At 38.3% G+C, this 143,779-nt stretch overlaps 13 protein-coding genes, 2 long non-coding RNA genes, 2 other non-coding genes and 2 pseudogenes across 17 annotated transcripts; 7 read left to right on the top strand and 12 right to left on the bottom strand.

The window, feature by feature from the left end:
* The first annotated feature begins 4,441 nt into the window (after positions 1-4,441).
* Positions 4,442-6,839, top strand: LOC112187213. Its single transcript, XR_002931018.2, has 5 exons — positions 4,442-4,634; positions 4,725-4,799; positions 5,131-5,836; positions 5,960-5,995; positions 6,169-6,839. It is a non-coding gene; the product is annotated as an uncharacterized LOC112187213 (long non-coding RNA).
* A 5,045-nt stretch (positions 6,840-11,884) lies between these two features.
* Positions 11,885-12,847, bottom strand: LOC112187211 (GDSL esterase/lipase At5g63170). The gene is made up of 3 exons (XM_040513248.1): positions 12,661-12,847; positions 12,222-12,379; positions 11,885-12,139 (listed from the first exon to the last, which is right to left on the bottom strand). Exons 1-3 carry the CDS (start codon positions 12,845-12,847, stop codon positions 11,885-11,887), a joined length of 600 nt encoding a protein of 199 aa, XP_040369182.1.
* Positions 12,848-20,377: 7,530 nt separating this feature from the next.
* LOC112187212 (protein S-acyltransferase 10) lies at positions 20,378-25,693 on the top strand. Its single transcript, XM_024325907.2, has 11 exons — positions 20,378-20,753; positions 20,955-21,069; positions 21,523-21,597; positions 21,715-21,786; positions 21,932-22,066; positions 22,758-22,791; positions 23,707-23,816; positions 24,345-24,431; positions 24,697-24,780; positions 24,884-24,949; positions 25,214-25,693. Exons 1-11 carry the CDS (start codon positions 20,660-20,662, stop codon positions 25,386-25,388), a joined length of 1,047 nt encoding a protein of 348 aa, XP_024181675.1. The 5' UTR covers positions 20,378-20,659; the 3' UTR covers positions 25,389-25,693.
* A 1,076-nt stretch (positions 25,694-26,769) lies between these two features.
* On the bottom strand, positions 26,770-29,774 carry LOC112187798 (lysine histidine transporter-like 8). Its single transcript, XM_024326733.2, has 4 exons — positions 29,232-29,774; positions 28,526-29,090; positions 27,619-27,750; positions 26,770-27,538 (listed from the first exon to the last, which is right to left on the bottom strand). The coding sequence occupies exons 1-4, from the start codon at positions 29,705-29,707 to the stop codon at positions 27,044-27,046; spliced, it is 1,668 nt and encodes a 555-aa protein (XP_024182501.1). The 5' UTR covers positions 29,708-29,774; the 3' UTR covers positions 26,770-27,043.
* A 3,509-nt stretch (positions 29,775-33,283) lies between these two features.
* On the bottom strand, positions 33,284-34,152 carry LOC112183674 (ABC transporter I family member 20-like). The gene is given in 2 exon segments (XM_024322032.2): positions 33,284-33,904; positions 33,986-34,152. Coding segments are annotated over 2 exon segments (753 nt in total). The 3' UTR covers positions 33,284-33,318.
* Positions 34,153-35,855: 1,703 nt separating this feature from the next.
* LOC112189407 (40S ribosomal protein S30) lies at positions 35,856-36,691 on the top strand. The gene is made up of 3 exons (XM_024328743.2): positions 35,856-36,015; positions 36,121-36,258; positions 36,458-36,691. The coding sequence occupies exons 1-3, from the start codon at positions 36,012-36,014 to the stop codon at positions 36,502-36,504; spliced, it is 189 nt and encodes a 62-aa protein (XP_024184511.1). The 5' UTR covers positions 35,856-36,011; the 3' UTR covers positions 36,505-36,691.
* Positions 36,553-40,254, bottom strand: LOC112188395. The gene is made up of 10 exons (XM_024327501.2): positions 40,070-40,254; positions 39,704-39,836; positions 39,161-39,264; positions 38,901-39,072; positions 38,622-38,762; positions 38,455-38,534; positions 38,318-38,371; positions 38,193-38,234; positions 38,058-38,099; positions 36,553-37,940 (listed from the first exon to the last, which is right to left on the bottom strand). Exons 1-10 carry the CDS (start codon positions 40,159-40,161, stop codon positions 37,358-37,360), a joined length of 1,443 nt encoding a protein of 480 aa, XP_024183269.1. The 5' UTR covers positions 40,162-40,254; the 3' UTR covers positions 36,553-37,357.
* A 1,991-nt stretch (positions 40,255-42,245) lies between these two features.
* LOC112183673 lies at positions 42,246-43,853 on the bottom strand (annotated as a pseudogene).
* Positions 43,854-44,392: 539 nt separating this feature from the next.
* LOC112189236 lies at positions 44,393-45,322 on the bottom strand. Its single transcript, XM_024328533.2, has one exon. The coding sequence runs from the start codon at positions 45,320-45,322 to the stop codon at positions 44,393-44,395; it is 930 nt and encodes a 309-aa protein (XP_024184301.2).
* A 3,111-nt stretch (positions 45,323-48,433) lies between these two features.
* LOC112183672 lies at positions 48,434-49,482 on the bottom strand. The gene has a single exon (XM_024322031.2). It carries the CDS (start codon positions 49,380-49,382, stop codon positions 48,510-48,512), a length of 873 nt encoding a protein of 290 aa, XP_024177799.1. The 5' UTR covers positions 49,383-49,482; the 3' UTR covers positions 48,434-48,509.
* Positions 49,483-65,934: 16,452 nt separating this feature from the next.
* Positions 65,935-66,884, top strand: LOC112190569. The gene has a single exon (XM_024330008.2). The coding sequence runs from the start codon at positions 66,015-66,017 to the stop codon at positions 66,882-66,884; it is 870 nt and encodes a 289-aa protein (XP_024185776.1). The 5' UTR covers positions 65,935-66,014.
* Positions 66,885-79,731: 12,847 nt separating this feature from the next.
* Positions 79,732-80,583, bottom strand: LOC112183671. The gene has a single exon (XM_024322030.1). It carries the CDS (start codon positions 80,581-80,583, stop codon positions 79,732-79,734), a length of 852 nt encoding a protein of 283 aa, XP_024177798.1.
* A 1,191-nt stretch (positions 80,584-81,774) lies between these two features.
* Positions 81,775-84,799, bottom strand: LOC112190234 (pentatricopeptide repeat-containing protein At2g17670). The gene is made up of 2 exons (XM_024329659.2): positions 83,206-84,799; positions 81,775-82,470 (listed from the first exon to the last, which is right to left on the bottom strand). Exon 1 carries the CDS (start codon positions 84,596-84,598, stop codon positions 83,216-83,218), a length of 1,383 nt encoding a protein of 460 aa, XP_024185427.2. The 5' UTR covers positions 84,599-84,799; the 3' UTR covers positions 81,775-82,470; positions 83,206-83,215.
* Positions 84,800-85,261: 462 nt separating this feature from the next.
* On the bottom strand, positions 85,262-87,217 carry LOC112190204 (endochitinase). The gene is made up of 3 exons (XM_024329626.2): positions 86,736-87,217; positions 86,485-86,632; positions 85,262-85,779 (listed from the first exon to the last, which is right to left on the bottom strand). Exons 1-3 carry the CDS (start codon positions 87,172-87,174, stop codon positions 85,410-85,412), a joined length of 957 nt encoding a protein of 318 aa, XP_024185394.1. The 5' UTR covers positions 87,175-87,217; the 3' UTR covers positions 85,262-85,409.
* Positions 87,218-88,432: 1,215 nt separating this feature from the next.
* LOC112183670 lies at positions 88,433-105,364 on the bottom strand (annotated as a pseudogene).
* Positions 105,365-107,248: 1,884 nt separating this feature from the next.
* LOC112191100 lies at positions 107,249-107,331 on the top strand. Its single transcript, XR_002932820.1, has one exon. It is a non-coding gene; the product is annotated as a small nucleolar RNA U31b (small nucleolar RNA).
* A 2,648-nt stretch (positions 107,332-109,979) lies between these two features.
* On the top strand, positions 109,980-112,561 carry LOC112183669. Its single transcript, XM_024322028.2, has 7 exons — positions 109,980-110,243; positions 110,347-110,394; positions 110,974-111,042; positions 111,156-111,323; positions 111,417-111,479; positions 111,577-111,627; positions 111,717-112,561. The coding sequence occupies exons 1-7, from the start codon at positions 110,159-110,161 to the stop codon at positions 112,559-112,561; spliced, it is 1,329 nt and encodes a 442-aa protein (XP_024177796.2). The 5' UTR covers positions 109,980-110,158.
* Positions 112,562-127,736: 15,175 nt separating this feature from the next.
* On the top strand, positions 127,737-129,050 carry LOC112184917. Its single transcript, XR_002930110.2, has 3 exons — positions 127,737-128,260; positions 128,517-128,598; positions 128,790-129,050. It is a non-coding gene; the product is annotated as an uncharacterized LOC112184917 (long non-coding RNA).
* Positions 129,051-139,904: 10,854 nt separating this feature from the next.
* LOC112191064 lies at positions 139,905-140,005 on the bottom strand. Its single transcript, XR_002932779.1, has one exon. It is a non-coding gene; the product is annotated as a small nucleolar RNA Z162 (small nucleolar RNA).
* Positions 140,006-143,779: the final 3,774 nt, after the last annotated feature.

Raw genomic sequence — 143,779 nt, 5'->3', positions numbered from 1 at the left:
ATGACTCCTTTATTCGGCCCTCGTTTTGCTCTGGTTTAGAGTTCTTTGACGTCGAGGCTTTTCCAGTCTTGTCCGTCGTGTTCTCTGGAACGTTTTTCAACTTTAACTTTTTCGGGCTATCAGATGGTTCATTCACTTCTTTCTGCTTGTCAGCTCCTGGAATGCTCAAACCAGAGCGTAAAGTGATCTTATTAACCTCGGGTTCCGATTTATCAAAGCTTTCATCGTCCGCCTCGGTGTCTGATCCCTTAGGGCCCTCAATGGTGACCATGCAACACTCAAGCACTTCTTCACCATCCTCTTGCAGTTCAGCTTCGAGAAGTTCCTTAGGTAAAAATTCTCGAAGAGTGATTGGCACCCTTGGTAGTTGTTCATACTCTTCTTCACCAAGGATCTGAACTTTCTTGGGTGCTCTCTTCTTCTTTTTCTTGTTTCTTAAGGACGGCCTTCCCCTGATCTTAACTCCCGATTGAGCGGAGGACCCAGTGTTGATAGGACGGTGCTTGAACACTTTGGCCAGTGTCTTCCACCCGTCTGCTGACCCATCTGAATCTTCTGAATCTTCCCAAATATCAAAACTCGGTGCGGTCATTAGCTCGTACAGACTCGGAATTTTTGGATTCCCAGGGCGAGGCATATCTGGGTGCGCATGAACAATCTTAACTTCATTGTCCACCTGGAAAGCGAAGCGTATAGTACCCTCTGGTAATGAGACTGTTGCAGCCTTTGTTGGTGAGGGAATTTGCCTTGGACCTTCCTCGACCACATTTGCAGATGCAGTTTTGTTTGGAGACGAATCAATCTCTATTTCCTGATTGTTAATCATCTCTTGAATTAAATTTTTAAGGATGTAGCAGCCCTTTAGCGTGTGACCGACCAAGCAATGGTACCTACAATACCTGGGGTCGTTGGTCCTGTTCATTTCAGCAGGGCGTTTCGGTTCTGGGAGCTTTATGGCTTTTGCTGCAAGAAGTTCATCAAAGATCGAGTCTACATTGTCGTCATCAAATGAATACTTGACCTGTCTTCTTTCTTTCCATGTGAGCCCCCGAGGTTGCTCATCCCTTCCTCGATTACTGCTGCCCGCATTGTTCTTTTCTGTTTTGATGAAGGTGGCCATTGACTCTCCCTTCTTCACTGCAGGTTTCTTGAGGTCATTTTTCTTTTCCCCCGCCTGAACTTTTGGAGTCATCGTCTTTTGGCGAGCTATCTGTCTTTCCACATTGCTAGCCTTTGAAACCAATGCGTCAAAAGTTTGAGGCTCTGCGGTGCCAACAAATGTCGCAATATCCGGAAGCAAGTTGTTGGCGCACATTTGAACTGCAGACTGTTCAGTCAGCTTCTCAGGGCATTGGAGGTTCAAGCTTCTCCACCTCGTGATGAAGTCATTGGCATTTTCCCCTACCTTTTGTCTTGCGTCAGCCAAGTCAATGATTGAGACCTTTTTCTTGGAACTGACAAACTGTGCCAAGAATGCTCTCTGCATGTCGTCCCATGTTGTAATGGATCCTGGCTGAAGCTGGGTGTACCATGTGAATGCGGACCCTTTGAGGGACTGAACAAATTGCCTAACCAAAAAGGCATCCAGTTGTGAAGTCTCTCCGCAAGCTGAGTGGAAGTGGGCCAAATGTTCGTGAGGAGAGCCATTTATCCCATCAAACTTATCGAAAGTAGGCCTCTGATACCCTTTGGGGAAAGGTATGGCGTCATAATGGAGAAGGTATGGCTTCCTGTACCCAATTACAGGCGGATTCAGTGATAACTGAAATTCCTTAATCCCCTCGGCTATCATTGTCTTGATGTCGGCGGGGGAGAATGTGTTTGAGTCGCCTGAAGAATCTCCACGTTCCTCATGCTTCCGTTCTGTGTATTGGAACATCTCTTTGCCCCTGTCCTTGTTATTGGCCATTAAGGCTAGTTGTGCTACCAATGCAGCTACTTCAGCCTCCTTCTCTTCCAATTTTTTGGCTGCTGCTGCTTCTATTTCAGCACGCCTCTTGGCCTCTTCCTCTTGCCTTCGAATAGCTTCAAGCTCAAGTTGTGCTAACCTTCTCTGCAACTCTTGCATTTGTTCTTCAGGGCTTTGCGGGTTAGCTACCAGCACTTGTGCACCATCGGGTTCTCTGCTTTCACTGCTTTCTGAACCCTGCGAGGAGCCGTCAGTTTGCAGCCGGGAGACTCTTTCTTTTACAGATGTCTCATAGAGTGGATTATCTTTCCACGTTTGTCCCTCATCTTTTGATGCAGTGCCCACTGAAGAAGCATCTCTAGGCGTCATTTTGTGAGCCTTGTTGCGAGTGACTGGCCCTGAGTAAGAGTCATCTTTGAAAACCGGATACTCTTTGTTTCTAGCCCCCTTTGGCCTCCCTACATGCCTTGATGGTGCGTCGAGGGCCTTGATTACCCCTTCAGCTATTTGTTTTGGGTCGATGTTTTGACCTTCCCGTATGATAACTCTTTGTGAAGAGGTAGTGGACTCCTGAGCCACTGAAGCTTCGTCTTCCTCTTTCTCCTCAGTAGAGGTCACCATCACACTCTCAGTGCTAGGTAGATAGACCGGAATGGTGCCAACCATGAAATGAGCTAGCATGTGGACCTTAGTAGCTGGAGGAGTCTTGGGAGCGTTGGTGGTTTTGACCAGAGCTGGTGTCAACTGAGCAATTTCCGCCAAGATGGCCTCAATTGTTTTAGCCTCAGCGTCTCTTTTCCTCTGAGCCCTGGCGGCTCTTTTCCTTTGGTTTCTGATGGCATTCTTTGAAAGGGTCTTAACGATCTGAGTCTTGACAACCTTCACAGCCTTGTTGTCCTGTTTGGCTCCAAGCTTGGGCTTTGTCATGCTTCGAGTAATGGGTGCATGACCAATCACAAAGGACATACGATGACCAGTCCTTTTTGTGTTGTCGCCAACTGCTGGGAGCCTGTGGAAGAACACGGTAACTTGTGGTGCCATTGTATTGTTTCCTGAGAAACACACACACAAAATACATTAGTATCTTCATAAAGGAGATGAAAAGGAGAATGGGTCCCACCGGGCGTGCCAAAAATTATGTTGAGCAAAAAATTGCACACAGTGAGCGTAAATGTCACCCAACATAATTTCACTCGTATCCATTAATAGAATAGAGTTTTAATTAGTTCGGATTCGACCCATTCAAGACAGAATGTGTCTTTTAATTACAATCCCCATTACAGGGAAAAACCCTTTGATTCCTATTATGAAGAAATCAATTGTAGGGATATGTGTGCTTGTTTATTTTTATGGCTGCACCCTGATGTCGGAATGGGTTGCCTACGTACCCTGGGAGAGGGATCAAGCCATTCGTAGTTCAAGATTTCCAATGGGTGAATGACCCATCAGAAGGTATGGCTTTTTGGAATAAGAATAGTGTTTGGACGAATTTGGTGTAAGTGAACCAGGGATTCGATTTTGGATGACGTTTCCTGGTGTTTGGTAGAATTTGACTGATGAGGTCAGGGATTCGAATTGAATGAACCAGGGAGTCCGGGATTTTGTTTGGATTTGCGGTTGCATCTAGTGGGTCGCTAGATTGCCTACATACCCTGTAAAGGGATCAAACCGTTGTAGTTCAGAGTTTCCAATGAGTGAATGACCCATTGGAGGGTATTGCTTTTGGAATGTGAATAGTGTTTGGACGAATTTGGTGTGAGTGAACCAGGGATTCGATTTGTTTTGGGTTTGTTTGGGGAGGCTATGACGTTTCCTGGTGTTTGGCGGAATTTAACCGATGCGGTCAGGGATTCGGATTGGATGAACTAGGGAGTCAGAGATTTTATTTGGAAAGGCTGTGACGTTTCCTGGTGTTTGGCAGAATTTGACTGATGAGGTCAGGGATTCAGATTGGATGAACCAGGGAGTCAGAGATTTTATTTGGAATTGCGGTTGCATCTAGGGGGTCGCTAGATTGCCTACATACCCTCGGGGAGGGATCAAACCGTTGTAGTTCTTGAGAATTTGTATTTCTTGTGTTGGGAGAATTTGACTGGAGTCAGTGATTCAATTTAGGACTGGCTGAATTTGACTGGTGGAGTCAGGGATTCTGTTTGGATTTGCGGTTGCATCTAGTGGGTCGCTAGATTGCCTACATACCCTGTAAAGGGATCAAACCGTTGTAGTTCAGAAAAATTTGTATTTCTGGTGTTGAGATAATTTTTGTGTCGATGGATGTATATATATTTATTTTTTTTGAATCCGTCGAATGTATTTCTTCTGCAGACACCCCAATTTAATCTGGGCACCCGATGTGTTGAATATTATACTGGGCCGTGTGAATGGGCTTTTGTGTTGTTGACAACAAATTTAGCCAGGCCCAAACATCAGGATCAACTATTTGAAAATAGGCTTGAGTGATCCAGCATGCCCATTTCTTTGCAGGCCCTTTTAGCTTTAATTTGCGTCAGGTCCAATTGCAAAGCCTGCTCTACCCATGAAACAAAACTGATGAACTCTATCCTCACATCAGAAAAGTGAGATCTTTAGTCGTTGCCTCGAGCTAGTAGAGATCGTGTTGGAGATGGAAGCCAACTCTGACAGTTCGTACTGGAGAGGGAAACATGAAGACCGGTTCTGCATAAATAGCGGATTGCATGCCCGTGATGCCGTATTTACGAACTGGGTATGGCCTCCATCATTCTTCTCTTCTTAATGGATTTCAATCCATCGAAACACTGACTAAGATTCCAAATTTGTTTCTTTGCTGCTGCAGGTTCAATTTTCCATTACAGCACTTGATCGAGTAGTCGGTGAGCAAGAACGAAAAGCTGTTGCAACTTTTCTACTGGTATGACTCTTCTGCGAATGCCACGATCCATCAAATATTCTTTTAAAACCACCACTTCAAACTTGGAATCAAGTGTTATGTTCGCCACCGATTTAATTGCATGATTCATCCCTTTTCAAAGGCCCTGGAAATTGGCTCCCGTCATTTTGTGGTTTAAAAAAAGCTACAGCATTTGAGTCTTTTGTCTCTTGCATCTAAAGCACACCACAACTTCATAATCAAATATACATGCTTAAAAGCTTACATATATTTAACTATAATTTTGAGGACTCAGACTTGCAATATGTCTTTGAAAAGTCTATATTTAAAGCCCCTTTGTCATTGTTTGCAGGTTTTGGACACTCCTCCATAATTAAAGTTCCAGAAAGGTGAGGCTGCTTTAATTGCCACCATTCACCACCGTTTGCAATATATATGTAACTATGCAATATATATTTGAAAACTCCTGCCATGCCTTTCATTCTTTTCATATATGCCACAAATATTCTGGTCTTTGTCCTTTGTATATGAAAGAAACCTACAGCACACCATATATTCAATTATGTATTTTGATGGGCCATGACTTGCAGCACACATGATTAAAGATTAAAGCTATTTATTCTTTGGCAAAGCAATTGTCAATTGAACCATGTTGCTGCACTTGTTGTCGTCAGTCCCTCAAAAGAAACAATTAATTAAACATGCCATTGTTTGACTTCATAGTTTGCAACAAACAGCAAGCTTAAGTCTTTGACTGAGCTTTGACCCCATGTTTCTGACCATGTAGAAGCTGATTAATAATTAAAGTTGCCACCATGCCCTGCTTTGATTATCACCACCGTTCACCACCGCTTCAAACACAGAAAGCACTCGCAAGTTTTAGCTTGCCTTTTTGTTAATTAAATCACCAGTTCTGAGAACAAAAAAGATGAATTTAATTATCCTTGTCTTGGTTCCAGAACGTAATTTTGCCTTTCAACTAACAATTGACATGAAAGCTTCTGGATATGTAGGCTTAATTAAGCCACCGCCGCCAAGCCCTGCTGTCGGCTTTCCGGGTAAGCACCGCAAAGAAATAGTAGCCTTCAGTTCTGCTTTCCTTTTTACTTTTTTTTCTTTTATCTCTTTTACTCTTGTCTGCAGCTCTGCCTTCTAACTCTTTTATTTCTTTTGGTTTGCAGGTTACAGAGAAGGATTACAAGAGCAACTTTTAAAGGGTGAGGCTTCGATTATTTCTTTTAGTTGTTTGGCTTTGTATGGGCTTGTTTTTTTTTTGTCTGAAAGTGGTGGTGCAAGGCTTCTGTCATGGTGGAAGAAGGAACACGAGGCAGAATGGGAAGCTTTTTGTGTGATGGGTATTACTTCGGACTGAATGTGGCGTCTTGTGCAGGTTTTTAGCATTGGGACTCGGCCGTTCATGAACGACCCTATGTTCCAACGCTGGAAATTGCAGCAGCCAAGTGCTCTAAGACTCCGGCCGTTCATGAACGACCCTATATGTCTTAGCGCAGGAGTAGATCATCATGAAGGTTGGCCGTTCATGAATGACCATGTATTTCTTGAGAGAGCTTTAACAAAAGAATAAAGGTTGTTCATGAACAGCCTATCTTTTGTTGACAACAAGCTTGCTGAACAGTATTTCCTTACCAAAGAGCAAGACATAAATGTGTTGTATACCTGAGCTTCACCTTCTGGGGTTTGAATTGTTGGTGGATCTGCTCCGCTTCACGCTCTGTTTTGGCAGGACTTTAGCTTGTTTTCTGAATATTTTTCTCCTCTCTCTCCGTGTGTCTCTCCGTGTGTATTTCTCTTCGGTGTTGCAGCCTATATAGTGGTCATGGGATAGGCTCAACCGGATGGTGATAACCACTTTGTATTTTGCATTTGAATTTGAATAACAAGTCTATCCTTATCACTTGTTATCCTCATATATATTTGAACTGGCCAATCTGTTAAACAACAGAACCTATCCTTGACGTCATTCAAAACCAAAGGACTTTGTAATATAATTGAATAACCCCGTTGCTTGCTATTTGAACTTGGTCAAATATATGTGATAAAGCTTATCTGCATGTATTTCTTTTTTCTTTGCCACGGCAGCTGTATATATGTAGCAAAATTTTTTTTTTTTTTTTTTTTTTTTTTACGTCTCAACAGAGAGAGAGCTCTGTTCATGGTTTCGTTCCTTTTTTTTTTTTTTTAATTAGCTAGTAGTGAAAGTCTATTCTGCCCTTGATAAAAAAAAAATTTGTCTCCACATCAGCAAAGAAACGGTGCCGTCAGAAATTTTGGACGGAAGTATCACGTTGGTGTCAAAATATGTGTTTGGGTATCACATTGATACTTTTGAGAGTTCGGGTATCAAATTGGCCTTGGCAGCATTGTTTGGGGACGGTAGCTGAATTTTTCTCAAATATAAAATAATAAGAACAATACTAGATGCAACAAGACATCATAAATAAAACCTAGCAAAAACACTAAGGGATGCAATTAATTACGCATTTGATGAAGCACTAGACAAAATCTGGGCTATGTAAAACGGTACCAATAGTATGGTGTCGACCATACTTCCACACAAATATATATGTTGAATAGAAGGTAACCTTCTCTCAAAGTAACCAGCGGTAGTGTTACCAACTTTACCTACTCCACGCAAAATAAGACGTCAGATAGAGAACAATCTTCCACCTAAGTAACCAAAAAACTAATTCCAAAGTGTAGAATAATTTAGGGCCCATAGAAAGAACCAAAATGTTCTTCAAGTTGTAATACTCTTCTTGTCTAGTGGGACTGTCATCATCATCACTCAAGGACGTAGGTCCATTTGGACTGAACTTCATCAACAATTTGTTTTGTTTGCTTGCATAATTTGTGATTATTGTCTTCACTTGGTTTTTGTCTTGGGATGGAGAATTCAGAAGGTAACATGAATTTCCTAGCACTTTATATACCACTATTGGCACTATACCATCATTGTGCGTCATGGCGTCTTGAGCTTCTTTTCATTTTCAGTTATTGCGACAAATACCTGAGAAGGATCATAGTTTTTGACTGGAACATTTAGGAAAAATATAAAAATTTCAAAAATATATGGCAAGACTGTTGATCCTTCAAATTGTTGTCTTTGTTTCTTTTCGTTTTAGGATATACTTCAACGATGTCTGTCGATCTCCAGGTTGTCATAGGCAGTCACTCTTAATAACCTTGATAATAATGAAAAAAACCTCATTATACATGGCCACATGGGTAAATACACCCTAATTTCAATGCCACTCTGTCAATTTCGTTCGACTAGGTTATTGGAGTTAAATAAGGAGATTATGGTGGTAAATAATTCTTTGTTTTTTTATTTAATCAAATCAAATCAAATTATCATTAACAACAAGGGTTTTTGTCCATTTACACCATTTTTAGAGATTTTTTTCCCACTTACATTTAATTCCCTCTTACCCAAAACACTCTAAGGTGGTCTTCCCTAATACCCCATTAAGATTTTTTTTTTTTATAATTTTTTTTAATATCATTTTACCCTCACTGTTACTTAAAGAGAGAGAGAGAGAGAGAGAAACCATGGGAGACTTCGCCGAAGCCCGATCACCTGCCGCCGGAATCCGGTCAATGGTCGCCGGATTCCGATCACTGGCTGCCGTCCACCGGAATTTGCTAAAAATCTCACCGGAAAGTTTTTTTTGCCCCCAACAGACAACTATTGCCCCTCTATTAATAGACAACTATTACCCCCTAATAGAGGGGCAATAGAGGTCTATTACCCCCAATAGACAACTATCAGCCATGTATTTCTCCCCAATAGCGGTCTATTGCCCCTCAATAGACATCTATTTCCCCCCAATAAACGTCTATCAGCCATGTATTGCCCCCCAAATAGACGTCTATTGCCCCCCAACAAAACTTTCAGTCACCGGAATAGGAACCAATCTCTTTAAATTTAGACAAATAAACTTTGATTAAATAAAAAAAATGAGAAGATTACATCAATTCAAAACGTCTATTGCCCCCCAATACACGTCGATTGCCCCCCAAAAAAACTTCTTTTTCTTCTCTTTTCTATCCTTCTGGGCCTTGAAAAACATGGTTTGAGGGGAAAATAATTGTAGCTAGTCTCTTTTGATAAGGAATAAATCAAAAAAAAGAAATAAATCAATTATTGGCGAGCAACAATATGATTCTAGCTGCAATATCAGAATAAATCTGGTGCCCAATCAAAAGAGACTTGCTACAATCATCATTGGCGCAACTTTTGTCCACCAACTCTTGTCTGACTGCAATATTTCCCATGTCATCATTCAATCCACAACACTGTTACCCGCATAAAGCACAAAATCGTTGACAAACTTGGGGTCAGGAACCTGACGACCATTGCTCATATCCTCTATTTTTTTTTCCACACCACGATCAGTAACTCAACATAAACACAACCAGAAATTGAAGAAACAAATCCAAAAAAGCCCAACCTGAAATCTATTAGGAATGATGCTGAACCCACCTGACGGAGATCCTATAGCACTGAAGGAGGAAGGAAGGCTTCGACGCCCGCGAGGCCCAATGTGGAGGACATGCGGCGCAAGGTGGCGATAATGAAGCATCTGCCCTAGAATTCAAGAATTACCGGCCATGTGGCTGGGAAACTTTCTCCGGCGAAGAGGGGAGAGAGAGAGCTGCGTGCCTGCGTCTGCTTCAAAGAAAGGCGAGAGATATGATGAATGGTGTAATTTATTAATTAAGTTGAGGGCAAAATGGTTATTTTACTTTAAATTGGGTTAGTGGGAATAAAAATTTGTTGCTGAGGTAAGTGGAATAATTTTAGCTCATTTTTGGGCTTTGGGTCAACGACCCTAACAATAATTCCCTTCTTTGTTTTTGGATCCAATAAGCAGATCGAGTTCCAACTACGGCTTTAACTTTCACCTCTCCACCCACCCCAATACTCCGTGCAATCATACATGTTATAAAAAAAAAAAATTTTGCTTGGTTATTTTACAAATTCTATAATTAATACACACCATCCACAACCAACATGTAGAGCCGGCACTGAGGATTGCGAAGTGAGGCATCCGCCTCATTCTCCTATATATGTTTTTCGTTTATCTAATATATATATGGGCAGTGGCGGAGCCACATTGGGGCACACTGGGTCCTGTGCCCCAGTAAACTTTCTGATAGATATATATAATTAAGTGACCAAGTATCACAGATGGTTGGGATAGTGCAGTGGTCTGCCGTACTATTGCTTCATTATAGGTCATGGGTTCGAATAATCAAGCAAGCTGCAGAATTTTTTTTATAGATTTTTTCCAAGGTTTAATTTTAGCTTGCAGCACTAATATTACTATTACTAATTTTTTCTATTACTATTTTTTTCATGTGGTTTGCTAGACATAATTTTAACAATATTCTTATCTTAAATTAATCTTACTACTAGATTATAATATTTCTATCAAATTTTTTTAATCGGAATTTTCATTAAAAATTCTTATATATAATTTGAGTTCTAAATTTTTTTTCTTCTCAATTTCTAAAGGTTCTTACCTAGGATGAAGTTCTAGCTTTGTCACTTGGTGTTACTTTTTAGTGATTTAGAAAATCTCTTAAAATAGAAAAGCATAGTTACAACATGTAACGACTCTCAACTCAATCACAAATTTCTTGTTATTTTTCAAGATTTTTTTATATTTTGATATTATTATTTTATTTTTGTGCCCCAGTAACCTTATGTTTCTGGCTTCGCCCCTATATATGGGGGAGGATTTCCATATATATAGTTTTTGCGCCATTTAGTAATAAATTTCTTTCCACACTAGCGGTGTAGCTGCACTCTTCTTTTCCTAGCAACTAAGCTTCAACTATTGATGGCTTTAGTAAATTTGAATATTTTTTTTCTTTTTTTCTGGAAGTTTTTGCTTGCCTCATAGGCTCATACCATTTCTATCCTTTATTTATTTTAATTTTTGTCATTTCTATCCTATTGGTAAGTTATAATTCCAACATTGTAAAAGTCATGAGTTTGATCTCACTGATATATGTAAGGGTGAGGTGGGTTAAGAGGTTTTTTTTTTTTTTTGTAATTATTAGATGCAACTCTAAAAATACAACTATATCCTTTCAGGAAAAAAAAAAAAACTGTATAGGTACTAGTTTTCTTAAAAAAAATAACAAAATGAAAATTTAGGAGAATAAGCATACGATACGAACATATCTTTCATGGAAATTTGCATCGTTATTACAAATAAAAATTGGTCACAATTTCATGTGATTCTACCTTTTGATTATTTGCCTTAGGCCTCTAAAATTTCAAAGCCAACCCTGCCTGCATGGTATAGAAGGGTATAGAAAATATGAAGAGAACTCCTTGTTGCATGGTTTATGATATTATCATGAAATTCTATTCTTCTTGTACACACATGTACATATATTTATTATGGCAGAAGGGCCAATTCACCAAAACCCATCGGCACCACGAATGGTTTGGTACCAGTATAAAGAATACTGGCTGCGAGAGAAGAAGCCTCCTGTGTTGGATGGTACTGGTCCCAAAACAAGTAGGTTGTGCGATCTTTACACAAAACTGAATTCGGTTTACATGCCTCTTCTGCGTTGAACTTTCCTTTTCCACAGCAAGCTCTTTTAATCTCGGAAAAAACTACAAGAACATGAACGTATATACCATCAAGAAGCTTTGATAACAAATCAATTATATCAAATTTTGATTAAATATTGCTTTAGATGCCAAATGTCTATCAATATTCAATGCCGATATTTTATTTTTGGATCCATTAATTAGGATTTTGGTAATCTAACTAATCTTTAGGGTTTATTATGACTATGGGTAATGATGAAATGCCTCGGCGGAATATTGCAGATGCGGTAAAGCAAGTCAAAAATAATGCATATTTTATGTACGTCTGCATATGCTCAATTTCATAAACTTCTTTATCTCGCATCCATAGTAAAAAGATTTTGACATGAATATATTGTAAGAATGATATAATATATATATATATATATATATATATATACATATAATTTTTTCAGCAAGCCAGCCACATGAATATATTAGTAAATAAAATGCACGTGTATTTCAATACTAATTAATTACCAGATTTATCGGGGTGGTCGAGAATATATTTTGACATATCATATGAATCTCCAAGTGCATACATCAACCCTTTGCACTCTGAACTCAACTTTTGCAAGAGGTCTCGGAGTGCAGTATAGAACAACTGAGCATCCCTATTCATGGGCTCCAAACAACAACCTCCATATTTACTACGTAGGATCGGACAGCACCCGAGTGCCCCAACACTAATAATCCCAAATCTTCTGGCTCCTAGCTCATATAAATTCTGCAATTGAAAGAAACAAAAAACTCAACTTTTATTTTAGAATTAAGATAGCTGACGAAAGAAGAAATTGGTAGTAACAGACCCTTAGATGAGTTTCGTAGGTGGAGATGAGAGTGGTAATGTAGTTTTGCCCAGTACTAGTATCGTTAGCATCATAATGTTCGAAGATGTCATTGCTTCCAACGCTGATAATGAAGAGAGACTTGGAGATATTTGCGACGGCACTCGCACCCAGTAATTCTGAAATATTGCTCCGGACACTTGAAAATTGTTGGACTTGTTCCCCAAAAGAAATCACCCTTTTCTGTAACATATTTTGTAAACCCACAATTAATGATGCAGAAAAATTATTCAGTATTAAATATTATTGAGTTTTATTTTTTTTGGAGCACGTGCAATGTGTGTGTGTGTGTAGAGGACGCCGTTCAAAAGCGGACTTCCGCAAACCAGAAAAGGTGTGGACGTCGCTCATCCGGGCTGCATCAAGCACCAACGGGTGGCGATGCTCATGGCAGACGGACCAGGCCATGATGTCGACCCTCTTCTTGTTGCTGGACTCGTCGATGAAGGTTTCGAAGTCGACCTTGATCGTGCTTCCATGGTTTCAGGCGAGCTAGCCGCGCATTGCTGATCACCTTCGCCTTCGCGTTGATGGCTATGTCGTCCGAGATGTCCAGAGCCTTCGTCCAGCAACATAAATGCCGCCATCGACGCCTAATCGAGGTAGGAGGAGCGACGTCCGCACTTTTTCTGGGTTGCGGACGTCTGCTTCTGATCGGTCCTACACACACACAAAGTCCTTCTTAGGTAAGGATATCTTTACCTTAGCTAAGGAACGGATTTTCATATTTTGGCCACTTTTCGATCACATATTTACATCTTAACCGTTCAGTTTTTAGGTCTTAATGTATAGATCACTTCTGCAAATTTTCAGCTAAATTGATGATCGTTAAGGCATTCAAAACTACAATTTACAAATATGAACACGAACGGTTCTGATTGGACAGATTCGGTTCGTTCATTGATTGAACGGAACCGTTCGTGTTCATAATTGTAAATTGCAGTTTTGAATGTCTTAACTATCATCAATTTAGCTGAAAATTTGCAGAAGTGATCTATATATTAGAACCTAAAAACTGAACAGTTAAAATGTAAATATGTGATCGAAAAGTGGTCAAAATATGGAAATCCATTCCATAAGCTAAGGTAAGGATATGAATATCCTTAGCAAAGAAGGCGTGCGCGCGCGCACACACACACACATATATATATAGGGTGGTGCTATTCACACACCCCATCTATTTACCTATTACTTTAAATCTTTTTTTTTTTTACAAAATACCCTAACTACCCTCCTTTACAATTTTTTTATTTTTTATTTTTTTATTTGGCAAGTCAATTATCTCTAAATTCTAAACTCTTATTTTCCTGCAGAAGTAGATGAATTCAAAATACTTTTTCTTGAGAGGAGGGGGGTTCAGCAATTTTTTTTTTTTTTTTTTGAAAGGAAGGGTTTGTGTTTTCTGTTAAGGGTTGATTGGTTTTGAAGCTTCTAGTTGGTTTTGCTTATTAGTTTTTATTTTTATGAAGCAATGTTGTGGATTGGTACATTGGTTTTTGTTATTTTCTGACAAATTATTTGGATAATTCATGCTTTAATATACACAATTGAAGTATTTGTGCTGTAAACTTTATAACCTTGCGAGATGATTTTTCATTGTTTTGAGATTAGAATGTGAAGAGTGAAACCATATCTACTACTGAAAATTAGTGTTACTTGGAACATCTTCGTAACATAATCATAATATCTTGGTGGCAAAATTTTATTTATTTATTATATAATGATGTTTAATTCATGATTGACTTGCTAAATAAAAAAAATAAAAATAAAACATAATTGCAAGAGATTGAGGCTGAATTCTAGCATAAAGGACTTTTTTAATTTCTGGGATCAGTTTCTGGGCTGAACTCCGGAAATCCATGTTTAGATTTACGGATCTGTTTGGAACAAACACATAGACCATTTGAGACGTTTTTGGTGTTCTCTGGGCTACGAGATCCTTGGGTGTTAGGAAGATGATTCGGTCGTGGGTGGGGCTGCCCGCTAATGAGTTTAGCAACTCAACCAATGAATGATTGACACGTCTATATATATATGTGTGTGTATATATGTCACTAGCAAGAGTTTGAAAATTGAAAGAGGAGAAGCTTACTTACATACTTATGTCCTGTAGAATCCAGAAGTCCCGACCCTCCTGAAGCAAAATTGATTCCCGTCGTTGGAACAGTCCTGATGAGAAAATGCGAAATATTGCTGTCTGAAAACGAGAGAAAAGGCGGCGGGCTTTCGTAGAATTTCAGAAGCTGGGCTAATAAGCCACGAAAATTAAAGAAATTAGTAGACTAAAAGAAACATGCCCAAACAGTTAAGTAGCTAAACAACACCAAATAGCTAATGAGCCACCAGAGTAAAGAGATTTTCATGCTATATGTGCAACTGATCCAGTGCAATAAGAACAGCTACGTACCATATGCACTATACTGTCACTAATTACAATCAGCAGCAAAGGATGTAATACCTAGATAGTCAATAGTGTTGTAACCGTTGCTAAATCTCCCAGTTGGTTTACGCAAAGGAAAATCGATCCCGTTATAAAGGGAATCGGCCCTCGCAGAGGAATTGGGCAAATAATTGTTGGTTCCAACATCAGCTGTGGAGTCACCAAATATGTAAAGTGGTGGCACACATGGCTGAGAGTGTGAGGCGTGCAATCCAAGTATGCCGAGATACACAATAATATTGAGCCAAAGAGAAAATATTGCAGACTTGGCCATGGTAATTTTACGTACTAGCTAAGCTGGCTAGTGTTGCTGATACTCTGAGCTATGCTTCTGATACGAAGCTAGCTTGGTTTAAATATAGCAATTTTACAGGACAAGTTAAAAATTAATGAAGAATGTACTAGAATCAAATAGAAATACTGAAAGGGTCATCATCGATCCAAAGTTGTAATCTGGCTGGAAGTACTTGGAGCCGCATCTTTATATATGTACAAGGCAAAAAAGTATTTAGAAGGGTTTTGTTTTGATTTTGGAGGCGGAATTTTCTAATTAACTATCGATTTAACCAAATGGATGACTCATACTTAGCAAATTCTATATGAGACACATTACTCTGTGCTTCTTCCCTTGTTAAACATGATTTTTAAGCTATATATTATTTTCCGGTGTGCCATCTTAATAGGTAAGTTGCTTTTGAGTACTACCAAGTATTGAGTGTCATTCTATTTTTCTTTATATATTTTTAAGGTTGATAATTGGGAAAATCAAAGTGGATCGATGAGAATATTTACTTGGTATTCGGTTTTATTCATCCATTTAGTCACTGTATAAAGCATATTTATGCAACTATGCAAGGAGGGCCAATTGACAGAAACTCATGGCCTCGTAGCCGGTAGTCCTGGTACCATGTTCACTAAAATGATGCTCGTATATTAGGGCGGCACCCAATATCGGTGCAAAGCTAATAATCCTAAATTTTCTCGCTTCTATCTCGAACAGATTCTGCAACATATATATATATATATATATATATATATATATATAATTAAGTCAATAATACATTGAATTTATTGAATACACAATGTTGTAGATAGAATCAAAATGCCTAGCCTGATCTTCCTGAGGCAAAGTTAATTGGCCACTTCATATAAGACATCAAAGGGGTCGTTCTCCCAAATTCTCTAACAAGTTTGGCCAGAACAAGAAGCCTCATATATACTAGGAAAACAAACTGCAACAGCTAGCAATTAACAAATGATTTCAGAGAGGATCGACTGATTGTGACTGCAACAGCTAGCAATGAGTAGTTTTTCCCTTGTTAAGTGTGATTTTTAAGCGATTTTATTAATTTCTTGATGTTGAGATCATGGATCGAGCTAGGCAGCCTCTTCTGCCCATCATGTATGTTGTCATTTTCGTTTTGTGTTGGAATAGAAATTGATTAGATTAGTAGGCAAGATTTTACAAAAAAAGGTTTATTATAACCTTTGATGATCTATATATAGTTTATGTGTTCTGCGTGAGACCCCTCATGAGACCTATGGTCCTATATGAACATACGTGCATCAAGAACTGACAATTGCGCGCATCTACTTGGCTAGATGATTGATACTTGCATTGATTACCTTACTATATATTTAGATTTCCATGTTCCACTTTTCGTTTTCTGGGGTAAGATACTACGTACTAGTACTTGTGCCAATTCTTTGTGTCCTTAACGGACAAAACGATATCAAGTTTAAGCACCAAAGTGCCACAACTCACCAGGATAACTAAAAGGACAATAACTAATCAACCAACTAGCTAGAGAAAACTACAAGCAATCACAGGATATGCTAGTTAACTTTTGTTTAGCAATCTAGCTCAACTTAGGCCTCATCAACGGGCCCGGCCATTGGTAGCGGGCTTGGGCCGGGTCGGGCCTTACTCCATTTTTAAATAGTAGCGGGCCGGGCTTTAATGTAAATTGAAGGATCCAATCCCATTCATTTAATGCGGGCCTCGCGGGCTTTTTAGGGCCTGACCTGGCTAAGCCTTGCAGGGTGTTTTTGGGCGGGCTTTGCAGGCTTTATTTATAAATAAATCTTTAAAGATAATATTTTTTATAAACTTATATTTATATATCATACACTCCAAACAGAAACCTCTATCAACTTAAATAAAATGGAAAAACCGACCGTTAGATGAGATTATTATAATAAATTATAAGTGTGGTAAAAAATTTAGCCAATTTCACCATATTTTCGAATCCGATCGAATTGGTCAACCGTCGTTACTTGTATGTTTTCTTGGTTGACCGATGGCATGACGACCTCGAAACGTGCTTATTTTTTCACATCATGTCTGTAAATATTCCATCGATGGAAGTGCATGGACATAAGATAAAAATTTCAATTTTAATTGCAAAGATGTTGGCTTATATCAATTTGCTTCCTAAAGTCGTATGACTTGTATATTGCATTTAAATTGTTGAGGTTCATTCTAAAGCAACCATGAAGTGGAAAATAAATTTAGAGAAATCAACTGCTCGATTGAGAGATTGTAATGTTTTATGGTGACTGTAAAAAATTCAGCTAATTTGATTCTCATTTCGAATTCGATCAATTAGGTCAAATTTAGTTACTCTTATAAACCTATATCTATATATCATACATTCCAAAGAGCAACCCCTAACAATTCAAAGAAAATGGAAAAATGGACCGTTGGATGAGATTATTACAATAAATTATGAGTGTGGTAAAAAATTTAGCCAATTTCACCATATTTTCGAATCCGATCGAATTGGTCAACCGTTGTCACTTGTATGTTTTCTTCGTTGACCGATGGCATGACGACCGTGAAACGTGCTTATTTTTTCACATCATGTCTGTAAATATTCCATCGATGGATGTGTGTGGACATGAGATAAAAAAAAATTAATTTTAATTACAAACACATTGGCCTATACCAATTTTCCTCCTAAAGTTGTATGACTTATACATTACATTTAAATTGTTGAGGTTCATTCTAAAGCAACCATGAAGTGGAAAATGAATTTAGAGAAATCAACAGCTTGATTGAGAGATTGTAATGTTTTATGATGATTGTAAAAATTCAGCTAATTTGATTCTCGTTTCGAATTCGATCAACTAGGTCGAATTTAGTTACTCTTATAAACCTATCTTTATATCATACACTCCAAAGAGCAACCCCTATCAATTCAAAGAAAATGGAAAAATGGACCGTTGGATGACATTATTACAATAAATTATGTGTGTGGTAAAAAATTTAGCCAATTTCACCATATTTTCGAATCAGATCGAATTAGTCAACCGTCGTCACTTGTATGTTTTCTTGGTTGACCGATGGCATGATGACCGCGAAATGTGCTTATTTTTTCACATCACGTTTGTAAATATTCCATCGATGGATGTGTGTGGACATGAGATAAAAAAAATTAATTTTAATTACAAACACATTGGCCTATACCAATTTTCCTCCTAAAGTTGTATGACTTATACATTACATTTAAATTGTTGAGGTTCATTCTAAAGCAACCATGAAGTGGAAAATGAATTCAGAGAAACCAACCGCTCGATGGAGAGATTGTAATGTTTTATGGTGGTTGTAGAAAATTCAGCCAATTTGGTTCTCATTTCGAATTCGATCCACTAGGTCAAATTTAGTTACTCTTGTAAACTTATATTTATATATCATACACTCCAAAGAGTAACCCCTATCAATTCAAAGAAAATGGAAAAACCGACCGTTGGATGAGTTTATTACAATAAATTATGAGTGTGGTAAAAAATTTAGCCAATTTCATCATATTTTAGAATGCGATCGAATTGGTCAACCGATATGTAGAATATATATATGCACTAATGCACACATTCTATATAGAAGTATAAGAACTTCCCCCCCCACACACACACACACACACACATATATATATATATATATATCTCAATATATATATATATCTATATATATATAACACACACACACACACAAAAATATAAATCTATATGTGTGTGTGTGTGTATAATATTTTACGGGCTTAGAGGGTCTTTGGCGGGCCGGACCGGGTTTTTGTAGGCTTTTGGCGGGCCGGCCCACTACCCACCAAGGCGGATTTTCGCGGGCTTTTTAACGGGCCGGGCCGGGCCGGGCTTTTAGCCCTTAGGGCCGGCGGGCCTCCATCGGCCCACTTGATCCGCGGGTTTTTTGATGAGGCCTAAGTTCAACCGTCTACGTAAAAATGTAAAATGTGCTTATCGCTCTACTTTAAGGTTAATTACGTGATGATCGATCAAATTAATAATAGAATGGTCCAGTGTGTACATAACAGTGGTACTGATGCTTGAGGTTATGAGAATAGAAGTGAGATTGCAATTGAACGATTGGTGAAGCTCGTATCAGCACTGGTAATTAAGGTTGCAAGGGTCGTGGTGATTGTTTGAGTAGTATATCATAGTTAGGTGGCCGGAGTGCACCCCAAAAGACCTGTAGGTACAGCTATGACTAACTAACTTATTTGGCGGAATAATGCGAACCGTGGAAGCTGGGCGGTTAAGAATGACAGGTCTTCTTTTTTTGATCGGGAAGAAAAATTAGGCATCAACTAAATTTTCAATGAGTTTCATCTGTGTTGTTTATTTCCCAGCTCGTGATTCATGTATTCACACTACCATTGTTCTCCATCTTGTATGCCAAGAAAAAAAAGGAAACAACATCACTTTGTCCACGATTATAGAGAGAAATACCATTGTAATCACTTGGTCTTGAATTGTTAACAAAATTTTCTAACAACATTTTTTTTAATCAACTTTAAGCTTATTGTAAACCTCATTTAATTTAAATACAACAGAGAATGAAAGAACTAGTAAGAGTTCATTGTTGTCTCTTTTTGCATTGAGAGTTTTTTTCTTTTGTCGTTTTTTAAAGGGTCATTGAGAAGTTATTCAGTCTCCAGTAGTAGTGCATGGTTGATGATGCTCGTTTGGGTTCAATTTGGTATGACTGATGTTGTAGGGATGAAAGCTTGCACTTCTCAAAATTCACCGTAGCAATATAGTTATTTCAGAAAAGTGTTTATCGTATTTTTTTAGTTTTCATTTTGTGACACTTATTATTCACTTGTATTTCTCTTTACCTTCTAAATTTTTATAATATATTTAAAGACATGTTCATAAACAAACCATGTAAAAATAGGTTAAGATCAACATAAATTATAAATAAGATTTTCAGTGACATTTGCCTCGTAGAATAGTGAATCTAGTATCTCGTATTTTTGGTAAAGCTTGACTTTTTTCTTACATACCATCTTTAGCTAAAGAGTCAAAATAGAGAGTCCGCTAAAGATGCTCTAAGAAAATAATTATAGTGTTTTATAGTTTTCATTTTGTGACATTTATTATTATTCACTTGTAGTTTTTTTTTTCTTTCTAAATCTTTGTAGTATATTTAAAGACATGTTCATAAACAAACAACATAAAAGTAGGTTAAGATCAACATAAATAAGATTTTCAATGACATTTGCCTCGTAAAATAGTGAATCTAGTATCTCGTACTTTTGGTAAAGTAGTAAAAAAAAAAAAAATTAAAGTTTCTCCTTTTGTTTTTTATTCTTTTGTTTTTTATTCTTTTCTTTTTTTCACCTCAAAAAATAAAAATAAAACTAGAACATCATCGTGATATCGAAGTGTTTGACAGAGTGACGCGTCCAGAATTTCCATCTGTCTTTGAAAAATTTCAATCCAAACCCGAAACCAAATCCAAACCCTTCTTCCCGTAGCCTCATAGGCTATGGCAGTTTAACCAGACTTGGGTTTTTTCTTCTTTCTAATCCAAATCCATCACTTCTATCCAGAACCCTCAATTTTGCGAGCGAAAACAAAACACTTTCCCGGAAAAAAAAAGACCAGTGCTTCAAATAACACTGATGCAAACAGTTTCTCATTTTTTTCAATTCCTTTGATGACGATCTTAAACGTTTGCCGGTCTCTCCGAGACTCGTCAGGTGGAGCAGTCCACCGGTACTGCCGGTGTCTTCCTTGCCTCTCCGATCCCGGTGAGCTTTTTCTTCAATACCCTTATTGGATTTGTCATAAACCCAGAAATTAAAAACTTAATCTTTACTGTTACTTAGTTCTGTTGAATCCCAATTGAGCCAAAGATCGTTTCTTTTTGTTAGTGTTGTTTGTTAGGTAGAGCTTGACTTTTTTCTTACATGGGAATACTGTTCCTTTTTGTTTTTGGTTGGTGGGTTTAGCTCGGAGGTCTGCTCTGGGTTTAAAAGTTGCATTGGTGATGCTGCATCTGATATATGCTGGTGTTCTTTTTCTGTTTGATGGAGGTTTGATAGAGAAGACTAAAAGAGAACCATGGTATGCTAGTTCTTCTTTACTCTGTTTATTTTGTGTTTTAATTGCATGTCAGATTGTGGAGTGGAAAGTATAGCCTATTTGTGCAACTGGGTTACTCTAAATGGATATCCCCTGTTCCAGTTGTATCGAAGTGGAAAGACATGTAAATTGAACTCTGAATTTAGGACCAGGAAGTTAACTTTAACATGTATGCACAGATGGGTTTCAAATGGTGTAGCATAAGTTTAACAGATAAGGCAGAGCTTGTTATTCAGCAATGTATGCATTGGGTTGTGTATAAAAGCAGGCAACTTATAATCACAAACAAATCGGTGGAACTTATGAAATGTGAAAAATGAATGTACTTGAAGGGCACAACTAACCGGGTCATCATATTTGAATTGCTCTATGAGTGTTTTTCCATCATGCTTCATCTTTCTTATTTCTTTGTCTTTCTATTCTATCCTTTTTCAGGTATACAGGAGCATATTTGGCTCTTTTTGTCATTACATTGGTTCAATACTTCGTTACTTCCGGCTCTTCTCCTGGGTAAATCTAATTGCACTTGTGCTGCCTCAGTTGTCAATGTAAATCAGAAAACTTCATGTGATTGTATTCCAGTTTCAGCTCATTTCTTCTTCTTTTCTTTTTTATCTATGTCTTTAGCTATGTCATTGATGCAATGAGGACAGTGAATGAGGTGAATTCAATATTTAGAAAGACAGCAACAGTATCAAAGTAAGCGTTTTTGTCCTTTATTTCCCTTATTTCTCTTTTTGCATGTGACAGACATAGTAGATATCAAACTCAAAACTCTGAAGCGAATTAATTCGTTGATGTCATCTTACTTTCATATTTTAATATTGATAATGTTTAAGCAAAGACAGCCTGCTTCAAGCAAAGGAAGCGTGGTTGTGACAGTGGAAGGCAGTCAGTTGGGAAGACCTCTTCTTAAAGATAGTGGAACACCTTGGAGCAAACTTGTGTTGGACTTGTATCCTCCCGGAACATCTGTTAGGTAGGCAGTATATCATGTGATTGATTGAGCTCTTCTAGTTAAAATGTTAAAGCTAAACTTGTTCATCTTTCCATATATCTCTTGGATGGTTGATTCTGCTCAGTTATAGACTTAAGAGTAGTTTTGATTACTATTTGTTAACCTTCATTAGTTTGCATCATGTCTTTATTGAGATAGATGAAATGACTGATAAATCGTATTCTTAATGTGTTGTATAGGTTGGCTAAAAGATCCATTATTTACTGATACTTGCAAGTAATTTGTTTTCCTATTCTTAATATGTTGTTTAAATGCATGAAACACTAAATTAAAACAAAAGATAATTAGTTGTAAAGGGAGGAAGGCTAAGAGGGCTCCCACTCATCCTTTCTGGTTTTTATGCCAAAGTGGCTTAAAGTGTCTAAATGCTTGTCTTTAGCTCTCCGTCTTGTATCACTGGGTACAGTTTATGCCTATTTTCTGCCAGACTTGGTGATGTCTTATCTTTAAGTTCATAATCTTTTGCAATACAAACATAATTAGTGCCTTATAGTTTACGGTGATCAATTTGTTAGTTGATTTATTTCGAATTCCAATTTCTCTTGAATTCAATATCAAATGAAGACAGTCAAGTAAAAGCGCTCTTATTTTAGTTTAAAGTTTGGCTATATCACAAGTGTTTTTATTGATTGCTTCTTTTTCCTTATTGCAGAAGTTTGACTTGCTCCTACTGTAATGTTGAGCAGGTACCGTCTTAGTTTTACTTTTTTATTTTGTACATTTATTTAGTTTAGATCTCTTGCCATCAAAAATTTATCAAGCAAAAATAAAAATTTCATAAGAAAGTAAAAGATAGTAGGAAAGAAAGATAACAGGTTCATAAGACTAACAGCAGAAACCCCATAATATAGCACCCTCTTCAGTAAGCCATCAAAGTAGGTCAAACCAAAGGGAATGTTCCCAAAATGTTTCTATGGAGGATGAGATCTGTTCCTCCCCAAAGAAAATCCTCCTCCTAACATCTCCTGAAAATACCATTGTTTCTTGCTGTCCAAACAGTCCAAGCAATTACAATGTTGCACGACACTGCAGATATTATAAATACAAGTGTAATAAATCGCGTTCCAATTTTATTTATTTATTTTTTCCATAAGTTAAGATTCTAGTACTGCAATATCTTCTTATGTTCAGTGGCATTATAAGAGTGCCTGAATATCTATTTCTTGCTAAGCAGCTTGGCATGAAAACCTGTGTTCTTAGACTAGCATTCAAGTGTCAGCTTTCCATCCGAGAAGAACTAGCAAAAGATTCTTCTCTGTTGTTATCGACCTAAATCACTTTCCTCCTTTTTCTCCTGGACAAGTATCTTTACAAAATATTCAGTCAAATGAGCTTGAACCACGAGAGACATTGAAACATTCAAAATAATATGGCGCTTAGCAAACAAGATTGTTGCCGTAACTACATGTCACACTCCCCCAGCTTTAGTATGTTACAGCTTATGCAGAAAGACAATCATGTATTATCGCCCTTTCCTTGCAGAAGTTTAGTGGAAAGGGAATCTCACATCTACCTCTGCTATTACTCTGATGATTTGTTATCTTAATATAGTGCAAAGTTCATGATCATGTACCTTGGCTCTGACTGTGACTTGTATGCAGCCTCCGAGATCAAAGCATTGTCATGATTGTGACAGATGTGTTCTTCAGTTTGATCACCATTGTGTTTGGCTTGGAACATGCATTGGTGTGGGTAATCATTGTAAATTTTGGTGAGTACAATATGGTACTAATAAGAAACTTGGTTATTGTAATTTGCATTCTTAAGTTCTAATGTCAGCAACAGGCTGGAAATATCTTTTGTTTGTGGTGTGATAAGCTAAGATGAGTACCAGTTGTTGAGTTTAGCATTGCACATATGTATAATATTGCAATTGCTTGATTAACATCTGTATTCTTTTCTCCAAGTATGTTTAATGTAATTTTATGAAAAGGAACATTCATATTGAATCATGTTATTTTCAAATGCATTTATTATTTACAGATTTTTAGTTTAAATTTGGTTGAAGTACGCTGCTTGTCAGTTGGTCTAAACATTTACGAAATCCTACAGTCATATATAGTTTTCTGTTACTTGTCATGCTCTTTTTGAAAATTTTGTTTTTTCGGTTCATAAACCCTTAAACAATTAATCTATGTCCTTAAGTTCTACCGATTGAAATAGCCAAGTTTTATACATACATTTCAAACTTAAAAGTAGCAATGAAGTACTTATATGTAGTTTGATCTATATGTTCTAGGTGGTACATTTGTGAAGAGACTGCATTGTGCCTCTGGACTGGCATCCAGTATATCACATACCTGAAGAGTAATATATTAAGCGCTTGGTATGGCATCTTCTTTCAGGTCTTATTTCATCAGAATGATTTAAATATTGACCCTACCATTGTGATGTCGCCTATGAGATATGGTGTTCTTATAATCACACCATAAAACATTCAAGAGAAAAAGAAAAAAACCATCGATTAAATATTTGTGTCCCTTGTGGTTTTCAGTTATTAAATTTTGATTTGGCGATTTAGGGTTTTCTTTTCAATTGTAATTTGCGTCCTCAATCAATCCAAGTTCTTATTCAAACTTTTTGATTGTCAGGTGGAAGGATGCAATCATGATTGTGCTGTTGGTTACCTTATCGATTTCCCTGATCTTTCTCCTCCTCTTGTTACTTTTTCACAGGTAATCTGTTTATATTTAACCGAGTACTACCATAATGAATAGTCATTTACATGAAAAGCATAACTGAAGACATGACTTTTTTTTAAAAAAAAATTTCCGGCAGCTATCTTATTCTGACCAATCAAACTACCTATGAGCTTGTAAGACGTAGACGGATCACATATTTAAGGTTAGTTTTCTCCACTTGTTCTCTTCTTCGCTTTAACTTTGGTAATGCTATATAATGAAAGTAACTACTGACCAAAAAAAAGAAAAGAAATAACTATTAGATTGCTAGTGGTGGTGTATTGAAATATGTAGTATCATGTGTTACTTTAGTATAAAGGTTATCTGAAGAGACTTGGCTGCATAGAGTGTAATAATATGTGAATTAAGATATTTGACCTTCTTGCTTTAGATTCTGATTGCTTTTTTACTTTGTTGTGGTCGACAGGGGAATACCTGAAAGAGTTTATCCTTTCAGTAAAGGAGCATGCAGAAATTTATACGAGTTTTGCTGTCTTCCAAGCAGTAAATACAGATTGGAATCATTACCAACAGCTCTGGAACTTGAAGAAAAATCAAGACCTTACACATGTACGGATGTTGCAACATGTCGTTGTTGCTGACACTGAAATTGTATCATTAATTTTTATTATTTTTTCTTTCACCTGATGTTTATTCAGAGCTCCATCCGGAGGCATATCTGCATTTATTTGTTTAGATAGCCCCGAAATATGGCAACCATCGAAGTTTGGGTTGAAACTGGTTGAGGGCTGATAGTTTGTACTTCATTAGAGGCTAGATCTTTAGGCTTGTTAATTGTTATACAGTCGGTTTTTGACCTCATGGTCATTGCTGGGTGAAAGATTCAAAATGCTTGTGCCAGTTTATACAGCAGAGAACAATTCCCATTAATACTGAATTCATTCTCCAAATTTTTGCAGTCTGTTACTTGGAGAAACTCATAAAATTCATGTTGTACTAAGATTATAGTACATGAGAATTTCAATAAAGAAAATGTATTGATGCGTGTGTGTCAAACCTTCACGAGTGTCCCTATCACATCTCTTAGGTGTCGAATCATACCAAGGCCCTCTAAAGTTATATCTCGAAATAATGCTGGGATGGAACCAAAGTTCCAAATCATATCAAGGCACTCAAAGTGACACCTCGAAATAATGCTGTGGACTCCGCAGACACTTCCATCATCTAGTTGAGATCTACCACAATACGATCGGTAAACATAGTGTCAATAGGGTCCTTATTAGTGTAAGTTCACAAAGATTGTACATTACTATATTTGTATGGAAGCCAAAGTAGGTTTTACACTTTTACTTCAATGCGTCTGGTCTAGATCCATTACGCCAATGAGTTTTACTTTTTGACTACTGGTTGGTAGAATTCATCTACCATCTGACAATGTATCTTACCAAGTAGTTGAAAATTCTGAGCTTCTCGAGCTCACGTTACTTTCTCTGAGCAAGTTTGACAAAATAAAGAGCACAGTTTTTGTGCGGCCACACTGGTTGACCTTCTGGTCCAGGCTCCTCATGTCAGACCATCAACTTCGAGCCACTTTCTCAGACCTTGTCGTTGAAAAAGGCATGAGCTAGATGCCGTAGCAACTTGTGCCGCCATGTTTGAGTTTCGTGAACCCTTTTGGGTTAGAGTTCAGAGCCGGAGTTTGATTGTAGAGAACAAAGGCTGTAGGTCAGAAAGACTTCTGATCCATCTCATTTGGAATCTGTATCACATTGTCAATGCTCCACATTGTAGTCAGGCTAATACTACTTTCAACGTTCAAATTACATACTAAAGCTTTATAAAAGTCGAGTTCTAGAAAGCTGTCTAGTCACCCCCAACCTTCTTCTTTTCCCCGTCCTACCGGGAAACCGGAAAGGACCCCTCACTACCCATTCGATGCTTTTGTTTATCCTATTTTTGTTGGGAGTTTAAGAAAGATGTATGCAACTTTTTTATTGGAGATTATACAGAAAGATCGAGAGAGAGATTGAAGATTCAATATGAAATTTCCACTAAAATTGTTATTACACACCTAAAAGATTCTATAATGTCAAATTACAACATTCTCATGCCAAAAAGAACAAAAAATACTGTATATATAATTGTGATTCTTTTCTTTTCCTTTGAAGCTCAGAAGCCAGCAGCAGAGCAGCAAACCACTACAACTGTAAATAACATTTTTCTTTTTCACAAGGATCAATCAAACGAATTAATAAGAGCAACTTGACCCCCATATAATGAAACCTGTTTTGTTGCCTTATTTGTGATCAGGCTTGAAGAAACTGACTTTAATACCAGTGTCAATAACAACATAGAGTCCAGCTGCAATCAGAAGCCCAGTAAGACCCATTCCCAAGACCCCAAGAACCCAGTTGACCCACCAACTTACGCCGTACTTCTTCGGCTTCTTGACCTTGAGCCACATCCAACATGGGTACACCAATGTCACCGGCAATGCGATTCCTCCAATCAATCCGGCAACACTTCCCAAGAATGGGATTGCCACAGCCATGAAGAAGCACCCGAATCCGAACATGGCTCTCCCAATGCACCTAAGCCACCACGGCAATGGCTGCTTCTTTCGGCTAGTGTATTTCGACTCCATGTGGTCAAACATGGGCATCCCGTAGATTTGGAATGAGCTCACGGCGTTTACAACCACGAACAAGCTCATTAGTCCCAAAATGAACTGCGACACATCTTTTGAATGGAACCCATAAATGGCAGCGAGCATTCCTCCGTCTTTCGGAATCTATCAAATTAAAACAAAGTTAGATATGTATGATCATAACATTCCAGATATCCGGTACTAGGTTAGGTTTAGATGCTTACCAAGTGACCATAGGCCCAGTAACCACCAATGGCAATGGGGTATAAGCAAGCAGCAATGAGTGTGTAGGACACCTTGACACCTCTCCACATTGGCACATGTGAGGGATGTTTCTCACTAGAAGGCATGGTGGCCTGCAACACATAACATAAATTCATAAAGTTAAGTCTATGATTGAATGAATAATTCTAAAAGTTTTAAAAGCTGTAAACCTAAGTGATGGTGATGATCATAATCAGTGACGCTAGAGGCCCCATTCTTGTATTCTTAATTTTCTTTTGTGATTTGATGGACTAAAGGTAAATTCCTCCGTCTGATTTTAACATTTGGAGTCTTTAAAGATAAGCATTTAAAAGTAGAGTGCATGTTACAACAATATATATTATTGTAATACCCTACATATAATAGGAACATTATGAATGTGATAGGAGTCCAGAATTTAGTTAGATAATTTAATTATGTAAAGCTAATAGAGTATAGTATAAACAAATAAAAATCATGATTGGTCATGGTGGGTAGTAATTTAAAAACTATGTGCAATTAAAACCCTTATAGTATTACTACTCAATTAGAATTTCACTGCATCAAACGACAGTGTCTAAGCAACCTCTCATTTTCTATAGTTTTGACAGTTGGGTTTCGATTCATACGATATGTTCAACTGGTCAAGATTGTCAATTTGTGAAAGCAATACGATGTCTCTCTCTTCATTTGGTAAATCCAAAACCCAGGACTTGCTGTTAGAAAATTTCTCTCCAAAAAAAACTGATGCATAGACTTTGAAAACCATTTAATTAGTTAGGTACGAGTGGTTAATTACAAAATAAATGTTTGAATGTATACAAAGTTTTTCTCACAATATTAAAAAGCATTGAATAGTGATTAGCATATAAGTGACCGATAATTTACCTGAATCTCAAGGATAAGATTGTGGCCTCTGAATGCGAAAGCGATGATTCCAAGGGCATTCAACACATCAAACACTCTTGCAACTTTGGTCCCTGCCCTAATGGGATCATAGGATACACCGGGAAGCCTACCCTCAGTTATAGATACCACCCACATCAGGGTACAGTACCCAACAGCAGTGATTGCACCAATCAAAGAAACCCCAGCAATGGAGTTCAAGTTAGGCAACAGGGAAAACATCACAGCGCAACACGTAAACACCAAGTACCATTCAACGGTCGTCAATGGCTTGGCAGTGCAGGTTGCCCCACAGACGATCTGGAAGAAGAGTTTCGAGGTCGATCCACCAATGACGATTAAGGCCACACAGGTACCGCCGGAGAGGTACATGATAGGGAATAGCCCTAGCAGATTTGCGATTCGATCGCCGAACGTGAGACTGAAGAGTTGCATGTACCTGCTGTACCGGACTCCAGTTTCGATGTTTTCGTGGAGATGAACAAGGAGATAGAGGGTGTAGAGTTGCCATATGAATGCTATGGTCAAACAGATTATTCCCCATGTCCTGAAAAATCAAAGCGAAAAAAAGGTTGAGAAGATGGCCGGAAAGTTTCTCAGTTATATCATCGGACTATCAATCTGTGTGAATGCACAGTTCGGATCGAATAACAATCTAACAACATAACAATATTAATGATGGGCTTACCAGCCGAGGATAGTGAAGGCCACCGGAAGCACCAAAGCTTGGATACCAATACCGGAGCAGAGAGTGTGAAACGCAGCGTAGTACTTGTTGCCATTTCTGGACTCGGTGATGGGTAGCCAGGCATCCTCAGGGTCAAGCCTTGTAGCCCTGAGGGCCTTCCTTACCGGGCTACCCAATGGAGTGAGGAACCTCGGAGTCAAAGACATCCTCGGGGTTCTTATCCCCAGTGGAGTTCTAGCTCCCTTCGGGGTCTTGCTCGGAACTATTGCACCGGCGCCTTCGCCTTCTTCTCCTCCATGATGGTTGGCAGCCGGCACCGCAGCTTCGAGCAGCGGTGACCGGGAGAGAGAAGGAGAGTTGTACTGGGAAGGTGGACAAGACACTGGCGGCTGTTGTTGAGACGCCACCGGAGGCTTAGGAGCCACCGGCCGAGGTGTTATTGGAGCTGAACTGATCTCATTTGCTTCGTTACTCATGGTTGCTGTCTCCGATGTGGGATTCCTGCTCTTTAAGCTCTAACTCTGTGTCTTGGTTGGAACACCCACATGGGGACTATATATAGGTGAAGAAAAAAAAATAAAAATCCAAATACGAAGTAGGTTGGAAATTGCAGAGTGGGTCTTATTGTGAACTCTACTTGGTTCGATTTAGACTGCTTTCTATGACTATCAGAATTAGTTGGGGACTATTAAAAGCATTTGTTTGACGGGCAAAAGTGGCTGCTAGTTAATTTTTTCTTGCTTTTTGCAATATTCGTAAAGTTTCATATAAGAATTTGAGCTCATTGTTTGGTAATAGTAATTATGGGTCGGGATTTAGGTTTAATCTCATAATGGAGTAGGACTTGGTCAACCTATTGCTCCTAAGCAGAAAGAACCAAAGAGGCCACACCTCATTAGGCTTATATTTATATTCTGTAAAAATATACCATGTGGTGTTTTTGGAGGTGTGAGATTAGAAAAGGCAGCAAAACGAAATATGGGAGCTGCAGCTTTCAAGGGGTGTGCAACCTAGTCAATATATGTGTTCGTTTGAGTTTTGCGTCTTTTGACTTTATTGGACCCAGAAGAAAGCAAGAAAAACAAGTCTATTGGTCTCTTGTTGGAATAGAATATGAGATCAATGGAATGTGATTTTTATTTTTTTGGTCAGATATTCTGAGTTCTTTGTGAAATCTATATAGATTATCTGTACATTTGTTATTTCCAAGTAGAGTTCTGTTTCACTCATTTGATCTACAAACCAAAAACTTATAGGAGCATCTGTCCAGTTTTTTTTGAAACGGGGCTGGTGCGGCTGCCCTCAAGTCTTGATTAATGAAATTGCAGAATACATGGGGGGATATAGAACCTGAACCCCAGATTACAATAAGCATAAAAAGAGTATCCCGAAATAATATCAGAATTCTCTACAAAATCTATGTATTCTAGTAAGCACCAATTAGCAAAGAGTACATCAATGGTTACTCCATTTGCTTTCACATAGCAGTGACATACCGGAAAGATAACTCTATCACGAATAAGCATCATTACAAAAAGCACAACTTTCCCACTATGTTGCCGCACGGAAATAAATCTGGTGACACTCAATTTCATCATGCCACTAGGAGGTTGCGTCCATTTGATTAAGTAAATAGCTCGCCGCCTCGTTAGGACAGACAAGGCACACTGAGTGTGCATACCGGGACAAAACCCATATCTCCCTACCAAAAAAGAATAGGGACTTCTTGCTGGCAATAAGCCATGCCTAAATAAAATTGAAAACAAATAAATTAAAATAGTAAAATAGTTAAGGTCCAAGGCCCAAGCCCAGACCCAATAACTAGCTGGCCCATGCCCAAGCATCTGTCCAGTTTATATAAACACGTTTGACATACGATATAAGTTAAATATGTTACTTTTTTTTTAAACTATGGGTTCTATCGAAATTTCGTAAGTACATGGCAAACAACGAATAAAAAAAAAAGCAGAGTTTGAGAGACTTTACAAATTTAGAAGTCGATTGTCTAATTTGGTAGCCCCAAGATGTAAATTTATGATCAGAAGATGAAATATATATAGGATTCACTTGTCACTCCGATTTGATACTAGGGCAATGATAGGGAGTCTCAACGAGGCCTAAGATTTGTAGTCTCAAATCCTAGGTATCATGTCATGTAAGCAAATACAAATTTTATTTTCAATTCCACATTATATATCTTGCCACATCATACTCTTGCAACACCAACTTTATCCTTTTATATTTCATTTTAGGAGAGATTATTCAGAGCACCGCCGTGCACTTGCACCAACATAAATGAATGGTTAGATTGCATTAAATACACTTTTTGTTTATTAAAAATAAAGTTGATAATAAATATCAAGGGTTGAGATTATTTTATAAGGGTTGGGTCACTTACACCGTCGGTGCATAGAATAATTTCCATCATTTTAGATGTTACGGGGTGAATCAATGACATTGATGAATTTAATTAGGTAATAAAAAAAAATATTAGCTATTAAATATGTATTAATTTAAGGGATCTATAAATTCTTTGACCAATATTTTTCTTCATTTAATTAAATTTCTTCCTATAATTTTTCTTTCCAATTAGCATTAATATATTGAATTAGGTAACAAGAAATAACCATTCTTTTTCAAATATTGATTAATTTCATCCAAAGAAGTAACATTAATAAATTGAATTTGGAAAATACGTGTGTCCAAATTAACAGGTAAGAAAATATTCCATGTTAGTAGTAGCCATTTTTATTTTTGAAATAGCTAACAAGTCTTTATTAAATAAATGGTGGTTCTATTCATATCTCCACATTTTATATATTGGACCTCCTCAAATGTTTGTAAATATTTATTTTCCATTTTGTCCTTCTAGAAAATTTGAAAAAAATAAAAATAAAAATTTACACCACAAGTTCCACAACCGTTTTCTATTTTTTGCTAAATTCATTCCTCTCTCTCTCTCTCTCTCTCCCTCCCCCCCCCCCCCCCCCCTTTTTCTCTCCTACTCGTAGATCACGTAAAATTTACAGTGAGTTGGAGACTGCGACTCCAGTGCCGACTTTGGTTATGCAAACTAATTAAGTTCCTTAGAACAACGATGATTCAAGTTCTTATTTGAATCTAACCATTGTGAATATGGGGTTATTTTAGCTGAATCATTAATCTTCAAACCAATGCTGAAATTTGACAGAACCCCAATATACAAATTGAAAGTCCTCATTTTTATTCCAATTTTGATAAGTATTAAATTCAATCAAAGAATATAATATCCATGGTCATCTTTAGCAAACACTATATTGATTTCAAAAGCTCTCTTCGATATGTACAAGATAGTACTTCAAAATCCAATCATCCAATTCTACTAGAGTAGTCACCAAACTATTTCACATCCAAACAAGATGAAGAATGTGTACAAGTGAAACAACAAAGACAACGAGAAAGAGAGAAGAAAGAGTGGGATAAGAAGATGTAAAATGATCTTCTTCTTTTTTAAATCTAAGCATGAGTATAATGAAAAAAAAAATTTAAAAAGCCAAAATAATTTAAAGCCATTAGATTTTAGAAGGATAAAATGATCTTTTTTTCAAGAATTATATGACATGATTTGATAGATAGGTGATATGGCCTGATGATACCTAGGTGATATGACATGACACATAGAATTGAGGCCACAAATCTTAGGTTTCATTGAGGCCAACAATCATTTTCCTTATGTACTATATCAGATTTTTTCTATTTGGTCAATACACTATGTGATTAATTAGCATGCACATTGTATTGCAATATTTGACTACAAACCATTTTCAAAATGAGAGTAGCTCCAATAGCTATGAAATTTGTCAATGGAGAGTGTCAAGTGCTGGTTCATTTGGGCTGCCTGTATTTATGTAATTTTTTTTCAACATAATGCGGAGGAAAGAAGATTTAAATAGGGGGGGGGGGGGGGTGAAATTTGCACACCCCTTTTTACATTCTACACACCCTTCACCTTTTTTTAATATTTCTTATTATTCAGTATATTTATCTTCCAAAACTACCCTTCTCTCTCTCTCTCTCTCTCTCTCTCTCCCTCCCTCCGATCCGAGTCTCAGACTCTCTCTCTCCAATTTGGGGCTTGAGAAACGAACATAGCACCTCGCTCCTCACATTCCTTCCTCAAGAACTGGAGCAGGTCCGCCCTCGCTAGCACATCAAGGTCCACCGTGATCTCATCAAGCGAAAGCACCTAAATTCATTCACACACATTTCGTCAATGTCCAAAAATGAAAATTACATAACCGAGATGAATATGCAACCTCCATGAAAGATCAATATCCAACACCTTGATCAGATCAGCTCTCCTTTGTGGGTCAATCCCAGCCACCCCGTTGATCAATTTATCAGCCCAAACATCCATCTTTATCGGAACGTCGAAACCAGCAAACGCCACGTCACGCCGCCACTCTCCACCTAGGTACGACAGGTCGCCGAAGCCGGTGAGAGCGGTGTCGTGGAAAGCCGAGCGACCCAGAACCCGGACCATGCTGGGGTCGACCATGTGCTTGCCTCCGAGAATCCTGAGGATCATGGTTTTGCCGGCGCCGTTGGATCCAACGAGGAGGCATCGGTCGCCGACGTTGAGGGTGAGGGAGAAGTCGTCAATTAGAGGCTTGGCGTCGGGCGGAACACAGTCCCTTAGGGTTTTCCACGGTCACAATCGAATCCAACAGCTTCAAAGTGTTGAAATCGTAGACGAAGATCTTGTGGAGAACAACGATGACGATGCAGTCGCGGCGGAGCCTGATCGACTTGACCTCGGACCGGAACAAGAGCTCGTTGACGCAGCGGGACTAGCGATCGTTGTAGATATGACCTTGTTGGGCGGGCAGAACGGGTCAGGTCCGCCGCCGAAGACGGCGAAGTAGTGGCAGTGGAAGAGCATCTGGACGAATCCAACGCCGCCGCGTAGACCGGAGAGGTCGCTGTGGAAGCGGCAGAAGGGGTCGCAGGTGTAGACGCGGAAGCCGGAGTCAGTGGCGGCGGAGAAGCAGGTGTGGTCTTGGTTGAAAGCGAGGTGGAGGAGGGTGGTGGGGGATTAGGTCGGGTTTGGACCTGGGGTTGGGGTTTCTGTAACGGACGGGTCGGGTTCGGAGGCGGAGGCCGGTTTGGGTGGAATGAGGGATTTGGGGGCGAGTTTTAGAGGATTGAAACTCGGAGGAGGAGGAGAGAGGGTGGTAATGGTTTTGGAAGTAGAGCCGTTACTGGTTTTTGGTGTAGAGCGGATCGGAGAGAGAGAGAGAGAGAGAGAGAGAGAGAGAGAGAGAGAGAGAGAGAGAGAGAGAGAGAGAGAAGGGTAGTTTTGGAAGATAAATATAGTGAATGATGAGAAATATTAAAAAAACGTGAAGGGTGTGTAGAATGTAAAATGGGGTGTGCAAATTTCATTTAAAGGGCCCTTTAAATATCTTGGTTCAAAGTTTTGAAGTTCTAGAACATAATCGGACTGATGATCATAGAAATTGATAAAGCACCAGAAGTCAAGCTGTTATATCATCCTTCTTGACACGTAACATCAACCAACAATTAATATCATGAAGAAAAAAAAAATCCAAGATGAAAAATTATTGATCTGCCCAGAAAAAACAAAGAGACCAAATAAATAGATAAACAAATGACTGATCACTATATACGTCCTACGATGTGCAAGTCTAACCTCACGATATCAACTTGTGATATCTGTACATTTAATACATGAACATTCTGGGGTGAAGAAATAAGATTCCTATTTCCCAAAGCACGAAGACCATGATCTGAATCGCCAAATATCTAGTGTGATGATTGAGAAACATATCAATACTATTTACGAACCCCATTAGAAAATAGGTACATGCACTAAATAATTGCTGCTATTTGGTTATCATAGATGGTCCCTATCAATCACTTCATCTGTTTAATAATTCATATCCAGAATGCCCAGTTGCGCGGCCTCTACCACGTAACAATCTCAGCAGCCTAGAAGAAATTATTGTCAATTTGTAAGACAATAGTGAGTTTCAATACATCATAAAACTTCAATGATATTCGAATTGGGTATGACAGATTCATAGGACAATGGTTAAGTATTTAAGTTGATTAGTCGCAAATCTCTTACAAGATGTTGAATCATGAGATTCTAAACACTGAAATAAGTCGGATTTCAAGTATTGGTAAAAGTCATGTTTATTCAATTTCCTATCGCGATAAGATCTTGGAATTCATTTTTAACATTTGTAAGATACTCAGACAACTAGAAATCTATTTGGAAGACAAAAATCTCGTTTTTACTTCAAGAAAAAATTATTTCAACTTTTAAGCAACAATATTCCGACTTTAAAACAAAACCATTACTTTCATCCCTACTTAAAAAAAAAACAACTTCAAGGACCTATTTGATAATATTGGGTCCTCGCATTGCTGCAAGCAGCGTTCATCTTATCAAATCTTTCAACGTTGCACAGGACATTTGCGTTACAAAGTTAAAAGAATTTCAAAGTTCAACACTTTTTGAAACTTGAATGTGTAGAATTTGTGAAGCCCACATAATGGGAGTATCCTTTCATTGGGCCTAAGAGATGGCTTATAACAGTAAACAGTCCATACTAATTGAGCCCAAGTAATTGACCCACCGCCAGGACCCATATACCCCTAAAACCCTAATCGCTTCCAGTCTTTTATTCTCATTGCAACAGCGCCGTTCACTCTGCTCGTGATCTCAAGCAACTGCTCCACTCTCCCATCTCTCTCAAACTCTCGTAGGCAATCATGGGTCAGCTCAATACCTCTTTCTCACCCTAATTTCACAAAGGGGTTCAATTCATTTACCTTGTTTTGTGTTCTTCTTTGTATTGACTTTAGCTTCTGTGAATTACAGGAAAGGTTCATGGTTCTTTGGCTCGTGCTGGTAAGGTGAGAGGCCAAACCCCAAAGGTGGCCAAGCAGGACAAGAAGAAGAAGCCCCGTGGACGCGCCCACAAGCGCATGCAATACAATCGCCGTTTCGTCACCGCTGGTACTACCATCTTATTCTGATTTCCCTTCTACAACTTTAGGATAGAGCTAGGTTTACCTGGGGTTTAATAGTTTTGGAAAACCCATGTGGTAGTTTAGGGATTAGTTTTTGATATGGGTCTTTAGGAATTTACAATTTGTAAGAGACCCGTGTTTGGATTCTGTTTTGATTCCTTGTATGTTGTGTTAATGTGTTGCAGTGGTTGGCTTTGGCAAGAAGAGAGGACCCAACTCATCTGAGAAGTAGAGAAGCTTTGAAAGGATGAAGAACTCTTAGTAGTTTAAGAATGCTTTAGTTATATTGAATTTTTATGTCATTTTTCAAAGACCCTTAATGCTGGTTGCTAGTTAATAGAGATTCAAGTATTGGGCAATGTTGGATTTTTGTGTTCTGAATCTGATTTACTTGGAAGTAATGTGATTTTGTTTCTGGATTTATTGTGTTCTAAATTTCTTGTTGATTCTGCATTGTTTGCTTGTTTTGAATGATTGAGGGTTTAAAATCAGTGCTTCCTCATGATATCAGAGTGGTATGAATGGGTTTGAATCATATAGGTAATGAATTTAGCAATGCTGCTAGAACGGTAAGAGATGGGGGATAGTGCATATGAATGAGTTTGAATCATATAGGTAATGAATTTAGCAATGCTGCTAGAACGGGAGATCATATGTAAGAGAACCAGAAAACTACCTGTGTGAAAACAGCTGGATGAGGGTCTGAGAGGAGGTTTGTGTTCTCTAGCCTAAACAATGATTTTCTTGCGTCTCTCAATTCTTTCCATCATGCTTTGGATGCATTAGCAGTGTTTTTGCTCAGAATCAAAGACGTCTATCGTCTTAGAATGCAACTGGCTGCTTGGGGAGATGTTATACAGTTGTTAACTAAGACAATAAGTGATCATGATAGAATTGGTTTGATGCATAAGCAAAATCTGTAATTTGTATTATTTAGTATCAACATGGTAGAACGACAAGCATCCAACATGTAACATATGAGTTATACAAGCAACCAAAAGTGATGCATCCGGTAACTATATATGAATTTTACAAGCAACCAAAAGTGATGCACAAGCAAATGCTGCAAATCTTGTACTAAATGTTTATTTGTGATGATGCTTAAGGGCATCAAAGCGAGCAGCAAGTGTATCGTAATCAGGCAATTTGGGATGAACGCGATGAAGTGAGTCCTGCCTAACAGTTGCCGAAGGTACTGGTGGTGGAGGACGCTCCGGCCCTTGATAATTCCCACTAGGAGGTGCTTCCATTTCAATCTCTTCATCGGTGTCTGATTCATCAAACTTGATACCTGAATTTTCTGATGGTGCAGCATTGTAGCTGTATCTTCTATAGACAAAATTCTTCCCCTCTCCTCCATGGTTAACGTCATTGTTTGAAGAATATGACCTGTCCAAACTCTCCGCCCAGTGTGTTTTTCCCTCAGCTTCATATTGATGATCCATGTCATAAGAGTCAAGAGATGGACTATCTGGTCCTTGTTGGCCGGTGGAATTGCTCGAAAGGGTTTTAAATTCATTAGCAGATGCCCGATTGGAGTCTTTGTTGGCCAGAAATGCAGCCACTTGTGCAGCCGCCATTGCATCACTGGCAGATTTTGCAGCTGCTGCGGCAGCTGATGCCGAGTCTGCAAATTGCAAATGTCCCCTTTCTCCACCACCACTTATTCTGTGAAGAGAGCCAGAAGAAACACTGATACATTAAATAAATATTCATAATTTGTCGAATTTATATTACAATCAGATTTATTTAATATTCATAGTTTGTCGCAATGGGCCAACTTACCTGGTTTCTCTTTCTCCACCACCGCTTGTTCTGCGAAAGGAACTGGAAAAGAGTAGGATGGAGCACATTAATACACGTTATGATTTGAGTATAAATTTTAATGAGATGAGCACAATACTACAACAACCAAGTTACCTAGTTTCCCTTTCTCCACCATCACTCATTCTGCGGGTAGAACTGTAAGACATAGGATTATAAATCAATGGATTAAAGGGTGGAGTTAAATTATTAAAAACAGAGAAGTATCATCGAAAATCTACCTGGTTTCCCTCTGTCCACCACCACTTGTTCTGCGCAACGAACTGGAAGAAAGCCTGATATAATAAATAAATAATCATCATACTGTCAAGCTTATATTACTTATGTGTTGAGTACAAATTACAAACAAGCAAGTTACCTGGTTTCTGACTTGTTAGACTCAAAAGATTGGGTTGTCACAGGCAAGCTGGTAGCACTAACAAAAGTACGCGGTCCATCCTGAGAAATAACAGAAGACTTAAAACAGGAAATTCCTCGAATCTAGTACGTGCTGTGTGTGAGAGAGACAGAGAGAGATGAACATACTAGAGTCTCTTCTGGAGGTTTGAGAAGTTCTTGTTCAGATTCTGTTGTATCCCAATCAACCTGGTATTCCTTCGCTATTTCCTTCATGATTTTCAGCTTTACTTCACCCGTAGGGGTTCTAACAGACAGCTTGTCAATGAGCTACAAGAATACATAAGCAGGCAGCAATCATCCAACAGGCGACTAACCAATGAATAGAAATATGATTACATCTACAACTCAAAAATTAAAAAACTATGGCTGCTCTAATAAATGGTATGACAGGATGACCATGCTTACAATGCGATTCACACCACATCCAGGTCGCAAATCAGTAGCTGCAGCTACGAAATCTCTTCCATATTTCTTCTCAAAGATATTCCTTAGTGCCACCAGTTCTGGAATCTCAGAGCACCTTGGTGTTGCAAAGATTAAGCTAGCAATCCCTTCTTTGAGATCAGCCGGGCACTCCCTGTTCAAATCCGAGCAGCATCACATAAATATAACTCCTTTAACAGCCAGAAAAATGCACTAAAGATATTACATTGTTATAACCTTACCTTTGCTTAGCGATGATTTGAAGTCTAGACACGATTAACTCACAGAACAGCTCAATGAACTCATTGGCAGCCAAAACATTCTGTTCTCTAATCACATGTTCAACCTACAAAGTACATAAAAATGTTAACCATGATTACATTATCACAAACCTTAGGGCTTAGCCATATGTTTCATCTCAAAATTCAGAACCCATAACAAATTTAAGCATAAGCATCATTCTGAGTACTATAATAAACAAGAGACTTCAGTAAAATGATTTCTGAAAAACCAAATCTTTAGACCACTAATCTAGGTACTTATATTTACTTAGGAACTAGGCTAATGCAGCTTAGCTTCTGGTATTCATTTTCTACATGAACATCTCGGGATTCTCACAACAGAGAGAAATCGAACATCCATTAGAATTAGGAAATTGTTCTAATCACTTGGTTAGGGACTTGGGGGATCCAAGGCAAATCTTTTCAGGCAATTCTCAATTAACCAGAAGCAAAAAAGCACGAGGCTTTGAACTTAGATTTTGGAGATATGAAAATGATAAGTACCCGGATACGAGCAGTGGCGTCTTCACCTTTCTGAAGCAGAGAAGCAATGTCACGCCTCATCTGCTTCACCACCACCTGCCTCTTGTTCCTCAGCAGCTTTATTCTCGCCACAGCCATCTTCGCCGCTGTTTTGCTGTTTCACCATTCCCATTAGAAAAACACAAATAGTTCAATAAAGCTTCAAACTTTACCAACTTTAAAGCAAACCCAGAAAAATTAAAGATAAACCCAGAAAGGGGGATTGCAGAGAGACAAGAATGAACCATTTAGCTTAATAAAGTTTCAAACTTTAACAACTTTAAAGCAACCCCAGAAAAACAGAAGAGAAACCCAGAAAGGGCAATTTGCACAGAGTGAAATGAGTACCATTTGGAGGAGTTGAAGCCCCATCGGAAAAGAGAGAGGCCGAGCTTCATGAGCTTCTTGGTTTGGGTTGAGGCTGCGGTGGCGACGGTCATGGTCTAGAGACAAAGGCTGAAGCTGAGTGAGAGTGTTGGGGTTTTGTTTGGGAGTTTAGGGGAGGAGTCCTAACGGTCGCCTGAGATGGAAAGGCAATAAAAGCGAGACTTTAAGCGTCGTGGTCGGATGAGGGCCTACCACTACTAGGATGACCACCGACCTGATATAGCCGTTAAGATTTGACACGTAGGGGAGAGTGGTGGATCGTGTGAGAAGTATCCAATGCAAAACGCACTGTTGCAACATCTAGAGTGACGCGTGTGGGACTATGGTCATTGGAGAATGTCCTGTGAGAGCACTGCTTAATTTGCTATTTGATCTTTGCTCAAGGAGAGCTCTCAAATTTAGAGGACTAGAAGAGCTTTGATAGTATGACGTTTAGGATTGTCTTAAGGCGAGGACTTTTTTTGGAAAAAAGCCGAAGGACGGTGATCAAGATGACTATAATAAAAAAAACTTAATTTTCAAGGTCGATTGGCTTTAAACACTTCTAACTAAAAACAAAAACTCTAGCGCGCCTCCGCGATCTACTCTCTTCTTCAATTGACTTTCTCGCTCGTCTGACTGAGCCGCCATGCCGAGCGGGCCTCTGACTTTACTGGTATGCGCCATGTGGTCGGACGGGACTGGTTTTTTCTAGGATGCATCTGGTTGAGTGTTCAAGACCTGGATTCGGTTTGGTGATCAAGTCGATTTCGATTTGGTTACGGGCTGGCGAGGGGATCAGAAGATTTTGGAGACTGCAGGAAGCTTGAGAGGTACAATATAATGGGATCTCGATTTGGCAGAGGATATGCTCAAACGCAGGTGGGGTGGCTGTGTGGATTGGTTATGGCTACGGGATGAGTCTGGTTCGGCTGGGTCGATGTGCGCTGGTGGAGTGGTCACCCGGTGTGCAATGGAGACAGTGACTTTGATGGCTACCAGTGGCGGCTCCGACGACGTTTTTGGCTCCTGGTGCTGGTGCTTTGCTGGTCGCCAAGGTTCTGGGCTGATCCTGGTGCTTGGGTTTGGGTGCTTGGGCTTTGTCCTTAGGTCAGGTCTAGTGATCATGTTGGTTGGACCTCTTGTTTTAGTTTTCTTACCTAGCCTTTCTAGTGGACTTAGGGGCTTCTACCTATTCTAGCTTTTTCTCTAGTGTAGCCTGTCACATGGATTGTGATCTTTGTCAGTTTAATTCTTATTTTTCTCTAGTTGTACACCAATTGAGGTCTCTAGGCGACTAGATTTACTATTTTAGGGGAGTTAAGTCGTAAGGGTTTGGGTCCTTTGATTTTAGGCTCGAATAAGTGAGCTCATTTTGTTTACAATGAAGGTTATCTGTCATATTGCGTGGCGACTTGTGCCATTTGTGATTTTGGTGTGAGACAGCATATGATTTCTGGCTATGGATAAATTAATGAAATTATCATTTCCTTTAAAAAAAAAAAAAAAAAAAAAAAAACGCGTCTAACTAAATGAACTGATGCTTGGATCTTGTTGTTTAGGCTTCAATCCTGTTATGATCAGAGTGCACGTTTTTGTGGCCTTCTCACCTGGTGGAATCATATCTAATGATGCGTATCTTAATTCTGGAAATTCTTGAAATAGATAGGAAAGAAACTCGATGTATTTTCTTTCTTATATTCTTTCCCTAAATCTATCTATACTAGGCGTCGTTTTGAGATACAATCTGAATTCTCATATTGGAAAGAAACTCCATATAGACTTTTTTTTGTTGCATTTGTTCCCGAAAATTTTCTACACTAGTGCCGCCCTGTCATATTCTCAGGTAAGTCATGAATCTCCTATCTAAGCTATAATATAATGTGTGAGCGAGGAGAATTGTAAGTGAAATTTTGGCACATTGACAGCTTTTCCTTTTATGTGAGGATGGGAGAAGAATCGATACAAGTAGCGACCATTGTTTCTTTCTCCTTCAAGTTATGCACTCAAGTGATCAACTTATTGTAACAATTATCTTCATATATAACTCATGTTTCTTCAAGCTGCTTCTTGGCTTGAATTTCAAATTATACAAAGATTACACTATTAAACTAGTGGACACTACTAGACATAGCATTAGGTATAACCGTATAAGTGATCATCTGTGCAACTTCAGCGCCTGAAAGCGTGCAAAAATTTCATCATCACTAAGAAGCGTCTCTTCCTCATCAACAGCTAATTCTTCATGATCATCGATGTTTCGAGTCTTGGACACAGTATCAACACAGTGAGGTGCTTGAGATGATACCTGATTGGCAAGAATTGCAGCAGCTTGTGCAGCAGACATTGCCTCACTGGCAAATATCACAGCTGCTTCCGCGGCTGATGGTGCGCCTTGATAATGCATATTTCCCCTTTCTCCACCACTTGTTTTCTCGAACTTGTTCAACTGAACAGATTGCAGAGGTAATGTAGCACCACTAACAAAAGTTTTTGGTCCTACCTGCGGATCAAATAAGGTAAACGTTAATCTTAAGATGCAAAATGTCTTGAAGTAATGCTTCTGTGTGTGTGTTTGGGGGGGGGTGAGAGAGAGATGGAGGAACGCACTATAAGCTCTTCTGTAGGCTTGAAAAACTCCTTTTCTGTTGCATCCCATTCAACCCGATACTCATTGGCTATTTCCTTCATGAGTTTCAACTTCACTTCACCACTGGGGGTTTTGATAGAGAGATTCTCAATCATCTATAAGAAACACATAAGCAATCAACAATCATTGGACACTAAAATAGAACTGAAACAGAACAAAACAGGAAAAAGTGACTGATAGAAGTAGTTAATTAGTAGTGTTACAGGAAGACAATGCTTAATTACCTTTCCATTCACTCCACACTCAGGTCTTAGATCACTAGCTGCAGATACAAAATCTCTTCCATATTTCTTCTCAAAAATATTCCTGACTGTCATTAGTTCTGGAATATGGCAGCACCTTGGGGCTGCAAAGATCAAACTAGCTAGCAATCCCTTCTTTCAAATCAGGCGGACATTGCCTGTAAGAAATGTCAGTAGAGTTGGAAAAGATACATATTCTATTTATTTTTAACATCTGTGAAATGCTACAAACATACAGCATCATTGTTTTTACCTTTGCTTTTCGATGATTAAAAGTCTTTCCACGACCAATTGGCAGAAGAGCCTAATGAGTTCATAGGCAGCCAAAGAATTCTGGTCTCTTGTCAAATGTTCAATCTACACAACCATAAAACTATTTCTTTAACCAAAAGAACAAAGATAGCAGAGTCACATGTTCCATAAGTCCTATATGAAGAAGGAATACAAGCCTTGAGTAACACGATATTTCGGGTAAACAAATAGCAAATAATTTAAACGATACTGTAAACCAAAAGCAAAAATTATGGGTATGACGAGTACCAAGATACGAGCAGTGACTTCTTGACCTTTCTGAAGGAGTGAAGCGATGTCATGCCTCATCTGCTTCACCTCTGTCATTCTCTCGTTCAACACAACCTTTATTCTAGCCAATACCATGTTTAATGCAACTTTACTGTTTCACACCATTCATTCTCAGTTAGTATCACAAAAAAGTACATCAACAATCATTTAACAAAAGACTAATTGCCTCCTCTGTTTATCCAGAAGGGTAATGGCAGAGTTCTAAACGAACCATTTGCAAGAGTCGAATCCGGAAAGCAAACGAGAGAGGCCACGCTTCATCTTGTTCTTGGGAGTTTTCAGACGAAGTGTGAGTTGGGTTTGGTTGGAGTAGTCTTCGGTTGGCTTTTGGTTTTAATTTGATATGTCTGAATTTTATATGCCATTCTAGGTCGATATGAGGAAAGTAATCGTTAAGTGATTGAGAAAACTTCCGATTCTTTTGTGAACATAGATAGATATATGAGTATATCTCACGCAAATCAGAAAGAATGTTTTGCCTTTCTCATCAGAGTGATTTGGATGATCGTTGGATTGATCCAATCAAATATCAGATTTAGATTAGAATCGAATTGGGAAGCCTAAGAGTGCAATTGGATTTTCACAGATATGGAAGCAACCCTTTCAAGATTCTACTATTAATAAAAGATGAACTGCAACAAATATAAAAGGGACCACACAAGATTCAATGTAAGTGGAAACATATAGATTCAGATTTTAATTAGAAGTGTGTATATACATTAAGATACATCTACATAAATGCACAATCAGAAAAAGATGAGAAGTAATAATATGCATGCAGATCCTCTAAAATTCGGATACAAATCGAAATGATCAGATATGATCATGAGCCTAATGAGAAAGTACGTTTAGGAGAGAAACTCTAGTGTGGATCAAGAGCCTAAACAAGCCCTCCAACCCATTTTCAAGACCTTCTATGCTTTCATCCAAAAGCTCCAGCTTTCTTTGTGCAGATTCAATCTTCTGAGCCTCAACATCTTCACTTGCATTATCCGCAAACAGATTGCTAATTGCAATATCCACACTTTCCATCTCATTCATGCTTTTGCTTTGGGAACTCTCACACGCTAATACCCCTTTTTGCATCAATATTGAAACCAAAGACCATCTACTGGCCCTCGGCTTCAAAATTGGTGTGGAAAGAAACAAAAGAAGTGACTGAAAAATTGAGCTTGTGATCAAGCTTGACTCTCTAAGCACCCTCACCACCGCGGCAAGATGGTTATCTAGATCCAAAGGAAAGACCTCATGTTTCTGATCCATTTGCTTCAATGCTGCCAAAACCTTCACAACTTCCTTCTTCATCTTTTTTCTGAAGCATACGTATGCATTGACACTGTCTTCGAGGCTCGAATCTCCGACCATTCTTCGTCGAAGCGCAGATTCAAGCACTCGAACGCTTTCCTTCATTGTCAAGATGGCATCCCTTGTGTTGCCACATACATCCAAGTACTTAACAGAGCCATCAAGCAATTCTTCCACCCATTTCTCATTTTGGTGCAAAGCTAGTGCCTTTTGTGTCAATGGCAAGTGAAGAAGCTCCTCAATGCAAGTGTACAAATCTTTGAGGCCGCCTAGTCCTTTGCCTAGTGAATCTGCCTTTGAATAATTTGATGAAGATGAAGATGTTGAAGTTACCTCCCAAGACTTGAGCTTGTTGAGCTCTTCTTCAATTCTGAGTGTGGTGGGATGTGATCTAGTGGGCATACTAATGGATCTGACATTGTAGCATTTTGTGGGTTTTGGCGAGAAAGAAGCCATTGTTGCTCTTTTCATCATAGAAAGATATGAATTTTGGAGTTGAGATTTGAGAATTGGAATTGGATTTCAGTAAGTTGTGTGATTCAAAGTCACATTTATATCCCTAGGTGAATTGGTCATTAGGGGACCGATCGACCAAGAGCATCTTTTGGGTGCTTATGTCAATGTGATAAACATGTGAAGGCGATGTGGGCTATTTTATGATGGTGTGTTATGTTGTCACTTCTGCCACCTACTAAACAAAACAAAGACTCCAGTTTTGTAGATGACCTTTCATGTAGTTATTTGGGTGAGGTGCTATCCCCAAATAGGGTTTTTGTTTCTAATAAAAAAGAAAAAAATTGGGTTTTTGTTTTTGATCAAAAAAGAAAAATAGGGTATTTGTTTTTGGGATAAAAAGCCAGATTCATGTGGCATTTTCTCGCTTTCTCCTCCTTTCATGCACCACCGGCACCGCCATTGTTGGTCAAATTTATGGAAGTTGGTGGTAAGCTAAAGAGTGGGGCATTCCAAATTTCTTTGGATAGGGAGAAGCTTTGAATATCGACGAGAACAATATCCAGAGAAAGATCTTGAAGACTTGGAACTGTATTTTTATATTCGTTTTTGGAATTCGGTTGGAAATGGGGGACTAATATTCATTTTCATGGTTGCACGAGTGGCATGTCTTTGTTATGTTCCCTATGAGTCTTGCAACCTTCCAAATGCCATTAAAACCTAGTTGGTTTAGGTAGTACTTGATTTATTATGTATAAAATGTGGTACTAGTATAGTATGTTTGTGTCTTGTTCTCTGGATTTTCTTTAATTTCCTTCTTACTTTGGCTGTAAGGAAGGGAGATTCTATGTAATCAATTGCGGCACATTGTAGCTAATTGTTTGTTGAGATATGCTTCTTAAACTTAAAAAACAGTTTCTGGATGTTAGAAACACTTTAACAGTGTAAAATACTTGTTTTATTGAATACTTCGTATTATTGAGAATATAGATTCCTCGTGAAAAAAATATGGATCTTGTCTACAAATTTGTAAGGATTTGGGTCAATTTCATTCATTCCCAACTAATTTTTTTTGTGAATCCCAAATTACTTGATTATGATTTGCGACCAATTAACTACACGTGTGGGGGCGTGTTGAGAATATAGATCGAGAAAATGAGAACTATGTCCGTGGGTTTATAAGGATTTGGTTCAACTCTTTAACTTCTTCCATTACTGATTGATTTTGGTTGTGAAGCCCAAATCATCACGCATAAAACTGAACAAAAAAACCTGCACTTCCTCATTCCCATAAACTAAAGTATTGTTAAAAAATAATTATTGTTAAACCGACTTTTAGCAAAATTGCTACACTCACAAGACAAGCCAACTCGGCTTTGATAAAAAACTTTTTTTTTTTTAATACTTCTAGAGAAGGTTGAAGTAGAAGCATTTGGACGCTACTAATTTGAAGTTAGTAAACATTGAGGCAATGCAAGAGGCAAGTTAGCATTAGTCGTTCAAAGTAAGTTTATAAAAGCATATATACCATTAGACTGGAAATTATTCTATGCACCGACGGTGTAAGTGACCCAATCGTTATAAAATAATCTCAACCCTTGATATTTATTATCAACTTTATTTTTAATAAACAAAAAGTATATTTAATGCAATCTAACCATTTATTTGTGTTGGTGCAAGTGCACGGCGGTGCTCTGAATACTCCCTCCCATTAGACTTGATTAAAAGTTGTTAACATTGCTTAATATGAGCCAAAAACAGAGAAGATTCGTGTCGCTTGAAGATCTACAAAATTCGTTACATGGAGTACCTTTACTTGGGAAAGAGACAAAGAGAAATTATTAAAGACACTATTCTATCAAACTTAATGTTAGAGTAAAGGTTGATTATCATAAAATAATTGAGCTTCTCTCCCAAGTCCCCTTTAGCAAGCTCCGCGTGGACAGCTAAATTGTAGACTTAATTCTCACACATGGTAAACATCAAATTTATAAGGAAAATGAGTGTAGCATTTATATCATGAGATAATTGAAATTTTAATTTGTCAATCAAATGAATTATCGGGCCATACTAGTCACTTCATAATATATGATCACTCCTCAATTGAAGGAGGTCGTTAGCAAAAGAACAAAAGCAAAGTTACAGATAAATGCAGAAAGTGCGGGCTCGTAGTTGGGAAGTTGAAATATGAACCAATATGTTATTTTTGTCTTTATTTTTGAATTTAATTAAAAAGTATAAGACATTGCCGCTTTTCGCTTTTTTATTTTTTATTTTATTCAATAATATAAGAATGATGTGATGAAGTGATTGTGAGAGGAAGATTTATTTCCATTGTCCCATTGAAGAATATCATGGCAAAGAGTATATTCGATCAAGACTTGTTTGGGCTTGGAATTCAATATGTAATGTTTACATTTGAATATGGAAGAAAACCTTAGGAATCTCTGACATGAAGTGGATATGAACCTTGTTGAACAAGACATAAAGGAATGACAAAATTACAACTCCTTTTTTTCTTTTTCTTTTTAAACAATATAGAGACTTAGTGGAGGACACTTGAGACTTATTTGGATTTGAGAATCCTGGGATATAATTATAATGTTTGCATATGAGTATCAACTTTTATTAAAAAAGCCTCTTCAAAAAAATAAAATAAAAACTTTTTGAAAAAAAGCCTGCTAGGATCTTTTATATGAAGTGGATATGATTCTTGATAGATAACGATAGGCTTTAATTTAACACCATGCAAAAACTGAAAAAGATAAAGTCGATTTTGGCACATTACTGACATTAGTAAAGAATCCGTTGAGGGATTTGAAATGTGGATTTTTTTTTTTTTGATGACTGAAACGTGGATTGAATCAAATCCAGTTTTATAACTATTGATTTTGCTCTTCCTTGCCAAGTATTCTGTTTCTTTCCGTACAAGTTTCTTTAGCAATGCATGTGATTTGGTCTTGATTTTGTTAGGGTTTTCTCGATCTTGGATACAAATCAAAGGAAATCTAATGTAGAAGATAATAAAAGAAACATCAGATGGGATTCGGAAACTTGGGTATCAATTGTATTCCATTGTATAGCTATATACATATTTCAAAAAATTGTCATCTTAAAGGAAATCCTAATAAAATGTGGATGCCTTGGATAATTTTAAGACTAAATAATGGGATTCTCTGAATCCCACAAATCATTGTGAGATTATGTTCAAAAGAGAAGCTCTTGTTTTGATCAAGCGCTTAAATACACTCTCCAAACCACTCTCAAGGCCTTCAATGCAGTCTTCCAAAGCCTCCAATTTCTTATGTGCACTTTGAATCTTCTCAACTTCAGCAGATTTGCATAGTGAGGATAGAGCAGAATCCACACCATCCAGCTCATGCCCATTAATGTCTGCTTGAGATTCACATGCCAAGACTCCTTTGTGCATCAACTTTGATACCAAAGACCACTTGTTTGACTTGGAAACTGGAACAGCCAAGAACACCAAGAGGGATTGGAAGATGGACATGTTCTTTGCACAAACTTGTCGAAGAACCCTAATCACTGCGGCGAGATGCTGATCTTGCTCTAGAAGTTGTGATGACCCAATCTTGATGTCTGCTTGTTTCAACTGTGAGATCAATTTCTTGGCATCCTTCTTCATTTTCTTGCTGAAGCTAGTGTAGTTGGCAATGCTAGTTTCAATGCTCGAGTCTCCCTTTCTTCTCCTAAGAGCAGATTGAAGAGCAAGGACATGTTGTTTGATTTGTAACATGAAATCCCTTGTGATCCCACATATGTCTAGAAGCTTTACTGATCCATCCAACAACTCATCCATGCATTTCTCTTGTTGGTGTTGAGAGAGTAGCTGTTGGGTTGATGTCATTTGGAGAAGATCATCAACACAATCATACAACTCTTCAAGACCAGACAGACCTCTACAGATTGAGTCTGATGTTGAAGCAGATGAAGTAGACTCCCATGATTGGAGCCTACTGAGCTTTTCTTCAACTCTAACAGTTGTTGGGTGAGACCTTATTGAGGGCAAGCTGATTGATCTGACACGGTACTTGGCAGCCATGGTTTTTCAACTGAACATGTTTGATGAAATTCGATTCTGAAGTGAAGTTTGTAAGGGTGTTTGCTTTTTACGGAGAAGAGATGTATTTTGAGTTGCTTGGTCTCAACATTGCAGAGTTGGATATATATAGGAACACACAGAGATTAAGGCCATAGAGAGAGAATGGCATGTGGAGCCAGAGTGGGCAGTCCTTGGGAGAAGGATGCATTGTCACTTATTGTGTAACATGGAACCAATAATTTACTATTTTTTTAGGTTTAGATGGTCTTGCATTGGGCATGAGGTGTCTGCAGAATCTTGTGATGGGTAGGATTGGTTAGGGCAATAGCCTGAAGAGTCATCACCAACTTTGCCTCCGCTTGTGCCACATTAGCCCTTCATTTTCTTCTATAAAATTGTGGCAGACCAATCCTCCAATAGGTGGCCTTGTCTGGGTTGTCTCGATCTCTTTTGAAGAGGGTAGCTTCAATACTAAAAATTTGCATTAAACAAGTGGTTTCCAAAAGAAAAAGAGATTGAGATCCAGATCTATATATGGTCTAGGGATTAGTAAGAAAATGTAGATAGCCCTAGAGTATATGTTGGTTAGATGGAAATTACTCTATGCATTGACGGTGTAAGTGACCCAACCTCTTATTCTTGTACATTGGTTTGTCTTTACACCATATATCATTAGTTCCTTCCTGGTTCATGTGAGCAGCAAAGAATATACATATCAAGAATATGATTTCTGAATCCAAATTAATCTTTTTTTGGGAAATAATCTACAACTCCCGATATGTATCATCAGTTGCACTTTGTATCAATCGTGGGGTAGTGCTTGTATTTTATTTTTTTGGCTCCTATAATCAGTTCATAGGGAGATTGATGCCGGATTTATCAACCCTATCGGTATAGGTTAGTTTTCTTAATTACAAAAAGGATTAAATACTTTGTGTATCCTAATTAAAACCGTTCAGTTCAAAGCTTTTTAAATTAAATAGTTTTTTTTTTTTAGAAGAAATATAATTCATTAATAACCAAAAAAATTACAAAGCATTGGAATAACCGGTTGTGGTATCAACACCACGACACTAATAGTAACATCCATGAACCGAAAAGGTCTAACCCCTAACCAATTTTTACGCCTACCACCCCAGGCTACAAAGAACGATAACCAATCCCGAGTGTCACGATATGACCTCGTCACCAACATCCAGACGAACCACTCCACCCTCTTCCACACCGTGTCCATAAACCATCAGACCACGTGCAAGGGAAATCCACATTTCCGTTGATAACCAAACAACATCGAAATTGTAACATATTGTTCCCAGGAGTAACACCATATAGATGGCTCCACAACACGACCAAAACCTCCAAACCCTAGCTCAATTGAGTAGGGACAGTTTATTTTACCTAACCAAAAACCTGAAACTAAAACCCTAATAAAAACTGAAAGAAACTACCAAGATTGACCAACCGCTCAAGCACCGCCGCCTCCACCCCAGTAACGGCCCCCCACCCACTACACATCCACTGCCCTAATCGATTTAACCACCTGATATCCAACCCATCGTCGGTGACTGACCAAGCTCCATACATCATCCCAAACCCAAGCCAACGCCCCAGTTTCAGACTCCACGCCCAAGAGCCACCAACCACCGCCATGCATCATGAACCCAGACGAGATTCCCACAGATCTCGTCAATCAACATCCTAACACCACCTTCACCTCTGCGCAGCCTCCATAAGCCAAGTGTCATCCCCCTCCACCATCTCCAATGTATCCCACCACCATCATGTTGATCACCGACGCTTCACCAAACAGAACCACCACGGCAACGAAGGACAGCCCCAACTAGATCACGTCGCCCCGAAGCCATCCCTCAGCCCACACCAGATATGCGCGGGTCGGCTCGCAATACCAGCAGCGCCGCCACCAGAGAATGGAAGAAAATCATGCCTAAACAGCTAAGCTTTTCATAGCAGAGAGCAAAAGAACCAGAGGCCCGTCCGGCTGCTCCTATCTCATGCCGGCGAGGCATGGCGCTGTTGTTGGCACAGAATGGCCGCCGGATAAGCAGTAGAAAACGTGTAACGTCCCGAACCTAAATCCACGTGTTTACTAGTCATTTGGACGGTAAACGACCTTTACTTTCACGTTTACTTTCGGTTTAGTACTTTTAGTGGCCCTAAAAGTTGACTTTTTGTTCGGGTCAAAATTTGAGAAAATGTTCTTCATGGAAGTTGTAGAAGACGTTTAACCGAGCGCGTGCATATGTGGTACGTAAAAATCGGAGCTCGTATGCGAAAGTTATAAGCGAAAATGTAGAAATTACTGTTCATGGTAAGTTATATATATATATGGAAATTTACTGTTGGTAGATTTCTATTTTCAGAAACCTACCCAACCGGGTAAGTTCTCTCTTTCTCTCTCCCCGACTCTTTCTCCCCTCTCGGCCGATTTCTTCCCCCTCCCGTTTCTTCCTCCTCCGGCCGACCCAGGACACGATCCGGCCACCCCCAAGCTCGGTTTCTTCCCCTTGTCACGTCTGTGGAGGTATTTCACAACGATTTGGCCGGAAAAGCTCGGATCGAAACCAAATTCTCCCCGGCTGCAGTTTGAAGTTTTTGCCGATTTCCGGCGATTCCGGTCACCTCCGGTCCCCATCTCGCCGTCGAAGGTTCGGTTTTCATCACTGTTCATTTCCCCTATGGCCTTGTATCACGATTTGTTGTGTAGATGCCGAATCGACGAATTGAAATTCTAGGGTTCTTGAGGATTTCTGGGTTTTTGTTCATTGATCGATTTCGGCCGTTTTTAATTGTTATTTGGGAATGTTGTAGTTGAGAAGTTGAATCAGTGTGTTGAGAAGGTGCTACTGTCAAATTTTGGTGGCCATCGGAGATGGTGGCGGCGGCGCCGCCACTGTGGGCGGCGGTAGCGGCGGCTAGGGTAGTTTATAAATTTCAATTTTTAGCTAGTTAAATTCTATAATTATCATAGAGCTTATATATGAAGTTTGGTGAATTTTGGAGGAGTTTGGAATTGTTTGTGAATTTTCGAAGTTTGGAGTTTTGTGGTGGAATTATGGGAAATCCGACGGTCGGATTTCCCTCGTTTTCATTATGGAATATGTAAATTGAGGAATTAGAATTGTGGAAGAGATTTGGGTTGAATTTGAGAAGTATTGGAGATAGGGATTTTCGGATTTCGTTTAAGTTCGTAATTATTTTATCGGATTGCCGTTTACGGAAATATAATTGTGTACAGGGCAATGTCGCGAGCTACGGTTAGATGAAGGAACTCGTTTGCGTGGTTGCCAATAGTACTGTGAGTGGACGTTTGTTTTAAATAAGTGATGCATGCATTTATTTATTAAAGCCTGTTTTATTTTATTAACGTATTTTTCCGAGCATATAAAGATAATTATGATTTATCTTATGGAGTTACTTCTAAATATTATTTTCCATGAAGTGATTATGATTTATATCGGTTGAGAATTTGGTTATAAAGTATTTATGCTCGGATTCGAATTTTTATTTGAGACTTTATTTATAAATGGAGTTCGTTTGAAATAAATCTCTATGATTATTTATTGATTACGATTTTGGCATTGGGAATGCCTCGTTGTTGATTTATTTATTTCTTTAGCGTGTGGGACACGCTGTTAATTTATACGGCTTTTTACGAAAATCAGAGTACGGTTGGGAATCGTACCCGTATGTCCTTTATACGTGGGACTTGGGGAAGCTTTAAGGATTTAACGGTTTTTAAACCACCATACCCAGGGTCGTTATATATACATATTATATTACTGGCTAGCCTATTAGTACTCCTCCCTACTTACTATGTGTTCGTAGGCGAGTAGAGGAGAGCATGGGATGCTCTAGAGTGTGGGACACTCCGACCCGAGCCAATAAGGCTCCCTTCTTTTGTATGGTGAAACTTCTTCCCCATATTTTATCGTTGCTTGACTAGCGGGGCTAGTCCGATTTTCACTGTAGCCAGCGGGGCTGGTCGTATCTTCTTGAGAAATGAGATTTCGGTTTTACGATATAGTTTTCGAATGTGGCGACTAGCGAGGCTAGTCAATTTATCGTTTTGGAATTCTTGGATTTAAAGCTAAATGTATTTTCTAATTGTTGCGTGCATCGGTTATTAAAGAGAATAATTGTGGGAAAGTAGGAAATCATTTTTTTCCTTTAAATTGTTTATTTTTGTCCACTCACGCTAACGTTTTTCGTCTACTTTCCCCTGGGCCTTTCGGTTTCTAATGCCCAGTTTGCAGGCGAATTAGTGGAGGTCGGGCGTACATGATATTTGAGGCATAGTTGTCACTACTTCCGCAGTGTAGGATCACTTGATCCTTTACTCTTCTGTTATATCCCTGTGTATTGTAGTATTGCTCTGCATAACCTTGGGATTAGTATTTTTGAGTTTTGTGTTTTGTGAAAGTGGAGTTGTTGGTAATTGGGAGCAGGGTGGCTCCAGGAGTATAAGGTTGGTTTGCTTGAAGTGTTTAGTGTGTTTTACAGGTTTTTGGGTAGTCCATTTTAGAGGTGACTCTGCCGAATTTCTGGTAGGGTTATCCCTAAGGTGGGCACCACAGGGCCACCTCGGGTTTCAGGGTGAAATTCGGGGTGGGTCCTGTCAAAACGTTTTGAAAACCCTAACCCTAAAACGCTCCACTTTTCTCTCCTCCTATGACTAAATCGTGCACTATAAGGCTTTCGTCATATATTGGTCCCTAAAATTAAATAGTTTAGTCCTTATTCTCTATAATTCTCACACAAAATGTCTATTATACCCCTCACTTTTTTTTCTCTATTCTTTATTTAGCAAATTACCAATAACTACAAAACCAGCCAAATATTTACCATGCGCAGTGGCCCATTAGTCGATTCCCATGCGGATTGCCTAGATAGCCCTTGCTGTCTGCTAAATCTCATGCTGGATATTTTCTTTTGTTTATGTTATTAATTGACGAATTGACAGAGGTACCTTCTTATATCATTGATAGATCCGTCGATCTGGTTCATTCGGGGAGGGAGGGAGGGATATTTTCTTTTGTTTATGTTATTAATTGACGAATTGACAGAGGTACCATTCTTATATCATTGATAGATCCGTCGATCTAGTTAGATTTGGTTCATTCGAGGAGGGAGGGAGGGAGGGAGGGAGAGAGAGAGAGAGAGAGAGAGAGAGAGAGAGAGAGAGATGAGGATCTGCAATATTAAGGATTGAAATGAGAGAGATCGATGAGAATTTGCAATTGTAAGGATTTTAAATGGGTAATTTCCTATTTTTCTATTCGATCAAGATTAATTTTTCTACATGTTGATTTCAGGCTGTGAGAGAGATATGATGTGAATCTGCAATTGTAAGGATTTGAAATGGGTAATTCCTATTTTTCTATTCGATCAGAATCAATTTCTAATGCATATTGATTTCGAGCTATAAGAGAGAGATAGATACATTTCTTTATCACTGAGAAATTTGGAAGCCGAATCCTTCCAATTGATATCCTGGGCTCTATTGTTCTTGATTAATATTATATGCCACATGGTGGAATTGACATGGAGTTTGTACTTATGTTTGACATATTTAATTTTAGTGTGTTTAATTGAGTTTTAGGATACTTACATACACTTTTTTTTCCTTAATATTGTTCATCTTGCTGTTTGTTACTGAAGATCAATAACATTTGTGAATATGTTCTTATTGAGCTACTCACTTCATGATTATGCTTCTATTATATATTAAGATGCAGACTACTTGTTGAGGTTTCGAGAACACAGGTGAAGTTGTTTAATGTGGTCTTTTGGGTCGACATAGTTGGAAAACTTATAATATCTCATTTTAAGTTCATTTGTGAGGATATTGTAGTAGTTTACTGACCTTTTTATAATAAATGAAACTCTAGTATTGTAAAGTCTATAAAATCTTAATTCTATTTAAAATTAGAGCTTTGATTATATTAATTCGAATTCTTTATAGTGTTCGTTATTGTTTTTCAGTAAGTATTAACAGTCAATAGCAAATGTTGTAAGTATATGTACTGATGGTCAGTAGCAATGTCTGTAAATAGACTTATTCAATAAAAATGTCAATTACTAACTGTGAATATCAATGATAACAAGTAGGGCTGCCACTTGGTTTGGTAATTACTAAACCGACCGAATACCAACCGGTGTTTTAGGTTTGGTAAACTGACTTTTTGGTAACCGAGACCGATAAAACTGAAATCGAAAATTACCGAAAAAGTTGGTTTGGTTTTTGTAAATACCGAATCTACCGATTATTTAAATATTAGATTTATATACTACAGTTCTTAATACACATGCATGTATATTAAGAAATAAACATAAAAACTTTTATAATAGTATGAACATTACTACATATACTACAGTAATAGTACATGTATTTTAAGTAACCTAGTCAAAGATGGTTAAATAACCTAGTTTTATTGAAAATTGCCAGAACTTGATGTCATATATACAAAAGAAAGCTATAATTAGTAGATGAATACAACATTATGACTATAAAATTCAAAAACCTAGTTTTGTTCATTCTAATTTACATTATAAAGAATTAGTTGTTCTAAAGTTGGTAATACCGAAAACCGAAATACCGAATTTGGTAGATATAATTAAAAACTGAAAATTTTGGTTGGTAATTGGTACCTCAGTTTTGAAACCGAAAGCTTTGGTTTTGAAGTTGGTAATACCTATAACCGATTCGAACCGACCGAGTAACAGCCCTAATAACAAGTATATAGATTATGAGATGCAACGCCAATAAGTATATTGACTTTTAGTAGTAATCTGGCAAATATACTAACCCTCAGTAGTATTATGTATTTGTTGTTGAATATGATAGTACAAGCTTCCAAGGCTCACTCAACAATTCATCTTCTTGATTTTCATTGGTTACTGTTTTTAATATTAATTTATAGAGGTCTATATTTGGTAACAGATAAAGTTTAATATTACTACTAACAGTCAATAGCAATATCTTAATGAAATATTTAGATGTGGTGGCAATCTCGTAATTAATAACAATTTGAATAAATGCGGTGGCAATCTCTTAATTTATCACAATTTGAATTCCTTTTCGTAATTTTAAGGTGACTCCACGGATTTCCACTATTTGGATTCTTGCTCATGGTAATTTAACTAACTAACTTAACCTTCATGGTAAAAACCTCTTTTTTATTTTATTTTTTTAATTTTAATTTTTTGCTCTCTTTTTGTTGTTTTTTCTCACCCAATAGTATCAGATACTTACACCCATACCATACACCCAGATATCATCTTAATTTGAACTTAGGTCAAGTTCCGGCATAAATCAAACCTGAATTCAGATATTGTTTTTCCATACTCATAAACATAGCCACACACATACCCAGAATCCATAACTATTTTAATACCCTTATTGTTGTTGCTCTGCCATTGTGCTCCAACAATCAAAGGTGAAGAAGAACAATACCAGAACCATCAACCCAGACCTGTCGAAAAACGACAGACCAAACCTCGACAACATCTTCGACCAAAACATCGGCATCCAGAAACTGGACTTTGATCTAGACCTATATCGGCTTTCCGCTTTGTTGCGTTCAGATCCTGTCAGATCAGCTGTGAAGGGACTCAGTGCTCCAAATCAGATTCCGGCGACCAATCTGGAAGACCAGATTTAGAGCATGTGTTAACTCGATCTTGAAATCAACTTTTGATTAAGTTTGAAAAATTTGGAGTTTTGGGTACAAATCAGCTACTATGTGTTCATTATGAAATGTGAAGTATGATGATTCTGATCAGTTTTGGAGTTTTGGGTATGATCCATTGTTCACTGAGTTTTGGAGTTTTACCAATGAACATGGAAGGAGGAGAGAGGAAGTGAGGGCTATAATAGACATTTTGAAACGCATTGTGTGAGAATTAGAGAGTTTGGACCGAATTGTTTTAGAGAGCAAAGTACAGGGAGTAATGAGTATTTAGTCATTAAAAAAAAAAAATTAAATAAAGGGCTGGTGCGGCTGCCCTCAAGCCTTGATTAATGAAACTGTCGAATACAGGGGGGGACATTGAGCATAAACCCCTGGGTATAATAAGCATCTAGAGTATATCCCAAAATAATATCATATATCTCTACATAAGACATGTATTCAAACAATCATCAACTAGTAAAGAGTGCTCTAATGGCTACTCCATTTACGTACATAACGATATGTAACCCAATTACAGCGTACCATAATTACCAATAACACAATTTTCCTACTATGTTGCCGCCAAAAATTAGACCCGACGACACTTAGCTTCACCCTGCCACTAGGTGGTAACGACCATTTGACAAAGCGAAGAACTTGCTGCTTACCTAGAGCAGACAAGGCACTTTGAGTGCACACACAGACACAAATCCAGACTAGCCCTACACAACTAATGTAGAGACTTATTGCTCACATAAACCGCAATAAAACTAAATAACATAAATAAACAATAACATAAAGTAAAATAAATCCTAGAGTAGGGCCCAAAAATTGAGCTCCAACCCAAACTGTAGCCAACAACGAGCCCACAGACAGTGCCCAAGCCCAAAGGATCAGATCAGCAATTGGGCCATCCCCAACCCTCCCGGCCCAAGCCAAGATATGCCTCCCCGCACCTCCGGCCACCCCCATCTATCCACCACTAGCATCGGACCAAGACCACAACACCGTTCCATCCGACCGAAGGCGAGGAACGGCAACCACCGTTGTCCAAATCCCACACCACTCTGAAAGCTTTGCCACAAGAACCGAGCCAACCATCCGGTCACCACCATCAGCCAACCAGACAAAATTCGATCTAATCCATCAAACCCGGCCCGTCGACCATACATCACTCCGCCCAAGCAAAGTCCCCTGCCCACTCTGATCCCAGCCCTATAAAAAAAAAATAATAATAAAAAAAAAAAGGGGTTTTATAATCAAAGGGAATGGTAATTCATTTGCTGCCCCCTAATATTGTGGAAAATTGAGACACCTTTCGACATGGGAATTAACTCCATAATTCATTCCACGGCAGATCGATCCTACGCATGACCGATGTCAGTGTTAATAGCTAGGTGGTCATCTCTGATGAGACCCCGGCCTACACACATTTTGGCCAACAGAAATGACAAAAAGGACTCTTTTTTAATTCCCAATTGGCCGGGGGCATTACATGAGATAATCAATGGCGTAGATTTGACAATAATTATATAAAGATGGTATGAATATGTCATGCATGGCGCATGCAGCTAGCTAGCACATATTCTTTAAAACGTGAACAACTGGGGTGAGACCCAGGCTCAGCTCGAGCAGGCCGGCCTGCACTGCATTACGCACAGCAGTCAGCAGCACTAGTTTTGCTGCTCCTCAGTCCTCACTAACTCGAGCAGTCAGCAGTATTCTCGTTTAGCTCTCGAAAATGAAAGTAATCTATTTAGCTTTTTCATGACATGGGATAAATAAACTTTCCATGAAGAACTGTAGTTACTAAGTACTAATACTATATGTCTATATCCCAGGACCTAGGACATGAAAAATGGCAGTTGTATTAAATTTGTATGACAGTGTGACACTGATGATCATATCAGTAATATATGAAGGGTGTCCGTCATCGTGAAGATGATGGTGTATGGGTTATTTGGGAGACAAGGAAGCATTAAGGCAGTACGTACGTACATAGATATTCTTCTCCATCTCTCTCTAGCTAACTTTATATATAATGCTTTGGAAATTGCATGCTACATATATACTTCTAGTAGTGAGAGAAATATAGAGACATCCATACTCAACAGTAAGGGTGGGCGGCTTTCAGCTATTTCTTGCAAGAAGAAAGATTAATTGAACCTCTGGCCATTCTCATCAGACCAAAACTTAGAAAATTAACCGGCTGGTTTACACAGAATGAGATGGAGCACGTGCTCATTTTATATCTATTGAGGCATGCATGATTCTTCTTGTCGATCTCCCTCCTACTACTGGCTATAACTAACCTAGCTGGCTAGCTAGCAGAGTAACTTTCTGCATGATAGCACATCTTGTATTTGCATGGGACAGTAGGCAGTACATTGTCTTTGCAATGTACCTAGAACTAATATATATGTATATAGGATTTTTCTTAGGTGCGGACGTCCGTACCGAAATTTCTGTACGGATTTCAGGTTTTCACCCACTTTCTGATCACATATTGTGATCTTAACCGTTCAGTTTTTATGTCCTAATGTATAGATCATCTCTACAAAATTTCAGCCAATTTGGTGATCGTTAAGGCATCCAAAACTGTAATTTACACGAACGAACCGAATCTGTCGAACCGGAACCGTTCGTGCACATTGTTCTATACATTATGACCTAAAAACTGAACGGTTAAGATATGAAAATGTGATCAGAAAGTGGGGAAAAACTGGAAATCTGTACCATCCGTACGGTGCGGACGTCCGCATCGTCGCCGGATTGTATATATATATGTGTGTGTGTGTGTGATAAATACATGTATCTTCTTCGTCCCAAGCAGGAACAATATTGAATTTTAGATCACATTCTCTCTTCTGCAGCGACTCAGAAATCTTAATTGCCACTAGCTCATTAACAGAGAATAAGGGATTATTAAATGGAGGAGGTTGGAATGCGCATGCTGTAAGTTACAGCCACTGACAAGGACATAGGTGGTGCAGCATATCCACATATTTGTATAAGTTGGGGTAATCGACTAATCGGTAATTGCCCACTCACGGACGTTATGAGCTAAAAATTATGGGCGTTCGGTAAAAAAATTGATGGGTTTTTGTAGCCTATTTGCAGTAGACGACAATATTTTAGTGTTCTACTCATGTGATTCACTTTTTGTCTTCTTTCTGTTCTATACCAAACCCAGCGTTTTTGGTTCTCAGATCAGCTTCTCCCTTCTTCCTCTTCTCTTCTCTTCTCTTTTCTTCTCCTTGTATTAGGTCCTTTCTATAACATCTCGTCAGCATAAGGAGTTTGGTTTTTTCTCTATTGTTGGGTTTGGGTTTGGTTTTGATTTAGATGGAGGTTAAAGAAGAGATGTAAATCCAACCCATCTTTGATAAAATTGCAAAGCATCCAAAACCAAAGAAATAGTATCTCATGTCATTTCAATCTCCGACGTCATACAATTCAATTTGGATGTGATTATATCTTACACTCGTCCATATTTGATCCACCATTTTCACTATAATTGGAACGAACTAGCAAGAAGAAGATGGAGATGAGCTTGAGTTGATTCATATGTTGGTCTAAATTAAATCAAAGGTATCAGATTGATTTGATTCATATAAATTAACAAATGGCGGGCGAGAATGATTTACACCCACGATCAATTTGTCCTCATAATTCCGGTAGAGAAATCACCTACCTGTGGGCTTATATCCAAGTTATGTTATACCTAAAATCCCTTCCAGCAAAATTGACGATTGCGTGAGCAAATCCAACACCCAAAGGTAGGTGACAGATTTAGTTACAACCTGTTATCTACGAGCAAACTGGATAGATTTCATAACCATTTATACTTGTACACACTCCACTCATACAAACCCAATTACTGGGTTTGATTACCAAGTATCACTTCTACCCAACAATTTCACATCTAATAAAACTTAAAATTGGGATGAGATGATTCTTCAGATTTCTGCAAATTCGCTATCCCAACGTAATTTTGTGAGATCTGAAAGTTTCCTCATCGCCTTCCTTCTTGATCTTCGACTACACCATCGTTCAGACTGATCTTCACGAACACCTCGTCGATATATTTTGATCAACCACTTTCCTTCACTCTCCCTACTGTGTTGATTAACAGGGGCTTCATTTGATCGAAGATGAATGGAGGGACGTGGTGGCATGGGCTGGCCGGTGGCTTCTGAAATGCTATATTGTTGTCTTTTGAGATATTTTTTTACCTTAACGGCCACGATTTTAATCCCTAACGATCGTCGATTTTGAAATTACAAATAGCCCCTGCTTTCAGTAATTGTGTGCCTCTCCTCGCGCTACATCGGCCCTTGTCAGCAGCTATAACTTACAGCCTGCACATTCCAGACTTCTCCTTATTAAATTGATCTTTAGTCTCAACTTTCACAAACCCTATGATAGAGGATATAAATTACGTCGTACATGAAATATTCTCTGAGTAGATAGAAGAGAATATTTACATATATATTACATCCCATCCATAAATTAATTTGAAGTCCTGGTGATCAGGTCCACGTTGTCTACTCGCATAGTCTAATATATATTCAACTTCAAATAAGGAACAGACTACTATAATTTTGCCTCCCGTAATTAAGGCCATAATACATATATAGTTTGCTGAATTGCTAAATTAATATATCAAATGCCACTGGCCGGCAAAGCATGAATTCTGCGCATGATGAACAGTGTGGTCGACCCAATTTAATTGCTTTTGATTATATAAGGAAATTAGGAACTAATAGATGCTAGTACTAGACACATGCATGCAAATGATCGTTGCAGTCCTTAAATTGAGGTTGATTAATTAACAAATCAAGTGCCAATTGTAATGAGAGAAATAGAGCATCATCATCAATTTATCAGTTTCATGTGGAGTGACCATGTTCACCGAAAAAAAGCACAAGGCATTATACCCCTTTTCTTTTCCTAATTAAGCACAGATCATTAACCTAATTGTCATTTCTATATTCAAAAACGTTAACCTAAGCACAGTTCTATATCTAATATTATGTCCGTAGGTTTTTTGGGTAAGCACGAATCAAAGAACTTTTATAAGGCGTGTTGTATGCCAAAAGGTTTAAAATATATACGAGGTACAATCCTATATTATCCATAGAATATGGCCTCCTTGATCATTCACGGATTAAAATTCTTAGGTAAAGAAGACGTGCCATGTAGCGCTACACTCAGTCAATCATTTTCTATGCATAGGGTGTTTTTAATATTTCATTATAATTAAATATGAGTTGTTTTGAAATATAATTAAAAAATAGAGAGACATGATTGACTTGATGTACTACATGGCTAACACGTTTACCTACCTAATAATTTATCTTAAAATAAACCCATGTCATGTTAGGTTCAAGCTAGTCTTCAAAATCGAGGTAAACATTTGGTTACTATATTCTAAACTCCAATTAAATACTCATCAATGCAATGTCATGATGATATGGATAGTTTGGTCTTTCTAAATATCTAGCTTTTTTTTCAATGCATGTAGCCCATTGTTAGACCCAAAGTAAAGCATATTGCACTATTAAAGTATTAATTAAACTTAATTTGTTAACATATACTATTGATCATTCATCTCTTATCCTCAGGTTTCCTAGCCTATTGGTCCAAAAATACCATCATATTAGAATTTCTAGCTCATTGTTTAAATTAAATGGTATATTGTATGCACTAACAGCTAAATATTTGTTATACATATGTAGTTTTTTTTTTTTTTTTGAAAAGGAGTTGATTGCATTAGTAATCAAGCCATAATACACGCAAGAGTCTAACAAAACTTACATAAGCAAGCTGGTCGAAACAATACTAGAAATCTATCTAAGCTAAAACTAAACTCATTAATAATCTGAGGGACGCTCGCTGAAAGCAAGCCTACACTAAGCAAGATAACCTCGCTTCCTAAGGCAAAATCAATCAACTAGCCTATTCTTCCTAGCACACAATTGTGGTACAAAAACAAACTAGAAATATCTTAGAGAAGCATATAGAGATTAAACCCTACTCAAGAACAAGACTTGCATCCATAATGACTTCTGAGAAAGAACCCTAAAACAGTACCAATTCCTTCCCCTTAGGGTCAGGATTAGCACCATCTTCAGCGGCTAACAATCTCGGCAACAGGTTGGTCTTCTTGCTATTTTTTTGGAGTTTTCTTATGCTCTTCATCCTTCTTGACTGTTTTATTCTTTCCAGCAGTACCATATGGTAGTTTGTTGAGACTGCCTACAGGACGACCATGTTTCCTCTTTGGTTGATCAGTAGTGCTAGGAGTCACCTCAACAAGTCCCATAGTTATTGCATCCAAATTTTTCTTTCCCACAACCAAACTAAGACGAAGCTTCTTTAGAGAGATAATTACCTCGTCACCATCACGAGAAAGCCGTAGCCCTGTAATTGGTGGTACCTCCTGTCTTGATTCCCCAATATCCCTGATCTGTATCTGCCTTCGAACCCGACCCATTTGCACCACAGTTTGCAGCAGAAAAGTTTCTGAAACAGACTTAGGGACTTGTGCCTTAAAGACTACGGTTGGACCCTGAGGCTGAACCCTAGTTGCCGTTGTGCTTGTTGCCGGCTCTCCACGCAGCACCGCCAAAGCAGAGGGCGGCTCCACCATACCAACAGACCCCTCCTCTTCCTCCAGTAACTCAGGCCCCGAACATGGTAACCCGACATGCGTAACCAGCCCACATCTTCCACACCGACCAAACATCTTATCGTACTGGAATTGTACCATGAACTGAACAGCATCCTCAACCCATAAACGACTCTTGAGCAGCAACGACCTTGTATAATCAATCTCGACCCGAATCCGCAGCACCCTGGTTCGGAAAGCCACCTTATCATACTCCATGAATTCACCAAGCGTGCTTCTAATGAGACGCATGATTCTCTCGGATAGGAAGGCCGGAGGAACCCCCATCAACGTCATCCAATACGGTGACTTTTCCAGCGGGACTGACATCACTGGGCTCACACCATTATATTCCGCTAAAGCAATCGGGCTCGATTGAATCCCCAATGGCCTCCCTTCCAAACCCTAGTTCGATCCACCGGATCTGAACACGATCATCCTCCCCAGCTTCTTCGACACGCATCGTGCCATTGATCATCCACGCCGACCTGAACATGCCCAGAAAAGAGCGGCGCTTATACTCCCTAGCAGTTAGGAGCTTTCCAAGCATAAACACTTCCGGCTGACGAAGTCCCTTGGACCGACGAAGGTCCACAGGTCGCTTCCCTTCCGCAATGGCAAGGGAGGAGGTAAGCCTGGCTGCCATCGCATCAACAGAGGCCATGCTGCGTTGAAAAATTCTCACAGACACAAAAACCCTAACCCTAGAGGAGAGCAGAGTTTTGCGGCTTCTTGCTTACAAAAAAATATTTGTTATACATGTGTAGTGGGAACGTGAGAAACTCCTATTGGTTTTAGCGGGATGATAAATGTTCCACTTATAATCCAAGATAAATACAAATACTACATTATAAAATCACTCATGCACCCCAAATTTTAAAATAATAATCTTTTTCATACATGGAGTTGAAAGATTCAATTAAAAAAAAAAATGTACAAACAAGATATATCAAATTGAATCTTAACTCGTTTTAGCTAGTTTGTAGTGCTTTAGTTGTTCTTGAAGAGGCATGTCTCTTCAACATTTCGAGGGGTAAGGTTGTTGTTTTCCCCTTGCACCGTCTTGATGTACTCGTTTTTCTTTTTCTTTTAATAATTTTTTCCCTCGCTTTGTCGAGGGTTGCTAAAAAAAAAAATTGAATCTTAACTCTCAGGCCATGATAGATGATTACGGATTCTTATATTTATTTTTGAGAAACTAATCTGGTATGATTTTTTTTTGAATTAATGTTGAGTAACTCCATTTTTTTTGGGTACAATGTGTAACTTCCTTATTTGATTTGAGAAGAAAAGTTTAATTTTGATAAATTTATTTCCCTTAAAAAGTAATATGACATTACTCATATGGAAACAAGCAGAGAGAAGTCAGGGTACCAACCTTCAAGGCACATCCATAATTCCATATGCCTACAATAGGAGATACTGCTCCAATAATTTGGTGAAATGACAGAGTTAATTAATTTGAGAAAGAAATCTACTCCAATGATTCTCGGATGAAAAGAGCAAAGCATAGAGCAACACCTGTCTCAGACGCAGACACGCGTCTTCAGAAGCACCAACATAGGCTCATAGCTCCTTTACACATGAAACATTTTGGTCACCTTTGGCAAATTTAAACCGGAGACATGAGTACTACAAAGCAGTCGTGCACTTTTTAATAATGATACTGATTTTGCAATATAATCGACCACGTTGATCCTAGCATTCTAACCACCGAGGCATCGAGTATACTTGGTGTATGCTACTTCGTATAGCATCTTTCGGATCCATCTGTTTACTACAAAGGCAATTTTAGGGTTGAAGCTATAGCCTCTTCAAAACTGAGACAACCCAGACAAAGCCAGCTATTGGAGGATTGGTCTGCCACAACTTAATAAATGATAATGAAGGGCTAATGTGGCAGAAAGGGAGGCAAAGTTGGTAATGACTCTTGAGGCTATTGCCCTAAGCCATCAATGCTAGCCATCACAAGATTCTGCAGACACCTCATGCCCAATGCAAGACCATTTAGGGTTAAAGAAAGAGCAATTATTGCTGCAGTGTTACCCAATAAGTGACAATGTGTCCTCCTCCCAAGAAATGCCCACTCTGGCTCCACATGCTGTCTATCTCTCTCTCTCTCCTTTGATCCCTGTGTGTTCCAATATATACCCAACTCTGCAAATGTTGAGACCAAGCAACTCAATATTCAGCTCTTGTGAAAAACAAAGCAAAAAGCCTTACAAACTTCACTTGAGCATTTGATCAAACAGGTTCAGTTGCAAGACCATGGCTGCCAAGTACCATGTCAGATCAATCAGCTTGCCTTCAAGGTCTCACCCAACAACTGTTAGAGTTGAAGAAGAGCTCAGCAGGCTCCAATCATGGGAGTCAATTTCATCTGCTTCAACATCAGACTCAATCTGCGGAGGTCTATCTGGTCTTGAAGAGCTGTATGATTGTGTTGATGATCTTCTCCAAATGGCATCAACCCAACAGCTACTCTCTCAACACCAACAAGTGAAATGCATGGATGAGTTATTGGATGGATCAGTGAAGCTTCTAGACATATGTGGGATCACAAGGGATTTCATGTTACAAGTCAAAGAACATGTCTTTGCTCTTCAGTCTGCTCTTAGGAGGAGAAAGGGAGACTCGAGCATTGAAACTAGCATTGCCAACTACACTAGCTTCAGCAAGAAAATGAAGAAGGATGCCAAGAAATTGATCTCACAGTTGAAACAAGCAGACATCAAGATTGGGTCATCGCAACTTCTAGAGCAAGATGAGCATCTCGCCTCAGTGATTAGGGTTCTTCGACAAGTTTGTGCAAAGAACATGTCCATCTTCCAATCCCTCTTGGTGTTCTTGGCTGTTCCAGTTTCCAAGTCAAACGAGTGGTCTTTGGTATCAAAGTTGATGCACAAAGGAGTCGTAGCATGTGAATCTCAGGCAGACATTAAAGGGCATGAGTTGGATGGTGTGAATTCTGCTCTATCCTCGCTATGCAAATCTTCTGAAGTTGAGAAGATTCAAATTGCACATCAGAAATTGGAGGCTTTGGAAGTCTGCATTGAAGGTCTTGAGAGTGGTCTGGAAAGCGTATTTAGGCGCTTGATCAAAACTAGAGCTTCTCTATTGAACATAATCTCGCAATAATTTGTGGGATACTCAAAGGCCATCATATTTGTCGAGACAAGCTAGTATATTGGTGGGTATGAGATACCCTCATTTACAACTATTTGAACAAAAATTTACAATTATTTGAACCAAAATTACAACATTGAGAAAAAAGTTACCATATTCATTTACACTATTTACATATAGTTAAACAAAAATTACAACATTGACAACGAATTTGTTCAAAAGTTTGTAAAAATATCGTAAGAGTTGTAATTACCATTATTAGAACTAAGATTACAACATTGACAATGAATTTGTTCAAAAACTTGTAAAATGTCTTAAGAGGTGTAATTACCATTATTAGAACTAAGATTACACAAAGTAGGACTCAAATTACAACTTTGACAACAAAATTTGTTTTCACTTTTGTAAATGTGGGTATGAGAGACCCACCACTATACTAGAATTTCCCCACTTTTGTCTCAAAATCATCCAAGGCATCCGCATATTATAAGGATTTCCTTTGATATTACAATTTTTTTTAGAGAACTTGTGATATGTATAGCTATACAGTGAAATTAATACAATTGATACCCTAGTTTCTGAATCATATATTCATGTCTCTTATATTATCTTCCAAATTATTTTCTTTTAATGTGTATCCATAAGAAAACACTATCCAAAAGAAGATCAATAGATATAAGATTGAATTTGATTCAATCCTCATTTCAAATTCTTCCACGTACAAATAGTATTCACTAACTTTAGCACGTCATGGACTCATGGAACCCACGCTTTATAGGGTTGTACCATACATGTTCAAGAACGAACTAGCTAGTTGCACATCGTGATCTCCATTTTTCTTGAAATAATACAAGGCTAAGTTTTTTGTGAGGGTGATCAGCTTCTGAGCGAATGACCACAATGATGACCTAAATTTGACATTGCTGTCTCCTTGAAATACTTGATCATGTACTGTGTTATACAAAACATGACGTACATATTATTTTCATTTCACCCATATCAAAGAAAAACCCTAGATATTTCAGATCAACAAAAACGAAGAAGAAGCTAGCCGGCCTTGATCGTCTTTTTCATAAGTCACTCAAGATTTTAATACACGCAATGAGTCGTCTTTTCTAAAGATTTTAATACCCTGCAACTTAGGTTTTAGCCAACAGAAACGAGAAAAAGACCTCCTTTTCCCTTTTTCTAAGTCCCAATTGGCATGAGATGAGATAATCAATGGCTTAGGTTTGAGAATTCAATAATTGGTAGGCATTATATCAGCATATATTCTTTAAAACGTGAACAACGGCCTGCATTGCTAGCCTCGTTGTATTGTATGGCTTTTCTTGATTCCCCAACTTGCTTGATGATTAATGGATGAGTTCATGCATGATCATTTCATCACTAATCCCCTCCCTGTTAATCAGTTATATAAAAATTCTTTGCACTAACTAAATAATCTTATCTTAATCATTGACGTAACATATAGAAATGTTTGATGAATGGCTGTCTGAGTGCAACGACGTAGTTTTCATACTACTGTCGATATTATTGCAATGATCGAATCCATATCATCCATGAGACCATGACTCAGGAGTGTCGACTGTGTCTTTCATCATAATTTAAAGAACCCAGAGAGTATATGCTGAGCACTATTGGATAGGCGCTGTGTACTATTAATGGCCATGAATTATAGGCCAGGAACTCATATTTTAATTTCAACAACAATGCTCTGTATATCTATTCCAAATTGGCACTATTTCCATATATATGGCACTGAATTATGGAAGTGTCTGACATTTGTGTCATGCATGATGATGTTGGTGTTCTTTGGAGAGACAAGGAGGCATTAAGGCAGAAGATATGTATTGCTCAATATACATGCATGCATTGGAAATTGCAATTTTTCTCCAGCTGCTTGATGGGTGGACGGGTTACAGCTATTGCTGGAAGATAGATGATTTGCAATTTTTATACCGTATATACGTCTATCATCTTGTTGATCTTTATTATTTTGATCTTAAGTTATCATTGCATTGTAATATAAGTATTTGTAAGAAAATTATCTACAGCTTCTTTTGTAACACTCATGTGACAAAGGATGTCTTGATTAATTTTCTATCTGATGAAACAACAACTCAATGAAAGCAAGTAGCCAGAATACAGAACGGCATGGATACATCACATATTCGTTTTCTATCTATGAGGAGCATGATCGATTCTTCCTGTCTCCGACAGCCTATGGGCCGGAAACTCCTGCAAATGCAGAACTTAATTTAACTGCCGGTTCATCAACATCCATGGACCAGTACATTGTCTTTGGAATGTACCTAGCTAGAAAGCAAAAAATCAATCTGGCTATAAACTAATAAATATCTTTCTCCCATGCAGCTAATAGTTAAGATCATATTCTCTCTTCTGCTGCATCCAGCTAGTTTCAATATTGATCCTTACTCAATTTCCCAAACTGTAAAAACTAAAAATAAAAGAAGTGCTTATATGGTCATACGGGGATCAATAATAAACATATGTTTTTCGTAAGTGAAACAAATATATATTAATCCTCTGAAGTCATGTGACAGGTCCACGCTGTTTACGCAGAGACGACTAGACCAAATATTCAATTGCATCAAGGCATAATGGTATGCCGCCCCATAAGAGCAAGTCCACCGGTTTGTTTTTGACCGGTCACCAGCTAGATTTGGTGAGATGGCGACCAGCCAAACACCAAAACTTGCTTCCACCGGGCCTTCCTTGACTAGTCAATATCTGGCCTTTCTTGACAGAGTCGAAGAAAAAGGGCAAAGCCCTGACTAAAATTATGACCAATCGAGGAGACGCCAGCTCGGCCCAAAGCCGGACGTGGCCGATGTTAGCGATAGACAAGCAGAGAGAGATGCGGGGGAGAGGACGCGTGGAGGCGACGCACAAATGAGGTTTAGCCGCATTTGCTGACCGCGTGGGTTGACTTGTTTGTTGCCTAGCGACAAGAATTGGGCGGAAGAGAGGACGTGTGGAAGCTAGCCGTTGGGTGAACATAAAATTTGAAAGCAACGGTCAAGTAATCTCAGCCGTCTGTTTCAATTAAGATGTAGATATGACGGCAACCAATTAATATGTATATATATTAAATCAAACGGTAAGAAAAAAATTGTAAAAAATTGTAAAAATTTCTCTATAAATACCTACCATTTTCTTTATATCTTACACCCAAAAATCAATGAACAGTAAAAAATTGATGAACAGTGAAAAATGAACCGTCTTGACTGGGTCAAGGAAAAAAAAAAAAGGTGAAAACTCATGTCCAATAACAGTGAACAGTTACTTGACTAGTCCACGCATTGACATTTCTTGACGGGTGCACCCTCTCTAAGGCCATGAACTATATAATAAACCCTAGCTAGCTAGCTGAATTCACATGTGAGGCTACAAACCTAAAAATATTGACCATGAAGCATGCATAGTCGCGTTCAACGGATCAGCTACCTAGTTAATTGACCTGCCACGAGAGGGAATAACATGTGGTGGAGACCGTGGAGTCTGGAGAGAATGAGAGAGCTTAAAAAATTAATTAAGACTCAATCAATTATTATTCTAAAAAAAAAAAGAAAAAAAAAAAGAGTCAATCAATTACATTTGTTAATAGGAAATTAGGAATTAAGACTAACACGCTTGCGAAAGAAATTCAAGGCCAACAGAATCAGTACATATTTGAGCGATCTCCTAGATGAGGGATACTAAAGAAGCTAGAACCATAAAACAGATTGAAATCAGTAGTACTCTATTCGCAAACAGTTCAAACTCATTTTCTTCATCTGTGCACATATGCATCCAGCTTCATATCTACGCAGGAGGTAATTAACGGGAACTTCTATAAGAGATCACATGCCAATTTGATGACGAGGCATGAGATTTTACGACAACATCTTCAAATTCATCTAAATGAGGCAAGACAGAGGGTTCTACGTACGTACCTGCATACTCCTTTAAATTTAACACCGCTTAATAAAAATTTGTGGGAGAAATAAATGCGATTCCCATGACAACCAGGAAAATCTTGAGCAGGAGCAGCAAAGCAACCATCATCAGAATCACCCAAAGATAATATTCCATCATTCAAGCTCCTCATGAGAACCCATTGCTTTTTGGGTGCGTTCAACTTGTAAACACCGAATGAACGTAAAAGAGGACCGTGCTGCTGTATAAAAGTCATAATCATATATTTGTGAACTAAAAGTAGCTCCCCCGGTGATTCCACCAAATACATGGTCGTCGTGGTAATTTCCAAATTTTTACCTACCGGAGACGCAACCAGTTTCATCTCCAAAGAAGAATCAATAGCTATAGTGGTACCATCCACGCAACAGCATAGAACACGCTCTTATAAAATACGACATCTCTTGTGGAGAGGGAATCAGAACGACGAAGATTATGATATTGGTGAATGGTCACTCACAGATGAAAGGGGTAGAAAGCTATTTATATGTTGATTGAACGGTCGGAAATCAAGCAAGCGAGTACTGTTGCCTACAAAGTGCATTGGGCCTCCTCAAAAAAAAAAAAAGTGCATTGGGCCATAAATTAAATCATGTCCGAGAAATCATAATGGGCCATAATTGAAGACCATCATCTTTTACACATGTTCCATTACTTTCTCTTTTTTTGAAGTGGAGCTGGTGCGGCTGTCCTCAAGCCTTTATTAATGAAATTGCAGAATACAAGGGGGGAACGTAGAGCCTAAACTCCATATTACAATAAGCATAAAAAAAACATCCTGAAATAATACCAAGACTCTCCACTACTTTATGATCTCTTGGGTTTACCGGCGACAAGGATTGTGACTTTGATCCTCTTTCTTCGCTCCAATAAGACCAATACCAACTTAGCTAGTTCCTCTCAATTAATTGAATTTTACAAGACCTACCGAATTATTAGACCAATGTTGTACGAGGTTCGCTTCAATGAATTTCAAATCTACTATTAGTTTGGTTTGTTTGTTCGATGAAGATTGACAATGGACCTGGGGTCCTGGAGTTTTTTTAATTAGTCGGCGACTTTGATTCATGGCCATAGAAATCAAAATGGTAAACCTTCTATTGATTTTATTGTACGACAGGCATTATGAAAAATTAGGGAGGTGTAAATAACATATTAGTTATTTGTAAAACTAAGTTTGAGGTTTATTAAGTGGGGAGAGCTTTACCTGCAAATTTAGTATTTGGACCTCTTTTTTATTTTTGAGTAATAATTAATTTTGTTAACACATAAAATGACTAATAAGTACACAAAAAAGAAAGGAAAAAAAAAATCTCTTTCTTGACAAAATCCCAGCTTTGGTTCCTTAAGAATTTATCTAAATAGATAATATCTTAGTTTTGATTGTCAATGTTTACTAGTGTTGAAGAATGTTGAAGAAGCCCTACCAACATAACCACCATTTTTTCTTAGCCTTCAATTTTCATGTTAAAGCCCAATCTCTATAACGAATTCTGCTTGCATTGTAGTGTTCACTCGAAACCTCATACTTCCCATATAGATTCTTTTCTTTTAGATCATCAAAGCATTCAATATGCAATTAAACACATTTTCCACTACTTTATGTCTTTATGATCTCTTAGATTTACCGGCTACAATGATTGTGATTTTGATTCTCCTTCTTGGCTCCAATAAGTCCAATATCAACTTAGCTAGTTCCTCTCGATTATATTGAATCTTACAAGATCTACCGAATTATTAGACCAATATTGTACGAGGTTGGCTCTAATGAATTTCAAATATGCTATTAGTTTGGTTTGCTTGTTCGATGAAGATCGACAATGGACCTTGGGTCCTTTAGTTTTTGGGTTAGTCGGCGACTTTGATTCATGACCATAGAAACCAAAATAGTAAACCTTCTATTGATTTTATTGGATGATGGGCACAATGAAAAAATTAGGAATGTGTAAATAGCATATTGGTTTTTTTTTTTGAAAAGTAGCATATTGGTTATTTGTAAAACTAAGTTGGAGCAATAATTTAATAATCATAATAGGTCATAATTCATGTGTCAAGTAACCATGAAAAAAAAATTAAGAACTTTTTTGAGTTCCAAAAGTCTTTTTGTATATTTTTAAGTCGGCAATTGGTAAAATCATTAAAAAAATTTTATTTTGATATTTTTGAGTGCTGTAACTTGGACCAACTCTTGAAAAGTAAAAGCCATACTTTAGCGACGAGAATATGACACAGGAAAATTTGAATGAAAAGTGCTCTTGCCATAATTTGACACGTATGGATGTGTCGTAATATGCTGAAACATGTCATATCTTGTCAATACTTTTCTTTTATCAAAAATCTACTAAATCATAATTTGACCATTGATAAAACATGATTTTTAGGAGCTCCAAGTGACGGACCGCAAAAATCTCAACCCAATTTTTTGAGTGATTTTTTTGGTTATTCAACTTTGGAAAATCTATCAAAAACAAAAATGGATTGAGAATTTTGAGTTCCACCAGTTAGAATTCCTTAAAATCATGGTTTTGGACCCTTTAAAAAAAAAAAAAAGGTTCAAGAGTTGATTTTTCTAAGGTTGAAAGAGGCATATAAAATCCTTCAGTGTGCTTAACCTCATCACTTACATTGCAATATTACATGAGTATGATTACTCGAGCACGATCATACCATTATTAATCTCACTAGCCATGGGATGAACTTAGCTTCTGTGCTATACTGCCGAAGGATTAAAGACTTTATGGAGCTGATTTTGGCAACTACCAATTGTTACTGCTTGTTTTTCTTGAACACCAACATGTATCAATTAATTAATTTAAGAGATTCGACGTAGGAAGTTTAAGGAACTCTGATCCACTTTTTCAATCGAAAAACACAACCATCGCAATTCAACTAAAGATTTATGCTTTTCCTGTTTAAAATCAATATAATTAGGGTATCCCAGTATTCAGTTTAGATAGTGGTGCACAGTCTCTTAATGATGCTAATTTGAATGCGACGGTGAGTTGTGACACATAATTACTACTACTGCTACTACTATTACAGTTGAATTGAATTTATATAAACTCCTAAATTGCAATTCATGTGAAAAGATTTAGTATATAACTTATTAGTAGTGTATAAGAGGCACTAGCTGCATAGATGCAGCCACATAAAGGATGAATATTATTGAGTATAGTCAAATAGAACAAGGTTGAGAGAATGAATTTTCTGATATTTGATTCATCTCATAGTGGAGGTATATAAAGAGGACTACAGAAATACAATTGACTTACGTCTCTATTCTCTACCACACATAGAACAGGTAAGTACTAAGTACATTGCATATTCTATTCTTAATGTTAAGCCATGACTCACACTAACACTCCCCCTCAAGTTGGAGCATACACATCAACTATGCCCAACTTGCTTAGTGAGTCATAATATACATTCCTGGAAACTCCTTTGGTAAGTATATCTGCAAGTTGCTCTTCAGTTTGAACAAAAGGAAAGCTAATAATTTTGGCATCTAGGTTCTCCTTTATAAAGTGACGATCAAGCTCCACATGCTTAGTACGATCATGTTGTACTGGATTCTCTGATATGTCAATGACTGCCTTGTTGTCACAATACAACTGCATAGTACTTTTGAGTTTGAAACCCAGATCACGTAACAGATTTCTCAGCCACAACAATTCACATATTCTGTGAGCCATACCTCTATACTTGGCCTCAGCCCTAGATCGCGCCACAACTTTCTGTTTCTTACTCTTCCATGTAACCAAATTACCTCCCACAAAGGTAAAGTAACCTGATGTCGACCTCCTGTCTGTAATATTTCCAGCCAATCTGCATCTGTAAAGCCACAAACCTCAAGGATGTTGTTGTGTTTAGAAAACAATACTCCCCTTCCTGGAGCTGTCTTCAGGTACTTTAAAATTCTCATAACATCATCCATGTGACTCTCACTCAGGTTATGCATGAACTGACTCACCACACTCACTGCATATGCAACATCTGGTCTAGTATGAGTCAAATAAATCAAGCGCCCAACTAACCTCTGATAGCGAGCTTGATCAGTAGGTCCCTGATCTGGATACTCAGCTAAACAATGATTATGCTCAATAGGAGTATCAATAGGTCTGCAATCCAACAAACCTATCTCTGTCAGCAAGTCAAGAACGTACTTCCTCTAGCACAGGTAGATCCCTTCTCTCCCCCTAACTTCCTCAATTCTTAGGAAGTACTTGAGTTCACCCAAGTCCGTCATCTCAAACTCAGAGGCTAGCTATCTCTGTAGTCTATCCATCTCAACAGTATCATTGCCGGTGATTACCATATCATCCACATAAATAATTAGAGCTGTTACCTTCCCTTGTTGATGCTTGAGGAACAAGGTATGATCTGAGTTGCTCTGTTTGTAACCAACCTTCCGCATGAACTGTGAAAATCTCCCAAACCAAGCACAAGGCGACTGTTTGAGACCATACAGAGACTTTCTCAATTTGCATACAAAATCACCAGGAGAAGCAACTACATACCCAGATGGAAGGCTCATGTACACTTCCTCGACTAACTCTCCATGAAGAAATGCATTCTTGACATCAAACTGTCGAAGTGGCCAGTTTAAACTAGCAACAAACGAGAGCGGAACCCGAATAGTGTTCATCTTGGCAACAGGAGCAAACGTTTCATCGTAGTCTATACCATACGTCTGAGTAAACCCCTTTGCTATAAGGCGTGCTTTGTACCGATTCACTGATCCATCTGTATTATGTTTCACAGTAAACACCCAACGACAACCTACAGACTTCTTGCCTTGTGGTGGAGGCACAAGTTGCCAAGTATTGTTCTTCTGCAATGCCTCCATCTCTTCATCCATTGCCTTCCTCTACTTTGGATCCCCCAATGCATCATGCACTCTGTTAGGTACTGATACAGTAGATATTTGATTCACAAATGATTCATATGACTTAGACAACCTTCTAGTGGACATATAATTGGCTACTGGGTATTTTGATCTGGCAGTAAGAGTAGGTTCATATCTTTTGGCTGATTGACCTCGAGTGGTCCTATTTGGTAACACATATTGCTCAACATTAGACTCACTACTACTAGTACCAGTGGGTGGACATACCTCAAATGGATAATCTTCAGTATCAGGAAGTTGTGGGTCAGGGGTAGAAGTGATGGCAGGACGGGCAGTTGTGTCTTCAACTTCATTTTCAGTGATTGAAACTTATGTCTGAATGTCTGGAGCTTCTGCTTCTGGAGGTGACGAGCTGATGCTCTCAACTAGATCTGTCAAAATACCTCTTGCCTGTGCGACTTCTTCTCCTCTTTCTGATTCCTCCCCCTCTCCCTGATACAGCTCTTCAAAATATGAATTCTCCTCCTGAATAGCTGTATCTGAAGAGGAAAAATAGCTCATGTCCTCAAAGAAAGTAACATCCATAATGACATAGTACTTTCTGGTAGGTGGATGATAGCACTTGTACCCTTTCTGATAGCCACCGTAACCAACAAACACACACTTAAGTGCCCGGGCATCCAACTTAGACCTCTGGTTTTTAGGGACATGAACAAAATCAACACAACCAAAGACACGAGCTAGAAGATTATGAAATGAAGGTAAGGAAACATGAGTTGCAAGAACCTCAAATGGAATTTTTCCTTGAAGGACACTAGATGGAAGGCGATTGATAAGATGGGAGGAAGCATGTACCGCATCACCCCAAAGATACTTAGGCATATGAGCACTAAAGAGAAGGGCCCGAGCCATATCAAGTAAATGACGATTTTTCCTTTCAGACACTCCATTTTTTTCTGGTGCTTGTGGACATGTAGTTTGGTGAACAATCCCATGGGTTTTGAAAAACTCTTGAAAAACATGATTAACATATTCTCTCCCATTGTCAGAACGAAGGATTTTAATGGTGTTATGATACTGTGTTTGAACAAGAGTACGAAAGGTTTGAAAAGCTGGAAATACTTCATCTTTGGTTTTAAGAAGAGCAACCCATGACAATCTCGTACAATCATCAATAAACAAAACAAAGTACCTCATACCCGATACAGTGAGCTCTCTAGAAGGTCCCCAAACATCAGAATGAATCGACTCAAAAGGAATGACACTTTTATTAGAAATACTAGGAGAATAAGTAGCACGATGACTCTTGACCAAAACACATGTTTCACAATGTAAAACAGACTCATCCATACCAATAAACAAAGTAGGCATGGTTTTTCTCATAAGACTAAAAGAGGGATGCCTTAGCCTGCAATGCCACAACCAAATTTCACTTAGCTGATCAACGTGGCGCGGGATTGTGCTCCTGGTTTCTCCCCTGCGTATGTCTGATCCAGATGGAACAACCTGCCCCTCAGATACCCCCGACCGATTATCTCCCTGGTGAGAAGATCCTAAAAAATCACATACATAGGATAAAAGGTTACAGAGCATTTAGACTAAGTATTCAACTGGGGAACATATATCAAATGATGAGACAAGTCAGACACATATAACACATTATGAAGTTCTAAGGTGGGGTTATACGAACTGACCCTGACCCTAACACAGGAAAGGCTTCACCATTGACATTGGTTACATAGGACACTGGTGAAGAAGACAATTCAGTAAAATATGATTTATCATAAGTCATATAATCGGAGGCACCATAATCAATAATCCATGTATCAGAACCAACAAAGTTAGAAACCTTTAAAGCCATACTAATCTTACCACGACTAGCTATAGAGGCTGTAGGAGTAGCCCCACCTGTCTTACGATGATCCTATCCGGCCACACCATAGAAGTCTGGTTCTTGGACCAACTGAACCGCAGCTGCCTTCACCTTAGGACGATAACCCTTCTTTTTAGGGTATCCATTCATTTTCCAACAAGTCTCTCGAACATGTCCAAGGTCGTTGCAATAAGATCATTGAGGACGAGGGCGGTTGGTGAAACTTTGTGGAAGACCTTGCTGATGAAGTGGGACTGAATTCTGCTAATGAAGGAAAGGTGTCGGTGACTTGGCTTGAATGGCTAGGCTAGACACTTCAACATGTGCATGTTTGACACTTTCCTGCTGAGACTCATCCTTTCGTACATATGTGAAAGCTGTGTTTAGACTAAGAGGGTCTGTCATTCTAAGCAATTCTCCCTTGGCACTGCTATGCTTCTCATCAAGCCCTCTCAAGAATACATGAACCCTTTCAAGTTCCTTCTCCTTCTGGTACCACACAAGATCTTCCTGGTTCTTGATCTTGCAAGGACACTTCTGATCAATTTCAGCCCATACATTTTTCAGCTTGGTGAAATACACAGCTACTGGTTGCCCATTCTGTTGCATACTAGCAGCTTTGCACATCAATTCATGAACCTGTATAAAATCAGACTCCTTTGTATATAGATCCCCCAATGTCTTCCATATTGCTTCAGCAGTCTCACACTCTTCCACCAATTGTAGCACATCTTCAGTCATGGCTTTAAATAAAATTGTCATCACAGATCCATCATCATCCTCCCACTTAGTATAGGCATCCACATCTTCCTCACTAGGTATTTTGGTTGTTCCTGTCACATGGCCCATCTTGTGTATGCCACGAAGGTGGATAGACATAATCTTCTTCCACGTTCGGAAATTGGTCCCATTGAGTTTTGTACCTCCAAAAGAACCACCGTCTGAACTTCGAACAGAAACCTCAACCTTTTGGACATCATTGATCCTGGAACTCTGGCCTTCAATTTCATCACCACCCATTGCAATAATACAGTAGCAAAAAGAACATGCAAAACCCAAAGTATGCAGCAGAAATAAGAAGAATAGAAGGCTCCACAAATTACAATAATAGAAACTGTGTTTTTTGTTGTTGTAACCTATTGGGGTTGACTGGGCTGATCGAGTTGACCGAGTGAGGCAGGTTGACTGGGCTGACCGAGTGAGCGACCGGAAGATGGCCTTACTTGCGACGTCGGACTGAGTCGAGTTTGGGCACGATCGTGGACTGGAGCACAACCAAAGATGGATCAGGTGGCCGGACGGGGACTGGGTCGAGTCTGGGCATGGTCGGGGACTGCGCCCAGTGGCCGGACGGGAACTAGGTCGAGTCTAGGCACGAAAGAGATTGGGCGACGAACTGAAGAGATTGATCTCTGGTGTCGGAGGCAGACGATGGCGGTTTGGACAAGAGACGAGGCCGGTCTGGATTAGAGAAGCGACGACGGTCTTGGCCTGGGATGAAGACGAAGCCGATCGAATTGACTGTGTGATGATGGAGTTGATCGAGGAAGAAGGATAACGTCTGCCAACAGTGGCGAACGACGTCGTCTAACCCAAATGGATTCTTCGTCAACTATCTTCCTCTGATTGAGAGAAGACTAAAGAAGAAAAAAGAGACAAAGTCCTTTTCGGATCTTTACTCTGACACCAAGTCAAATAGAACAAGGTTGAGAGAATGCATTTTCTGATATTTGATTCATCTCACAGTGGAGGTATATAAAGAGGATTACAGGAATACAATTGACTTACGTCTCTATTCTCTACCACACATAGAACAGGTAAGTACTAACTACAAAATAATTACAATATATTCTATTCCTAATGTTAAGCCATGACTCACACTAATAAGTACTACTTCAATTGATGAAAAGATTGATCAGAAGTCTTTTGAAGAGTAAGGGTGCATGTAACTATGGAATGGGTTTTTCAAGATATTAAGCTTTCATATGATGAAACAAGAACACAGATCAAATAAAAAAGATAATAATATATATGCAATTGCATTATAAGAATTTCCAGAATTGTGGAATATCTATACAAAATGGTTCATGAACATGGTACTACCCTGTAAAATGTGGATGCCATGACTGAATGGTGATCACTGTCATGGAGATTACTAATTATGGTGTTAGGAGATTGAGTAGAGACACTCTATGTTGTAATAGGCATCTGAACAGTCTTTCCAAACCAGCCTCAAGCCCAGTTATGCTACAATCCAGTGTTTCCAATCTCAACTGCACCATCTTCACGTCAGTCTTGGCATCACTCTTGTGTAGTGAGCAGAGAGCAACATCAACAGTTCCAACTTCATTGTAAACCTTCTGGTCTTTCTCCGAGGCCGTCGCAAATGTCACAGCCTTCAGTTTTGATACCAATGACCATCTAGTAGTCACTGGCATGGATAGAAACACAAATAGGGACTGAAACATAGAAATTGTGACAGCACTTAATTCTCTTAACAATCTGATCACAATTAGTAAATTGTAGTCTACATCCAACATATGCAAAAAACACCCAAATTTGCTCTCCATCTTCTTCAATTCTCTGAGACTATTTGCGACGTTCTTCTTTGCCTTTTTTCTAAAGCAAAGGTAAGCGTGAACACTGCTATCAATGCTCGAATTCCTCCTACGTAAAGCGGATTGAAGGTCTTGAACCTGTTGCTTCATCGTCAAGAGCAAGTCTCTTGCATTGCCACATGAATCTAGCAACCAAACTGACCCGTCTAGTGTTTCTTCCACTAGTGATTTACATTGCTGGTGGCTAAGAGCTTGTTGGGTCAGTTGAGATTGAACCAGTTCCTCAATGGAATTGAACAGCTCTGCTAGACCTGACAAACTGATTAAAAGAGTCTCACTCCCTAGAGGACTTGAAGATTTACAAGTCCTTAGCTTGTTTAACTCTGACTCGATCTTTTGGGAAATGGGGTTTAGCCTAGAGGGCAAGCTAACAGACCTCACTGGTTGAGCCATTATGGTTTGAAAAGGTCTTGAAAAACACACAGTTGAAATTAAACCCTGAAGGACAACAATCCTTTTAATCTGTATATATAACACTAGCTGATGGCATTTTCTCTGCAATTCTGCATGTGGCGGCAATCTGGGTCCTCCTGCTTTTTTAAGATCGTGTATCAAATTTGGTGAACAACCAACAAATTCTATCTCTTTCTTTGGTCTATTGTGAGAACAATGTGTACAGGCCGTAATAATCGTGTGCTTTCTTGCCTCCCCAATCATTAAAAGTACCACATTCTGAATCAGAATTCAATCATATCCTTTTCTCGAATTGTTTATGAACATCATAGGCTGGCATTGCATTGTTGTCCATTTGTCGAAGAAGTGGGTGAAAATGAAACGAAAACGACAAATCGAGACAAGATTTAGCAGAAATCTAAACCTATATAATCAAAGAAATCTAGGCTTGCAATGGACGTAATTAACTAGGTTCATCTAATCTAACCACAATGATTCCATCGGAAAATTGCACTCAAAATCGTACACAAATCTCTCTCAGAAAAGCATTGATTTCCGTATCATTTTGTGTACTACCACTAACCCATTGTTTAATTGGAGACAATGAGACATTTTTAATGACCATTTTATTCTGAAACCAGGATTAGTAGTTAAACATTTTAGGTGGGAGAGGGCGGCAAGGTGTTGGAAGTTAGTGTCACAAAGGAGCCTAACCATCGGGAATGGCCACATTTAGTATCACATGCACTTTGTTTAACCATGTTGGCAAAACGCAGACCTTGCAAGTAGCAAAGCTTCAACAAAGAGCAAAGCTTCGACAAAGAGCAATGCTACTGCACCAGTATAAGGCTAGGATATAAATATCTCAAAAACAACCAAAAAATTTTCATCGATATTTTTGAACTCTAGCTAGATTATAAAATATCGATTTTTACCGAAATTTCCCTCTATTCAACTCCATACTATCAAAACTTGTTTCTCCAAGAGACTACCAGAGTGCTAGTTGATGCATTATTTATGGCACCCTTTGCTGCCTTTGCCAATTTGTGTTCACTAAATGAACACATCGATTCAAGTATTTCACGGTGAAAACGTACATACAGACAAATATCTACTTTTATGATAGAGCAGCGGATCATATATCTCATCCAGTGGTTGAGTCTGAAAATTTATATATAGACAAGTATCTACTTTTGCGATAGAGCAAAGGATATTATTATATCTAACATAGTTCTTGAGTCTGTAACAGACAAATACCAATCGGGGCTTATTCTAATCCTTGTATCTGAATTCAAAAAGGCAATATCACAACTATGGTCTATGGATAATAGATAGACGACCTTCAGAAACGCCTTCTGTACAATCCCATCACGAAAAGGCAATTTGACAACTACAATCAGTGTTATATGGTTACCAACAGACAAGTACAGCTCTGCATTAGTAGCTCATCAACAATCAATAGAAGATAGTGTCTGATGCCAATAGCGATAAGCGAGAAAAGTTCTGCTGACACCAGGGTGTTTTGTTGGAGCGCAACTTGCTGAGGGCAGAACTTTTGCTCCGGATGGTTAAACCAAAGAAGTGGAAATTAAGCTTAAAAAGGTGGCTGATGTCAGTCGGTTAATCTGGCTCCACTAGGTGCTCCACTATTTCCAGCATCACAAATTACATTGCAAGACATGTATCACAGTTACAGTGACTCATGTCCGGGACCTTCCATTTGGGACTATTTGGAGTTTGGAGTTCCTTGGAGAGAGTTGGTCACTTGGTTGGCTAGAAGCAGATAGATTTGATAGAGTGCTAATCTGACATGCAACCTTCTTTGCTTCACCAAGGATGAGTCTTGACAACTCTAGCACAACAACCTAAAACATCCCCATAACAAAACTGGGGATCCAAAATTACAAGAAACATTTCATTTGAGTCAGGACCTTGTAGATTGACATAATGCTTGTAGCACAACATAGAAGAACAGTAAAGATTCCATATAAGAATAAGAACAATTAGGCTGGAGGTAAATAAGGATCTAATTTTCAACTTCTAACCTATTATATCAGGGCAAGAGGGTTCAAAATCAGATTACAAATTGCACGAAATTTTGATAACCAAGTTTCTTTTGGCCAAGGATTTCCAATTCAATAAACTTATGGTACCAGTTGAAAATGATCTAAAACTAGGTAACCAGAAAGCATACAAATCGCTTCACAGTAACTTTAGCAAACATCAGAAAAGAAAACATTTGTACATTTTCCAGTTAAAACAAAAACGTAAATCCCTTTCACTGCCTTTAAAACTCTGTCATATCTTTTTGCAAGTGAGTAACTATGCAAACATATAATTAGATATGCTATCTGTTTAACGTTGATCATCACATTTTTCACTTGGCCTCAGATTATGAATTTTAGATGTACTGCAAACTGGTAACTTTACACAACAGGATAGTCCCAGCTTTATTATATTCATAAATCATAAATCAAGGGCCACTTCCTCCAATACGGGAATTGATAAACAACAGTATGGCATCTTGATTTAGCAAAGATAAAATCAATCATGGAAAATTTAACGAGTACTAGAATATGTGGAAAGTGGAAACAATGCTTTAATAGCAAATAGAGAACATACCCGTGATATATCAAGGTCGTGCTTTCTTAAGCTGCTTAACTGTACTTTCCAAAGTCAAGTAAGCAGAAACATTTGTTAAGCTCTTACTCTCAACTGCATAATCAAACACTCCATAAGCGTCTGCAACCCTGCCTGCCCTACAAAGTGTCCTCACAAGTGTACTATACGAAGCCGTGTCAAGCTTCATCCCATCTTTTTTCATCAGTCCATACAATTCCAGCCCTTTCTCTAACAACCTTCCCTTACACAACCCATGAAGCAAGGTATTATAGGTGCACTCATTCGGGCTGCACCCCTGCGCTTGCATCTCCTCCAACAATGCCACTGCACCCAATGCATCCCCCTTCCGACACAATCCATTCATCAATGAAGTATAAGTCACCTCGTTGGGGAAATGCCCCATGTCCACCATGATCCGCAAATAATTCTTCGCCTCCATAACCCTGCCACACTTCGACAACCCGAAAATCAGAGTATTATATGTAACAAGATCAGGCTCCACTCCATTCTCCTGCATGTCCTTCAACACCTGAACCACCTCATTACCCTTACTCAGCATACAATAGCCTTTCATAATCGTATTGTAAACATAGCAATCCGGCTTAAACCCCTCCTTATCTAACTCCTTCACTAATCGGCTAGCCTCACGTAAATTCTTGCTATTAGCTACATTGTCAATCATAATCGTATAAGTAACCAAATCCGGCTTCAAATCGAAAGACTTTCGCATATCGTCAATAAACTCTTTAACAGTACTCAAAACTCTCGACTTGCAGAGACACTTGACAAGAAAATTGTACGTATAAGTATCCGGTACCGCGTTTTTCAACGACATTTGCTTCATCACTTGCACTGCCTCGTCCACGTGTCCGGCCAAGCAGAGTGACCGGACGGCAATGTCGGTGGTGACCTTATCTGGGTGGAAGCCATTGTTGAGCATAAAGTTGAGGACTTGGTGAACAGATTGGAGGGTCTGATCGGGTACGGTGCAGGACTGGGCGAGCAAGATGTGGTAGGTGGACCGGTCCGGCGAGAATGCGGGTTGGGTTTTGATCATGTGGTTGAAGAGAGCGATGGAGTCGTTGACGGTGGAGATTGCGGCGTAGGATTGGAGGAGGGCGTTGTGGACGCGAAGATCGAGAGGGGTTTTTGTTGCGGTGGCGATGGAGTTGAAGACCCTTTTGGCGTCGGAGAGGTTTGGGGAGGTGAATGGGTTTTTGGTCCGGGTTTGGAGTTGGGTTTTGCCGGAATTTTGAGGTGGGGTTTTTCTGGTGAGGTGGGTCTGAGAGTTATGGGGTTTATGAGATGGGGATTGGTTTGGGGATAAAGAAGGTGGCTTTCTGATGAGGGAGGTTGAGACTAGTGATCGTACTGAGGGGGTCATCTTTCCCATTTCTGGTTGTTCTGGTTTTGGTGGAAGCTCTGTGAGTTTGGAGTTGTTAGGGTTTTTGGAGGGTTTCAGATTGGGAATTTGGGGGGTTTCGGAGACGGGTCGCGGGCGAGATAGTCGGGTTCGGAGGCTTGAAAGATTTGGTATGCAAAGAGCAGAGAAAGCAAAGCTCGTTATCAAAGGCCCAAGATTGAAAAGCTTGCGGTTGCTTTCATTCATAATTTCATATGATCCAACTTATGTTTATATTGATATGGGTCACCCTCCACCGAATGTGCAAGCTTAGAAAAATAGGGTTCCGCCTTCGTTCAATTAGGGCTGGGTTGCCCAAGGCTCTTATATCTAGTTCTTTTGTTTTTATGTCTTAGTCTTTTCTTATTAAAAAAAACAAAAAAACAAAACCCTTTTTGTTTTTTTTTTACCTTGTTGATCACATGAAACAAAACTTATGTTGATGCTAACAAGGTGATTGTGCAAAAAAATACTTCCAATTTTCAGGAGCTTTTCATGCACTTCTTTTCTGTGAAAGTTCTATAAAAATAAAAATTCAATAACTCAATGAGTGGAGAATCGACCAATTTGGTTTGTTAGTCATTTTATTTCAATTAACTAAGAACTTACTAACTGTTGCACAAGTGATGAAAAGGAAAAACTTTAGTTACCAAGTTTGAGTTTAAGCAAATTTTGAGTTCACAGTGTATTTTATTAAGCAAACCACTCAATTTCTTATTACATGAAATTGTATTGCGTCTTTATTATAAGTTATCAAACAAAATATTTGGTAGAAATACTACGATCTTTATGACCACCCAGTTTAGGCAAAGGGCCTTTGGTTATAGCAATCCAAGTTGTCTCCAGGGCTCACTCCCAATATGCCCGTGTACCTCGTATAGAACCCGATCCTATCCGCCACCTTATCATCTTGACCATGCCCACATTCAACTCCACCATTGATGATGTTTGTAATCACACCATATCCAGGGACCCGACCCGCGGATCTATCTGCATCAGATGGGTTCCAACTGCCGGTAATGACGTCGTGGCTTGATGGTTTGTTTGATTGTGGAGTCATCCAAAACCATATTGCTGTCTTGAATGATACAACCGGGTCTGTGGCCACTAAGTCTGGATTGTTTATTAGATCCGCTCCGATTGCTTTACCCGCTTGATCATAGTTGTAATTGCTACAAAAATCAACAAGTCAAAAGTCATGAGTCTCATTTATCAAAGTCTTCTTCAACATCTGCAACATTCGGACCACCACCACAAGAGTTATAGCTAGCAATGAATTTATCAAATTTTCAGTTGAATGCTTTAATCTATCTTTTCTTCCTTTCAAGTAAATCAATACACGTTAATGTGTGTCAACAGATTTATAACAATATTATTCGCATTCTCATAACAATGTTAGAGCATCTTTAGCAGACTCTCTATTTTGGCTCCTTAGCTATTTTGAATAGCATGTTTAATATTTTATATATTTTAGCAGCTGCACCAGACTCCTAAGTGGCTCTCCATTATAACTTTTAGCTATCTCGCTCGTAAATATAGAGAGCGAGATGAGTCTCTCTATAATTTATAACATTCATTTTTAGTTATTTTATGTAATTTTTAAATACATTTAAACTATGTAATCTTCCTTTAAAAAATAATATAAATTCAAAACTAGCTATAATAGAGAGCACTGATGCTGACGTATTTCTAAAGTGGCTAGCCAAAATGATTTTTTAGCTACTTTGGCTAAAATTTGACTCAAAAATGGCTAGCATTGCTAAAGATGTTCTTATGTTATAGTTAACATACACTTATAATGACTTTCTAAATGAAAATAATCGCGAACTAATTTTTACTTCGATTAATCTGAATATAATGAATGAAAAGAGACATACTGGGTGAGTTGAATGGGTCCTCGACCATAGTATTTCTTGCCAGGAGCACATGGATATTCTGGGTTTGTACAATGCACATCCTGGTCGTTTTGATTGACAAAGCAATAACCCCATGCATAAGGACCATCGGGTGCACTTGGCCATCCACCTACATAATCAACCATATAATTAATGACACGCACTCGGTTAATTTAATTAACCAAAAATATGAAATACGGCCAATATTGATTTGGCAAGTTAGTACTACTGACCAGTGGTCTCATGAGAGGTTTGAGCTAAGAAAGCAGCGAGCTCCTTCTTGCGCGTTGCATCATCTCCAGTGGTGCCAAACCCAGGGAATGATCGAGCAGCAGCAATGAAAGCATCGTACTTGTAGAAACCGTTGCCCTTGCACCGTGCATCGTTGCGATACTTGAGCATTTGATCGAAAAGAGAGGAGCTAACGAGGCCAGCCACATCACCGCCGCCACCACTTGGGGTCGGAGAAGGGGTTGAGCCACCGCCTGAACTACATTGGCTTTGGCAGTTTTTAGTGCAGTACTCGGCTGTGCTGCCACACCACCCATATTCGCTACAACATAGCCCATTCGGACAGGTAGCTCCACCGGCTTGTCTACCGCATTGTTCTGCGGAGATACCCAGCAACAAAGTGAGGGAGACGATGATAAAGGTATATAGCTTCATTTTCATGGAGGCTTTTGATGGTATATATGGAGTACCATGTGTGAGATTTAATGGTGTATATATAGTCCATGCGGAACGCGGTTTTCCTTGACCATTTTCTTCAAAATGGTGGTTGGCTTGGCTAAGTTTCTTCTTGACGATCAGGTACTGCTGTACCGCGTCCGCATTATTGTGCTTTTCTGAGTCGTTGTGGAAAATTGAAGGTGGTTTCATCATAATTAAGGGACGATGTATTTGGAATATTGGACAAAATAAAGACTCAAAATTTGGGTACGAATCGACTTGTTCATATCTTCCCATATGTTCCCCTAGACACACGTCAATTAATTGAACTCATGAGATTTTGCTTAAAGATCTTATAGTATTGACGACGTCCTCCAACACCTAGTCTGTAAGTAGGTGATTGTGCTTATTGGTTAACCCCATTTTAAATGAGTATAGAAAACATTAGCCAACCATAATGGTCTTTTGTGTAAGCTCAAGGATAGAAATTAAATCAAATAACTTAATGACACATTTACTTACTTGGAATGGAAGTGAAAATGAAGAGAATGATTTCGGTATATGAGTTTTCCTGCGTTTACTAACTTATATAAGTATTGGAATTGGTGTGGGTTCCAATTCATTGTCCGAAATAGTTTCCTGAATAATTCAGATTCTGATACCCAAATGTATGAGTTTAGGAATCAAAGACTCATGAATGCATTATATTTTTTACCCAAAATATCCTTACATGTTTTTAATAACCCCAAATTATCTGTAACCTTATAAATATATAACTGTCTCATGAACATTTATTTTTTGTAGGGGTATTTTAGTAATCGAACTAGTTTTAATTCCAATTCATGAACATTAATAAACAACGTACATCAACTGTATTCAGTTGGATTCCTATTCTAATTTCATATTGTAAGTAAACATCTTAATGGAAATGAAATATTCTCATACCTATTTATTCTTTCTCTCATTTCAGTTATCTCCGATTCATGATTTTTTTCCACTCAGGTAAGTAAACGTGTCATAAAAGTATTTGTTTTCACTATGGGATGTAAACTCATATCTAAAAGCTTTTTTTATCGGCTACTAACAAAGGAAACACTATATGCTGAGGTGGAAGTGTAATAAAGAAAATACTATTCAGAAAAGCAATTTTCTTATATATTATAGGGAATTTGTCCTTATTTTATTTCTCGTTCTTATTAGTTGGCTAAACCATAATTTGGCAAGCTACATTCTTTCATTATTTCCAAAATGGAAACTTTCCCTAAAACTGCCTTTGGTTATAACAGTCCAAGTTATCCCCAGGGCTCACTCCGAATACGTCACAGTACCTCTTGTAGAACCCAATATGATCAGCCACGCTATCATCCGCACCACGCCCACACTTAACTCCGCCATTGACTATGTCAATGATCGTACCATACCCGGGAACCCGACAAGTCATGGGCGACCTAGTCAGGTTCGGGTATTTTTATGGGTAGGTCCAAATCTTGAGGCTTGAAAGGCAATGCCCGTTTTCAAAGGCCCAAGATTGAAAAGCTTGTGGTTGAAACAAAATGACAGTCATTTGATCCAACTTATATTTATGATGATATGGGTCACTTTCTACCTAAGATTTCTGCCTAATGTCTTAAATGATTTTAATGTTTGATCAATTAGGGTTAGGTTGCCTAAGGACTCTTAAATCTAATTCTTTTATTTTTATGTCTTAATCTTTTCTTATAAAAAAAATATATATATATATATATAAATATATTTTATCAGATAAACAACTCAAATGTTAAAAGTAGTCATTGGTGAGTCGAACTCACAACCTCCCACTTATGAAGGGAAGACCATGCCACTAGACTAAATGGTCCCAAGCCTCTTTTCATTTTTGATCATATGAAACACAACTTATGTTGATGTTAACAAGGGGATTGTGCAAAAAATATTTCCAATTTTCATGCATTTTCTATTTGTAAAAGTTCAATAAAAAATTCAGTAACTCAGTGAGTGGAGAATCAACCGGTTTGATTTGTTAATCATTTTATTTTCAATTAACTAAAAACTTACTAAATGTTGCACAAGTGATGAAAAGAAAAAACTTTAGTTACCAAGTTTGAGTTTAAGCAAATTTTGAGTTCATATATAGTGTATTTTATTAAACAAACCACTGAATTTCTTATTACCTGAAATTGTAGTGCGTCTTTATTACAAGTTACCAAACTAAACATTTGGTAAAAATACTACGATCTCTATAACCACCGCAGCTTAGAGGTTACAGCAATCTAAGTTGTCTCCAGGGCTCACTCCCAATATGCCCGCGTACCTCCTATAGAACCCGATCCTATTCGCCACCTTATCATCTTGACCATGCCCACATTCAAGTCCGCCATTCATGATGTTAGTAATCACACCATATCCAGGGACCCGACCCGCGCATATATCTGCATCAGATGGGTTCCAACGTCCGGTAATGACGTCGTGGCTTGACGGTTTGTTTGATTGTGGAGTCATCCAAAACCACATTGCTGTCTTGAATGAAACAACCGGGTCTGTGGCCACTAGGTCCGGATTGTTTATCAGATCCGACTCCGATTGCTTTACCCGCCTGACCATAGTTGTAGTTGCTACAAAAATCAACAAGTCAAAAGTCATGAGTCTGATTTGTCAAAGTCTTCTTGAACATGTACAATATATGCAACATTCGGACCACCACCAGAAGAGTTATAGCTAGGAATGAATTTATCAAATTTTCAGTTGAATGCGTTAATCTTTTGTCCCTTTCAAGTAAATCATTACATGTTAATGTGCGTCGACAGATTTACAACAATATTATTCACACTCTCATAATGTTATGTCACAATTCACACTCTCATAGTATTATGTCACAATTTACACTTATAATTGATTTTCTAATGATGAAAATAATCGTTAACTAATTTTTACTTCGATCAATCTAAATATAATGAATGAAAAGAAACATAATGGGTTAGTTGAATGGGTCCTCGACCATAGTATTTCTAGCCAGGAGCACATGGATATTGTGTTAGAACAATACACATCCTGGTTGTTTTCATTGACAAAGCAATAGCCCCATGCATAAGGATCATCTACATAATCAACCATACAATTAATGAAACGTACTCGTTTAATCACCCGTACCATAACTGACGTTTGGGTCATTCTAAACTTTCATACCTCACGTTTAGAAAATATCAAAACGGTACCTGAAGTTCTGACCCCGACCAAAGTTTGGTACTTGGAACCGTTAGCTCCGTTATGGAGGCTGACAGTTGACATATTTTGATCATTAAATGACCAATTTATTCTTTATTTATTTATTTTTTGAATAAAGGGTTGGTGCAGCTGCCCTCAAGTCTTGATTAATGAATTGTCGAACACAAGGGGGGACATTGAGCCTAAACCCCTGATTACAATAAACATCTAGAAAACGTCCTGAAATATATACTATCATGAGTCTCTACCAAATAACTGTATTCAACTAGGCACCAACTAGCAAAGAGCGCTCTACTAGCGACTCTATTTGTTTTGACATAGCGGTGACATAACGGAAGGATAACTCGATATGTAACCCGATTACAATGTAGCATAATTACCATACGCACAGCTTTCCTACTATGTTGCAGCCGGAGGATAAATCTGACGACACTTATTCTCACCCTGCCACTAGGCAGTAGCAACCATTTGACAAAGTAAGGAACTCGCCGCCTACCTAGAACAGATAAGGCATTTTGAGTGTATACACAGGCATAAAGCCCGACTAGCCTTACACCACATATGTAAGAACTTATTACCCACAAAATGCGCAACAGAATTAAATAAAAACTTTAAATAAATAAACAGCAAAGGTCGAGCCCAAGAGATAAGCCCAAACCCACACATCAGTCTAAGAAGTATAGAGATCACAACCCGTTTGCAAGGCCCAGCCCAGCCCATGCCTAAACCAGCAACCACTGATGTCACGCCCTCCCTGTCATACCACCACCCTCAACGGACCACCACCATCGTCACTTCTCTAACCCGATTGCCCCAAGACACAACGCTACCAACTATCCTACCCAGATCGGATATGGAAAGCTCTACAGCTCCAAACCAGACAAGTAAAGCTAGAAACCCCCATCTCCATCCAACCAAGTTTCGAACCGCAGCCATGGATTCCCCTTCCCCCGCCCTCTTCACCCCCAAAACAGCTGTAGACCGGTTTCCTGCCTCCTCTCCGTCCTGCAAACCCGGCCGGCACGACCAGAACCAGAGCAATCTAACTACCACGATCTCTCCTCCCTCCTGCCACGGATCCCGTCAATCCAGAACAACATCGCCCCTATCGATAGAATCGCTCTCATCCATCAACAACGCTCGTCCAACGACAGCGTCAATAGACGCGCTGTCGGACGGAATAAATTTTTTTTTTTCATTGCTGGCAGAGCGATGGAGACTAATTTCCCATCATCTTTGACAGGACCCTCCCCGAACTTCACCTTGAAATCCGGAGTGGCCCTGCGGGGCTCACTGTAGAAGAAATTCTACCAAAAATTTGGCAGAACTTCCTCTAAAAGTGGACTACCCAAAATCCTGTAGGAAGACAGTTACACTTCTAAAATAATCCACCCTTATTCTTCTGGAGCCACCCTGCTCCCTATATCACAACATCTCCCATTTCACAAACAATTTTGTACTTAATAATATTAATCTCATAGGTTATCAGAGCAATCTAATGTACATGCATACAAAAGAATCTAATACAAAATAAATGACCGATACTTTTATAATGCGGAAGCTTTGACAGCTATGCCTCAACCCCATATACGCTCGACCTCAAGCTTAACTGGGCATTTAAAACCGAAGGGCCCAGGGAAAAACATTTCAAAACCGTTAGAGTGAGTGGACGAAAAGTAAGTAATTCCGAATGTATAAGTAAAACTTAATGCTTTCCCAAGTTATTCTCTAAAATCTCACATGCAGTAAAAATCTTGGAAAATACTTTTAGTCATCATCTTTACTGCAATCTCTTAAAATCGCATCCTCAATCCTTTTTTTTAAACATCCTTTTCAAGAGGTTCGTTTGATGACTAGAAAGGACTGCTGTCTGGTCATCTCATGCCATCTGGGAGGGACTGCCACCCAGAAGACGCATCGGAAGGGACTGCCAACCGGAACAGGAGGCGGTGGATAGAAGGGACTGCCAACTAACCACAGGTAGTTAGAAGGGACTGCCAACTAACTACCTCATGTCATCTGGAAGGGACTGCCAACCAGATGACGCATCGGATGAGACTGCCAACCGGGCTGTAGTCTGGAAGGGATTGCCAACCGGACTGTAGTTTGGAAGGGACTGCCAACTAGACTATTACCTAGAAGGGACTGCCAACTAGGTAATGCATGCATGCGCTGACTGATAGCCTCCTCAATAAACTGGAAACAACCTCTTTCAATTACTTGCTTTCGGAAAGTAACTCGATATTACTTCAATAAATCATTAAAAATTCACCGAAAGCATAACTCAGGATTATCTCGCTAAATCAAACCTCAACATCTCAATAAATCCTCAAAAGCATCCTCCAAAGCATAAATCAAATACTCTGTAAATCAATAAATACTTTCGGAAAGAAAACTCAATCTAACTTCAAGGCTGATAAGTACGGAGCTCAAAGCTCAATAAATCTCGATAATTCAATCATGCTAAAAATTCAATGAAACATTCGTACTCGTGAATCCTCATAAAAACCGATATTCGAAATCCATAATTCTCATAATATTTTCTGAATCAGTCAGTTCCCGAAAATCATTCCTCAACTCAATAACTCATGAATGACTATCTCAAAATCTACTAAAAGCCCTCGGGAAGGAATTTCAATACTAATCTCGTAATTCATAAATAAATCTCGATAAACTAAATCTCATAAAACCATAAAACTCAATAATTCAAATTATAAATTAAATCTCAATCGGAAAATGCTAATATACTGCATGCACAATTAATTTAAAATAAATGTCCACTCACAGTACTATTTAGGCGACCACGCTACCGGTTTCCTACGTCGAGCAGTAGCTCGGCACGTCGCCCTGTACACAATTATAATTCGCAAATAACAATCCGGATATTAAATACAATTCCCACATCAAATCCTCATAAATCAACATTTTCATTTATTCTCCAATTTAACCCAAACTTCACCATTAGTACCAATTCATTAATTGAAGGTTTCTAGGGCAAAACTGAGAGAAATCCGATAGTGGAATTCTCATAAATCAATAACCAAACTATTGAACTTACTTCAGAAATTTCGATTAATATCCAAACCTCCTCCAATTTCCACCAAACACTTATCCATAAATTAGTAACAATATATACTACCCAATAGACCAAAACAACTCACCAGGAACGGTCGGACGCGCCCTCACGCGCCGCCACAGGCAGCTGCGCCTGGGCCCCACGGGCCGCCGGTCAACCACCATATCTGGCTACCAAATTTTACCAACATCATCAACTCAACATTCTAAGCGTCTTTCATAACTCAAGTCAGAAAATACCTCTATGTGGCCGAACAATTAAGCAAACCGAAGTAGAGTAAAATTTTCTAATTATGCTTTCTTCCTCCATGCTGCAAATCGCTTCAAGATATTTGGGGAGCTTCAAGTACGCCTCAATGCGCTTCTAAAAAGCCTGGCTTTGTCACCTGAGGTGGCCGGAATTGTGGTCAACAGTCACTTGCTACAGTAAACTTCTCGGCCTTGGTTCGCCATTTTCCTGCCAAGACTCGACGAGCTACCACCGCAGGCGTGTCCAGGAGGAGGAGAGGAAGCCAACGGTGGTCGCGGTTCGCTCCCAGGTGGCCGGAATCGAAACGTGGCCGGAGGTGCAGAGGAGAGAGAGAGAGGAGCTCGGGGAGAGAGAAACGGAGAGGAGAGAGAGAAAGTGGTAGAACTGATCTACCACAGTAAATTTTAAATATATATACTAATTTACCATAAACAGTAACTTTACATTTTCGCTTATAACTTTCGCATACGAATTCCGATTTTTACGTACCACATATGCACACGCTCGGTTTAACGTCCACTACAACTTTCATGAAGGAAATTTTCTCAAATTTTGACCCGAACAAAAAGTCAACTTTTAGGGCCCCCTAAAATGTCAACACGGAGCCAAAAATTAAATGTAAATGTCGTTTACCCATCGAAAGACTTGTAAACTGGTAAATTTAGGTTCGGGACGTCACAATCTCCCCACCTTATAAAAATTTCGTCCTCGAAATTCATACCGCTGAAGAGTACACACCAATCCATAGTAAACATTCACGAAGATGAATAACACATCAATCGTACGGCCGTGGCGATGATAAGGCACAGAAAAGATGTGCAAGTCTGCTCAAATCATGTAGAAATTACCTTCAAAACTGATCCAAAACTTGATCAATTAGAACATGGAGATCAACCCTTAGAAGAAACAATCCTTAATAACTGAGGGAGAACATCGTCAAAACATTATGTTTGAAGCAACCTGTAAATGGTTCAAGTATGTGAGCAGAAACACCTACTAAAATTCCCAGAATAAAGACTCAAGGCTACATCAAGGTCGGTTACTTGTACGAAGTACACCTTGAAACTGCATAACGAAAATCAAATCTTCTTTGGGTTAAGTTTTCCCTTTGCAATCTTAAGTCAATGACTAGAGCAGCTGATAATTTCGACAATCTCAATTACACAAGCAACTAAAAACATATACTTAAAACCCCAAACTATGTTGTAGTACATACTCACAAGTACACAACTTTGACGTCAAGAAATTTAGGTCAAATAATAGTTCAGATGACTCATGGTATCAATATCACAAACTATTCAGTTTGAATAGTAGCATTCATACTCTTTTTCATATAACTCGTACAGTGAAGATCCACTTTGTTCACCAACAACATGATAATATATTTACTCACACTTAAAACAATTTCAATTCGTACACGGGTTATGGAAATTCCAATAGTTAATAAAACACCACAAGATGCTCACTGATAACCCACATGTCTGAAACAACCAATTTCCTTAGCAACCACAAAAACCACACTTTCTCTTTGTCTATTTGTGCTTGGATTTTTGATCGAATGTCGTGCACGTAGAGGTCCCACAGTTGTCAAGCATATCAAAGAGTAGCCTCGAACCAACCTATAAGTTCTTAATCATGAAGGTTATAGGGTCACTACACTTCCTTTGCGCTACTTTGATACCCAACTAAAACATTGATCAAAGCCTTGAGATGACATCTAAGTCAACTAGAGAAACTTCTTTGATACATACCCTGCTGGCCATAAGGCGACACATTTCGCATACCTGTTCATGTTCAAAATTTCTGTACCAGACTGCTAGCAAAGTAGTCCATTCTTTCTTCTTCGCGTTTCCAAACCATAATATTCCAATAATCAATGTCAAACTCGCAAATACTTTAGTATAGCCAACTCTCCTTCCATGGCTCAAAGCCGATATCCCCAAACGATACTGTCATCGCTAAACTGAGGATGAAGTAGCTAGAGATCCGCCCTCTAACAACACTTATTCAATAATATTTCAGCTACAACAACAATTCCAAAAACTTATATGTGCTAACTAAGATTTCACCAAAATTTCCCAAACCTCATCTCGCTAAGCATAAATCCAACAACACAACTCAATCATAGTCGCTCAACAATCTAGTACTTCAAGTGTTAGTTGAAACCCTTGATAAAACCCAAGTCCAAACAAACAATTTCCAAACTCAACTCCAACATTTTGCCAAGTCATCGTACCTATAAACCCGTGATGGTGACCGAATATCAATCGTACCAACAGCTTTCTATACTTCTCCAATCAAGAGCCACCATACGGTAGAACGATCGATCAAAGTGAAAACTAAATTTCAAACTGTTTAACCCATTACCACCAGTAATGGTACCAAGGTAGTAAAATTCGCTTAATTCCTTCAAAGCAATCTGTTAGTATATGTATGCAACTCAAGCAACCACCAATTTTCCTAGATAACAAAACACCGTTCACAGAGTCTTTCCTCGAACATCAACCTTGATGCAAAACAGATACTCGTCCAACACCTCGTATCACACAAAGCGGTACCTGGATCTGAAATTTAATCCAACCACATGGCGATCCAATTCCTCCATTTAATTACCGTTGAAATACGCCACTACACAGACATACCGTATTACGTTTGACCCACATATAACAAGACTTCTGGTCAAACCTTAATCTGAAATATTTTCATAGCCAACTGGAAAACTTATTTCCTCAAAGTTATTCCATTAACCACTCCTACAGAATCACAACCCAACTGTCTAACAAAACTTCACCAAGAATCTATCACAATTAATCTTCAAGGCTCCACAATTTATAACTCGAATCATACTCCGTATCACAAGTAATTCCACTTGCACTATTATGAATACCCAACATTATCATTACCGCTATTCTCCAATTTTAGGTACAACCATTTCAGCCAAAAACGGATAACCAATTAAGTACACGCACTGGTACAATCTCATATACAAAAGTTGTTTCTCATCTTCTCAATTAAATACTGCCAAACATCGTAACTCGATTGTAAAGCTCTAAGCGTCCAACTAAATATTCAAGTTTCAAACATAAAACTATACCAAAAACTTAAATTATGTCTATCTCCTTACTCAATACGATCCAAAACTTCAAAAGGATCAATTATAAGTCAATGTATCTAGAATCAATTTCTTCCAATCCGAACAAAACTAGATCCAAATATCATGGTCAGGTCAAAGGCCCAAGATAACTAGTCATGATTTCCAAGTAATCTCCAACAACTATCTATGATATCACAAATGTCACATACATGACATATCACATTATGTAACACAACTCCTGAAACTTGGTTCAACATCAAAACCACTAATATTACTAGTTCCATTTCCATCAACAATTCTGATTCCAAAGCAATTTATAGCAGACTGAGACAATCCAAATCTATGCCCACTCAACTCTAACAATCAAACATGAAACCGAACTCCAGTCTTGCACCTTAAACCTTACCCCAACAAACTTGTTGGCATCGAGGGAGAGATAACCACCACATTCCCTCGGATCGCATTTCGTAGCATAACTCAACCCTGTAAGGTAATCTAACATCACCATCACCATGAAAAGGTGCAAGACACTTAAACAATCTGATATGCAGATAAATCCCTATGAGGTCGGCGTATAAGAGGCATAGCACCTGAAGGAAAATCAACTAACCACGTACCTTACATACTTGATGAATACTTGAGCACCGAAGAGTAAACGATGGGGAACCGCTGTAGTCGGGCCATCACTCGGGAGGTACTGAGTAACATCAAGCATATAAGGTAACTAGATCGAAACAAGTCTACAGAATCTTACAACCTAGTGCTTTGATACCAACTGACAGGACCCGCCCCGAACTTCACCTTAAAATCCGGAGTGGCCCTGCGGGGCCCACCCTAGAAGAAATTCTACCAAAAATTTGGCAGAACTTCCTCTAAAAGTGGACTACCCAAAATCCTATAGGAAGACAGTTACACTTCTAAAATAATCCACCCTTATTCTTCTGGAGCCACCCTGCTCCCTATATCACAACATCTCCCATTTCACAAACAATTCTGTACTTAATAATATTAATCTCATAGGTTATCAGAGCAATCTAATGTACATGCATACAAAAGAATCTAATACAAGATAAATGACCGATACTTTTATAATGCGGAAGCTTTGACAGCTATGCCTCAACCCCATATACGCTCGACCTCAAGCTAAACTGGCCTGCAAACTGGGCATTTGAAACCGAAGGGCCCAGGGGAAAACATTTAAAAACCGTTAGAGTGAGTGGACGAAAAGTAAGTAATTCCGAATGTATAAGTAAAACTTAATGCTTTCCAAAGTTATTCTCTAAAATCTCGCATGCAGTAAAAATCTTGGAAAATACTTTTAATCATCATCTTTACTGCAATCTCTTAAAATCACATCCTCAATCCTTTTTTTTAAACATCCTTTTCAAGAGGTTCGTTTGATGACTAGAAAGGAATGCTGTCTGGTCATCTCATGCCATCTGGGAGGGACTGCCACCCAGAAGACGCATCGGAAGGGACTGCCAACCGGAACAGGAGGCGGTGGATAGAGGGACTGCCAACTAACCACAGGTAGTTAGAAGGGACTGCCAACTAACTACCTCATGTCATCTGGAAGGGACTGCGAACCAGATGACGCATCGGATGTGACTGCCAACCGGGCTGTAGTCTGGAAGGGACTGCCAACCGGACTATAGTCTGGAAGGGACTGCCAACCAGACTATTACCTAGAAGGGACTGCCAACTAGGTAATGCATGCATGCGCTGACTGATAGCCTCCTCAATAAACTGGAAACAACCTCTTTCAATTACTTGCTTTCGGAAAGAAACTCGATATTACTTCAATAAATCATTAAAAATTCACCGAAAGCATAACCCAGGATTATCTCGCTAAATCAAACCTCAATATCTCAATAAATCCTCGAAAGCATCCTCCAAAGTATAAATCAAATACTCTGTAAATCAATAAATGCTTTCGGAAAGAAAACTCAATCTAACTTCAAGGCTGATAAGTACGGAGCTCAAAGCTCAATAAATCTCGATAATTCAATCATGCTAAAAAATTCAATGAAACATTCGTACTCGTGAATCCTCATAAAAACCGATATTCGAAATCCATAATTCTCATAATATTTTCTGAATCAGTCACTTCCCGAAAATCATTCCTCAACTCAATAACTCATGAATGACTATCTCAAAAATCTACTAAAAGCCCTCGGGAAGGAATTTCAATACTAATCTCGTAATTCATAAATAAATCTCGATAAACTAAATCTCATAAAACCATAAAACTCAATAATTCAAATTATAAATTAAATCTCAATAGGAAAAATGCTAATATACTGCATGCACAATTAATTTAAAATAAATGTCCACTCACAGTACTATTTAGGCGACCACGCTACCGGTTTCCTACGTCGAGCAGTAGCTCGGCACGTCGCCCTGTACACAATTATAATTCGCGAATAACAATCCGGATATTAAATACAATTCCCACATCAAATCCTCATAAATCAACATTTTCATTTATTCTCCAATTTAACCCAAACTTCACCATTAGTACCAATTCATTAATTGAAGGTTTCTATGGCAAAACTGAGAGAAATCCGATAGTGGAATTCTCATAAATCAATAACCAAACTATTGAACTTACTTCAGAAATTTCGATTAATATCCAAACCTCCTCCAATTTCCACCAAACACTTATCCATAAATTAGTAACAATATATACTACCCAATAGACCAAAACAACTCACCAGGAACGGTCGGACGCGCCCTCACGCGCCGCCACAGGCAGCTGCGCCTGGGCCCCACGCGCCGCCGGTCAACCACCATATCTGGCTACCAAATTTTACCAACATCATCGACTCAACATTCTAAGCGTCTTTCATAACTATGGCCAAGTCAGAAAATACCTCTAAGTGGCCGAACAATTAAGCAAACCGAAGTAGAGTAAAATTTTCTAATTATGCTTTCTTCCTCCACGCTGCAAATCGCTTCAAGATATTTGGGGAGCTTCAAGTACGCCTCAATGCGCTTCTAAAAAGCCTGGCTTTGTCACCTGAGGTGGCCGGAATTGTGGTTAACAGTCACTTGCTACAGTAAACTTCTCGGCCTTGGTTCGCCATTTTCCTGCCAAGACTCGACGAGCTACCACCGCAGGCGTGTCCAGGAGGAGGAGAGGAAGCCAACGGTGGTCGCGGTTCGCTCCCGGGTGGCCAGAATCGAAACGTGGCCGGAGATGCAGAGGAGAGAGAGAGAGGAGCTCGGGGAGAGAGAAACGGAGAGGAGAGAGAGAAAGTGGTAGAACTGATCTACCACAGTAAATTTTAAATATATATACTAATTTACCATAAACAGTAACTTTACATTTTCGCTTATAACTTTCGCATACGAACTCCGATTTTTACGTACCATATATGCACACGCTCGGTTTAACGTCCACTACAACTTTCATGAAGGAAATTTTCTCAAATTTTGACCCGAACAAAAAGTCAACTTTTAGGGCCCCCTAAAATGTTATGACGGAGCCAAAAATTAAATGTAAATGTCGTTTACCCATCGAAAGACTTGTAAACTGGTAAATTTAGGTTCGGGACGTCACAATCTTCTTCACCTCCACTGCCCAAATCTAGGCTCTTGCCTCTTCCTATTTCCCCAACCACTTTCACTACCCTCCTCCTCCTCTTCTTATGCATCAATTTCACCAGCACTCGACCTCTAAAGCCAAGTTCTGACTAATGTTTTCTATTCAAAGCACTCCTTTTCCCCAAATTTTCTCAGCAAGCAAACATATGTGTTGAAAATGAAAGATCTCACATTGGAAAAGTGACAAAATATAATATAATTTATAAGTGAGTGGCTTTTACCCAATTGTACCGAGGCATTTTGTGTTTACAACTCAACACCTAACGGGTGGTTAAGTTGGGGCAATATCAGTACAATTGTGAAAAGCTAAGTTCATTGTATAGACTAAGGTTGTGAAAATTATAGCAGCAAAATAAGTAGATATGTTGAACAACCAATAAGTAGATAATTATATATACCAGCAATTATACTTAAATATAATCTCTTAAATCATTAATTCCAGTCAGTCCATGGATCTTTAAGGAAATCACGGTCATTTTGATGCTCAAACAAAAAGCTCTTATGAACACGGTTAGGATATACTGATGGATCCTCTCAAATGCACCAAAATGCTACTGATGGACCATAAAATGATCAAGGAGTTACTTCAAAGAAAGTGACCTGCCATAAGACTTCTTGAATGCATCAACGAGTTATTTTTATGCCCCAAAAGTAACCCAACTGCCATAAAATGAACCATACTACATGGGCTGGATGCCACACAACTCGGGGATCTATAATCTGCTAAGCAAAGTCATAAGCAAGTCTCGGGCGCAGGAGCACCTAATGGATTCCAAACAAAAAGATACAACCATCCCAACCTGAAAATCTTAAAGAGTGCTGAGCCACCTTGACTTCTAGTTCAGTAATGTTCTTGTAGAAGAACACTACATTATTTGAACACCTATTATTTTCCCCAATCCCATCAAAGTGTGAAAGTATAGATTTTATAAGCTAAAATTGTAACACGAGAGAAAATATTAACCTGAGTTGAGCATATCTCTTATCCTCCAGAAAGAGAACAGGGGTATTTTAAATTCCTATGAACATGAAATGTCAAATTTCAAGTTCAAGCCTTCGAGGCTTTGCTGCCAAAAAAAAAAGAGCCCCAAATCTCAGATTTCAAACAGTGAAACAATTCATAGTTTTAAACCTTCAAATTTCAGATTAGGTGATTGGGAGACTTACAAAGTTACAAGTTACAAGCAAAGATTGGGACTTTGGGAGGGAACGAGAGCGCCTAGGCTCAGGCTATGACTCTGTGAGATGACAAGAGGACGAGGAAAGAGTGACAGGAGTAGTGCAGCTAGCCTGCTGGGTTCAAGGAGGAGCCGAGGAGGTCGTTCTGTAATTGTTTCACTTCTTTGGTTTTGTTGAGGCTGAGAGAGGAATGAGAGAACCCTAGAGAGGATTGAGAGAATGGGTCGAAGAAAACTAAAATCTCTATCTCCTCCATCGCTGAAGAAGATTTGGATTTCAAGGGATAAAGAATAGAAGCAAAGAGATCGATAGATCGAGAGACTAAGAGAGGTTTCATGAGAGAGGGGTTTCGTGGAGGGGGGAGGGGGGGTTTCACAACTGAGAGCTCAGAGAGTTTGTGAGAAGTTAGGTTTCATTTTGTTTTATTTTTCTTTCGGGCTGAGTGGGGGGCACAATTAAACTTCAATAACTTCTAAAGTTGCTCACACAACATAAACCTAACAAACTGTTGTAAGAGTGCACTACTTAAAATCAAAATGTCAAAACATGGAGGGAAATATGCCACCTACAACATTTTGGCTCAAAATGTTGCCGCTATGTTCCCACTTCACACAACAGAAATGTATAACTTCTGTTGCGCAATTTCTGCAGTTTGCACTAGGTTTACCTAGTGGAAAACATTCAAGCAAGCTTCCTCAAAATTTGGCATTCAATTTTCAATCACACAACGGAAATGTCAAGCACCGTTGTACCTAGTAGCCCAAATTTCAGATTTCAAGAGGCAACCAAGACTCGAGAATAGAGGGAAATCTGCCACTAAATTTTTAAGACTCAGACAACAGACAATACTTAATTGTGTTGTGCAATGCAGTTTTGAGAAAAACGTTATCACTTTGTTGACATTCACACAACAAAACATCACTAATACTGTTGTACAATAGAGTTTACTTAAACACACAACATACGATTTCTGTTCTGTTGTGTGATTAACATTTTGTAGTAGTGATGACCCAATTCCTCACCTGGAAACGCCAGAAGGATGATGATGCATCTGCCACAAGAGCTGAAGCAGCGAGGAAACAGGCAAATGACATAACTGTTGGGACAGTGCAAATGAATGGTCGAGAGCTTTTCACACATCAACCTTGGATTTTTGATAACACTCTTTATTGATTTACAAATTGCATGAAACATAGGCCCATAGCGATGCTCAGAACCTAATCACTCCCAAAGTTCATCTAACTCTCTGATGGAATCAATGCACTTTCTCCTAGTCTCTAGAGTTTCTGAATTGGTTCTTGATTGTTGTTGGTAGTTGGATGTTGGCAGCAAGCCAAGCTAATGTTGTATTAGCGTCCCTATGAGTCTTATGCTCTCTAAGAGAGAATTCTATAGAGCTTTATGGTTCCTAAAAGTGTATGCCTCACTATGTTAATCAAAGTCTTATGCTCTCTAAGAGAGAATTCTATAGAGCTTTATGGTTCCTAAAAGTGTATGCCTCACTACGTTAATCAATAAATACTTAAATAGAAAATCAAAAGCTCTGCTTTATCAATTCAAGCCAACTTCCCCTTGCCTGCATAAACACTTACTAACTTCCAACCCAGATTCCCTATTCCAATCTTTTGAATCCAACACTCTATACGTATATTCCTAAAATGAAACTCTTTGACTATACTAATGTCCTTGATCTGCTAATAGCATACAAGTTTCGTATTGTCAAACTGCTTGTTAATGCAACAGATATTGATTTAGAGTGTAGTATTTGTTACTTATTGAAAAAAAAAAATATGAAGTATGAATAGAGCAAAGAGAGCAAAGCATTTTAGCACAGTTCCTCATAAGTTCTCACCATCTCCTCAGGCCAAGGCTTTGGGTCTCTCAGAAAATCCATGACAGAGCCACTGCTTGTAATCCCACCCTTTCTACCATACAAAGAGTCACTGATATTCCAATCGAAACTAACCCGGCCAATGAACAACCACACATACAGAAACTCACCAACCCCTGCATCAAATTATAAGATCCAATTCAACTTTAGTTACCCATAAAATTCATCAAAAGAAACACAACACACAAAAGTGATCCATATCAATCTCAAATGATGAAAATATCCTTTAGCTGTCAACCTCCGTAACGGAGCTAACAACTCCAGATACCAATCTTCGGTTGGGGTCAAAGCCTCAGGTACCGTTCTGATATTTTCTAAACGTAAGATACGAAAGTTTAGAATGTCTCAAATGTCACATATGGTACAAGTGATTTTCGATAAGCAAAAACATGAAATACGGACAATATTGATTTGGCAAGTTAGTACTACTGACCAGTGGTCTCATGAAAGGTTTGAGCTAAGAAAGCAGTGATCTTCCTCTTGCCCATTGCATCATCTCCAGTGGTGCCAAATCCAGGGAATGATCGAGCAGCAGCAATGAAAGCATCATACTTGTAGAAACCGTTGCCCTTGCACCGTGCATCATTGCGATACTTAAGCATTTGATCGAAAAGAGAGGAGCTAACGAGGTTGGAAACATCGCCGCCACCACCACTTGGGGTTGGAGAAGGGGTTGAGCCACCGCCTGAACTACATTGTCTTTGGCAGTTTTTAGTTTAACCATAACTCAGTAAATGCCACAAAGCAGCTACTGCAAGGAGACAATTCAAATATGGAATACTGCCATAATGATCAAAATAGGAGTAGCCTGGTCTAACCTGTTAAACAGCGACAAGCATGGCCTAAACAGCGACAAGCATGGCCTGTGGCCCACCATTGTACAGATATTTTCCCAACTTAACCACCTGATAGGTGTTGGGTTTTAATCACAAAAGGCCTCGGTACAATTGGGTAAGAGCCACCCACTTATAAGTTATATTTTATTTGTCACTTTTCCAGTGTGAGATATTTTCTCTTCAACACGCCTCCTCACGTGCAACCTAGCTCTAGGTATGCACATGGAATTAATTGACAAACCCGATCCCACATTGGAAATCGGGTCACAAGTCCCACATTAGAGACTTGACCAATCACATAACAATTCAAGTCCAATCGGAAACTTCCGATGGCCAATTTAATGAACCCAAACTAGGTCCATGATTGGAGAGGAGATTGGTGAATCAATTAACGAATGAACCCATATTCGAGTCCATGATGACGACGTATTGAAGAGCGACCCACTTTGATACAATGTTAAACAACGACAAGCGTGGCCCGTGGCCTACCATTGTACCGATACTGTCCCAACTTAACCACCCATTAGGTGTTGGGTTTTAATCACAAAAGGTCTCGGTACAATTGGGTAAGAGCCACCCACTTATAAGTTATATTTTATTTGTCACTTTTCCAATGTGGGATCTTTTCTCTTCAACATGCATAACCTACACTATATTTGTCCACACTCATCAAAATATCTTGTACTACCTATATAGGCTCCATACATTTTAGGGTTGATGTGCGGCACAATGTAAACCGTTCATTTAAGAGTTCTAGACTCATCTATACTTGTATAAAAGGCAACATACACATCATACATTAAAAATGTGGGGGAGTACAATACAAATTTTCAATCCATCATTCTCTTCTTTCTATCATCTTTTATGCTCAATATTAAGTTTCATTATTTAGTACAGTGCTCGGCTGTGCTGCCACACCACCCAAATTTGATACAACATAGCCCATTCGGGCAGGTGGCGCCACCGGCTTGTCTACCGCATTGTTCTGCGGAGATACCTAGCAACAAAGAGAGGGAAACGATGATAAAGGTAAGTAGCTTCATTTTCATGGAGGCTTCTGATTGTAAATGGAGTATGTGTGAGGTTTAATGGTGTATATATAGTCGATGTGGAACGCGGTTTTCCTTTGACCATTTTCTTCAAAATGGTGTGGTTGGCTTGGCTAAGTTTCTTCTTGAAGATCAGGTACTGCTGTACCGCCTCCGCATTAATGTACTTTTCTCGGTCGTTGTTGTGGAAAATTGAAGAAGGTTTTCATCTTACTGACGAGGCATTTGGAATTTTGGACAAAATGTCGGGAAAAGACTCAAAATTTGGTTGCGAATTGACTTGTTCATATCTTCCCATATGGTTCCCCCAGACACACGTCAAGTAATTGAAATCATGAGACTTCAGCAAAAGGCAGGAAAGATGGATATAGACTTTAGAGAGTATTGACGAAAGTACTCCAAAACCTAGTCTATAACTAGGTGATTGTGGTTACTGGTTAATACCCTCTTAATTAAATGAGTATAGAAAACATTACCAAGCTTAATGGTCTTTCGTGTAAATTCAAGGATCAAGCAACTTAAAAATATTTATTTTCACTATTTGATGTAAACTCATATTCAAAAAGTTTTCTAATCAGCTACTGATCAAGAAAACACTATATTTACTATATACTAAAGCTCCTGCACTATTCATTTTACTGTTCATGTTGGGGGTGAGAAATGACGGTTTTGCCTTCTGTTTTCCCTCAACTTACTGCGCTGCCATCTTTGTACGAATATATGTTTTTAGTTGTTCGGGCTTCCACCGACTTCAACCTGCGTCCCATCGACTGTATCTCTTTCTCTTCAACTGTTACACCCAAATACCCAAATCGCCGATCCCAATCGTGCCACCATCTTCTACAGCCGTATAAGCGAGATTGAGAGAGTTCGGTTCGTTGCTTTTGATATGTGGATTTGGAATTCCTTTCTTTGTTTCTGCTCATTATCTCCTCTAATTTCAGATACCCAATACAATTTCTTTAGGAATTCACTCTTTGTGGTCCTATATTATCAGTTTTGAACAAGCAAATTCATGTCTGGGTTTGTTTTGGATTGTTGATCGGCTTATTTATTTAGTGGATTGTTTTTTTCAATCGGTAGGTTTGATTTGTTCATGCTTCAATTGCTCTGATTTGTTCATGTGATTGGTTTTGTTTTGAATTGATCCATAGATAACTGATTCAATTGACAACAGGTAACTTCTTTTATGTAAATTTTTCGGTCAATTTTGTTGGGATTTTATTCGATTAAGGGTTTTGTCTGCGATTTAATGAGAATGGGTTCTCAGCTCATCATTTGAGTACGAGGTCAATTGGGTTTTGCGTTCCCACCTTTATTTTCTTTCCGATTCATTATTTAAATTAAAGATTTAGGTTAAGTTGGGTTGGCAGATTGTGTGAAAAGAAGAGTATGTGAAGAGTAGTCATTAAATTGTTCATGTGATTGGTTTTGTTTTGAATTGCTCCATAGATAACTGATTCAATTGATAACAGGCAACTTCTTTTATGTAAAGCTTTCGGTCAATTTTGTTGGGTATGGGCTTTTGGGATTTTATTCGATTAAGGGTTTTGTGTGGATTTAATGAGAATGGGTTCTCAGCTCATCATTTGAATACGAGGTCAGTTGGGTTTTCATTCATCTTATTTTTGAGATTTTGTTCCTACCTTTATTTTCTTTCCAATTCATTATTTAAATTAAAGATTTAGAAAGAAAACATGAAATTGGGTAAACAAAGTCTAGGTAGAGAGACCATGAAACATGCACTCTAATAAGTCATCGGCTACAAAACAAAAGAGCCAAGTAAGTCAAATAAAACAAAACTGCATAAATAAATTTGTTTAGCTCTATTGTATTTGTTTAGTTTGCAATTTGTAAAGTTGAATTTGGTTTTTGAGTGAAAATGATGATAGTGATTGTCACCCAGTCTTATTTGCATCCAAGAGATGCAAGGTGGTGAATGACTTACTTATATATGATTTCATTCATGTAGAAATTGATAGAAAGTTTTGATAGGGTAAATCAGTTATTGTTTTTCTGATATGGTACCTCACTTTCCTGGAAGTGACTGGGTTATTTTTACAAACCATTACTCTCATGTGGCTCAAATGATCTAATCCATTATATATATATATATATATATATATATATGAACGTGTCTTTCACTAAGATTTCGAATAGCTGTCCCGAATTCAAGTTGAGTATGTTTTGCCTCTTCCTCGGAGAAGAAGAGGAGAGATTGAAGATTTTGGTCGAAGAGGTTGCTGAGTTTTCGAAGAGGTGTGTGTTTGATTTGGGTATATCTGTAGTAAAATCTCCTCTTTTTGCCATTGCTCTTAGTGCACGTATACCCCCTTTTTAGATGGTCATTATCATAACCGATATTGTTTTGGGGATCATTTGTCTTGCGAGTTATGTAAATTACAATTGATTTATAGCAACTTAAGGAATTTGTCTCAATCGTTGGACTTGGTCTTTTTAACAAGAACACATATTGAAGCCAAATATTGCTTTTAAAATCAAAAGAATTACAGAACAACATGTAGAATCAGTTAAAGAGTTTGTAGAACGACATGAATTGTCAAATTATTAAAGTTTCGTTAAATTATTCACATACCAATATTCACATACCAATATTAAAGTTAGCTGGACTGTTTTTGGCTTGATTACTAGGTTGGCTCCAGGATGATTTACTTTGGCTTGAAATGATGTTTAGTGGTTGTTTTTGTTGCTATTAGGTATTTGATTTCACTCTCTGATTCTAACATTGAAGTATTTGGATTACAAAATCTTAATCTTTTGGTGTTACTATGCTAATGAAGTTTTGGTGGTGTTACAGTTGGTACCAAACGAAATTATGTTTTTGACTTTCAATAACGTACATAGGCTTAATGGTGAATTTATCTACTTAGGATTGTTTTTTGAAAGCAACTTTTGTTGGTACTGTGCATTTGAGAAATTGCTATGCTGAGTTTAGAGGCTCTAATTTGCTGCTTTTGTCTTAGGTTGCTAATAAGCTATTTGCTGCAAAAAAAAAAACTAACTTCCAAAAGCCTTACTTGAAATCAAGAGCGTGGACGTGTTTTGATTATCATTGTGAGTACCCTTGCTTTTGTGTATCTCCAATCTGTGCAAACTTTAATTATTATTCAAATTGCATGAATGCAGAGTATTGCTCTTTGATAATAAAGTCTTAATTGATTTTTAATATTGAATACATCCATTTGTCTCACATGAAGAATCTGTGGGAGTATACCTTACATTTTGTTCATATATATGTAAGTTGAATTTGGTCAAAGTCATGTATATAAATTGAATCTGTGGGTCTATAACTGCTTCTTTGATTTTTTTCAAAACCTGATTTGCTTTTGTATTGTGATTAGTTACTTTCAAAGATATATATTCTTGTAGCTTTATAAATACCATTAAAAGGTGAGCAATTTGGTTTTGGTTTGTTGAAATTGGAATTGGTGGTTTTATTGATAATTTCTGTAAGAAAATTTATAAGACTGGCGAAATTGTTTGCTCTCCTCCAGAAGAGGAGCAACATAGAATTAGTACTACTTATAGGTTAGAGTCAAACCAGAACTAGATAGTGCTATTTTTTTTCATTAAGTGAAATTTGGTGTTTGCACCTTACGACTGGATTGATGAGTGGATAAATTTAGGGATCGTTTATATATATGCTTTTGTATTGAATAGGGTGCTTAGTTTTAGTACAATTAACTAACATGTTATTTCTGCAATTTTGGATTTAGTTTTGAGTTTAGGATCATTTTCTGGACTTTGCCTTTTGACAGATGAAATACAATAGTAGTGAGAAGAGGCAAAAACAAAACTCAAAACTGGAGGATTGAAGTTCAGTTAATACTTTTTAATTTAGTCACTACAATTAATACTTTTTAATTCTCGAATTAGGATCACATCGGCCTGTTACGATTGAAGTTCAGTTAATACTTTTTAATTTAGTCACTACAATTAATACTTTTTAATTCTCGAACTAGGATCACATCGGCCTGTTACTGTTCATAGCTTGGTCAATAACTAATTCAAACTCAAGACTGGAGGATTGATGAGGATAATTCAAAGTAACAACATTTATAGTTTCTGATTTCGTCGTTTTTGTTTTTCTGATAATTCGAGAATTTAATTCCTATTTTTAGTTATTCTTGAAATCAGTTACATTCCTATCTTATAACATAGTATACTCACATTGCTAAATATCTCAACACTCATTGCACTCTACGTTTCACTTCACATCAGCATTTTGCAGAGCTCTGATCACGTCATATGCAGCTGGGTTGTTTATAGGTAACCTCATCTCTACATTCCAATGCCTCATTGATTAATGTTTGTGCTTACTCCATACAAAACCATTTCAATGATTTCAATTTACAGAACCAAATAATCACTCTTTCTTATTGATTGACATTATTACTTATTTACTATATTCTTGGTCAAATTTACATTTTGTAGTTTCAAAGCAATATCTCATAAGATGATCTCTCTTACAAGAAAAGAATAAAACTAATTTATATTGGTAGCGTGTGAAATCTATGTAGTATACATAAATACTTTGTTTGCATTTGTATCATGCCTACATCAGAGTCAATCATTATACCTGTTTTCTGTATACTTCGACTGAGCCAAAGAAGACCTTAGTATAGGTTGGTATAGGTTGCAGTAATATTTCTTTTTTTGCTTTTTTTTTTTTTTGGCGTACAGAAACTTCGCATTGAAATTAGTGTTTATAGTTTTATAATTAATTGCAGCATTTCATTGCTGTTTTATTTGGTTTCCACAGATTTTATGCGAAACAATCTTGGCACCATTTTGCTGCTGCTGTTCCTCTGTCTATTTGTTACTGTTGGCTTCCTCTTTTATTGTTATTCAGGTATACATTGTAGTATTCTTTTACATTATTTCTGTGTTTAGTGTATACTCTGTATAGCCATGGTACTGTTAGATTTTCTAATTGTTGCCATTTTATTTTCCAGATTCTAGGAACAGTTTGCAGCCACATTCTTTAGTTGTCTTGCATTCAGGTATGGATTTTGTAACAGTTTGAATTGTGTCTATATTTAGCAGATTATGAATATGCAAATGATTGTGCTCTCTTTCTTCAGTTTCTCTTTTTGTTTGATCCCTTTTTCTTATATTTGAGAATAATATGATTGATCCTAAGATTTTGGTTGTAAATGTGTGTTTAAATATATAGTGGATGAGCTTTGCATTTCTGATTTTCACTCACTGTGATATACTTTTCAGGTCATTTTCACATGCCTGCAGTTTTTTCTTTCTTTATATCAAAATCGCATCTGCAGTTATAACTGAATAGTTTATTTGTAAACTTGAATTTTTACCATATACTAAAGCTCCTGCACTATTCATTTTACTGTTCCAACTATAACTCAAAGCAGTACTGTACTTCAGTTTTTCTGTTGTTTTAAGTGGTCTGAATTAGCATTCTTTCATTTGATCGTTTTTCCCCATTTCTACCACTATATATCCTGAAAGAAATATATATCACGGTTTATTAGACATGATCTATATCCTGGAATCCAGGACCTGGATTCTATGTATTCCCAAAAAATCAGTGTTTGTTTTCTTCACAACTTATGCAGCGATGGCATCAAGACCTAGAAAAGTCAAGGGAAGAAGTGATGAAATTAAGTCAAGAAGGTGGAAACAAGGTGAGTACATATTGTCACTTTATCAGTTTTAACATGTTGATTTGAACAAGTATCTTTACCAGAATCTATTTAGAAATTTGAAGGGAGTAATATTGTTCAAATTTTGTTTGTAGTATCTCAGCCGATAGTGGCAACAGATAATGAAGCTCTGGAGATGACGAATGAAGATATGAGCATATTGGAACATCGAGATAAACGGATTAGAACCAATCGACAAATTCCTGCTGTTATTGTGAATCAACCTCTCTCTCTTGATGAACATTCAAGTAACAATAATACAGGTGAAATTAGTAATATAATATTTTACATAATATTAAAATCATCGAGTAGTATATACATAGTTTTTAATTAGCTCTTTCAATGTTTATGTGCAGTTGTACCTGAACATGTGGTGAATAGTAATTCCTTGCAATTTGCAGAAAGTGCTGACATCATAGGCATATCTATTTCTACATAATAACAATGTAATTTGCACTTACATAATGAACAATGTAATTTATTTATTTTTATTTATTTTTTTCAAACTGTACACAGGTGAATGTTCTCAGTCTTTTGGTCAAGCATTATATCAAAGAACTAAACAAGGTTGTTACTTTAAAATCTTATTTGACATGGTTTAAAAAATTAGCAGTTAAATGAATTATTTAACAAGAAATTTTTTTTTCTATTTGCAGGATCAGTTGTTACATATGAAGATTCAGGCGATAATGTTTACACATGTAAGTATTGTAATGCATGTTTTTGGGTTGAAGAAGCTATCAAACAAAAATCTAGAAAAGCATTGCCCATTTATACAAATTGTTGTCAAAAAGGAGAAATCAAGCTTCCAGTACCTAAACCAACTCCTGATTTGCTTAAAACATTATTGAATCCAGATAATGGTCCAAATAGCAAGCTTTTTAAAGAGAATATTAGAGTGTATAATTCAATGTTCTCTTTTACATCAATAGGAGCAACAATTGATCATAAAATAAACACTGGATCAGGTCCATATGTATTCAAAATTAGTGGTCAAGTTCATCATTTGATGGGTTCTATCTTACCTTCTGATGGTGAATCCCCTAAATACGCACAATTATATATATATGATACAAACAATGAGATTTCAAATCGTATTAACGCAATTGATCCTCTTCATGTTAATCAAAATATTAAACCAGAAATTGTTGAAGGACTTACTAAGATGTTTGATGAAATTAATGAATTAGTAAAACAATTTCGAACAATAAAAGTTAAATTTGAAAATCATTCACTACCTTTATTTAACATGAGCGTACTTGATTGTCTACCTACTGATAACAAACAATATGAAAGACCAACATCTGAAGAAATTGGTGGTTTAATCGTTGGTGATATTGGACAACATGACTCAAATAGAGATATAATTATTGAATCAAATGATAGACACGTACAACGAATCTCTAAAATACACCCAAAGTATATGTCATTACAATATCCAATACTTTTTCCATATGGTGAAGATGGGTACAAACCGAATTTACCAATGCAAAAAGCTTAGACAAATTCTCAACGAAAAAAGAGAAAGAATATCAATGCGTAGTTATATTACATATCAAATTCAAGATAGAAACAATATAGCAAATATTTTGTTACAAGGTGGACGATTATTTCAACAATTTTTAGTTGATTCTTATGCAACTGTTGAAGAAGATCGTTTAGATTGGATTAGAAAAAATAAAAAAAATTTAAGAAGTGAAATTTATGAAGAAATGTATACTGCATTTTCATCTGGAATTAATAAAGGTCATGACTTAGGACAAAAAATTATTTTATCAAGTTCTCATACAGGAAGTCCTAGAGATATGATTAATAATTATCAAGATGCAATGGCAATTTGTAGACAATACGGTAATCCAGATTTATTTATAACTTTTACCTGCAATGTTAAATGACCAGAAATACAGAGATATTTTAAAGAAAAACCTGAATATAAAGCTGAAGATAGACCTGATATAATTTCAAGAATGTTTAAAATAAAATTACAAAATATGATCAGTTATATTAAATCTGGAGAACCTTTTGGAGAGATTGATGCAGATGTTCATACAATTGAGTTTCAAAAAAGAGGACTTCCTCATGCTCATATGTTATTTTGGTTAAAAAAAGATTACAAATGTTATACAGCAGCGGATATAGATTCTATTATTTCAGCAGAATTACCTGATAAAAATATTGATCCAGAACTTTTCAAAATTGTTAGTGAATTTATGATTCATGGACCTTGTGGACAGATAAATTCAAAATCTCCTTGCATGAGAGACGGAAAATGCACTAAATCTTTTCCAAAACCATATAATTCAAAGACTACATTTGAAGCAAATTCACCACCAACATATAAACGCAGTGATGATAATACAAAATTTGTCATAAAAAATGGTGTGCATGTTGGTAATAATTTTGTAATTGCTTCAATACTACTTCCAAATGGCAGAACTGCTCATTCAAGATTTAAAATACCTCTTACAGTGAATAATCTATCAATCTGTCCAATAATAAAAGGTAGTCATCTTGCAAAATTAATTCATCAAACAGAACTAATTATTTGGGACGAAGCCCCAATGTGTCATAAACATTGTTTTGAATCATTGGATAAATCTTTACGCGATATTCTATCATGTTCAAATAATACACAAGAAAATAAACCTTTTGGTGGTAAACCCATTTTATTAGGCGGAGATTTTAGACAAATTTTACCAATTATTGCAGGAGGAACTAAAGAGCAAATAATAGAAGCTTCATTAAATTACTCATACCTCTGGCAATCATTTAAAATATTTCATTTAACAGAAAATATGAGACTATTAAAAAAAAATTTAACTGAGGAAGATAAAAAAAATATTTTGACTTTTGCAAATTGGTTATTACAAGTTGGAGAAGGTAAAATACATTCAATGAATTATGAAAATGATACAGACATGTCTTGGGTTGAAATTCCGAATGATATACTCATTGACACTTATATAGATCCAATAGAAGCAATTTTTAATGCAACTTATTCAAATTTTTATGCTAATTATGATAAATTTGATTACTTAAGAGAACGTGCAATAGTTACACCACGAAATGCTACAGTAAAAGATATAAATGATTATGTTGTGAATTTACTACCAGGTAATACAACGACTTATCTAAGTTCAGATACTATTCTTCAAGATTCCTGATAGGAGCATGAATGCGACGAATATAGTGTGAAATCCCTTACACTTTTCTAAGTTAATTCCTTTAAAAAGTCAGTTTTAACTTCGTTTTCTTTTTAGGTAGTTCGTGGAGTGATTCAAGAGAAATAGGAGCTGAAACGGAGCAACGGAGCCATGGATAATGAAGTACTGATGCAGAGAACCATGTTTGATCAACCATTTATCCAGAAATTACAAGGGAAGACCACGGAAATCGTTGTGCAAAACAGTTGCTGCAAAGCAGAAAACTGCAGTTTCAGAATCAGCTTTCTGGGAACGGTTTTGAGGAGAAATTATTGCATCATTCCAGCTTCACATTTGAAGAAAGAGCCAGCGATACTTAAATACATGATGTTATACTTCAACTACAGCCAAAGAACTGGTCATAATCATCAATGAGGCAGTAGGAAATCAAAGTCGAAATATGCTTCCCGATAAGGCAGAAACTGTCAGCTTTTCACGAAGCTTTTTGGGAGATCTTTTCCGGCTATTTAATTGGAGTTTTTCCAGAAGGTTGTTGATCAATCTAGAAGATATGATATCATAGAGCATGTGGGAGTCAATAACCATCCAGAAACTTGTCAACACAAAGTCGTTCCTTGTCCAAGAAGGAAGCTTCAGAGTCAGAAATTGAATCCTAGTCAAAACAGGGCATTTTGGCCGAGATTCTTCTTTGGACGGATTTCCAGGGCATTTTTGGAAGGTTATTGCTGCTGCAAATATCAAGGAGAGTCCTAGAATAATTCCTCAAGATTTTGGGAAGATTACTAAGCCTTGAAAATCATTTAATTGTGCACCTATTAAAGGAATCCTCAAGCAACAAGGGAAGGTTTTCAAAGCATTGTTGAAGAAGGAAACTAGGGCTGCACTTCTAGCTCCTATATATATTGATCTTCTGCACGCGCTGCAAAGGACCACGCCTTTCACCTTCTCTTCTATCTCTCTTTCTCATTCATCCGCCATCATTTTTTCTTCTTTTTCTCTATTTGTTTTATTTTGGTTTTTAAAACAATGTGTAACTAACTATCTTTTTGTTAGGGGCAAGGTTTGAAGCCCCAATTATGTAGAACATATGTTTGTTTAAATTTAGTTTCTTGATCTTTGGTGTGAATTGGTTGTTTATTTCTGCTTGATTGAAAACTTTTATGTGTTTATGTTCTTTGGGTCGACACTTAGGATATATGCATGTAATTGGAGCTAGGTTTAGAAAATAATTCACCTAATCGTCTTGTTTTCTAATCCACAAGTATGCAAGGCTTTGAACAAAAGTTGATGTTTTAAACAACTAGAAGAGCATGCTAGGTAGGCGTTCCACACTAGACTGCAACTCTATAATCAATCGTTTTCATGAGATCTTAATGCTTCAAATGTGTTGACACTATATGTGTTGTTGATAGGATAGCGTTCTATACCTTGATTGCATGTTTGATAGGCTTAGCTATTGTGCGTTCACGTAGACTAAGTAATTAGGGAAACATTAATAAGGGACATGATCTGCTCCGACTTGTTTCTTGGTTGGTTTCTATTCACACCTCAGTAATTGAATCTAGGTTAACTTAACATTGTTCGAAAGTAATTGGTGGTGGATTTCCGAGTCTCTAACATGTTCTCCATCTTATTTTCTCAAAATTAAAAATCAAATTCGTTTTCCTTTTATTTTTCTTTTATTTTCTTCAAAAACCAAAAACCCCAAAATATTTGTTCTTGTTTAGGATTGAAACGCACCTTTCTATCCCCTTCTATTTCCTGCCATCTTTTTCTCTTTGTTCTAGTGTTTGGCCTTTTTGTTTTGTTTAGTTTCAGATTTTATTTGTTTGATTTGTGTTTTAGTTAGTTTAAATTAGTTTGTTTTTATTGTGTGAATAATTAGTTACCCTCAATCCCCGGCTTGAACGATCCCTGCTTACTCTATATTGCTAACGACTACATTTTGCAGGGTTAAGTTGAGCGCCTATTTTGGGCGTATCAATTTTTGGCGCCGTTGCCGGGGATTGAAAAATACTTATTTTTCACATTGTTTGGTTTTATTTTATTTTATTTTATTTTATTATTATTATTATTTTTTATTTATTTTTATTTTTTTGTATATATTACTAACTTCAATTTTTGTTTTGTTTGTCAATGTGGCATCAATCTTACGAGGTGTGTTCCATATGCTCAAGGGTTGGTCATTCAATGGAGACATGTCCAAGCATCCAATATGAAGGATACTATGATCAAAATAGCATGCTTGGAGGATTTCATGACAACCAAGGGCATTGGAATAATTATTATTCACCTCCATACAATCTGGCATGGGATAATCCTCCTTACTCTTCTTGGAATGACGATCCAAACGTGCAACAAGGATCTTTCAATGAGTTCAAAGATTCTCCATATTCATACCATGACTATTGGCCACAAGCCCCACCTCCTCAAAACTCAGGTATGTCTAATAATGATGATGAGATTATTAAGGAACTAAATGCTGCTACTCAAGCTTTGATTCAGGGACAACAAGCTTCAGATGCTTCTTTTCAAGCTTGGATTCAGGAAAAGAAAGCTCTTGATGATGATTTAGCAGAAAAACTAAAGCGTTTGGAGAACTTAATATCTCAGGAGCACCCTTCTAAACCGATGGCAACTTTAGGGGAGCTCCCAACAACTACGGCTTTGTATCAACCTCATGATGCAGTCCATGATTCAACATTTGATGAGGATGAAATAATGGATTTGGAGGAGTCTTATAAAGAGCCACTCAACGTTGAGATTTTTGAGGATCACTACATGACCGAGCTTGAAAAGTGGGAAATGGAAGATCCCTTTGATGATGAGGAATCCTATCATGAAGAAAGTAAGGATGAACTTCATGCAAATGTGCCCCAAGTGCCTGAAAAAATCATGTTACCTAATGAAGATCCAAAAGGATATGAGGCCACAAGGGAGGATAGCTTAAAAGAGGAGTCCATCAAAGCTCCTACATTTGGACCTTTATTGCTAGCACATGGAAGACCATCTGATCCTACAATGCCTCATTCAACCTCTACACGTGTTCTCCACATCCAACCAATGGTTGAGTTTGTTGATCATGTGGAGATGGTCATAAGTGAACATCTCAAATCACATAAGGAGATCATTGCAGCCGTGATTGTTGAACTTAAGAGAAGCATCAAATCCTATCTTTCCATTGCTCCCAAGTTACCTAAGTTGCTAGAAAGGGCCCATGAAACATCTTTGAAGAAGCTTAAACATCTGATCGAACCGCGGCCTAAACCTCCTGATTACTCTTGATGAAGAGCTGCTATGTCAGGCTGAAGACTTTAAACCAAGCGCTTCTTGGGAGGCAACCCAAAGGATGTTTTCTTTGCTTTATTTGTTTGCTATTTAGTTCCTTTTTATGTTTTTCGTTTGTGTGCAGGTCATAAGGTTGTAAAGAGGTGTGAAAAGCGTTCCTTCTGAAAAAACAGAGTACTGACCATACAGTCCGTCTACTTTAGACAACTGCCGTTTTTAGCTCCGAAGGAACCAGAAGACGTGACATATATGAATCGAAAGATCTCTGAGTCTAGTTTATGTTGGTTTTTACAGAACTGGATTCGGAGTTCATATACGTTCCCAGTTCCAGTTTGAATGCAGCAAGGTCAGTCCAGGAAAACAGAAAACTGTGCAGTTGTGTCACAGAAAAGGAAAAACTGGGAGTATTTCCGTGGTTCAAATGAGGAGTTCTTTACATGTCCTCAAAGCTCTATATGTATACTACCTTCAGGCCAAAAATATTGTCCATTGCACCAGTGATGCTCCCGGAATAAAGGTTTGAGTAGGTAAAGGTCACTTTGCCAGGTTTTTTGTTCCAATTTCTGCTTTTTCTCTAACTTTGTAGGGCTATAACTTTCCAACCGCTTGGAGTTAGACGGTGTTCCACATATGCACAGAGAGCTAGCAATGTCCACTTTCACCTCCAAGTGGTATCATAGTCATCTGAAGCTGCATAGAAAAGTTATGGGACCTGGAACATGGGCTGCCGACACAAACTTATGGGTTCCAAAGATGCAACAAGACTTTGCATGGAGCTTACGTTAGGAAGTCAAGACCTTATGGTCTTGAGGTTGGGGTCTCTTGTTGTTATCTCCAAAGGTCGTGAGCATTGGGAGGTCTACAAGGGGGAGCTTTTCTATCAACCTTCTCACCTTTCTTCTTTTAAATTTTTTGATTTCCTCTCTTTACGCTTCTATTATGCATTGTTTGATTAAATTTGCCATACATTGAGGTCAATGTATGATTCAAGTGTGGGGGAAGGGAATCCAATTTGAGTCTTATTAAAAAACCAAAAAAAAAAAAAAATTGAAAATTTTCAAAAATCCAAAAAATAAATTTCGTTAGTTATTTTTCTTTCTTTTGGAGTCTTTAGTTCTTGTTTTCAGTTTTTGTTTTGTTGTTCGAGTCTTAGGTTGCTTTCAACTGTCTATGATGAACTTAATCTATGAAATTATGGATAAAAGAGGATCACAATATTGAGATGATGTTAAAATAATTCTTTGGTTAATTACGATATATGTAAAGCATATGATTGTGTAGTAGATGTGGTTTTTGTTGACCTTGGTACAGAATTATGAGCATGTTGATGATGAGTTTTGATTCATAATAACCCTTGTGAGAATTTGAGCTTATTTGCTATTCTTTGTGAGTGTTTATTGAAAAATATATTCTTATTTTCTTGGCGATGCTTAGTGATTTCATTATCTTTCTCTTTGATTGACTGCTTGCCACAGATTAAGTTTGACGGACTCTAGAGATTACTAGAACTTGCTCTTGTGCTGGTCGAAACTTTTATCAATACATGTCCCTGATTCTGGAAAGGATAAAGGCACCTAGGAAATTCCACCATAGCCAAAAATAGCCTGTGTCCATATTTGTGCCCGTCGTGGGACTCCTCTAGTTAACTCCTTTGAGCCTACATTTAAACCTTTTTCTTTCATCACCCTCAAAATCCTAACCTTTGAACCTTAGTATAGTTATATCCCTACCCTTGTTCTAAGGATTTAGTGGAGGTAATTCATGAGACAGATAAGATTTTGAAGGCACTACAAAAGAGATGATGAGAAAGAATAAGTGTGGGGGAAAGACTTGTCCACGAGAAAGAAGAAGAAAAATATATGTATGCCGAAAAAGAAAAGAAAAAAAAAAGTGTGTACGGCAATGAAGAAAAAAAAGTGCAAGTATTTATGGATTTTAGTCCCCCCATTGTGGATAAGGAGTTTGTTTTGAATTGAAGACCTAAGTACGATGAATTTGGTCTTTGTCCTATTTCACAAGTGTTGAAGGAATGTTAGAATGAAGCAAGGGTCCAACACAATGACATCCGGTCCTCAATAAAGGCACACAAGAAGTTCAACGCTGCAAGATGCCTTGGTGACTAAAGGAAGACGTCTCAATGCTTCAATAAAGGCTCCACTAGGTTTTTAGAACACTTTGTGATTTTTCCTTACCCTTTCGTTTCTTTAAACCCCTAAACCTTGGCCCCATTACAACCTTGAAGTAAGACCTCTTTGATCCTTAAGATGGGCAGCCTTTGATCTGTGGAGATTGGCTACAAGAGTTGAGCATATGGTTCGGTCCGTCGGGCAAGTAGTTGGTATCCTTCATGAGATCGTAAAAAAAAAAAAAATGCATATATTTCGACATAGCCTTTCTTTCTTTATATGTGAGCTTTTTGTTTGTCGAAAATATTATCATCTCTCACATATATTTGAGTGAAAAAGCTTTTAAGCGTTAGCCTTGATCTGAGAGAAGAAAGAGTGGTAAATCCTGTGAGGTTTGAATCATACTTGTTGGATACATGCTGAGCTCCACCCACCACCATTGTCACATCCGTGTCTTACATGCTTATATGTGGAATATATGTTTTAATAAACTCTCGAATTACTTATGATTGATTCTTGGTTGCGTGCTAATCTTGATGCTATGAAAGTAAGAGATTTATGAGACAACAATGTTGAAGGCATAGTTTGTTTTGAGTCTTTTGAGTTCTTGTTTTATTTTCTTTGTTTTGATTTTGCTAAGGGACTAGCAAAAGCTAAGTGTGGGGGAATTTGATAGGAGCATGAATGCGACGAATATAGTGTGAAATCCCTTACACTTTTCTAAGTTAATTCCTTTAAAAAGTCAGTTTTAACTTCGTTTTCTTTTTAGGTAGTTCGTGGAGTGATTCAAGAGAAATAGGAGCTGAAACGGAGCAACGGAGCCATGGATAATGAAGTACTGATGCAGAGAACCATGTTTGATCAACCATTTATCCAGAAATTACAAGGGAAGACCACGGAAATCGTTGTGCAAAACAGTTGCTGCAAAGCAGAAAACTGCAGTTTCAGAATCAGCTTTCTGGGAACGGTTTTGAGGAGAAATTATTGCATCATTCCAGCTTCACATTTGAAGAAAGAGCCAGCGATACTTAAATACATGATGTTATACTTCAACTACAGCCAAAGAACTGGTCATAATCATCAATGAGGCAGTAGGACATCAAAGTCGAAATATGCTTCCCGATAAGGCAGAAACTGTCAGCTTTTCACGAAGCTTTTTGGGAGATCTTTTCCGGCTATTTAATTGGAGTTTTTCCAGAAGGTTGTTGATCAATCTAGAAGATATGATATCATAGAGCATGTGGGAGTCAATAACCATCCAGAAACTTGTCAACACAAAGTCGTTCCTTGTCCAAGAAGGAAGCTTCAGAGTCAGAAATTGAATCCTAGTCAAAACAGGGCATTTTGGCCGAGATTCTTCTTTGGACGGATTTCCAGGGCATTTTTGGAAGGTTATTGCTGCTGCAAATATCAAGGAGAGTCCTAGAATAATTCCTCAAGATTTTGGGAAGATTACTAAGCCTTGAAAATCATTTAATTGTGCACCTATTAAAGGAATCCTCAAGCAACAAGGGAAGGTTTTCAAAGCATTGTTGAAGAAGGAAACTAGGGCTGCACTTCTAGCTCCTATATATATTGATCTTCTGCACGCGCTGCAAAGGACCACGCCTTTCACCTTCTCTTCTATCTCTCTTTCTCATTCATCCGCCATCATTTTTTTCTTCTTTTTCTCTATTTGTTTTATTTTGGTTTTTAAAACAATGTGTAACTAACTATCTTTTTGTTAGGGGCAAGGTTTGAAGCCCCAATTATGTAGAACATATGTTTGTTTAAATTTAGTTTCTTGATCTTTGGTGTGAATTGGTTGTTTATTTCTGCTTGATTGAAAACTTTTATGTGTTTATGTTCTTTGGGTCGACACTTAGGATATATGCATGTAATTGGAGCTAGGTTTAGAAAATAATTCACCTAATCGTCTTGTTTTCTAATCCACAAGTATGCAAGGCTTTGAACAAAAGTTGATGTTTTAAACAACTAGAAGAGCATGCTAGGTAGGCGTTCCACACTAGACTGCAACTCTATAATCAATCGTTTCCATGAGATCTTAATGCTTCAAATGTGTTGACACTATATGTGTTGTTGATAGGATAGCGTTCTATACCTTGATTGCATGTTTGATAGGCTTAGCTATTGTGCGTTCACGTAGACTAAGTAATTAGGGAAACATTAATAAGGGACATGATCTGCTCCGACTTGTTTCTTGGTTGGTTTCTATTCACACCTCAGTAATTGAATCTAGGTTAACTTAACATTGTTCGAAAGTAATTGGTGGTGGATTTCCGAGTCTCTAACATGTTCTCCATCTTATTTTCTCAAAATTAAAAATCAAATTCGTTTTCCTTTTATTTTTCTTTTATTTTCTTCAAAAACCAAAAACCCCAAAATATTTGTTCTTGTTTAGGATTGAAACGCACCTTTCTATCCCCTTCTATTTCCTGCCATCTTTTTCTCTTTGTTCTAGTGTTTGGCCTTTTTGTTTTGTTTAGTTTCAGATTTTATTTGTTTGATTTGTGTTTTAGTTAGTTTAAATTAGTTTGTTTTTATTGTGTGAATAATTAGTTACCCTCAATCCCCGGCTTGAACGATCCCTGCTTACTCTATATTGCTAACGACTACATTTTGCAGGGTTAAGTTGAGCGCCTATTTTGGGCGTATCAATTCCCAAAGTAATGAAAATATTCATCTTTTGTATCCCACAGAATTTTTAAATAAACTTGAATTCACTGGATTACCATCACATAAATTAAATTTAAAAGTTGGAATGCCTATTATGTTATTAAGAAATTTAAATCAACGATCTGGATTATGCAATGGTACAAGATTAATAATAACAGCATTATTTGATCGATTAATCGAAGCAAAAATATTGACAGGAACCAATATAAATCAAAAAAATTTTATACCTCGAATCGTTCTTACAACAACGGAGAACAAATGGCCATTTATTTTTAAAAGACGTCAATTTCCAATTAGACCATGTTACGCTATGACAATTAATAAAAGTCAAGGACAATCACTAAATCAAGTTGGTATATATTTATCTGAACCTGTTTTTACTCATGGACAATTATATGTCGCACTTTCAAGGGTTACATCAAGAAAGGGCTTGAAAATTTTAATAAAGAATAGTGATGGTATACCAAACAAATACACTAAAAACATTGTTTACAAAGATGTTTTGCAAAATCTATAAATTAAAATATTTGTTACACTAATGTGAATACAATTATGAGAAAATGTTACAAACAGTACCCGAACTAAGGCTCATTCTTAACTTCAGTACCCGACTATGCAAAACTATCACTTTGGTACCCCAAGTTTGAAGTCCAACCCAAGAATGGTACACGACGTCCATCATGGCGTTAATTAGCTAACCACGTGGCATATTTTGAGGGCCCTCATGATTTGCCACGTAGCAAAAACTTAACGCTGTGAGGGACTACGTGTACCATTCTTGGGTCGAGCTTCAAACTTGGGGTACCAAAGTGATAGTTTTGCATAGTCAGGTACTGAAGTTAGGAGTCGGCCTTAGTTCGGGTACTGTTTGAAATATTTTCTCTACAATTATTATTACCAAATATTTATTGTTAAAATTTTTTATCAAGTAATTTAACTGACGTAAATGTTGCAAAAGCTTATGTCACCTTTCATTGATTTCAAATCATATGAACGTTGAAGCAATCAGTGTCAGAGAAGTCATTTGAGCTAGAAGAAGATGAACCTAGAACCATTTTGCAGTTTACGGGGCAAAGAAACATTGTTTAAAGGAATGACCTTTACAATTACACTCTTGCACTCAAGTTTTGGGGATTTACAATTTGCCATCAATTCTGATATATAAGAAAAACGGATGATCTCTAATGTTCGGGAAGCCTCCATTACCATCAAGAATCAGTGTTATCTAACCCGAAAGTCAGGGGTGATCAAAATCACTAGCTCGGTAACTCTTCCACTCTGTGAGATCAACATCAATGTCATATTTATTCATCTTTTACTCATTTACCCAAACTGATTTCGTTTCATTCTAGCTATATTAGCATGTTCCTGAAAACAATTGATCTGAAATTGTTTTTCTCTGATTTGCAGTCTCTATAAAACGTCGAGCGTTGAGATACAAAAGAAAAGACGGCAAATCAGTTTGCCTTCGTTTCGGAAAAGGTATATAGCAATATCTTGATTTCTGGGATTGATTGGAACAAGTTAAGTATCGTTATCTTGATACTGATTCATTTTTGAAATTCTGCAATTTATCAAAATAAATACCTTTGTTCTCTCCTTCTTTTGTTAATTAAAGATCAATTCAATTCTTTGTATATGAAACTTCATTTCAAAGTCTGCAACTTTTCCTTTGAAACTTGATTTCAAAGTCTGCAAGTTTAGTCCTCCTCAGTTTCTATCTCTCCCTGCGCTAAATGAAGTCACTCCAAGTAACTCTTTGGTTTCTGCAATTTTTTTTTTTGGCGTGGTTGCTTCATAGAACATTAGCTTTTTGTTGTTTACACTTAATAGAACATAAGCTTTTTGTTGATTAAGTAAGCTTTTATTCAATGAGTGTATCTCTATTCTGCAACCAAATATTATTGAAAGATTGTTTTTGCTTTATCCTTTTTCTCTGTGATTCATGATTTACTGGGTCTGGGTAATTCAGAAACTTGGCAGTGCTTCATTATTGTCTGTTTATGAATTTTCATGATAGATTGGATCTAATTTTTAGTTTTTATTTTTATTTTTATTCTTTCCCTCCATATGCATTAGTGATTGGGAAGAAAAACAAACTAGAGGTGAAATCTTGAATTTGGTTTTAGTCTGTCGCATCGAATTGGTTGAAATGTTGAAAAATTTTAAGCTTGCAGTGGCTGCTCTCTGGGTTATCTATGGTTTCTGTTGAGCCTCTTTGCTTGCATTTCATTTGGTTGGGTTAGGAAATTGGGGGGAAAAGACAGAGCTAAATTGGATGCTGTGTTGTTCTGGGTTCATATCGAAAAGTCAAAACTATGAAGTGTTATTAGATCTGTTGAATTGAACTATTTCTGGGTTCAAAAGTGCATGCTTTTCCTCTGCCCATGTGGCTATGTTGTTCTCAGCATATAGTTAACTTTTATGTAATCTGCCAGTATATATTGATACAACTCACTTGGTCTTGGAAGTCCGGCAATTGCTTCCTGATCCTCTTTGTTTTATGTCAGATAACTATCTCACAAGATCTGGAGTTGGAATCACTTTTTCCAGGCATGTCTCCATGATCTGGAGTTGGAGAATGGTATTGCTGTTCTGAATAAAGGTACGTGCCAATTTTGTTAACTTTTATGTAATCTGCCAGTGTATATTGATACAACTCACTTGGTCTTGGAAGTTCGGCAATTGCTTCCTGATCCTCTTTGTTTTATGTCAGAAAACTATCTCACAAGATCTGGAGTTGGAATCACTTTTTCCAGGCATGTCTCCATGATCTGGAGTTGGAGAATGGTATTGCTGTTCTGAATAAAGGTACGTGCCAATTTTGTTAAACAAGAAAGTATTTACGTTTTCGCTAGGTTGTGATAAATAACATTACATTTTTCCATATTCTAATTAATATCAAGTCATTTTATCATAGAAGACAACAGTTTGACTACATCTTTGATTATCTGAGATACCCATCTTTGCAAAATGGTTTCTTTTGTTGTTTTTAGTTATAGGGTTTTAGTATTTTAAGCTTTTACTGATTGAAGTTTGTGACTTTAGGTTCTGCCATTGGTATTGGATTTGGAACTTTGGGATCGAACCTGCTTTAGCTACACTTACATAGGATCTAGAAAGGTACAAAAGTATGCGTAGATTGATTTTGTTATGCAGTTTTTCAATACTTCCACATTATTGTACGAAATGTCGATGTTTGCTGATTCAGACAAATTTTTACATGTAAATGTAAGCAACTAGAATAAGGGGATTGAGTTTATGCTTTTGGTCAGCGGAGGCAACATTCTATCATGGATTGGACATGATTATTTTGTTGTCACTACTAGAAAAACGGATTTAAGGACACCAAACAAGGACACATATTTTATGTGGAGTCCTTGAAGGTTTTTAAGGACACACAGTGTTAAATTGAAAATTTTTAATGGGGGAATAGACTTTCAAGGACACCCGGTTTAGGGGATACTGTGTCCTAATATTGGGCTCCAACTGAAAAATTAAAATTAAAACGCGCGACGCTGCAGCTATACTTTGGATTTTCGTTTCCCTCCCCCAATTTCACTTCCCTCTCCAAATTTCACTTCCCTCCTCCCCCAATTTTCGATTTCCCTCTTCAATTGAAACCCTCCCCAAATAGAGAGAGATGATTCATTCACTCTATTTCCAGTTCTTAGTTGTGATGGGAAAAAGAAAAAAAGAAACTCGAGCCAAAAACATATTCGATCTGATTCGACTCAGCGGAGGGGGCGGCGACTCATAACAAGGGTTCAAGCAGCAAGGAGTGTACACTTGGAGTAGCGAATAGATTTCGGTCATGTATACGCCAAATAATTCGAAGCCTGAGAATCTGAGATGGTTAAAGCTGAAGACGAAGGGCCTGTTGTAAGAGCCCGGATCTCTGTTGAAGCTCACCGAAGTCTTCATCTGGTGCGTTTCTTCGTCTCTGTTTCTCTTCCACCGAATACTAGGGTTTTATGAGGCAGTAAGGCTTTATTATTGTTCGGTTTTACCGAGTTTTTGTGTGCTTGACAGGGATGGTGGCACAAGAAACGACAGGTTGTTTTCTCTGGGACAGACTGTAAGTGTTTGCTTTCTTGAGCTCAATTTCAATTTTTTCTTGCTGGAAATTTGAGACTTATTACTAAATGAATGCTATGAATTTCACCTATGATCACAGAAACCAGCTGAGGATGACGGAGACGATGGCTCAAACGCGATTTCCTCAGGCTAGTGGATTCACTTTCATGCTTTCTTTGTTGTGTTTAACTATCTCTTTTAATTTTCTAGAGCTCACTATGTGTTTAGTAATTTCATTTTATAATTATGTGTCTGTAGTAGTCTTAAACCTTTTAGTTGGAATTTCTGGGTTTCAGAATGTGGAACTTTGCCAGAGGATATGGAACTTACTAGACAGATGAATGAGTTGGGGCTTCCGGTCTCATTTCAAACAAATAAGGAAGAACATTATCCTATTTTCTTATTTCAATTGAAGTATTAAGTACTGCTTCAGCTTTCACATTCACTACTACAAGTAGAGGTAGTATTAATCTGACTTGTTGAAGTTGAGACTCATTTTCAGAAGCAGAAAAGAGTATCTCAAGGAAACAGAAAAGGAATGGGCCTGAAGATGATGTGCAGGCTTACACAACAATGCCATGCTCACTGATGCAACAACAAATTTAGCGAATTCAGCTAGGTTAGATGATGTACTTTACCCAGGCAGCTACTCTGCAGATGCTGCTAATGGCCATGATAAGCTCTCGTTTTCATTTTGTAAATTCAGAATACATGCTGCCTTCATTTTGTTGACTGTCATTCTTTGGTATATTTTGTAGTTGAAGCTTTTGAGATATTTTTGGAAGCTCAAAATACAAAGATGTAAGTAGCCAATGTGTTGTTCTGCTTATTTATGTGAATTCTATTTGCTTATCCTCCCGACCCCCCAACTTCACAGTGCCTATCTTTGAATTTTGTACAGTTACAAAAGGGGCACAACGACCATATCTGTAGGTAATATATTGTCTTCTCTTTTGGGTTGTTTGATACGTAACTGAAATTGAACTCTTGACATATGCTTAAGAAAGTTCAAGGAATTAAGGAAAATAATTATAGTTTAATGCTTCTTATTAACTGGAATTAAAATGATTGCTTGCTTGGGTGCTTCTTTCTGGTAAACATTCAAGGGGAATGATGGCAACAATTAATATAAGAGACTAAAACTTGGATTGTACAGGTGATCAAGATGGAGGCTGACTACAAAGTAAGTTCCCTTTGTACCTTCCTCTTGCATATTTGGATTTGCCAAGTTGATATTTTTTGATATTGATTGCTTTGCTTTTCTGTTTTTTTTTCTTTTCGTTTCTGCAGACTCCTAATATTCAGGCTTTGATTTACTACCTCACAGGTCTAAGTGAATTACAGATGGTTTGTTTTCAACTACCTACATCTTAAATATAAGTGAATGTCACTCAAGTTAAAAATTCTGATTGTGATGATAATGAATGCGTTAAACTATAATGGTTTGTTTTCTTATGGATCATATCGAATGATGTTTTTCCCCAAATTTCACCACAAGAACCAAAGGTGGTTGATCTTGCTCGATTCCTAACTAAAAGTGGGACCTGTATATAAGGAGTAGGAAGCTAAAGTTTCTTAAACTCCACAGCTAAACTTACTTCACTAAACAACATGTATTTGATCTTTTCTTTGCGGTTGAATCTTTGTTAATTAATTAGTAGGTCCTTGGTACCTCTTTCTTACATATTTGGATTTGCCAAGTTGATACTATCTGATATTGACTGCTTTGCTAGTGTTTTCTGCAAACTCCTAATATCACCATGACTCACTTAATGAGTTACTTGAAACTTGCAATTAGGGACTTGTCCTCAAGCGGATTGACAGGAGAGATAACTTCATATATATCCCATCATGACATGTTACATCTTTGTAAGTATTCCAAGCTTGATAACTTAGCAATAGCTGACTTTATGTGTGCATATATATGCAGTAATTAGTACCTGAATTTATAAATTAATGTATGTATATGACTGGCCTGGATTCAGAAATTTATCTAACAATAGATTAACTAGATCAATACCTGAATTTCTGACTAAATTGCCAAACCTGAAAGTCTTGTGAGTATTTTGATTTGAATGGTTATTGCAAGTACTTGTTTATCTATAAATTTGCTCTACCTCTGTAGTAACTTGGAGAAGAACAAGCTCAAATGGTTCACTTCCGAGTATGCTTATTGAAAAATTGACAAGTGGATCATTATTGTTAAGGTCTGTTTCTGTCCAAAGCCATTATCTAATATTTTCAGAGTATTTCCTTCTGTTTTCAATTGCAATCTTATATTCTTTGATGTGGAAAAAGTTCTATACTGTTAGGCGTTGTTTCTATACTATACAAATTGAATACTATATTTTCAACTAAATTTCCATGACTGATATGCATCAAACCTTATTCATCCTAGGGCTGGAGAAAATGAAAACTTATGTGCAGCAATATCATGCAAAAGGAAGAAAGCCAATGTATTCATTCCCATAATAGCAGCAGTTGGTGGATTTGCTATTCTGTTTGCAGCTCAGTTGTTATATTATTTAGCATGAGAACAAAAGAGAATGAGGTGAAGCTGTAATATATATTACTAACAGTTGAATGGTAAACAGAGAAACTGTTTGATGTGTCATATGTATGCAATTTTGATAATACAAGAATGTTTTTTTTTGTGTCCTCTTATGGATTTAATGACTCCATTTCCAGAACTTTGAGGATATAATTTGTGTCCTAGTATAGAAAAGAGGACAAGTATGAGAATGTATTTTGTGTTCTCTTATGGATTTAAGGACTTCATTTCAAATATTTGAGGACACTAGTTGTGTGTCCTAGTATAGAAAAGAGGACACATATGAGAGTAGATTTTTATGTCCTCTTATGGATTTAAGGACTCCATTTTCAGAGCTTTTAGGACACAATTTGTGTGTCCTCGTCTAGAAAAGAGGACACATATTAGATAATACAAGGATGCAATTTAGGTGTCCTCTTATTGATATAAGGACACCTCATTCAAAGCTTTTAGGACACACAAACTGTGTCCTCATATAGAAAAGAGGACACATTTCCAGTGTCCTTGTTTGAGACTTATGATGACTCCCGGATAGAGGACTCTTTAAAAAAGAGTCCTTGTACGTATTTAAGGACACGGTTTCAATGTCCTTAAATCATGTTTTTCTAGTAGTGTGTGGATGATAAGACTGCTGCACATCATGAGGTAATGAACTATTGATGTCATTATTATTAATATGGAGATAAGCTGATGGGAGAAAAATTATTAAAAGAGAGTATCTGCTGTGCAGCTTAGTAATCTATATCTGATGCTAGAGACTAGGAAGCAGATTTGTATTGAAAGAAGTTATATCATACTTCATACTTCATGTTAATGAACTTCAAAATGCTACTGGTTCTTTTGCTTTCAACTGCTCTTTGGGTTGCTGAATTAATTTGATTCCATGTTGCTCAATTCATTGTATAAATTCCTCTTTGGGTTCCTGAATTAATTTGATAAAATCATGGACAATATACAGGCAATAGGAAACCTATTACTTCAGATGGCTGTCAATTCATATATGTCATGATATATGTGTTCCTGCTGTGAGAAATTGGGTGAGGACCTTCTCTTCCTTACTCTCACTTCTAGCTTTGTAATCAAGACTAAATAGTAAGATCTTTTCTATTCCATTTAAGTAGAATATTTGCTTAAACTATGTTATATGCCTCACTGATGTATAAAAATAAATTACCTAAGTGTTTGTTTATCATTCTGTTATTGGTTGATTTGGCTTTTGGATAGTGTGTTTGAGGTATATTAGATTTGGTATTGTTTCATTTGGTTTTGACATAGTCTAATTATTGATTCTGTACATTTTTTGTGAAGAGGTTTTCTAAATTTTCCTTGGTTGCACTGATAACTTCTAAAGGAACCAATCATGAAGTTTATGAAACTTGATACTACTGATAACTTCTCACACTATCAGGTAAAAGCACACCTGATTAAATATGAAAGTATTTTTAAGATATGCTGCATCATTAATGAATAGAAGGTTGTTACTAAATGACTTTTTTTTTCTTTTTTTTTTCCGCTGCCGATTTCTTTTTAAGTTTCAGATGATCTCATGATTCAAGTGAAGGGAAGTAGATATTTGCTTCACAACATATATTCAACAAGTTCCTCACAAAATCCAATTGATTATTGCAGGCCAATGTTTTCTTGAAATTAATTCAATTCATTTTCACAGGTCACACATTGCAGCTTCAAGCATTCTTCAAATCTTGCATACTCCATGGCTAGATGGACAAAATTTCAACTATTATACTCTACAAAGCATGAAGCTGACAACCTTTCAGATCAGTACACGAATGAGCTTCGTGGTTGTTGTACATAGTGTTAAATGAACATGTGAAAAATTTGTTTCAAACTGAAAACTTCATTTGATTATGGGTAGTTGTTAGTTCACTTAGAACAATAGAAATTGATTACTGTTATGCATCCCTAAATGCAGTTATTTTTGTCTATACAAGCTTTTTCATTTGTAATAAAACCAAGTCCCGCAGCAAAGCGCGGGTAAATTTTCTAGTATTTACTAAGGTGGAAGTGCACTACATCTATAGATCATTCTCATCCATTAATTTTCTTATCAGTTGATACAAAGAAAACACTATGTTTGGAAAAGTAGATTTCTTAGATATTACTGGGAATTTGCCTTTATTTTATTTCTTGTTCTTATAAGTTGGCTGAACCATTATTTGGCAAGCTACATTCTTTTATCAGTTCCGAAGGGAAATTTTGCCTAAAACGACATTTGGTTATTGCAGTCCAAGTTATCCCCAGGGCTGACTAGGAACATGCCACAGTATCTCTTGTAGAATCCGATCCGATCCGCCACGCTATCAACCGCACCACACCCACATTCTCCGCCGTTGACTATGTTAGTGATCACACCATACCTAGGAACCCGACCCGCCGATCTGTCCGCACTAGATGGGTTCCAACGACCGATGATAACGTCGTGACTTGATGGCTTGTTTCCTTGAGCAGTCATCCATAGGGATGGCAATGGGGCGGGTTGGGGATGGGGATCACAATACCATCTCCATCCCCGGGGTCATTCTCTACCCTCATCCCCGCCCCAATCCCCAATAAAAATATATTGGGGATTCCCCGTCCCCATCCCCACTGGGGACTAAACCTCCAAACCCGCCCCAAATCCCCAATAAGAATTTAATAAATAAAATAATTTTTTCTCATATTGCCTTTTTTAAAATCAAAATCTACAAAAAATAAATTTAAAATATAATTAAATTCATAAATCATAATTCAGTGAGTGCAAAAGTCAAAACATCATTAAAATAAAAGTGTAGATATTAAAGTAAAGTAATAAATGTATATATATATTTGCGATTTATATTATAAACAATAAATTAAAAAATATATAAGTGTTTAAGGATATCTCTATTTGTGTTTAATCCAAACTCTAGGTTACTTGACCTAGTGGTAATAGGGTTCAATTAGAAGAATCTAGAGATTCTCTTTCCTTTTATGATTCTAACTCTATGCATTGTAATGCTCTATATAAAGAGGCCCATATTATCAATGAGAACACAGAACAAATTTCTCTCAATTTCTGATTCCCTAAAACACGTTATCAGCACGAGCCCTAACCCTGAAATCCCAAATTCGTAACCTTCAAATATCAAAAACCATCGCCGCCTACCTTGAAGATCTCAACTCCAGGAGTCCAGAACCGACGGCCCCACCCCCAGAACCTGCCGGAAAACCACCTAACCGGCCACCAGAAGTAGCAAAAGTCCCTCTGCCCGGTTCAAAGCCTTCCTCACCACCTCCTGCAGCCATACCCCACCACCTGCAGCGTCTCCACCCCAGAAACCCGGAACCGGAAATTTCACCACCAGAACAGGCCAAAAAGTCTCTAAACCGCTCACCAGAAGTCCGCCTGCCCTGAACCGCCGCCTCACCTTCAGCTTGCAGATTCTCTCTCTGCCCTGTCCCTGTAAGCCCAGCCCAGAAGGATCGATGAGGCCCAGAAGCAGCGCAGCCCAGAAGCCTAAACCCAGAAACGTGACCCACTGACGTCACCCACCTTAGGCGCCACATCAGCGCATGCGTCAGCGTCCAGTCAGCACCGAATCTGCCACGTCAGCACCCCGGTCAACGGCCAGTCAACACTTTTCCGGCGACTTTCCAGCGACATTTTTCCGGCCAACTTTTCGGTCAACTTTTCCGGCCATCTTTTTAAGGTAATTTTTCTAAAAGTTCCCGTTTTTGAAGTTTTTTTTAATTTCTTCTTCTTTTCTCAGGGACTTCCAACATCCCTTCTTCTACCCCCTTTCTTCTTTATAGGGGAGACCAAAAGCTGAACTGTGGGGGCTCGTGCTCACTCCAAGCTTGGAGCTTGTAGAGTCCTCCAAACTTAGAGTTTGTTGAGAAGAAAACGATCGACCACATACATCATTGTTTCGATCTAATCCAAAACCCCTCTTGGAATCAGATTTTCTTGGAAGCGACTACGCTCAGAAAAATCCCTAATTTCTTGGAAGCGACTACGCTCAGAAATTTAATAGTTTTTCGTGGTAGCATTTTTCGCTCCGAAACTAACCCTAATCTTGTGTTGTTTTTCAGGATGAGTTACCTGAACAAGCTGAACTTTGTTCCACTAGAGACAACTGGCGCAGGATACCATAGGTGGGTCCGAGATGTGCGCCAACATCTTAAGGCTGATGGACTTCTGGAAGCCATCCAAGAGCCTAGTCAGAATGTGCTCTCCATTGAGCAAGCTACTGCTTTTGAAGCAAGTCAAGCTAAAGCCATCATTCTCATGACAAGGCACATGAATGACGCGCTCCAAAGTGAATACCTCAATGAGGAAGACCCAAGAAAGCTATGGGTTGAACTTGAGCAGCGATTTGGCAACATTTGTGACTCCCTGCTTCCTGATTTAGAAGTGCGATGGCATAGCCTCCGCTTCTGTGATTTCAAGTATGTGCTTGATTATAACTCGGAAGCTCTTCGTATCAAGTCCCTGATGGAGTTTTGTGGTCAAACCATAACTGATATGATGTTGATCAAGAAGACTCTCTCTACCTTCCCAGTCTCTGCGCTGATGATTTCAAAGAATTATCAGATTGATGTGAAAGCAGGACGTATCACGAGGTTTCATGAGCTTATTGGTGCCATGAACGTAGCTGAAAAGCACGACAACATACTCGTGAAGAAATATAATGCTAGACCCGTGGGAACTAAGTCTATTCCGGAGTCTAACTATAGTCGCGCCCCCAAGGGAGGACGCAAGGAGCGAAACCCTAAGAGTAGGGAAAATTCTGGACGCTTTGGTCCATATTCTCGCCCTAAAGAGGAAGGAAATCGCCAAGAAAGGCGTGCACGAAACCGTGGAGGTCAACGTGTGAAGAGAGAGAGAAGCGGAGCCTCCAGCTATGGTGGTGACGCCACCAGGAATAATAGTCGTCCAACACATGCACCAAAAGCATCTCGATCAAGGGAGCCTGACCATAAAAATGTTTGTCTTCGATGTGGATCAAGTGGACATTGGGCAAGGAAGTGTACTGCATCCCAGAATGTTGCCAACGCATACAAGATGTATCATGAAGCAAGGGAGGCAAATTACATGGAACAAGAAGATCAAGATGGAGATCTCGATCTAAGGGTGGAAGACTACAAGGATCAAGACCCAGAAACTGGCGATTTTGATCAAGTCTTTTTATTTTCCAAGAGATGTAGGCAATTGCCATATTACTTTTGTAGTAGATGCCAATGATATTAGTCTTTCTTCAAAGTAGGCGGACTCAATATAAAGGTGATGTCTAGAAAGGTTTTGAGATAAGTGGTACTTAAGCGAGCTTTGCTCTACCGACATCTCTCTACTTAACTGGTCACATTTACATTGGAATTACCGAAAGAAGTTAGACGACTACCATTGTTTTGCATTAACTAGTTTATTGGATTAGATTTTCTTTGGTTAAGAGAAACGATGATGTAATTCCGTTTGGCTTATTAATAAAAGTTGAGTTCTTTCCTTTATGACTCCTTTTTAATTACAAGCTTTTCTCTTAGGAATGGATGAACTTCAATGTCTTGCGGATAGTGCGACTACGCACACCATTCTACGACATAGGCAATTATTCTTAGAGATGTTGCCTACATATTCATCTGTGACTACGATGGCTGGGCCATCAAGTTTAGTTCAAGGACATGGAATGGCCTAATTCCTTTTGCCCAATGGCACCTTGATTAAAGTCACTGAAGCTCTCTATGCTCCTAAGGCAAATCGAACCTTATTAAGCTTTAAAGATATTAGAGTCAACGGATTCCATGCGGAAATGCATAGTGAGAACGGAATAGAATTCCTTTGCATTACCTCTAATGATTGCGGACGGAAGCGCATCTTAGAGAGGCTTATGTGTCAATCTAGTGGACTTTATGTCACTACAATTCGACCAATTGAATCCAATAATGTCATAAGAGAAGATCTCTTGGATTCAGACACATATTGGCTTTGGCATGACCGACTAGGACATCCTGGTCGTGATATGATGCTCCGTATACTTAAGACTTCACACGGGCATCCCTTTTTCAGAATGAGCAGAAGTAAGAATCAAAACTGATTCCGGGACTTAGCAAGACCGCGAAAATTGCAGCTTCTGGCACTGCTGCTGTCTTGGGCCGCCGAAAGGCCGCCCCTGTCCCTAGTGATGACGCCATAAATGGCGCCAACCATGAGCATGACGCCATGGTTGCTCCTTCTGGTGGCCATGACGCCACACAAATCAATTTCCATGGCTCTAACGCCATAATGGGAGATGTAGTCACACACTTTGCTTCTAATAGCACTACAGACGCTCAGCCCCAACCAAAATCCTCATTGGTTGCTTCTAAGGCCCCTCGCTCATTTTGCAAAGCCTGTTCCTTCGGGAAATTAGGACCTAGACTGTCCTACGCAAAGGATCCAAAAATACTCATTCCGTTCTTACAGAGAATCCAAGGGGATATCTGTGGACCAATTCAACCATCATGCGGACCTTTTAAATACTTTATGGTATTGGTTGATGCGTCGACACGCTGGTCACATGTCGCGCTATTGTCCACTCGAAATGCTGCTTATGCCAAACTCCTCGCCCAGATTATCCGTCTACAGGCTCACTACCCTGACCATCCTATTAAGTCTATTCGACTTGATAATGCTAGGGAGTTTACATCGAAAACGTTCGATGACTATTGCATGTCACTGAAGATTGATGTAGAACATCCAGTTCCCCATGTTCATACCCAAAATGGTCTCACAGAAGCCGCTATCAAACGACTACAAATGATAGCACGGACATTGGTTATGCTCACCAATCTCCCTGTTTCTGCTTGGGGATATGCAATATTTCATGCAGCGATACTCATTCGTCTATGACCCACTGCAACCCAATCTTTCTCTGCGTTACAGCTAGTGACTGGATACGAGCCTGATATCTCGCATTTACGCATTTTTGGGTGTACCATCTATGTGCCTATTAAGCCGCCACAGCTTACTAAGATGGGTCCACAACGACGAATGGGCATCTATGTTGGTTTTGAATCTCTAACTATTGTCCGCTATCTTGAACCCTTGACAGGCGATCTCTTTACCGCTAGATTTGCGGATTGTCACTTTGATGAGACAATCTTCTCATCGTTAGGGGGAGATAAGAACACAGATGTTCAACAGGAATGATAGAAATTGTCGTGGTCTGTCCCCACTATGTCTCATCTCGATCCCCGTACCGCACAGTCTGAACTTGAAGTGCGAAGAATAATCGAGCTCCAGAACGTAGCAGACACTCTGCCTGATGCGTTTTCTGATGTTGCCAAAGTGATGAGATCACACATACCTGCTGCAAACGTGCTTGCAAGGATCGATGTCCCAAATACTGGACATCACGCCACTCCTGTGACATCAGGGGATGGCGCCATTGCCCAACATAGCAATGATGTGGCATCTATGGCCACAGGTCCCGCAAGGAAGCGCGGTAGACCAATTGGTTCGAAGGATACTCGCCTTAGAAAGAAAGCGAATGAGGCACAGATAAATCCTTTGATCATCGATACTCAAAATCCGTCTCATGAGAATGTTCCGGATTACGGTTATGTCCAAGAGACATCATTGGGGGACGCCTCAATGTCAGAACCTATCCATGAGAACGTAGAGATCTCTGTAAATTACACTAGTATACATGGGACATGTAAATTACACTAGTATTCAGTGGCGCGTGAGATTATTGAGACCGATGACATCGAACCATGCTCCGTTGATGAATGCCAACGTAGAGCTGATTGGCCAAAATGGAAAGATGTAATCCAGGCAAAACTTGATTCTCTAGTGAAAAGAAAGGTATTTGGCAAAATTGTACCAATACCACCCAACACCAAACCAGTTGGTCACAAATGGGTATTAGTTAGAAAGCGTAATGAGAAAAACGAGATTGTAAGATATAAAGCTCGCCTTGTGGTGCAAGGCTTCTCACAACGCCCTGGAATCGACTATGAGGAGACTTATTCTCCCGTAATGGACGTCATTACGTTCCGCTACCTTGTCAGTTAGGTAGTTTCTGAAAAACTGAACATGCAGCTTATGGATGCGGTTACTGCGTATCTATATGGGGATCTAGATACGGAAATATACATGAAGATTCTAGATGGAATTCAGTTACCCAAATCAAGTGGCTCTAGGCCACGGAGCGCGTTTGCGATTAGATTGAAACGCTCACTATATGGATTGAAACAATCCGGACGGATGTGGTATAACTGTCTAAGTGACTACTTGATTGGGAAGAGATATGTCAACAATCAACTATGCCCATGTGTGTTCATAAAAAGGACAAGTTCTGGATTTGCAATAGTAGCGGTTTATGTTGATGACATGAACATAGTTGGCACCCTTAAAGAGTTAAGGGAAACCACTGAACACTTGAAGTCCGAGTTTGAGATGAAAGATCTTGGGAAAACACGGTTTTGCCTCGGTTTAGAACTCGAGCACCGTAGAGATGGTATCCTGATTCATCAATCAGCTTATACCCAAAAGATGCTTAGGCATTTCAACACTGATAAGATTAAGCCTTCAAGCACCCCAATGGTCGTCCGTAGTCTTGATCCAAAGAAGGATCCATTCCATCCAAAAGATGACGACGAAGAAGTGCTAGAGCCAGAAGTGCCATATCTAAGTGCAATAGGTGCATTGTTGTACTTAGCACAATGCACAAGACCGGATATCTCATTCGCAGTGAACTTACTAGCTAGATATAGCTCTGCGCCAACACGACGTCATTGGACTGGTGTTAAAGATATCTTTCGATACCTCAGTGGTATGATTGATATGGGCTTGTTCTATCCCTACAGAGAGATGATTGATTCGGACCCATCAAGTACCAGGGACGCTACACATGGTGGACTGCGTTCCCTCTCCCCAACCCAAAACGATATAAGTGTTTTGGAAGGTTTTGCTGATGCTGGGTATCTCTCTGACCCACACAAAGGTCGCTCCCAAACTAGTTATGTGTTCATCATGGGAAAGACCGTGATATCTTGGAGGTCTACAAAGCAGACCTTAGTCGCTACCTCTTCGAATCATGCAGAGATTATTACTTTTCACGAAGTAGTTCGTGAATGTATATGGCTTCGATCCATAGTTACGCATGTTCGAAGAAATTGTGGTTTGAAGTCTACCACAGATGAGCCAACGAGCATTTATGAGGATAATGCTGCTTGCATTGAACAAATGAAGCAAGGCTACATCAAAGGCGACAACACTAAGCATATATCGCTCAAATTCTTCTACAATCAGCAACAACAGAAGTACCTCAAGATCAAAGTAAACCAGGTTAGATCTGAGGATAATGCGGCAGACTTGTTTACTAAGTCATTGCCCAAATCCACGTTCGAGAAACATGTGGCGAGAATTGGCTTGCGGAAATTATCTGAACTCCCATGATCGTAGTCATCAGGGGAGGCACAGACATCAGGGGGAGATGTCTACATGTTCGTCTCGAATCGTGAAGGGTGTGTTGTGCTCTTGTTCCCCTTCGACCGAGGTTATTTTTGTCCCATTGGGTTTTTGTTACTCGGCAAGGTTTTTAAAGAGGCAACGAGAGAAGCACCGCGTTTGGACAACACAAGGGGGAGTGTTTAAGGATATCTCTATTTGTGTTTAATCCAAACTCTAGGTTACTTGACCTAGTGGTAATAGGGTTCAATTAGAAGAATCTAGAGATTCTCTTTCCTTGTATGATTCTAACTCTATGCATTGTAATCCTCTATATAAAGAGACCCCTATTATCAATGAGAACACACAGCAAATTTCTCTCAATTTCTGATTCCCTAAAACAATAAGTTAAATATATGTATATATTATTGGGGCGGGTTTGGGGATGGGGATCACAATATCATCCCCGCCCCATCCCCAATCTTAGATAACGGGGATTGGGGATCCCCATCCCCATTCCCCATTTGTCCCCGAATTCTCCCTCTATTAGGAGCGGGTATCCAATTGAGCTCCGCCCCGCTGGAGATTTTTGCCATCCCTAGTCATCCAAAACCATGTTGCTGTCTTGAATGATACAACCGGGTCTGTGGCCACTAGGTCTAGGTTATTTATCAGATCCACTCCGATTGCTTGACCTGCTTGAGCGTAGTTGTAGTTGCTAAACAAGTCAACGAGTCAGTTTCATTATCATTTTCTCTAGGACACTATTGTGAACATGGTATTAATTACAAAAGTTTAGTACTTAATTCATCAAATGATATGAAAATTCCTCCTCGAGTGCAAAATAATTTTCTTAAGAGTAATCATTCATCAACTCAGTTTTTACCAAGACAATTTTGGTACACGTAAGTGCAACATGTTAATTTATATACAATCAGTACATGTAGGATTAAATTCACGAAACTTGGAAAGCAAGATTTACTAAGTAAGTTGAATAGGTCCTCGACCGTAATCCTTTTTGCCAGAAGCGCATGGATATTGGGCTGATGGAGTGCAATACTCAGCCTGGTTGAGTCCCCTGATAAAGCAATATCCCCAAGCATAAGGACCATCTGGTGCACTTGGCCATCCTCCTATATATAACACATCATCCACAAATTGACCAATATATAGGCTGATTATCATGTAATTGATTCCTCGATCGTTGGTCAAACAGATGATTTAACGAACGAAGCAAAAAAAAAATTAGGGTTTTTAGTACGGGAGTGGATCCTCTCCTGAGCAATAAAGTGACCTGAGCTTCCTAAGCTTCCTAAGCTTTCAATCTTGTAATGCCATGTGTAAAAGCTACATCCAATGGTCTACAATACTGCCACGTAGTATCTCTACTCATAATAATTTTCCTAGTCCTTTTTAGCCCTCTCCAGACTCCACCAACCAAGGCTTTCTCTCTTAATCTTCCACCCCTGCGTCTCTGTTCTGCTGTTCTGTTAGAAATTGAAAGCTGAGGAAGAAATAAGCAAATCACGAACCGATACAAAAAAAAAAAAAACGTTGCACTCAGAATGAAAAGGTCTAGTGAAGTAATGATTGGATATCATCGATATTTAAATCTCATGAATACCACTACAAATTGGATCCTCATTGTACCTCTTTCAGTATATTAATTCAACATTTCTGGGTTTGGTTTCTTTCATTTTACTGCCATCTTATGAATCTTCCTTTTGGTTTGTATGCTAAGTTGCTAATCTCCTCCCTTCTCTCTTATTCTTCTTCATCCCCACATATGTGAAAACTTGTAAGCAAATAAAATCTATAAAAACAAGATGTGGATATGAGAACTTCAAATGGGTTCTTATTCTTATACCCAGTACCCATTTCATTCCAGTATGTTTTACAAAGATTGATAGGCAATATTATAGACCATCAAACACCTGTCATTCTCTTCCACTCTGTACCCATCTCCGCTGGCGAACAGAGCTAAAAGCATGCTGGCTTGCTGCGTTGGAACCGAGATGACCGGAGTGAAAACGGTGGTGTCGAACCGGTTGGCCACTGAGAGAGTCTCCACCACCGTTGATCTACGGCTCCAATTGCTTAACCACCGATGTGGAGAGACTTGAGGATGTAGCGGATGGCAGAGGCTAGGATTTTGGAAACGTCGGAGTCGGAGAGGATGGAAAAAGATGTTCGAGTAGACTGAGCAGAAGGAATGAGAGAGAGACTCAGGTAGGGGTGGGTTCGCGAAACCGAAAACCGAAAAAAATCGAGCCGAAAGCCGAACCGAAGCCGAAAAAACAGCACCGAAAAAAAAACCGAACCGAAACAAAAAAACCGAACTGAACCGAACCGGTTCGGTTCGGTTTTCGGTTTTACTGTGTCAAAAACCGGTTCGGACCGAACCGAACCGAACTTACTAAAAACGACGTCGTTTTTTCAGTTTTTGATCAGAAACCCTAGAGCCCCGCGATATAAATTGTCCTCACTCAGCCTCGCGAGTCGCGGCATTCATTTCAGCCTTTTCATTTTAGCGTCTCTTCTTTAGTCTCTCTTCTCCGCCGCTCCTGCCATCAAGGCTCTGAAGGAACCAGATCGCGACCGCAAGAAGGTTATAAACATGAAGACCAGATCGATGGCCAAGACCTGAGCGGGACCGTGAAGCGGTGAAGGAGAATCTTTCGGTTGGATGCATGAGATTACGGACGGCGATGTTGAGGTGCTGGTATGAACCCAAGGTATTTCAATTTCAGATATCTCTGCTTTTGATGATTCGGGTTCAATATTGTTCTGAGTTTGTCTTGATTTTGTGCTGGTATGAATTTAATGGCATAGAATGGATGAGCTTGTTCATGATCTGGTAGAGAAAGCTTAACGGAGCAAGGATCAAATGCTTGATCATGATGTTTCCCAGCACCAGTACCCTCGCGGCCTCGCCTTGGTAAATTTTTTTTTTTCTAGATCCACTACTTTTTAGTTCAAATCTAGTTAAAAATGAAAAAGCTAGAGGAAGTATATGTGAATTTCGAACCGATTTCGGAATTTTCAATGTAATTGTAATATTGGGTTTTGGAAATAGGCAGGTGGCTAGTGCTTTTGCATTCTCTCTTGGACTCGGCTATGGAAACATTAAGAATGCTCAGGGTCTTCAAGGTACCCACTTTTGCCTTCTTGTTAGAGTCATTGATAGACATTGGTGTTGTTTTAAGATGAATTAAGGACACAGATTTCATATGGAACTGAACTGGAAATCCCTAGAAAAAAGGTCTAAACTACTTCAATGTTACAAATGTTATCTATTGTATTGATGTTCTACTGTTCTAGTGATGGTTAATATGAAATTTGTATGGCTTTTGTTTTATTGTTTTGATTATGGGTATGTTGATGACAGTGTTTAGGTTTGTGGAACAACCTGACAGCAATGAGAAAATTCTGGATCAAAAGACCAAAGTCAAGTTCCAAATTATGAGTCTGAAGGTCAAAGCTGAAATAGACTATGCTCCTGAGCTGGTAAATATACTGCTCTTCCCTCTTTATGCTCTCTGTGGCTTGTTAAGTGTTATGTGGATACACTTTTGGGAAATTGGAGTGCCAATTTCCAATTGGTTGTTTGGTGCCTACTTTATGTTCATTTAACTGACCCTTTGTTGATACAGTTTGATGAGCAAAAGGATCAAAGTAGCAGTTGAGCGAATTTTGCGGATTGTATTTTTAGATGCAGAGCACCCTACTCCTGTAAGTTGAAATCTGACTTGTTTAATAGTGCTTGTGTTTTCTTTTTATTGAGAATATTCTAATGGTGATAGTGTTGTTTCAGGCTCATGTTGGAGAAGGCCTTGTAATTGATGAATGGGTATAACTATCACCTCTGATCTGTATATTTTCGTAGAATGAGCTAAACTTTTCATGTTCTTCTAATTGAGAACTTCTCCTACTAAAGTGCATGGTTTCTGCACATGGATTTCTTTAGTTACCAGACCAGATGACCTTCTAATTTTATCAGTCATGTTCTTGCACAGGATATGATGAAACACAAGGGATGCCTATTGGGGGCCACAAGAAATCTCTTTCCTTAATTACAAGTCAGGAGCTTGTCTTCCTTTCACAACTTGATTTTAGCCATTCCATGGTATGTTGATTACTGCTTTTGTATTTTTTGGTTGTTAAAATCTTAAATCATTTGATGGCTACTAATTCAGGCTCATGTTGCATTCCACTGTGCTGAACCATACTTGATTTGCAGGTGTTGAAAACTGTAGGTGTTGTGGATGTGAAGCAAGTAGATTTCAATGGCCTTGATAAGGCTCCAACGGCCTTGATTTTTTAATGTTAATGATTTGCTTTTTTAATTTTTTTTAATTGATGAGGCTCCAACGGCCTTGATTTCCAGTTTCCAGAGTGATTTGTTTTAAGAAGATGGACAATTGGACATGATTCAGGACTCAAAATAGACTAAATATATTTAAATATATGTAAATGGTTATATTTGGGGATCAACTGGACTAAATATATTTAAATGTATATAAATAATTTAAAAAATAAAATAAACCGAAAGTGAACCGGACCGAACCGAACCGGTCGGTTCGGTTGTCGGTTCTGAACTCTCAAAAATAAAAAACAGAACCGAACCGACTCTAACTTCGGTTCGGTTTTCGGTTTTGGCTCAAAACCGAACCGAATGAAACCGAACCCACCCCTAAGAGAGAGAGAGAGGGAAAAAATAGAAAAAGAAAAGCTAAGCCTGTTGTAGGCCATTGGATCCAATAAAATCCACGTTTCACCATCTTTTCAAAGCTCAGGTAGCTCAGCAGAGAGGTTTGCTCAGGAGAGGATCCGGGTCCTTTTAGTACTGACCGGTTGTCTCATGTGACGTTTGACCCACGAAAGCAGCAAGTTCCTTCTTGCCTGTAGCAACATCTCCAGTTGGGCCAAACCCATTAAAGGATCGGGCAGCAGCAATGAAGGCGTCATACTTATAAAACCCATTACTTGGGCACCGACCATCATTTCGGTACCTGAGCATTTGATCAGAAAAAGATGCGCTAATTATACTGCTAACATCACCACCACCACTTGGGGTCGGGGTCGGGGTTGAGCCACCCCCACCACCTCCAGAACTACATTGGCTTTGGCAACCAGTTCCACAGATTGGCTGTCGTATATTGGCTACAACACAGCCCATTTGGACACGTTGCACTTCCGGATTGTCTCCCACACTGCTCTGCCAAGGCCCCTATCACCAAACTTAGGGAGAGGATGATAAGAGTGTAGAACTCTATAGTTCTGAAAGTGTTGGATTGATGATATGTCTGTGGGTAGGGTTGTAGGGGTGGTATATATAGTGGCCTAGTGGATTATGGGGGAGAGATATTGGTCCATTTGAAAAAAATGGGTTGTTGGGTAAGTTTCAATACCATATATACACTTTTCA

This window comes from Rosa chinensis, chromosome 2 (genome assembly GCF_002994745.2).
Source record: "Rosa chinensis cultivar Old Blush chromosome 2, RchiOBHm-V2, whole genome shotgun sequence".
Classification (NCBI taxonomy): domain Eukaryota; kingdom Viridiplantae; phylum Streptophyta; class Magnoliopsida; order Rosales; family Rosaceae; genus Rosa; species Rosa chinensis.
This window is presented reverse-complemented; position numbering and strand designations above follow the sequence as displayed.

Bases quoted from the DNA above. Each gene is read 5' to 3' on its own strand.
- LOC112187212 (XM_024325907.2), top strand. From the start codon at position 20,660: ATGACGATCTTAAACGTTTGCCGGTCTCTCCGAGACTCGTCAGGTGGA. The intron at 21,070-21,522 runs GTATGCTAGTTC...ATCCTTTTTCAG, and splicing joins AAGACTAAAAGAGAACCATG to GTATACAGGAGCATATTTGG. The intron at 24,950-25,213 runs GTTAGTTTTCTC...TGTGGTCGACAG, and splicing joins AGACGGATCACATATTTAAG to GGGAATACCTGAAAGAGTTT.
- LOC112190234 (XM_024329659.2), bottom strand. From the start codon at position 84,598: ATGGGAAAGATGACCCCCTCAGTACGATCACTAGTCTCAACCTCCCTC.
- LOC112189407 (XM_024328743.2), top strand. The intron at 36,259-36,457 runs GTACTACCATCT...AATGTGTTGCAG, and splicing joins TCGCCGTTTCGTCACCGCTG to TGGTTGGCTTTGGCAAGAAG.
- LOC112190204 (XM_024329626.2), bottom strand. From the start codon at position 87,174: ATGAAAATGAAGCTATATACCTTTATCATCGTCTCCCTCACTTTGTTG. The intron at 86,633-86,735 runs GTCAGTAGTACT...TTGATTATGTAG, and splicing joins AACCTCTCATGAGACCACTG to GTGGATGGCCAAGTGCACCC. The intron at 85,780-86,484 runs GTATGTCTCTTT...TGATTTTTGTAG, and splicing joins GGACCCATTCAACTCACCCA to CAATTACAACTATGATCAAG.
- LOC112183669 (XM_024322028.2), top strand. From the start codon at position 110,159: ATGCGAAACAATCTTGGCACCATTTTGCTGCTGCTGTTCCTCTGTCTA. The intron at 110,244-110,346 runs GTATACATTGTA...TTTATTTTCCAG, and splicing joins CCTCTTTTATTGTTATTCAG to ATTCTAGGAACAGTTTGCAG. The intron at 111,480-111,576 runs GCATATCTATTT...AACTGTACACAG, and splicing joins AGAAAGTGCTGACATCATAG to GTGAATGTTCTCAGTCTTTT.
- LOC112190569 (XM_024330008.2), top strand. From the start codon at position 66,015: ATGGCTGCCAAGTACCATGTCAGATCAATCAGCTTGCCTTCAAGGTCT.
- LOC112187798 (XM_024326733.2), bottom strand. From the start codon at position 29,707: ATGAGTAACGAAGCAAATGAGATCAGTTCAGCTCCAATAACACCTCGG. The intron at 29,091-29,231 runs GTAAGCCCATCA...TTGATTTTTCAG, and splicing joins GCCTTCACTATCCTCGGCTG to GACATGGGGAATAATCTGTT. The intron at 27,751-28,525 runs GTAAATTATCGG...TATGTGTTGCAG, and splicing joins ATCTTATCCTTGAGATTCAG to GCCACCATGCCTTCTAGTGA.
- LOC112183672 (XM_024322031.2), bottom strand. From the start codon at position 49,382: ATGGCTGCCAAGTACCGTGTCAGATCAATCAGCTTGCCCTCAATAAGG.
- LOC112188395 (XM_024327501.2), bottom strand. From the start codon at position 40,161: ATGACCGTCGCCACCGCAGCCTCAACCCAAACCAAGAAGCTCATGAAG. The intron at 39,265-39,703 runs GTACTTATCATT...TGTACTTTGTAG, and splicing joins ACGCCACTGCTCGTATCCGG to GTTGAACATGTGATTAGAGA. The intron at 38,763-38,900 runs GTAAGCATGGTC...GTATTCTTGTAG, and splicing joins GATGTGGTGTGAATCGCATT to CTCATTGACAAGCTGTCTGT.
- LOC112189236 (XM_024328533.2), bottom strand. From the start codon at position 45,322: ATGGCTTCTTTCTCGCCAAAACCCACAAAATGCTACAATGTCAGATCC.
- LOC112187211 (XM_040513248.1), bottom strand. From the start codon at position 12,847: ATGGCGGCATTTATGTTGCTGGACGAAGGCTCTGGACATCTCGGACGA. The intron at 12,380-12,660 runs GTCCGTCTGCCA...GCAATATTTCAG, and splicing joins AGGGTCGACATCATGGCCTG to AATTACTGGGTGCGAGTGCC. The intron at 12,140-12,221 runs GTCTGTTACTAC...TTTCAATTGCAG, and splicing joins CCTACGAAACTCATCTAAGG to AATTTATATGAGCTAGGAGC.
- LOC112183671 (XM_024322030.1), bottom strand. From the start codon at position 80,583: ATGGCTCAACCAGTGAGGTCTGTTAGCTTGCCCTCTAGGCTAAACCCC.